Source organism: Arvicola amphibius, chromosome 7 (genome assembly GCF_903992535.2).
Source record: "Arvicola amphibius chromosome 7, mArvAmp1.2, whole genome shotgun sequence".
NCBI lineage: Eukaryota > Metazoa > Chordata > Mammalia > Rodentia > Cricetidae > Arvicola > Arvicola amphibius.
Genome location: NC_052053.1, coordinates 6,267,857 through 6,412,035, shown reverse-complemented (window position 1 = coordinate 6,412,035; position 144,179 = coordinate 6,267,857). Strand labels below are relative to the sequence as shown.

Sequence of the window (144,179 nt, the reverse complement as noted above, 5' to 3'; positions counted from 1 at the left end):
GGTCACTGGAGATTGGGATTAAATAACTTTGGAACCTAAGTCAGAAGAGTATTAATGGTTTGTGATATCTTTGCTACATACTGTAGAAGATTATAAATTTGTGAAGTTTTTTAGGAGAAAAAGAGTAAGTGGGCAATATGTATGCAGCCTATGTAGTTAGAGTTAAAATATATGAAAGCACTGTTCACCCAATTAGATAAGGCTAAGAGCTGTTGAGACATGAGGTCATGATGTAAGCTAGAAGCATAGCACTAGAGACAGAACAATGGAAAAACCACCACTGTAGCTCACACAGAAAACTAGATGCGTGCTGCTCAGGGTATGCACAGGCGCACGTGACGTCATCAAGAAGTCAGGTTCTTTCCGGCTCTGTCTCCCGTCATTCTAGTCATTCTTTTTTTTTTTTTTTTTTTTTTTTTTTTTTTTTTTTTGGTTTTTCGAGACAGGGTTTCTCTGCAGCTTTTTTTTAGAGCCTGGCCTGGCCTGGAACTAGCTCTTGTAGACCAGGCTGGCCTCGAACTCACAGAGATCCGCCTGCCTCTGCCTCCCGAGTGCTGGGATTAAAGGCGTGCGCCACCACCGCCCGGCCATTCTAGTCATTCTTATGATGCTTTTCATTCGCGCTTACCAGGCGATTCTGGTAACCTTTGTCCCCACGATACACATCTGACTTTTGGGAAAGAGTAAGATAGAAGAAGAAAGGAAGAATACGTGGGTAGTTTAGGACCGATAAGGATCCTGACTTCTCCCCAGCAGGCTTCCAGTCGCCCTCTTATAGTTGTGTGTCACATGGCTAACTCAAAGGGCAGATGGCGTTAGGAAACAAGCAATTTCAGTAATACGTGCTTCCCTGAAAAAAAAAAAAAAATGAGAATTTGTTTACAAGTGTGAAGAAGAAATAAGAATTGCTTGGGTATAAAGCGGTGGATCCTTTCTAAATGTGGTAAGTCTATGTTCCACTAAAAGCCTTCTAAAAAGTATTTTATTCATTACCATCGTGGTGGTGGTGGTGGGGGGGTGTGCCATGGTGGAGATTAACTTTCAGAGAATAACTTTCAGGAGTTGGTTCTCTTCCACTGTGGATCCCGGGGATTGAACTCCGGTCGTCAGTTTTGTGTAACAGTGCTTTTACCTGTTGGCCCGTCTTGCCACCACTCCTAAAGTTCTCGTGTTGGAATTTGCTTTTATTCTGATAATCATGAGGTTGGAGCTTTGGGGGACTACTTTTATAAATACAATTAATATATCTATAAGAAGAGGCCAGAAAGTGAGCTCACTGTCTTTTCTGCCATGAATGGATCTAATGAGAAGACAACAATCTGCCACGTAGGAGAGGCTCATGGCTAAAAGCTGCCCTTGGGTTCACAGCATCCAGAACTGTGAGAATATATATCTGCGTTCAAAGTCATCAGTCTGCGGTATTGTGTTACAGCATCCCAGCAGGTTAGATAATACCACACTCACAGTTGACTTTGCCACGGAAGGCTTAGACTTTATTTAAGAAGAAAAAGTCTTAAAATAACAAACTATAAGTTCAACCTGCTTTGGGTTAAAATAGAGAGAATCATATCACTTGGTAAATTTTATATTTAACTTCTGCATATGCAAAGCTGTATGTAATAATCACCTCATGTTTAGGAGGAAACTGTCCTGTTAACTTACAAGCCATTTCCAAGCAAATATAACTAATGAAATCTCTAAGCCAAGTTTCTCCACCAATGGAGAAAGCAAAATAAAAACACTCTTTATTGATGATTACATAACAGCTTTCCTGAATAGAAGATTAATTTTAGCAGCATTCAAAGATAGGAAAGAGCCCAATTTTCAAAACTTAATGCTATTTAGATATTTGAGGCAATCAAATATAAGGAGATTTTAAACTTAAAACTTAGTCATTTCAATTTCCTGTCAACTCGAGATAAGTCTTTTTGTTTTTTCTGATTCTGCTTCTTTTTGAAGGCAGTCTTTACTTTCCCTTCTGTCTTCCTTGTGTTTAATTGTTCCTCCCTTCTATTCAGAGCATTGCTTTAATAAGGACCGTGGAGAGGTTTCTCGCTAAATTGCTCTCTATTCTAGATAACTGTGCTAGAAGATGGGATACTCATCTGTCTGCAAAGACGCTTTTCATAAATTCCACACGAAGCCAATGCAAAGCAATGAATTCTGTTCAAGGATGAAAAAACAGCTGGGCTGAAATAATATGTAAGAGGTCACTGGGAAAATAACCTGTGCAGCTAATGTCTGAGCACCGGCTTGTTTAATCTGAATCCCAGGACTGGCAAAGGACCGTTCTTAGAATAGTTTCCTTCTGATGGCTGCTGCTGCGGCTGCTGGTCTCTCGCTTCAGCACTGCCGAGCTGACAGGTAGAGACCACTCAGCTGATGGCTCAGTGCAGCACCCGGAGCATCCTAGTGTCCTGACAAAAACAAAACCGATCTCTGGAGGAGGGGAAGGAAGGATAACAGGACAATTGTAGGCAAATGAGAATTCTATATTTAGGCACTACATGTGTGCATCTCAAATGAACTCAGTGTAGACTGGAATGCTTATTACATGAGTTTAAGTCCATTTACCCTGCAATTTATGTCACTAATGACAGGTGTGTGAGCATGACCTCTTTTTCTTCTTTTCTCAAAGCCAATGCAAATGCCTGTTAGTCGTTGATTGGATCTGGTAAGTCACATACATCTAATCAGATATAGCTTTAAATTTAGCCAAATCTAGTGACACTGCAGTGTCTTATCCTACTAATGAGAATTCAGTTTGTCTTAACAAGTACAAAGATCATTTGGTGATGTATTAAGAATCTTAAAAAGGCATACTGTATCACAGGGCAATGGAGGCTCATATCGTTAATCTCAGCACTTGGGAAGCAGAGGCAAGTGGATCTCTGTGAGTTCCAGGTCAGCCTGGTCTACAGAGAGAATTTTAGAACAACCAGGACTGCACAGAGAAAACCTTTCTCAAAAAATCCAGGAAAAAGGGCATATATTTGATTACCTCTTTTGGATGCAATAACTTTATGTAGAGAGAGATGTTTATCACAGCATATTTATTTTTAAAAATTGCTCCATAGCTACTGAGAAACCCTGTCTTAAAAAAACAAAAAGTAACCCGAATATATATATATATATATATATATATATATATATATATATATCCTGAATTTTGAAATTATAAGATCCAACACAGAAAATTACTGAAAGTAAATCCTGCCATGAAGATAGATACATAGACTACAGCCTTTTAAGGAAATCGTGAATACATTCCCAGTTAATCAGTTAATCACTTCGAATGCCTTCCTAAGTATAAACATGATCAAGCATGAGGCATGTTCTGATTTTAGTGTTTCCTATCATATTTTCACTGAGTTATCCAGCCAGGAGCTATGACATATGCTTTAGTCTCATGTACTCTGAAGGCTGAGGCAAAAGAATCCTCCCAGCCCAGGAGTTCAAGAACAGCATGAGCACCATATAGAGACCCTGTCTCAAAGAAGCAAAGAAAAGGAAAGCAAAATACAAAATTACTCAGAAGCATAACATGAATCTATCAGAGGCAAAGTAATTTCTCACCTACACACACCTCATTTGCTAAGTCTTCCTTGTTTCTACCCAAGTACCTACATTCAATGTGAGTGTCATAAAAAAATAAATATGACAGATGTTTGAATACAGAGTATCAGCAGCATTAGTTCATAAAGTGGAACCTCCCTTCCCTCAACAGCAACCATTGGAAGTCTCTAGAACCAATGTGGGATATATCCATAGACCAAAGAACGTTTGGGCTTCCTTTCTTCAACTGATTGGAAGACGTTTCAAACCAAATGTGGCAGCATGCACCTCACATTAGAAGTGACCCTCCAACATAACCCCTCTCATTCTTATTTTCTGCTTTAGGTGGTAAGATCTTTCCTCACACGTGAGACCCCGGAGCCACTTTCTGAACTTTCCCTCTTGAGCACTGCGTTAGGTTACCACACCCTCAAATTCTGTCAGTCTGTCCTCTGTCCTCACGTCTGTATCCTGCAGCTCCCACACTAGCGCGGGCTATTGCATCTTTTATTGAACACGCATACTGGGCGCCCATTCCTTTGCACAAGTCATTATATCATGGTCACGGTATTATGAAGACGCCGTCAGTTCTTCGTGGAGTTAGGAGTCTAACAAGGCAGACAGAGAGCAAATGCCGGACGGTGCAGTTAATCGTGTGACGACAGTTACCATGATATTTCACAGTCGCAGGACGAAGAGCTGTAAGGGCCGAATCTCGTCTGAAGAGCTCAACTGAAGAGTGTCTAAAGAACTGCGCTCACCTGGAGCTCGGACTCTGTGGCATTAGCTTAAAGGAAGCGGGTGGGGTGGGGTGGGGTGGGGAAATCTGTGCAAAAAGAGTGATGTGTTTAAAGAAACTGAGAGGGGGGAAACGGGAACCTTTCAGACCCTGAGGCAAAGCCAGTTTCAGCGAAAGGCAGAGGGGAAGAATGGCTTTCTCTTGAGCTGGCAAAGGAGAGTAGTCTGACGAGGCACTTCTTGTAGGTTAGTACTAGACTAGAGCCCCCAGCTAATCTGAAATTGGCCTCTGCAGCTCTCGGGCACGCTCTCCCGTCGCTCTGACCCATTCCAACAGGATTTAATTTTTTTCTGAAAGATCTGTGGATGCACATTGACTTCCCGAGTAAAAGAAAATGGGTAACAGCAACAAAATCCAAACCTGACGGTACTTGACTGCTGCCTGTGAGCCCAGGAGTCTCGCTGGTCTTTGCAAGAGATCGAATTATATTCTCGCAAATTTATATGTTAAAGTTCGGATCTCAGACTGTGGTCGTATTTGGAAACAGAGTTGTTAAGTCAAGGTCGCAGTGGCAGAGGACAGGCAACTAATCTAAGTGATTGCGTCCTTAAAGTGAGAAATTTGTATACACACGCAGAAGACGCCAGATGAAGATTGGCTTTTATCACATGGCAAGAAACTACGGAATCTTAGAAAGAAGCCTGAAACAGACCATTGGCCTTCAATAATGCTCTCTAACTGTTAGAACATCTAGCACCTCTCTCCAATGGGATAGAAGTTTTAAATCAATATAGGTCTCCCTCAAATAGAGTTAGAAAATTTGATTCTGAGATGTATACATTTTAAATGCTACTCAACATAAAAATATAAGTAACCCAAGCATCTGAGAGAGTTTTGTAACTCATAAAATGCTTGAGGTTTAATGTTTTATAAAGGAAAACATTAACTACACTTTCTATGATTGGAAAGTCCAACGAGGAGGTCACCACTGTCTCCTAACTGAGCTTCTGATTGTTCCATAGCCAGGTAAGCAGGAAAGGAAACAGCAAGCGCAGAAGGGGCCACCATGTAAAATATCCCTACTTTGTAACAGCTCTTTTAGCGATGTCTGATGGCACAGGCCTCAGGCTGAGGCAGGAAAGTCATGAGTTCAAGGCCAGTCTGGATTATATGAGATCCTATCTCAAAAGCTAAACTAAAATAATACATATGTAAACAAAGGCCTAGGGATATAATTCATTACCAGACCCCTTCCCTAATATGAGTGAGGTCTTAGAGATCTAACCCAAGTGCCTCAAAAAAAAAGCAAGCCTATTTTAAAAGAATTGATTGAGGTACACAAGAGCCGCTCACCTTCAGAAAATGGCCACCAATTCCTTCAAAGTAATGGCAGGGTCAGGGCCACCGTGATTTACTTTACAGGACCCACTGAAAAATGACTGCTGAAATGGCCTAAAGAAGGTGAGGCGGTCCTTTGGGGTTCCTGCTTCATGAAAGAGTCTGCCAGACATTCTACTGGACACAGAAAAAAGTGACTGACAAACTGCCAATATAGGCAGAACTGTCTTTAAAATTCCTGCTTCATGGAAAAGTCTGCAGGACATTATGGGCCTGTACACTGAAATGGGTGCCCTCAATGTTACAGAAGAACTTTGGGTAACTGTCCAGGCAGCAAGATGTCTCTGTCAATTCTAATGTTTTGGAAGTTGCTTACAATGTACTTCCTGTCTACTTAGATAATATTATATCCTTCTGGAGTATTTGATGTTGAAGAATAGATAGTTATAATTATAGTTTTCCTTAGGGAAAACTAAACTGAATGCTGGGAGAAAGAAGGCAGAGTCAAGAGATGCCATGGAGCTGCCAGAAGAGAAAGACATGAGCTGCCAGCTAGAACCTTGCCAGTATGCCATGAGCCTTGTTGTAAAATATAAAATAATGGAAATGGCTTAATTCTAGATGTAAGAGTTAGGTAGCAATTCGCTTAAGCTATTGGCCAAACAGTACTACTGCAAATAAATAATAGTTTTGTGTGATTACCTCAGGAGCCTGGGTGGCCGGGAAAAGGAACAAGCAGCCTCCAACAACAAACATAGAATGAACAGGGATATGGAACAAAGCGGGCATGGCATTGCGATGGTTCAGGACACTTCTGCTTTTACTGTCTTAGATAATTATGAGAGTGAAACAGAAATGAATTGAGGGAGCCATGGAAAGCAGGGTCCCAGTTTGAGCAGACCTGTGAAGATGAGCACACTGCATGTTCCGATTTGAAACCCAAAAATGCAGTCTAGAGTGAATCATCATGCAACTTCTAAGGACGTGTACATTAAGAATAATATTAGTTCTCAAGGAGGCTATGCTAAAATCTTGAAGAGCCATTTTGATGATGTAATCAGCAGAAAGCAAAGCTTGGTAAGGTCTTTGTGGGACAGAACAGAGGGGAAGGGGAGGAAATATCCTGGGAAGTTACGAGGTGAAGAGTCTGACAAATGTTGGGTTTAGAAAGGTCCCAGCAGAACCGCAAGGCAGCGGTGAAGTATAAAACGGAACATGGAGCCCAACACCACTGAGGAGTGAAGGGAAAGGTGAATTCAGGCCTGGAGGAGCAAAGTCGGATTGGTTTCTGTTTCCAGCCTGTGCCCGCAGGGATGGTGGTGGTCTTGCTATAGGCCAAGTTGGTTGCACACTATTCTATATTCTAGGGAGAGTGTGAGAGCAGAATAAATGTGATCCCTGATCTGTTTTTACTAACCCTTTAGAGGTGGAGAAAAATGCATGCGTCCATAAAGATTGTATTATCAATTGCTCTAAATTGGGCTGCAAATAGTGTTAAAGAGAATGGGGAAGTGGACACCAGAATATGATGTAGGAGATTATAACAGGATTTGTATGTAATACTGGAGGGAAAGGTTTTCATTTTAGACTTTTTAATAAGTCTGGTATGTCCCCTTAGAAAAGTGGCTGCAATACAATTGTATAACGAGAAAGGCGTGCAGAGAAGTCATTATTACTGTTAAGGATTTGGAGTTCATCAGCATATAATTGTTAGCTGCGACCATGAGTCTCCATTATTCCACAAAGAGAAAAATGGGTAGTCACCAAATTGTTAATTATTCAGAGTGCTTTTTTTGAGGCAGATTCTCAGGGCATCTACACTGATTAATTTTATTTAAAAAAAAAAATCTGTTACATTTTAACATCGGGACAGGATTTAAAAATAATTTCAAGTAATTTTCTTTAGATCATAATATTAATAACCTCAAAAATTGTCCCTAATGGGCTCTAGTGTGCTTTTAGAGTTTCTACTGGGAAATGTGTGAGGCGGAGGCCATGGTTGGGCGTAATGACCGCTGAGCACCGCATGTTACAATGGCTGTCCATTTCAAAGGTGGGCTTCAGCACGCTCTGTAGTCTGCAGGTTGGCTAATTTGCATCTTTCATTTAGCCCTCATCCCTGTGAAATGGGAATAAACCTTGCATGTGTACAGTAGCATGTGTACAGTAGGGGGAAAGCCCATAAAGCGTGCAGTATACTGCTTGTGACTGCAGAAAAAGACATGGCTCTCTGGAAGCAGGTCTCTTGGTTTTATTACCCTGAGAATCACTGGTAGGCTGCAGGAGTCGTTAATGCTCATGAAAATGGGATCTTTTGGGACAGAATGATCAATAGTGTGATACCATTCAATTAGCACTGCTGTTTCTCTCAGGTCTGCAATAGTTACTTTTTTTCCTTCTCTATTGGATTGCGAGAACAAAGGGGGGAAGATGGGGACACACTGAAAAGAAAAAAAGAAGGCAAGCAATTAAGACATTATCTCTGCATAGAAAGTCAAAATTCTGGAATTATTCAAGATCCCTTTGTTTCTGGGCCTTCTGATGCTTGCTAATGCTAAGAAATGCAATCAATTACCAATTAAAATGACTAAAACTTTTATTATATTGCATCATTTTTAATGTGAACATGTTTTTAAAGTTTTTTAATTACTTGGGTTTAGTTGGTAAGCTGAATTAGTGATTTCAATCCACATTTCTCTGACCAACTACTACTTAAGTATTTCAAATCTAAGCATATTATGCTGCTATCATTTTAATCTGAGTAATATAAAGATGTTAAGTTACAACAGAAGGCGAAGCAAACGAAAAATAGATCTCACTGTGTAACACATTTTTGCCTGAATCAAGGAAATGCTATCTGATGAAGAATTTTCAGAGCACCCTCCTCCATTTTAAAATAGGATTGATATGATTTAAAAATCTGTCTACTATCAAAGTAGCATCTTTAGTATCAACTGAGCTAGCCCTTTATAGTTTAGTTCATTATGAATTAGGTTAGTGTCAGGTATGGTGGTGTGCAGAGCCTGTGATCCCAGCCTCCCAAGCGTGAGACAAGAGGACCAAAGCGTCAGAGCCAGCCTGGGCTACAGAGGGAAACCTTGTCTCAAGTAAACTTGAAATGAAATAGAAAGCTGACTAGTATTGGGGCTGGAGAGATAGCAGAAGACCCTAGCTTGGTTCCCAGACTCCAGGACAGTTGCTCATAACCCCCTGTGATTCTACTTCCAAGGCATCCTATGCCCCTAGCATCCTAGGACACCTGCACTTATGCACGTAAACACAATGTAAAAAGAAAAAAATCCTTTACAATTTTTTATTTTAAGAAAAGTCGGCCAGTGCAGTGAGCAGCAAGGAAGGCTGGAGATTGATCGGAGCAAGTGCTTGGTGTCTTTCATTAATGAGTTCTTTCTCGTGGACTTCCTGCTAGCCTCAGTGTAGGACATTGGGACTGACCACATGACACATCCTTTGAAGATGAAAATCAAATAACAATTTCATTTCTGGTGCAATGTAGACTAAATAAGTGCTTTTGTACAGCACTCATGAGCCTTTACAATGTTTCCACATCTATTTTCTTATTCTTTCTTCTGCATCGCCCTTCGAATAGGAAAAACAGGTCAGATTTTGCCACTTCCTCATGGCATTGTATTGTTTGTCTGAACTGACGGAAACCTGCGCCTTCGAGGTAACAGCCATTGGATCGCTGTGTGGCCCGCTCATGTCTGTGAGAGGACCCTTTTCATTTATGTCATAGCCTGTGATCTTTCCTCGTGCATTGCTTGCTTTTACGGCTAACCATATTCTATTGTGCTGTCATTTCCTGGATGAGCTCAGTGGGACAGAGATACTACGAATATTAAATGTTCTATAAATATCTTCTTCATGACTTTGAGTCATCCACTCAAGTTTTGTTGTAGCTTTCAGTAAATGATGTATATCGTATGAACAGAATTCTAAATATTTTAAACAAATGTCTAAGTTTTGTTTCCCATACATAGTTTCGATCCATCCAAAGCTTAGTTTTGTGCGGAAGATGAGGTGGGGGGAACCTAAAGCTTCCCCCACGTGTGAAATGCCAGTGTCCCACAAAGTTACCATGTAGCATAGGTGTCTGGCTTGCTGCTGGGCTTGAGGAATAAGCCTGTTTACTGGATGAGATCTGGATGTGTTTATTAAGGTCTGCCTTTCCCCCTCACTGATCTGAACAGCTAGCTTGTTCCCCTTTACTCTGTTTATGTCACACAGGCCTATTTGTCTTTTGTCCACTGGTACCATGCTGCCTTAATGCAGCTTTCTGTCTTCATATTGGTAGGAACTCATTGTGTCAATTTGTTCTGCTTCAAAATTATTTTGGCTGCTTTTCTACCCTATCGTCTTTTCTGATGTATGGTTAGCTTGTCAAGTTGCGTACCAGGATTAAGTCAGGATTTTTATTGGAACTGCAAAGAATTTATAGGGTAATTTGGAGTGAGTTGATATTTTTATACTATTGAATCTATAATTCAGAAATATGGTAAAGCTGTTTTATTTTAGATCTTATTTGTTATTTCTAAAAGTAAGGAACATTTCCACAAACACCTTGCACATACTTTGTTGTATTTATTTCTAATATTTCTTGCAGTTCTTTCATACATTTTAGAATTGTTAAATTATTGTTTCTGACTCACAGGACTATGATCCATTAATCATTTTGATTTTTCCATATTAAAATCTAATAATTTGACTGCAAAGCTAATAATGGAACACTTAGACCGTGCTTATACTTACATATATACATGCAATCTTCATAACTACTTAGCGACTGCAAAGTGACTGCTAGTATTCTCAGTTCAAATGTGAAAACTAACGCATAGGAAGTATTTTCTTGATAAACTTGCCCAAATCAAAGGAGGGGAGTCTTATTTGCAGCTGAACGGATGCCTCTGTGCTCTGTAAGGGTTCTGGCACTTCCACGTTAATGACTCCCTAGGGATCATGGTGGTGTTCATCTTCCCCTTGCTACCTCTGTGCCTTGTGTTGTGCCTTGTGTTGTGCCTTGTGTTGTGCCTTGTGTTGTGTCTGCCTTTTTACCGATGCTGCTACGTTGTCCAACTCAATACGGAACACGAGCTACTGTCGCATGTCACCTTGTCCTGTTGCTGATGCTAAGTGAGCCAAGATTTTACCGGTCAGATATCTTTCTATTAAAAAAAAAAAATCCCTGTGAGAAATCGGGCAATTATCATCATCATCATTGAATGCAGGAGCCATTCTAGCTATACCTGAGAGCTGAAAGCAGGAAGCTCAGTATCACACAGCATAAGTTTTGAGATGGTGTTTTTCATCTGGGTTGACTGATTTCAAATCCTGTATTTTTCACCCATAGTATGTCTGATATGCATACGTGAGTGACTTTAAAAGCATAATTCATGTTCCCTTAGAATAACTTTCACTTTAATTATTTATTTATTTATTTATTTATTTATTTATTTATTAAATTTATCCCTGAAGTTCCCCTAGAGGTGTAAGGTAAGTTCCTAGCGCATAAACTTTAGACACAGAGGACAAAGAACCTGGAGCTGTTGCTGACCTGAGTGCTTCCTTTGTGAGCACTAGCTTTCCTCGTATCAGAAGCTTTCCTAGTATCAGATGCTTTCCTAGTATCAGAAGGAAGCACGCAAACTTCTAGAGGGAAGCAACCAAAAGTAGTACCCATATATCATGTCTATGAACTGCAACAATGACTAGATCAACACAATAACCCAAAGAGTATAATAGTAGCACAAAGCTCTGCAGATTATCAATAAGTCTCAAATGTGCTTAAGACCCACTTAAAAATTAGAGAACTAGCCGGGTGGTGGTGGTGGCGCACGCCTTTAATCCCAGCACTTGGGAGGCAGAAGCAGGCGGATCTCTGAGTTCGAGGCCAGCCTGGTCTACAAGGGATAGATCCAGGACAGGCTCTAGAAACTACAGGGAAACCCTGTCTCGAAAAAAAAAAAAATTAGAAAACTATGCTTTTTTTCAGGAACCCTAACTACTCAGGGATGGTGAAGTGAAGAAACTGACAGTTTCAACATTGACTAAAGCTCACACTGCATTTCCTTCTCTATCCAGACTTCACTATGCTACGAAATAATCCTTTTGTACACCATGAATATGTTTTACTTTCATTGGTCTAATAAAGAGCCAACTGACCAATAGCTAGGCAGGAAGAGATGAGGCGGGAGAGCCAGATTGAGAGAATGCTGGGAAGAAGAAGGGTGGAGTCACCAGCAAGATGCAGAGGAAGCAGGAGATGAACAAGCCATGTGCTGGAAAAGGGGGACTGCCACATGGTAGAGCGTAGATAAGAAATATGGGTTAATTTAAGTTGAAAGAGCTAGTTAATAACAAACTTAAACTATCAGATGAGCATTTACGATTAATGATATGTCTCTGTATGGTTATTTGTAAGGAGGCTGGCTGGACAGAGAAGTGCACCTATATCACTTTGTCACTTTCCATGATCACTATGAAGAGTTGGTCCAATGTCGGTAATCCAGGATCTTCCCTCTATATGAGAACCAATTATTTGCCGAAATCTCATTTATAGCCTAACTTCTCTTGGCTGTGTAGCCTAAAAACCTTACAGGTTCCAATGAGTAGACCATAAACAATCTACTAGGGACAACAGGTCTGTACCATGCTAAGTGTTGCATTGACAGACATATTCCCGGGGTAACAGAATGTAGAAATACTATAAATAAAGCATTTTTATTTTTACTCTTTCCTCGGAATAAATTATGGGCATTCCAGTGCTGAGCAAATGTATTTTATTCACTGTAAAGATTTTGAAATACATTGTCAAACTCACAAAACAATCTCAAGTTAGCATTGTCTATTCAAGTATTACTTTTCCTTACTCCTCTTTGTGTTCAAAGGCAAAATAAAGACAACTAAGTACTCAACACTCCCTAGAAACTGAGCATAAAACACTGAACCAACCAACAAAGCCCCTGTCCATTGATGAACTTAGGATCAAGACAAACATTGCTTTCACCATATGTCATGGCAAACTACCGTCGATGATTGTCTTCCTATGTTGCTCTTGTGTTTTGTCTATAACTCCATTATGATCGTTGCTTTATTCTGTTTTAATTATGTGCTTATCCTTATTCCTTCTTCTAAGACTTCATGATGACCACTGGTCATTACAGCATCTTCAATCAATGCCTCTAAAGCCAAACTACCTGAGTTTAGATTAGGGCTCCACATTTACTATATGTTTGTTGTTGTTTGTTTGTTTTTTGTTTTGGTGTTCTGAAATATAACATGGGGACAGTCGTAATAGTTACCTTCTAGCCCTAAATGACAATCGACTTTTAGGACACGAGAGGACTGAGAATAGTGTTGGGCATGTAGTCAGCACCTAATAATCAGTAGCTATCAATACTTTCTAAATCTACTATTGTATGGCAGTATCTAACGCACTGGATACTAGACTAACACATAAACACTTAAATATATCAATTTTTAATCATCTGATAAACATGTTCAGTAATTTGGTAAGTATGAATAATTTTACTAATCTTACATTTTCATTTTTATCACTATATGAACCCGAAACTTTGCTTCTAAAACTATGTCATCATTTAATGAACCTATAAGGAAACTGTCTACTAAACAACAGCATAAACAAAACAATCAAATTCAAGATGCGATTCTAAAATTGTATCCTGGTTTTGTGATCCAGAATGGAGGGGAAAGTCCCTGCAAATGACACTTCGGTACTTTTTGTTCCTTAAAGTTTTGCCATGTGCTTTTTGAACTCGTTATTCACCCGTGCTTGGATTTCTAGCACATGTGACAGCAGTGTGAAGAGCAACAGATGAGCTCATGCAGTCCAGGCTGATAACTGCGCCCCAAATGGTGCCTGGCTGAGAGCGATCTAAGATACCATCGGTCAGAAGGTACAGTTTGATCTCAGAGATGCTAAAATTTGCAGGCTAGAATCCGTGAATGACAAATACAAGCAATAAGAAGACCATTAGAATATAGCCATGTGGGGCCCTTACCCTTCAATGACTCCTGAAATGGGTTGTGATGAGAGATAACTTGTGTTTTTCTGAAACATGTATTGCTCCTGTCTCAGGTCTAGTGCACAGGACACGGTTGCTCAGCTACCTAATGAGCCTGCTGGGTTAAATACTCAACTCACACAGCCTTGAGCAGAGACTCACACCCTCCGCCAAAATGCAAGATGACGTCATCCGGTAGCTCTCAGCATCGTCAGCATCATATATTAAACAAACAAACAAAATGCTGTTTGCACAATTAAAAACCACCTACCATCTATTCAGGGCCTGCTATGTACACGCACTATGATAAGGGCTTTCTCTAAACTTCCTTATTAAATCTCCCAGCATTAACAACTTTGCACAGAATATGGCATCAATTAACTTCCCTGACGCTGTGACCAATGCCTCATTTAGGGAGGACGCATTCATTTTGCCTCATGGTTTCAGTTTACAGTCGATCGAGCAGGAAGGGACAGTGGCAGGATCTCGAAGCCGCTTGTCACATTGCCTGTGCAGGCAAGAAGCAGGGACATTGAGACCAGCAGGTTCCTCCTTTGCCCGTTTTGATTCAGTCTGGGATCTCTGTCCAGGGGATGGTACGGTCTGTTTTCAGGCTGGGTGCTCCCTCCTCCATTAAACCTCTTTGGAAATGCCCCCGTAGACACAAGGAGAGGTGTGTTTCATGGGTCATTCCAAATCCAGTCAAACTGATAACAGAGAGTAATCACTGAAAAGATACGAAAATAAGAGTCCCTGAGCTTGGTAAATGATATGGTCTAGAAATCGCAGCTGTAAAGGCCAAGGTAGGTTTTAAGCCCTGGTTTATTCGTCTCTAAATATTGGACTGGATAGGCTTCTATATAGTTGTGTGGGTTATAGCTAAGCAAATAAGTAACTGCTTCTAATTTACTGAATTTATGTTGGAGGGAATTTTTTATTGTTCTTTGACAATTTCATACATGTGCTTGCTGTATTCTGTCTATCCTTTCCCTACACCCCTTCTTTTATATTCCTCACATCCGTGCTATCCCCCCTCTTTCTCACAGGTAACTTTCCCACTTTCATGGCTCTTGTTTTGCTTTGTGATTCTCCTTAGAGGAGATTTTTGTGTGTGCTATAGTCTATATTCTTACTGTAAAATTCTTATGAAGGAAATATACTCAATTAAAAAGATCATAATTTAAAGATTCACCATTTTCTCTACATAACTAAAATCAGCTTCTCACAGAGGCCTGCCTGCAACCCTCAACTACCCCTTGAAAACCATTCTTCTGTGTTGTAAATAAACTGGAATACGTATGTTGAAAGCAAAGTTTTTGAAAAAAAAAAAAAAAAGGCCCATAAGGGGCTGGAGAGATGGCTCAGCAGTTAAGATCACTGACTGTTCTGCCAGAGGACCTGGGTTCTCAGCACCCACAAGGCAGCTCAGAACTATCTGGAACTCCTGTACCAGGGGATCTGACACCTTTACATCAATACACATAAAATAAATTTAAATAAATTATTAAAAAAAGAAAAAAGTGCCATAAAGTAAAAAGAGTTTTCAGGATACTTCTACAAATTTAAAGCAATTATTATAGATTAAATATTGGGGTAACTTATTCACTGCAATATTTCAGCATAAATAAATATATATTTACATAATCTAGAAATGTGCTCTTATGCATTAGATAAAACTGAAGTTATGATTTTCAAATGATTCAGGGAAAATAGTTCAGCAATCTCTTTATACGCTTCATTCGCCAATGGCAATTTGAACAACCACTAACGTTCTTCCCTAATTGTGTAACTAGACCATCGGTTCTGACTGCTTTTTCCTTCACTGGTTGCTGGCACCCCTGCCAGCAAGCCGGATAAAGAAAACAGCAGTCCTTACACTTGACTGTCTGACTGAATCACCTGGAAGAGTTTTGAAAAAGAGACACCGAACGAACTTCTGGCCAGTTCTCCTCACCGCTGCTGATTCAAGAGATGTAGACTGTAGCCTCGGTATCAAGACATTTTAGATGCCCCCAAATCATCCCCAGATGACTATACTGTGCAACCAAAGTAGGGGAGCACTGACACAAAGAGCTAGATAATAGGAAACACATCTGCGAGCTTGCGAAAGAAGGCTGACTCAAATAGCTTAGCCGTAAGACTTTCGAATTAGCTACAGATTTTGATGTATTTGTTCTATCTGTTCTCAAAACACCATAGAAAATGGAGACTTAGATATGCTGCTGACTGCTCACGGACCCAGAATTACAGCCGTACCATTACCACATTATAACTCTGCTCTTAAAATTATCTCATTTGTTTCTGGAATTCTGTTACAAATCTGCGCTTGGATCTCAGCACCCGGAAACACAGAAGTTCTGCTACTGTCTTGAGGGAGGGAGAATAAGAGTCAGCAGTAACAAGATTTGAAATTTATAACTTGCCATCTTGGGCAGTTCTCCCAGCCAACTCTCTTAAAAGACAATTTGACACACTAATACAACTTCTGCCAAAATAATCGTTTGCAGAGCCAAAGTAACTTTAGGTATGATAAACTGCTGCACTACAGACGTATGAAGCCGGCAATTGTAACAGAAATCTCAATTTTGCTGTGACTCTTTGCTGGTAAAACACCCACCCGTGGAAAAAAGCAAGACTTTGCACAGAAAGTGCAAGAGACGTATCTAGGTTTCCAAATAATATTAATTATTTCTAGCCATGAGAATTTAATAATTAAAAATGATCTTCATAATAAAATTCTGTGTTCGGTTTCTATGGTGACCTAAAGTCGTATCGCTTCTTGGTAATGTACTTTTCTTAAACAAGTGTTTTTTAGCACTCAAGCAGTGTACTAAAAAGGTAATTTAAAAGAAAATTCAAAACTCGTTGACGAGAAGCGATCATGATGCTGTCAAGGCAGAGAAGGGGCGTCTCTGTGATGTTTATATCTGGTATTATTGCTGTTTCTAATTAGCATATTTACCTCTGGTTCAGACTCTACATCATTATCCATCAATACTCCACTTTACACGGCTCCTTAATGTTATGTCTTCTAAATAGACAATTGGCAACTGCGACAGCAAACACTGTCTAAGAGGAAAATATGACCTCTTAAGAGGAAAGTGTCATCTGCTGGGACTTGATAGCAGGGAATGAATATTCATTCAAATAAACATCTGTTACTTCCACAAGCCACAGCCGTAAATTAGCTTTAAGGAGCTGAACAGAGATGAATATCATATCCCCTTCCCTCACCTCAAATCAATCTCTTTATGATGGCATCATTGGCTGTAGATTTTACATCACACGCAGGCTGTGGAAACACACTGTAGTTGCGTGACTCATGCGGTAGAGCTCCTGGTGTCAGTCTCTCATCCTGGCTCTTGTTATTTAGCATTCACAAGGCTCCACTGAGGCATATATGAAGTTCTATGGCTGGGGATATTGCAGTGCTGATCATCCTTTGCAGTGTCTTTATACGACACATGCCTGTTCTCGTAGCATCGATTATTTGTGTACACACACACACACGTGCATGCATGCAGGAACTCCTTAATTTATATATAAATTTATGGTTTATTTTACAGCCTGGCCTCAGTTTCCCCTCCTTCATCTTCTCCCAGGATAAAAAGTAGTGTCCTAAAAGTTAGGAAAAGAGTTGGAGACAGCCCTGCTCCCATGTTTAGGAGTACCACAAGAGAACCATGCTACAAAACTGTAACATTTATGCAGGGTGCCTAGCTCAGTCCCATGCAGGCTCCCTGGCTGTTGGTTAAGTCTCTGTGAGCTCCTATGAGCTCAGGTTACTTGATTCTTTGAGTTTTCTCGAGGTGTCCTTGACCCCTCTGGCTTCTGTGATCCTTTCTCCTCCTCTCCTGCAGGGTTCCTCTGAACTCTGCCTAATGTTTGGCTGTGGCTCTGCCTCTGTTTCCACCAGTTGCTGGGTGACAATTGTCTGATGACAGTTGGGCTAGGCACCAGTCTGACTGAAGGAGATGAGAAATTCAGGCTACTGATCCGCTATTGCTAGGAGTCTTGGCTGAGGTCATCCTTGTAGATTCCTGGGAGATTTCCTTGTGCTAGGTTTTTCCCTGACCCTGAAATGACCAGCCCCCTTTCTAGTAGTCTCTTTCAGTAATTCCCCCCACCAACCTGATCACTCATGTTCCCATCTCCACATGCCCCTAGTCCACTCACAAATCTCCTATTTCTCCTTCCCAGGGAGATCCGGGTGTTCCCCCCATGGACCTTCCTCCTTGTTATCCTGTCTTTCTGGGTCTGTGTATATATGCACATGTATCTAAGCTCTGCTTTTCTAGAATAAGTACACTCAAATCCAGCCATCAATCAAAAGAAACACTATTTGTACGAGACTGGGCACAGGTTGCCTAGTGATGTCGGGAACCCACCCCCCCACGACAACTTCTGGGACTATTGACAACAACTTCCGGGACTATTGACAACAACTTCCGGGACTCTTACCTTTATGTCCCACACAGTTCATTTCACAAGCAGAGGTTAATTTCCTATCGAGAAAAAAAAATGCCATCGTCCTATAAACAGTTTCTCAGCCCAGATCACATATACAAGAACATCTTGCTCTATTTATAAAATGAAGGTCCTACTTAATATTAAGATGCTCCCAAATCTGATCTGGGGGATGTTTTCAAAACGCTGAAGAAACTATTAAATTTCAGCAATAAATGCTTTGTACTTAACAATTGACTGTGTCTTCTAATATCGAAAGGACAAAGCACTAAGATTTATTTTGTTATAATAAACACTCTGTAATCAACACACAGGGACTTTTTTTTTTTTTTTTTTTTTTTTTGTAAAAGTCATTGACCCACATGTCCAAACCCAGAAGGTCACATTTTTTGAAGTAAGTTCCGCTGTTTTCTCTTAACGGTAGTGTGGAACACAATGGAATGATTTGTACATTTGATTTAACTAACAAACAAAATGATTTACAATTTAGGTCAGCATTATCGCAGGCTAAAGGGACGAGCGTGGGGGGAGACTGAAGAGAACATGGAGAAAGAGCCAATTGCAGAGGCAGGCGCCAGTAGCAAAATTGCCCAGGATGACAGCCATTTCTGGTTTATTTTCAAGAGCTTACTTACATGCTTCTTTCTCATACGAAGGCCGTCCAAAACTGTCCCTCCTTGGACTCTCGAAGACACAGCACTTTAACCCTCTCCACTAGCTGCCAGCATCTCCAGTGGGTTCTGGGATGCCCCGATATTTTACTGTTAATTATGGGGCCAAGAGCACTATTGATTACATCTTCCCCACCTTGTGGGGCTCCCTCACGATATTACTTTTCTCTTCAGCAGTGAAAACTCGCAGACGCCGAGAGTAAAGCTTCCGGGGACCTGAGCAAGTTGCTTTATTTCTGTGTGTGTGTGGGGGGTGTCCTCATCGGCAACATTAATCTGTTTGAGTACAGGCCTCACGGGGTCGTTGAGAGAGAATAGTCCACAAATTAGTGGTAGTACTTAACACACATGCGTTCCCTATGTTTATTTAAGAACTGTTTACTGAGAACCAACAGGATGCACAGCCTTGGTGATACAACTGGGAAGGAGGGGTGAAGGAGAGCCCAGCATCTAAAGCAGCTCCGCTGGAAGGAAGGTTGCTCTCCGTAAGTCAATTTTCCTTTCAAATGAAGGGCAAGTTGTCACAAAAATAAAACATCGACGGCTGCTTTTTAATCATAGAGTTAATTAGCCTAAGATAGAACTTGTTGTTTCTCATTTGTTCCACCAATGTTCAGCTCATTGATGCCTGCTCTCTCTCTCTATCTCTCTCTCTATCTCTCTCTCTATCTCTCTCTCTCCTCTCTCTCTCTCTCTCTCTCTCTCTCTCTGTGTGTGTGTGTGTGTTGAAGGACTTGTCATCTATGTACAAAACTATCATGTCCTCATTTGAACACTCAGTATTTGCTGAATAAGCATATCAAATTGCCTTTTACATTTTATGCACTTCAGGGTGGTAAAAGCAGAATCCTTGGAGGCCACTTGTTTCATACTGCACAGATAAATGAAACTGCCATTGTTTATGACACAGGAAGCTGTTTGGGGATATTGAGGAACCCCTTCTAAACCACTCTCTATGATTACCACCCTCTAGAGCAGAGACACTAGGTATAGTCTTAGTTGGGTACATCTCCTTTAGCATGGTGCTTTGTGCTTTGAAAATGGGGGCATTTAATGGGCTTGCTGAGTAAATGCAGTCTTAGATATGCAAATAATTATATTTTCTAAATACACTTTATGGTGATTTCTCTGTGTGTGAAAGCAAAGGCCATACGGTAAGTCACAGACTTCCTGTGGACTTTGGTTTTTCAGGCCAGGTCTCACTTTGTGGTTCAGACTGTCTTCAAATTCATGATCCTCCTGCCTCAGTCTTTCTAATGCTGAGCAAGTTGCTTCATCTCTTTATCTTTACAGATGCAAATAATATGGGCCATTATAGGGTTTTTAAAAGATAAATTTCGCTACAGAGAAATCCTGTCTCAAAAAAAAGATAAATTTCATTTTTATCTTTGTTTTAGATTTATTTATTGTGTAGACAATGCATGCATGCCTGCACACCAAAAGAGGGCACCAGATCTCATTATATGTGGTTGTGAGCCACCATGAAGTTGCTGGGAATTGAACTCAAGACCCTGGAAGAACAGCAGTGCTCTTAACCTCTGAGTTATCTCTCCAGCCCCCAAAAGATAAATTTCTAATAACAAGGGAGAAACATCAAGCCACATACATTCTTAAATAATTGCTGGCGTTTTTTTTTTTCTCTATGTAACAGCCCTAGATGTTCAAACTGATAGATATCCCTCTGCCTCTGCCTCCCAAGTGCTGGGAATAAAAGCATGTACTACCACCATCCTGTGCTGGCCTAATTCTTAAAAGCACTGGTGTGTGTGTGTGTGTGTGTGTGTGTGTGTGTGTGTGTGTGTTAAAGCTACTAACCATGTAGATTAATTCAGCTTATTTAAGCAAGAGCATAAGTCACTGGCTTTCCAGAACAGGAAAAGACCTCTTTGTGCCCAGTCTGTGGGACAGAGCACCTTCAAGGAAGAAGAAATGGCTGGAGAGCCTCAGGTTTTTGGATTCCCATTGTCAGACTTTGTTGGAGCTTAGGTCTGGGTGTCAGAGGCCATGAAGTAGGCTTTCTTCTCCCCCATAGTCATGGGACTCATCGCAGAAGTTGCCAGATCTCTAAGCTTTCCTCAGATGTTTGCCCCGATGCCTGGTGCTCCTGGAAGACTTCCGGGGCAAGTGGCTACTCCCTTTCACTGTCAGGGGTGACACCTGGAAGCCTAGTGACTGCTGCTTCTTTCTGTGTGTGTGAGCACGATGCCGAGGACAAGGTAGAGAAGCTTAGGCTAAATAAACCCAAGTTCTGTCTCCATTCATCTTTTAATAATCCTCATCAATGAGCCTGAGATTGATTGAGGTTGATTGATTTTAACTTTAATTGACAGTGTTTACGCCTTTGATACACAAAACTGAATCTCATCCATTCAGACAGTTTACGAAGCAGGTTAGGAAAGTTTTATGGTCCTATTATGATTTTAGAAATGAAAGCCAATCTGTAGTTCAGTATTCGTGCTCTGACTACGGCTTTATTAGAAGCGCTATGAGAAAAGGGAGCTGCAGGCGTTATTAAGAGGTGGGGGGCTCACATGTTAAACACCCTTAACTTATTTGGGTGTACAAACCCACTGTCCTTTACTTTCTTTACATACTTTTTCCCTTGTATGCTCAACCTCTGCTAACTTTGATTAAAATTATTGTAGGCTGTGGAGACTAAGATTTTCCTTATTATTCCATAGTATTTTCTTCACTTGTCTTTGAGTATCAAAGTAACCTGCTCACTATTCAGGAGTAATTTACTAATTGTTATATGCCAAGTACATATGGGGTCTGTCCTTATGCTAGTGGGGAAATAGTAAGGACATTATTATACAAATAAACTATGATGAGATTATGAAAACAGTCTGCGGTGAGTGACTGTAACAGGATTGATCTATGCTATTGTAACAGAGCCTCTCCTGTTTACAGATGGAGAGGAATAGAAACTGGTAGAAGAAACTGACGAGGCCTCGGTGGTGAGGGTACGTTTAACAGGATGGGGAGAGAATTCTGAAATTTTTGTTTGCTTTCGAAACATTTATCACTCTTAGCTTAGGCCAGCCTGGAACTTGCCATGTCTCCCAGACTGGCCTTGAACTAGTGTCAGTTCTCCTACCTCAGCATCTGAAGTGCGGGGATCACTGCCACACACCATGCCTGGCTTCCCACGTTCTGTCTACTGTTCTGTTGGGAACTACCTCTAGCAAACTAGGGAAGGTCAGTTAGTGTCTCAGATCCCTAACTTCCTCGGCTGAAAAGATCTAGTATGTCAAATTTTTTTGTTTTTTGTTTGTTTGTTTGTTTTTTGTTTTTGCATGTAAGAACTGGTACTTGGTAGTCAACTCTTTATGTGCTGAGTATTCTTATAGGACATTATCTTTCCCTTCTGTTTTAATCCACTGGCATTACTCCATGCTGTGTGCTTTATATAAGTTATTTTGGGACATTCCAACCCAGAGAGATTACAAATCATATGCACCTTGACATTTTTTCTAGGCATACCTTTGAAAGCTTTCATTAGTTATTATGGGTACTTAGGATAGAACTCTTGGTATAGAAACATCCTCATTTAAATGATATTTTGTTATTCTGCCTTAGTTATAAAGACGTTCCCAGGAAACGTAAACATGCTTATGTCAGATTAAACTACCTTATTTACAAATGAAAGCATATTGCTCCACACTGAGTCTTTGCCAATTAGGTACCATTTGTGCAATAGAGACGAGGTAGCCAGAACCACAAGTAAACAGGTCCCTTAATCCAAAATAGTTCTTTGCATATTTTCCCTGAATCTCTTTTCTACATGTCCCCAGGCGATCACTGTGCATACAGTTATTGACTGAAGCAGAGACATAAATTTATTCTGATTTTACATTGGAGATGCTGTAAAAATAACCTAGAAAAAGCTACATGATAATGTTAAGATATCAGTTAAAGAATGATGGGATTCCCAACATCTGGTTAGTCTTCTTGAGTAGTCTGAGAGCAGACCTCAGAGAAATCAACTTAGCCACAGAAAGGAATTGGTAGCAATCATATTAGCCACCGTTTTACATTCACAGATCATTTTCCATCAAGTGAATGAACCATATTTTACTAAAGCCTAGCTCTTATGTTGGACAATTTGAGTGGTTTTCATTTTTTTTTTTTATAGAGAACAGATTTCATGGGGACAAACATAGACAGGCATATGGCATTTAAAAATATTTCATATTATTTCCTTAGGATAGATTTCCAGAGGCAAAATCACTAGGTTAAAGAGTATGAACGTTTTGGGGGCTTTGTGGCCTTCCACAAAGGTTATATTAATTTACCCTGCCATCAGTAATCCAGAGAAGGGCCCACTCACAGTATTCCCAAAGGTTCTTGGCATCATAGCTTTCAGATTTGGGGTGCAAAAATGTACACCCTCATTTTGATATACACTTCAGGTATTTTTAGGCAAATATAAATACTTTTTATATGCCGTTAGTAGATCTTGTGTCTAGTTTTCCTCTAATGGGATGGTGTCCTCATGTTTTTATAGAGCTGTGCAGGACTGCGTGAGGCGTGTATGAATCCCTTTTCACAGTGAGAACCACTTTCGTAGTTTCTTGTTTACACTTTGTATGGCTGTTCACATGAAGTCACATGAGGATTCAGTATTGACCTGTTGAATACACATTTTCTCCTGGGCTGTTTGTTGTTCTATTGTTTCCAGTGTTATAACTCTGCTCTTCCTACAGGAAAAACCTAATTATTCTGATTTTCTTCCCAAGAAGTGGCATTTTAAGAACTTTTTGTTGCTATGTTTAGCTTTTCTTTCTTTCTTTTTTTTTTTTTTGAGACAAGGTACCACTTTGTAGCCCAGGCTGGCCTGGAATTCGTGGAGATCCTCTTGCTTCCGTTCAATAATAAACTTAATTTAGAGATATGTCTATATTATACGTCAACACAAATTACTGATATGCGAAACAGACTATGTCTAGTTAATCTGCCTTCATGTTCATGAGTAGTCACCTCAGCTCACTTTTTTTGGTTGGGGGGACACTTTGTGACAGGGTCTCTCTGCTGCTTTGGAGCCTATCCTGGAACTCGCTCTGCAGACCAAACTGGCCTCAAACTCAAAGGTATCAGCCTGCCTCTTACTCCTGAGTGCTGGGATTAACAGCGTGCACCACCATCCTGAGTGCTGGGATTAACAGCGTGCACCACCACCCACGGCTCAACTTTTAGTTAATTACACAATCCTTCTTGTTGTGATTTAGACAAAGTCGCATGTTAATTTAGCTAGCTATTAGGTTTTTCATGATTTAAAAAAAAATGGTCTTTCAGTTTTTTTCTTTTATCAACTTTAATATTACGAGAAATTCTAAAATATCCCGCCAGAATCTTTATATTGTAATTTACGAATAGAACTTCAAGAACGTGGAAACAGCTTGTTTTTACTAAGTTCACATCTGCGTTTATTCGTACATTGCCCTCCCTTCTGTAAAGGTAGCATTTTTCACGAAAGAACAAGGAAAGAGGCGGGGAAAAGCTCATCCTCGCCCATCACAAAGCACTGAACTTGCGGAACACTCTTAGACATTTTCCTCTTGCGAGTGGTAAATATGTGGTCCATATCCGCTGAGCTGTGTTTGCTACTTTTGTGCTAGCATGCCGCTAGGCTCTTATGTCACAGTGAACAAGAGAGACAAAACACCACCTTTACTGACATCCGTTCAAAACCGCTTCTGTGTTTGCGCACTCTCCTCTGGAGCATTACTGGCAGCAGCGAGTCCTATGGTATGGTGAGTCCATAGTCTTCTCCTTTTTCCTCCTCCTTCTCCTCCATTTTCTCCTCCTCCCCATCTTTTTTTCTGCTCTTGATTAAGGGCTGCGCTATGCTGTCCAGACTAGCCATGAACTTTCATCAATCCTTCTCCGCCCCCCTCGTGCAAGAGTCACCATGACTAGCAAAGACGTGGTTCTTAAAATGGAGAAATTTGGTTGAAGAGAATGAGCATATCTAAGGTTTCTGTAAAATTCCCCAAACTGAACTGGATGTGTAGTACAGAACTCTTCACTCAGCCCCCAGGAGGTAGAAGCAGGTACAGCTTTTTGAGTTCCAGGCCAGCCAGGGCTGTGTATGACAATCTGGTAAAATTAAAACAAACCCCAGAAACGTCAAAACTGTTTTTCTAAAGGGGTTACCAACTTTTATCACCTCTGAAAATGGACAAAGGGAATATAAAATATCAACTTGCCAGCACTCAATCGCTATTTTTTTTTTTTTTTTTTGCTAATTATGATAGGTATCTCAGTTTAAGGGTTTTGTCTTTCTGTCTGTTTTGTTTTCTTGAGAAAGGTTCTCGCAGTGTCTACCAGGCTGCACGCTGTTTCCTGAGTGGGCACCACCATGTCCAGGAAATTTCCTTCCCCTTCCCGAGATCCTTCTCCCATTCTTTTTCTTTTCTTTCTCTTCCTTTTTTCCTCCCCCTCCCACTTTTTTCTCTTCCCCTCCCCTTTTTGCTACCAGCAAGTTTCCTTTCTTTTTCTAATAAGCAAACTGCAGTTCTTTACGTTTTTCCCCTGCTCTTGGCTCTCTCACAGAGGTGCTCACAGTTCACGTATGTGAATTCCTTAAAGAGCTCTGTTGGTGCTTAACCACCCTCAGGATGATCTCAAAGAAAGAAAACAAGAAATGATGATCACTGTGTTCTAAAGCGGGAGAAGCCAAGCTCGGGCTTACGGACCTTCCCACCTGGCGACCTCAGCCCTGCAGCAGGGTTCACACAGTATGTCCTAGAGAGGTTCCCAGACGCTAAGCAGCTCCCTGGACTTTGGTTGTACAAAGACTATGACAGATACAGCCTTGTTAAGTACGGTTGGGCTTGACCTGGCTTTCCAGTAAACACATCCAGCTCATGGAATGGGGCTAGAAAGAAACGTTTATAGCCTGAAGGATACGAGTGATGACAGAGTATCAGAAACAGGCTCAAGATGGAAGAGGGACACTGAGAAAAGATAGAGTGAAATAAAACGAAAAAATCCTGCTCTAAATCCGCAGAATAGATGAATACATTTGCAATATATTTGTGTGTGTGTGTGTGTGTGTGTTAGGTTGTTGTGTGTGTGTGTGTTAGGTTGTTGTTGTGTGTGTGTGTGTTAGGTTGTTGTTGTGTGTGTGTGAGGTTGTTGTTGTGTGTGTGTGTTAGGTTGTTGTTGTGTGTGTGTGTGTGTTAGGTTGTTGTTGTGTGTGTGTGTGTGTGTGTTAGGTTGTTGCCTATGAGTTTAGCTTTGTCACACCAAGCTTACATAATAACTCAACTCGGAAACTTCTTAAGCAACTAAAAAATGAAGGGGTGTGTAATTAGGTAACACAGACCCATTGGAAGGCCGATGGAAAAGCATGCCCCAAACTGAAGAGATGTGAGCCTTATCTTTTTTTTTTCATAATTAAAAACAACCATTGGGTCACAATATTTGGTGGAACAATATTTGGTGGAAGAGGAGAGGGAGTGATTATGGTAAATGGTAAGACTGGCTTCAGAATCTTTGCTCTACAGTCTGACTCTCTTAGGATTGTAAGAGGCTGGCAGGATCCCATACTAACAAGAAAGAGGGAAAAAGAGAGCGATGGACTGGAGAAAACCATGACAAAGCTGATGTCTGCTTCTTGGTACTGTTTTCTGGCATTTTGTGGGGCAAATTACTGTACTTGTAGGGGATGATTTGCATGAGATTAGATTTATATACTGCCTGAAGTGGCTATTCATCACTTTCCCCAATTTCAAACACAGATATTGCAAAAAACAAACAGAAGAAAATCTAGCGCAAAGCTGGGTGTCTTGTGAGGAAGGATTTCATGCCCAAACAGTTCCTAACTGAAGAGCAGCTACTGGGTCGAGGCGGTGACACATGACACTGTGAAGGGCAGCTAGAAAAGGCACCAGAGCAGCCCTGTGAGTCAAGTGAAGAGAGAGAGCTGAGTCTTTAGTGCTGTGTTGGCAGGAACCTCTCTCTCTAAACTTACAGATCCTCTCACTGGCTTCAGCTGGTTTAACAACTTGGGAAGTATTATTTGATCCATGACTATTGTTTTGATCCAAGGTCTATTTTTTTTTTCTTTTGGCCGGTGCTAGGGATCAAATCCAGACCCTCGAGCATGTGGGCAGGTACTCCATTATCACGCTGCATATCCCCAACCAGCTTTCAGATGTTTTGGCAAGAACATTTTCTTTATTGTATTTTCACCTGTATACTCAGGCCTACCGATCCCTCCAGGCTCAGTCCAATGTAAATTCTCTTGCTTCCAAGCCATTGCCACAATGCCGACTTCGGGCTATTTCTAGGGTATTGAATTTCCCTCAGAAAGTTACCTTTACACACAACTAATGGTGTGTCCTAACCATGCCCAAACTCTAAACTGGCTGGCACTGGCTGTAGTGTGTCATATAATGTAAAGTTGGGAGTCTGCGAATTCAGACCCTGCCTACCTGTACACCGTCAGTCAAATCAGAGTGGTGGTATGTTGATCCACAGGCAGATCACAATCCCTCTGGAGACAGGACTTTTTCCTCCTCACTGGGATATCCTTCTTTCTTCCCATCCAGGTGAACTTCAGTAATGGGGTCCTCTTCTGGTCATGGAACTCCTGGCAGGAGGCGAGGAGACTTGGCTTTGGAAACAGACTGTGAAAGAAGTGTGTGTCTAGCATACACCACCATATAGTCCTTTGTGTAAGCTCGCCCAGTGTGTGTCTTTGAAAGTCACACATGCGACTCATAGTTTTGAGTAGCTCTTTTACCCAAACTTCTCTATATGGAGGAAAAAGAGTGTGTTGGCTCACAGTTTTTTTCTTTCTCGAGCCCTGACTCTCTCTGCTGTCATTCTTGCTTCCTCTGCGAACTCATTCTCCAGGCACCCCTGCCCCTGGACACTTGTGGGAGAGGAATGCACGAATTCCTTTGAGGTTCCATCACTGGAACACGTTCTCAGGAGCTGCAAACAGGAAGTTTTTGTACTTCTGTCTGTTTTGTGCCTGGGGCAAAACTGGCGTCCACTTTAGACTGTGTGTGCAGAAGGAAACGCAAGAGTAATGCAACCTTCATGATCCCTATCTAAAACTTTTTATGAGGACCTTGCCACAGTTCCACCCAGGGCTTCTCTGTCCAGAACTGGTGTCTCTTGTGCAAGGCAGAGCCTGCTGCCACAAATGTCAGCACCCCGCACCCCCAACTCCCTCATCCACTTTGTACATCTTGAGCGGGACATTTAAAAAAGAGTTTGGGATTTCTAAGTTTTCCAAGCGTCCAGAGGGCAGTCCCCTTTGGCAGCGACACTGCAGGATGGGAGCCAGGGATGAGCTGAGGTTGGTCCCCTGGTCGCCAAATCCTCTCCACTTCCTTGAGAGCCCTGGGCTTCTGCACCTTGCTACTTCCTTCAGCTAACAGAGGGGCCGGCAGGAGCTTTTCCTTGGCCTGCGTGCTTGGCCTCCCCAATAACACCATTCATTTCGTGCCTCCCGGGGCACCGGGGAAGCCCCGGGCACGCGCCAGAGCCCTGGCTCAGGTACGGGATCCCCCTGGCCACCCCGGGTTCCCGAGACTCAGGGGCGGGTAGTCCGATGGACAGCGTTGCCCGGGAGGCGGGCCCAGGCCGGAAGCCACCGCGGCCCCGCGAGACCGCGCCCCGGCCTCCTCCCCACCCCCCCGCAGTCCGGGATCGGCGGCCAAGGGCGCAGGGGCCAGCCCGCCGGTCCCCGCCGCGCTCTTTGTCCCGGCCGCGCGCGGGCAGGCAGGCGGGCGGACGCGTGCGCATCTGCCCCCCCTCCCCAACCAACCCCGCCCTCGGTGGGAAGAAGGCGCGGCGGGGGCGCGCGCGCGGGGGCGCGCAGGAGCAGCTCGCTCCCCGCACCCCCCTTCTCCCTCGGGCAGGCGAGCCGGCGAGCACGCGCGTCGCCGCCCCTCCCCCTCCCTCCCCGCGCGCGCACGCGCTCGCCGGCTCGCGCGCTCGCTCGCTCTCTTCGGAACTTGCTGACTGCGCGGCCGGCCGGGAGGAGCCCAGCCGGGGCGGGCGGGCGGGCGGCTGAGCGCGCGGGGGCCTCCCGCGTCTCTGCCTCGGCCGGCGGAGCGCCCACCCCACCGTGGCTCCCGGAGCGCGGGGCGGCGCCACCCTCCGGCCGCAGCGCGGCACTGCACGGCCGCCTGCGACTTTCGATGTTCCACACTCCCGGGCCGGAGCCTCGGCGGCGGCGGCGGCTTTTTTTTTTCCCCGCTCCCCCCCCCCTCGGTTCTCTCCCCCCCCCTCCTCAGCTGCCTCCATTTCCTCAAGGAAGGCTCCACGGCGCTCTCCCTCCCCCACAGCGTAGCGGCGCACGAGCGGGCCGGGCGGGCGGCCGAGGTAAAGGCGGCGGGGCCGGGGCCCGCGTGGGGGGCGGCGGGGGCGGGGGCGGCAGCTTTGTTCGCGCCGGGCGCAGCGCTCGTCAGGCGGCGGCGGCGGCGGCGCGGGGCGGCGGGTCCCGCATCCCCCGGCGGGCGAGCGGGCGGGCGCAGTGGCGCGGTCCCCTGCGCGGCCCTCCCCACAAAGGACCGCGGAGCTGCGTGGCCCGGCGCTCGCCCCGGGGCGGGCCGCGCCAATTTGTTGCACTTCTGGGGGTGGCGGGTGGGGGAGGGCTTTTGTTTGTTTGTTTGTTTTGCCCTCGGGCTTTTGGCCGCTTTGCGGATTTTTTTTTTCTTCTGTACTCCCCCCCCCCCCAACAAAATGTCGGTCGGTGAGGGAGGAATTGAGCGGGGGACGTCGGTGGCACCGGGAGCTTTGCAGAAGGTGCAGTTCGGATCCTGCCCTTCCCCGAGTGGCAGCTCCGGCTTGGCCGGGTGAATCCTCGCCGCTGGCCGTGGGGACGGCGTTGGGGCGGCTGCCAGTTGAATTTTTTTTTTTTTTTTAATTTGAGTGGTGTGTTCAAAGGCTTTCGGTGCGCACGGGAGGACCCGCCACCGTAAATAAGCATATGGGCGACTAACAGGGTATGTTTCCCTCTGGGAAGGAGGATTTGGGAGCTCAGACCGGTGTCAGCCTGTAAATATTTAGACGATATTAGTGACTTCTGAACATTCTCAGCGAGATCTGTTATTTACAGTTGTCATATGTTATTAATGCCCGTTGCCCAAGTTCCCTGGCAAATCTGTTTCGTGCCTTCTGAGAAAGTAGACAATTGATAGATTGTCTGAGGGATGGGGGAAAATGTGAGTGGGTTTTCTAACTTGAGTTTGGTAAATCCTTCCACGCCTGCCTCAGCAGACACATCAGCCTCTGTAACCTTGCTGTACCTTGAGGATGGGGACTTTCGAATCTCTTTCCATAGAAGACTTTCCTAGGGGCTTCCAAAAAGAGGAGCATGCTGCTGGGTTATTTTTATCTGGAAGATTTTTAACCTTTCTCCACGGTCCCTTCTCTCTGTAGAAGTTTTCCCAGAGATCACTTCACCAAGATGTCCAGTGATAGGCAGAGGTCTGACGATGAGAGCCCCAGCACCAGCAGTGGCAGTTCCGATGCCGACCAGCGGGACCCTGCAGCTCCAGAGCCCGAGGAACAGGAAGAGAGGAAGCCTTCTGCTACCCAGCAGAAGAAAAACACCAAACTCTCCAGCAAAACGACTGCTAAGTTATCCACGAGTGCTAAGAGGTAACATCTGCCTGCAGGGCAGGGCTCACGTCTAGGCAGGTCGCCTTCTGTCCCACCTCTGGCTTTGTTGGGTTAACAGCAGTGGCCATCTTTTGGAAATACTTCTCCATCCCATGTGGTTGAACTTGAAGGAGCTGTCATTCTGCATGTGGCATAGAAGCCGCCTCCCTACCCCTGTTGACTCGTCTCCAGCAGAGCTGAGGCTGGTTCTGACAGATGAAGGAGTTGGCCAGGGAAATTTGGTGAACTCAGATTAGATGGTGCATTGGAGAGGTTTCCCTCTGTGAGGCACGCTTCAGTGAGACCTGCAGTGCTAGAGATCAGTGCCTCTCGCCATAAATCGAGTGGTCAGATATGATAATATTTACTGGAGAATTGGTAAATCCCAGGCGTGGCTTTATTGGAAAGCAGGTCCTAGGTGTGCTTTAAATTGGCCCACAGTTTGGACGAACAAGACTTTAAATCTCACTGCACAGGTGCAACTGTGCTAATTATTGTTATACCCTCCCCTTCTTGTGAGGACACATGAAACTTAAAAGTAGCCAGTGACAGTTTTAGATGTCTTTCGGTGGCTGAAAATGTCATTGTGGTCTTCCTCTTGAGTCATAGACTTGTGGATATGTTTGACGGGTTAACTCAGCTGCAGGGGAAACATGACTGAGTCCAAGCTAAAGATCAGTTGTGTTCTGTTGACTTTTATATTCTGGGATGACAGGCAGTTGTGCCAGTGGGACTGAGTAGTAGTAGTGTTGGGATATCTGGAGACACGAGCAATTCAAGTGAAACGTGCTCACAGCGTTACGCAGGACAGGTGTTCTGCTGATTTTTTGTTGTTGTTGGCCATAAATGAAGGAAGAAAAATGTAAAGACTGATCAAATGTTACATTCTTATCGTGTTTCAAACACTCTGTGTGGATTTTGACCACTAATCAAATGCTGACAGCTTTAGAATATTTTACTGACCAGCAGCAACAGTCTTTGAAATAATCTAAAGTACCCAGTTGTCATCTTGGAGGAGCGTGTTAAACATGTCTCAAGTTTTGAAAACATCCTAGTTTCGAAGAATGTCAGAGTTGCCTTTTGTCTGTAGCTTGAGTTTGTATATTTATCTTCTTTCCTGCTGAAAATTTATAGAACTTTTAAAGGTATGTCTAAAAATCAGGGACGATAGTCGAGTTAATGGGAGTGCCAGTTTGAAATTTTTCATTTGGCAAAGATAGTTAGAAATTTTAAACTTTTCTGACAGATAAAATTTTATTTCCAGAAACTGTTACTGGGCTCTTGTAGCAGCCTGTTAATTTTTAGCTCAGTGAAATGTGACTTGAAATCATTGTCAAATTCTCTGGTGTTTTCCCTCCTCCCTTTTTGTCTCATTTGCATATAAGCTTGAACAGAGAATTTCTTTGGTAAAGCGTGTTTTTTATTAGATTCCGTATCCTTCACTTAGTGGTCAGAAAGGACTAGTTCTCCAGACAGGTGGAGATGACACACTTATTTACGGTAGCACGTGAGAAAAAGAGCTGCAAAGTTTCTGCTGAGGGATTTGGGCTATGCCTCTGAGAACAAAGAGGAAGCAGCCATGTTAGCATTACTGAAGGCAAAGCCAGCCTTGCATTTAACTGCGTGGTGGTAGAGGGCAGTGTAATTCCCCGGTTATTCTGTAGACTGCCTCAGATCCTTTTTGTTTGTTCTCATTTCACTGCAGAATTCAGAAGGAGCTAGCTGAAATCACTCTTGATCCTCCTCCCAACTGCAGGTAAGAAACATTCTGTTTGCATTTCGAGTTGTGGAAAAACATTGAGAAATTAATGTAATGATCTTGCCTGGATATATGTGCAGCCTAAAAAACTGACTTCATTTGTTTTCTTTTTTTTTTTTTTTTTGGAGTGCACTAAAGTAAAATTATCTAGCTTAAATAAATAAAAATGGGAGAAAAGATACTCTTTAAAATGTATACATTGTGAACTTATAAGCACAGGGTTTTGGCGTCTGAAATTGGCGTGACTGGCGCTGATTTTGCTTGCGTTTCTGTGCAGAGCTATACTTCGGTGATTTCTAAAAATTTCAGCTCTAAAGAGCTGTTTGTGTGCAATCTGAACTGACCTTCCAGATTTAGAAACTGCTGAATGCAGTGTTAGAAAATGTAAGTGCAGTAAACAAGAGTGTAGTCGCTTCTGTTTCATCTATGGGTCACTTGCCTTCAGGACAGAGTTTGTGTGCTAAACTAACAGTTTCAGTTGTTGCTTTCTGGAGGGTGCATTGTTGGAATTATTTATATTGTAAGCAATTGTCCTAATTACTTGAAAATTCTTAGTAAGCAGAAAGTAAATTGTAATCGTGAAAAGAATTTGTCTGGAAAGTAGGTAGAATAATTTAAGGTTGTGATTAATAATGTTAAGATGCATCGAAAGTAGCCAGTGACAAAAATCTCTGTCAGTTTTTTTATTTCACCTTATATACTATACTTCTGTTTTTGAACAGTAATTATGTGGCTTATAAAATTATCATTTTCAGATCAATTTAAATAGTTTGCATAGGGATAGGTGCTTATGATTGAGTATGTTTGGTACAGTTGAGGTGATGTTATAGTTGGGTAGGAAAATGCTTTAGTGTTTAATCTGTTTCTGCTACAAATTCTGTGATTGCTTGTGTTGATCGGACACATTTCTGGAATCAGCTGTGGATGCAAATGTCACTGACCTCTAACTGGACACTAATTAGATCTGTTGATAAAGTGACCTCATTCTGAATTTTTCAATGAATTAAGTTTTGCTGATTGAAAGTGGTATGTCCAACCGCAGTATTAACTTAGGAGGCTTGCTATCCACTACAGTAGCCCTGGCCACTCCCAGCTTTACTTGTGGCAAGTTTACAATGACGTGCTGAAAGTGTGACCGGTGCACTGGATTTTAAAATGACATGCTAAAAGTGTGGCATATGCACTGAATTTTAAAAGCTTAGCAGAGCATAAAATTTTGCTCTTATGTTGAAGTGATAATATTGTGATTATGTTTAATAAATGTTCCATTTATTCTAGTTACTAGAAAATTTACAACTAATTTGAGTGAGTAATGTTATATTTTTGCTGCTTTGAAAATAAGTAAATTGAAGTCCAGCCTCCCAAATGGTGTGTCAAATCTGTGTTCACTTATGAAAGGTCAAGTTAAGTTTACTATCTGAAAGAAACATTTAATTTGCAATATGCGTAATTATTTTTCCTGTTATGAGAGATGTAAAGATTAGTACAAAACTCTCAGATATTTAAAAGTTCATGTAAGATCAAACATTTTAAAAGGTGGCTGGCTTTTCTGCAAATAGCACAATCGGGGGGACCAGAATAAACCTACAGAACATGGTAGCCCCGTGTGTCGATTGCCCTCAGAGCACTCTGAGGTGGTGAAGGACCCAGCTTTCATAGAAAACCCAGGGATGCTTCCACAAGGTCACTGAGGACTGTCTTAGAGGAAGTAGACAATTTGTGTGGGGTAGAGAGCTTTGTTTGTTCTGGATTTTCCCTTTTGTATACTATTCTGTAAGACAGTGCTTAGCATTCGGCCACTAAACGAGTGGACTGGTGAGACTTGGCATGCATATGCACAGCTGTCTGTGTCTGCTGTCCTTTGCTGCACTTGATGATGTCTCTCAGTTCTCTACTCCTTTAGGATCTGCATGTCTTTGAAGCTGCATAAGTAGTTAGACAAGTGGGCATTGGAAATGGTTTCAGGGCATTTGAGTTAGGCTTTTTTCTTGTATGTCTTACGTGTAAAAAGACCAGATACATGGGCATGTCTAGTTTTGTGTGGAAAGTCTACTCCTTACCCAGGGTAGGAACTTTGTAGATTGAGTGTTTAGTGCAGGAAGTGTAGAATTTTGACAGAGAAGCCTAAATTTGTATTGTATCTTTTTGCCTTCTTATCAGATCTAGGAAAGAACATCATAGTGTTCTTTAAATTTGTAGGCGTTTAAATAAATGTTCATTGTAAGCCTGTGGAGATTGTATGCTTTAAACTTAACCTTTGTTTAGGCTACCTTGACAAATGAAATTACATATTCATAAGTACATTTAAGATCTGTGGGTTTATATTGTCTGCAATGTAAAAAGAAACCTAATACATTTGGCTTTTTGTGTATAGTTATTTAATCAGAATACTATTATGGTTTTGGGTGTGATTTCTTTCTTTCTTTCTTTCTTTCTTTCTTTCTTTGGGTGTGATTTCTTTCTTTCTTTCTTTCCTTCTTTCTTTCTTTCTTTTCCTTTTTCTTTCTTCTTTTTTAATCTCTTTTTTTCTTTCTTTCAGCAAGCTTGTCAAAGGATGTGACAGATTTAATTCTTTCTTGGGGTAGAAATGTATCTGTGTATCTCAGAAAAAAAGTTGAATGAAATCCAGGAAAGTTTAGAAAAAAAGCCAAATTACTCAGATTAGGAAGGATTTTCTTAAATATCTTCTTTTAATTAGCATTAAGTTAGGTCTAATCCAGAGTGCTCAGGTATCAAATTAGTTGTTGAATTGTGTGCCCTTAAGTAAGCTTCATTGCAGTTTGGTAATTTTTTTCCCTGGTACTAAGAACGTTGATAAAGATGTTATTTCTAGTGACGGACAGTATTTCAGCTCTGGAATTATGAGGTGTGGCTGCTCACAGGCAGGATAGGGCTCCGTTCTCAGTTAAGTCTTTGGAAAGACCAAAGACCCTCACAGACATGCCCCGAGGGGCATCTCCTGGGTGAGTTCAAACCCAGCAGCTTGCTCATGAAGATTAGCCGTCACAGATGCAATTATTTTTTGTTCAAATTTATAGCCTTGCCATCCAGGTCTCAGATTAGGCTATAAATACTTGATAATGCTAGTAAAGTTGGAAGAAAATTGTATGGGCATTGCTCTGCTTTTAGAGAAACCTGTTGACATGACCCTGGAATGATGTGCTGAAGGGGTGGACCTCATCTTCCAGGCGCTGCTTGTAGAAAGGTAGCATTATGATGCAGACATTTAAGGTATTGGGAGATAGCTTTTGGATATGGGAAATGCCTTAATTGGGGTAGGTATTAGAGTTTTAAGCTTGTAATTTTTTCAGATAAAACCCAAGATCAGGTGCTTACAAAGTTTTGCAGGTTACCCCTGAAGAATGTAAAACTGGAAGCCTGAGTTTTAAATGACAAGCTGGTAACCTCTCCCTTGTTCAGAGTCTCAGTCTGGTATTTTCTTGGTAGACAGACCCTGGCTACTGGTGGGTGGCCTGTCGCCCGTGTCCCACAGGTGGAATTGTGGGAAGTGCAGAACGTTGCTCCATGCTCCCTTCACCCTCTTCCATCCTCTGCCAGAGATGTGGAGTCAGAACGTTGAATGTAACAAGATTTGAAGATTAGTTTGTTAGGTTTGGAAAGTCCTACTATAGAAATAAGACTGTCTGGACCCTTGCTCTGCTACTTAGTAGAATGTCACTGTTAGCAAGTTATGCTATATTTATATCCGTCTACTTTTTCAGTTCTAATTAGCCTGGAATTCCAGGAAAATAACTATTTTGGATTGGAGAAAACATTAAAGATCATATATGTTTGTCATGATAATTACTTCAGTTGTAATAATTCTAATATAATCCTAAGTTGTCATTTTTACTTGATTATAAGAAGAAATTGATATTCACAGTAATCTTACTTTTTGCTTACAAATTAGCATAGGAGAATAATTTGAGACTATTATAAAGCTAAAGACGTCTTTTCCCCCAGAGAAGTAACTGAAAACAGTACCCCTCAAAGGTTACAGTTTTATTAGGATCTGTTAACACTCAGTTCAAATAATGTCAGAAGGTGTGGGAGAACAGTAAGTGCTTTTGAATAGTTGTATGCTGCCAATTGTGTTCTTCTCTATATGCAACTGTTTGCTAGTGCCTTTTTCTCATCTGCTGAGTGTGACGCTATAACCAGTGCATTGCTACAGGAAAATCAGAAAGATTTGCTTGGGTGTTCAGTTGAGAAGGCAGAACCTGACCTTTTGCTTTTTACAAATGTGTGAGAAAAATAGAAACTAGGTACAGGTTTAGTGAATAGATACAGTTACTGTCTTTCTTCCCTTGTCTTTCAACAGAGAAATATGTTTGGCCATTTTACTACAGGCATAGATACTAGAGAATGGACTGTATTAAATTTTTAATGCTTTTCTTTTGCTGCGTGATCAGAGGTTTGGTACTAGCACTCTGTTGCTAATCTTGGGGGATAGTTGCAAATGCCAGAGACATCATTGTTCTTGAGAGTTGGAAAAGGAGTGCGGTATATTTGGTGGGTAGATGTCAGAGATGCTGCTGTATTCCCTGTAAAAGATAAGAGATTCCCCCCGTACTCCACCTCCCTAGACTTTCTTAGAACAGAGCATCAGTAATGCTGGGAGGAATGCTATAGACACTTGATCCTGTGCTCTGCCTCCTAAGCTGGGGATAGTTTGCTTCTGACTGTTTTTCTGCTGACATCAGCTTTAATACATGCATTGGCGCTTCTGTCCTAACAAGTCCCCATCGCTTGCCAGTCCTCTGTGAGAGTTTATATGTGTCTTATAGTATGATGTATGAAGCCACAGGAATTGGTACCACGAGTACCTGCTAAATTACACTTTTGAACTCAGAAATGCTTTCAGCAGTGTTCCTTTTAGGTCTCGTAACTGTTAACAGTCCTTTGGTGCAGTGTGCTTCCAGCTGATTGTATCTCTGGTGTTCTAAGGAATAGTAAGGGAGAAGTATGCAGAGCCGGAGATAAGGGGTTGAGTGCTTGCTTAGCATGTGTGGGGCCCTAAGTTTTAATTCTTAGTACCACAAACTAAAGCAAAACAGGAAAAATACCATTGATGAATCATCAAAGTTCATTTTTAATCTCACAGAATTACACACGATGAAGAAAGCCATGGTCTTCATTTGCTTTTAATTTTCATTGTTAAAATCCTAGCCGGCCCGGCTACAATACTATCGCTTCAGTTTCCTTTATTTCAAACCTTTGGGTCCAGGTGTGTTTAGGATGCATGCGTTCTCAGGTTTTATGTGATCATTGTGTTGTGTATACTTGCTACAGCACTCCATATTCACACTAGCGACATTGTGAGCATTCACAAAGTTGGATAAGTAGAAATATAATTCATTTAACATTAGCTCATAATTTCGTTTTGCTACCAAATAATTTTGTGCCAAACTTACTAAAGTTTTGGGTTTTCAGAGTTCTTGGGACCCAGCACATGCAGCCAGTTCATCTTCTGCTCTCCCCGAGGTAGTCATAGCCTCCAGGAGTTCAGGGTTCTGCAGGCTCTTGCTTCCTTCTCACCTGGTCCTAGTAGCAGATTCCAGTTTCTCAGTTGTTAGTTTTGGATCACTGCTTTATGTGTGTGTGTGTGTGTGTGTGTGTGTGTGTGTGTGTGTGTGTGTCTAGTGTTTACTAGGAAAGAAATTAGATTGTTGATTTTAGAGTTCTTTACTCTTAAAGTGAAATTTGTCTCCTTCTTTTAAAGTTTTGCATATATTCAATTATTTTCCCACTTTGCTTTCAGAATACTATCTTTAATTTTTCTATTTATTCTAGTATACAAAGTTACACAGAAAACCTGTCCTTTCACACACACAAGATGAGTCATTTTCAAATATGTATTGTTTGGAAGCATTTAAGTACAATTAGGTTGTGAAAAGAAACACCAAAATTCTGCTAGCTGTGCTGTGATTACAAAGAAGCCTCGAAGAGTTACTGGCTCAGCACATGAAGGTGCATTTCCTATTCAGAAGAGATCCGGTGCGGCCAGCTCAGGGACACCTCTGTGAAGCTCTTCCATGCAAATTCAGATCTCTGCTTCTGTCCTGCGACTCTGCCACTTGGAACAAGAGCTAGTCAAGAGAATTGAAGCTGTCATGTGCCAGATTTAAGTGCTTTGGTTTGGAAATAAGACACAAATTGATTTCACAGCCGTGACTAACTGTAAGGTGACTGAGGGCTGTGAGGGAGTTCATGGGCATTCCATGAGAAACCAATTTCTCTGCCACAAAAACATAATCTCGATGGGTATGACTGATTCACTCTAAGAGTAAAGAGGAAATAGTTGAGTAGCAGCCTGGTACTGTTGGAGGCTTTTCAGCTCAGTGACTTATTAATAAAGGGTTTTGTTTAAATCATAAAAAGTGGGTGAATATCTCTTGGTTTATGTTTAAAAATTAAATCTAAGAGTTGTTAAATTTGGAAGTTGTGGTACATGTGCATGAGAGATTCAGGTGCACATCTCTGTGTAGTTTGAAAGTAAGCAATTTTTTTCTTTTTCAAACAACACTGTTTGAAAAACCTGATGAAAACTGTCCAGAGCTTCTAGGTTGGGTGTGTATTTAGTATAAACGTATTCCTTTGTTTTGCACCTCTACAGAAGTATCCAAAATATTGGTACTGTATGGTTTTAGAATCTGGTCCAAAGTAAGGTTCAAGTGCTTAAGTGAAGGGGAAGAAAGAAAGCTGCCTTTTTCAATTTGGGGTGCTGACCCTTCTCCTTTTTGGGAAGGGTGTGTCATTCTGAAGGATTTTGCTGCTGGGAAGCATTCCTAAAGTTGTCATCTCTCTGTTCTCTCCTTGTGAGAACAGAGGTAGAGTTGAATGTGTTTATAATGGAAAAAATAAACTTTTGTTTTTGCTTTGTAGTCTTCTGTGGATGCCTTTCTTGTGGACAGATGATGAATTGACATTTTTCTTTGGGTTATTGTGAAAGCAGTTCATTTTTATGGATTGTTTGGAACTTGATAAAAAGCTCTTGGCAGTTAAGAGTTTGTATGCTTTATTAGGGTGAGCTACCAGGCACAGAAGGTTTTGAGGGAAGTTTAAAACTGATAGTAGCCTGAACATGCATATAAATCTTGTAATACTGCTGCTGGATCCAGGTTTTTACGGATGCTGACTTTTTATTAAATTCCTCAGAATTTTGTTTTTAATAGTGTCATGGTTTACTTAAACTTGTTTCTACTAAACATGATTTTGTACAAAAATGGTTCTCAGATATTTTATGGGGATTTCCCCCAGTATGTATGTGTCTAGGAGCTATTCTTTCTTAACAAAATTGATAAAATGTTCTCAAAGTGACAGGCCAGGTGTACAAAGCTTCGTCACTCAAGTCTGTTCCTTGTAGTTTCTTTAGAAGCTGATTCAAAATTACATTCCAAACCTTGAGGTCTTACCTCCTAACGTCTTGGCAGTTTGTAAGGGTCTCTAAGTAAACAGCTCTGGCTTCTTTGTGACACCTGTGGCGCTCAGTTGTGATTACAAGTAGTGTCACTGGTGGTGGCTCTGCTTAGTGTTTCTAAACTTGAAAGAGCTGGCCCTGTGTTTGCCTTATACTGTGTATAAGATTTGTTTTAGTTTTATGGATTTTTATAACAAAACTTTGGAAAGAATTGGAAGGAATCACAGTATTGCAGGACTCACTGTCGTAGGTTTAGTCAGCCTATGTGGAAGGATTTTGACCAGTTATATGTCATTTACCAAGAGGTTTTCCTGCATTTTTTTCTTTTCTTTTTGCTCGTTCAGTGTCCCAGAGCAAATATACTTTGTCGTTCTGTTAAACATCCAGTTTGTCTGGGGAAAAATAAAGACATATCTATTCTGAAATTGCTTCTGGGAGTGTTGCTCCATCTTCTGGACTGAATGAAATGCCTAGGGAAGCATGAATTTTGTTACCTCTTTATTTTATTTTCCTTTACTTACGAGTCATCACGATGATCCCCTTTACATCCATGTCTCGCTTTTTATAAACACCATTTATTTCCCTTCTGAAGGTGATTATTTCTAGATAGATTTTCTATTTAAAGTCTTATAGGTCTCTTACAAACGTATCATTTTTTTCACATGAAACTTTAGTAGGTAGAGAAGCCCATCTATTCAGACTTCCCAAGAGAACGAATCTCAGAAGTGTGTGTTTGCATATTTTTTATGACTTCTGATGCATTTGTAGTTTTCTGTTTGCAGAAGTAGTGACAGTAAAATGTAGAGGGCGCAGGAAGGCACTGACTTCATGGTTTCACTCTTGCTTCATGCTAGGGCATTTTGCTATTTGTTGGATTTGTGGTATACACGCTTGTGCTGTTTGCCTAGTACCACAACGAGGCAAAATCTGCCACTTGGACTACGAACACAATTTGAAGCATGCATGTGATTTATGGGATAGGCTTTATTCATTTTATTTATATAATGTCTTTGAAAAAATTTAGAAGACGTTTTTGTTGAATTTTCTCATATTTAATATTAGCATTTCCATTAAAGACCTTAGTTTGAATTATATTCATTTTCTTTTCTTTGAACCTTGATCTGTTTTGTAAATGATCAGTTTTCCTTGCTGAAGCCTCTTAATTTTTTTCAATCATCTTTTTATGGAAAATATCAAACATGCAGAAGCAAACAGACCAGCATAATAAACTCTCGACCAGTTTTCAACCGGTCGCAGTAGTCGCTTTCCCCTGACTCTTGTTTCATCTGCAGGCTCCATTCCTTTGACTGTTACACAAGCAGATCTCAGCACTGGCTCATCTCCCGTTTAAACTGGGTATTGTTGTACTCCTTCCAAAAGATAGAGACTACTCTCAACTACTAGGCCATAGCTCCTTAGTCATTCAAAATTACAAATGTGCTGAGACTGACTTGGCTTCTCCCAGACTTAACTTGAGCCAGAATCCAAATAAATCAGGTAGATCAAGATTGGTTGATGAGACTTTAGTGTGGTGGTTCTCAAGGTTCTCCTCCCTGCGGGGGTGTTGAACAACCCTTTCTCAGGGGTCACTTATCAGATATCCTACATATCAGATACTTACACTGATTCATAACAGCAAAATTACAGTTGTGAAGTAACAGTGAAATAGTTTTATTGTTTGGTTCACAACAGGAGGAACTATTATAGGGTCAGAGCATTAGGAAGATTGAGAACCCCTGATTCAATGTCTTCTGAGATCAAGATTTCTCCATATCTTTGCGTTTTGCAACTTATTAGAGAAACTAAGCTGAATTTACTGTGATCTGTGTTTTACTTCTTTTTTTTAAGATTTTTTTATTATGTATACAACATTCTGCCTCTATGTTTGCCCGCACGCTAGAAGAGGGTGCCAGATCTCATTACAGATGGTTGTGAGCCACCATGTGGTTGCTGGGAATTGAACTCAGGACCTCGGGAAGAACAGCCAGTGCTCTTAACCACTGAGCCATCTCTCCAGCCCCCTGTGTTTTACTTCTTAGACTCCTATTTAGTAATTAGTATTTTAGTATCTTTTATTTCCTTGGTGTATTTTTAAATTTGCAAGTTAGGTCAAGAGACTTGATCAGAGACAAACTGAGCTAATATTCTACCTCTCTCCTCTTTCCTTTTTCCCCAATTGTGCTGGCTAGTGTTATGTCTACTTGGTGCAAGCTAGAGTTATCTAAAAGGAGGGAGCCTCAATTGAGAAAATGCCTCCATAAGATCCAGCTGTAAGGCCTTTCTTAATTAGTGATTGGTGGGCCTAGTGCATTGTGGGTGGTGTCATCCTGGGCTGGGGATCCTGGGTGCTACAAGAAAGCAGGCTGAACAAGCCATGATGAGCAAGCCAGTAAGCAGCAGCCCTTCATGACCTCTGCATCAGCTCCTGCCTCCGGGTTCCTGCCATTTGAGTTCCTATCCTGACTCTCTTCCATGATGAGCAGAGATATAGAAGTGTAAGGCAGATAAGTCCTTTCTTCCCCAGCTTGTTGTTTGGTCCTGGTGTTTCATTGCAGCAATAAGAAGCCCTAACTCAGACAGCCATCGTCTCCCTCTTTTCTTGTGTTCCGTTTATAAACAAAACTGCTTCACAGACAGAATGATTCAGTATCAGGAGATATCCAGGACTTAACAGCGTTTTTGATGTTACCTCACTGAAGGGTCCCTCATAGGCTTATGCTTTTGAGCACTGATCACAGGTAGTGACACTGAGGGGTTATGTAACTTACAGGAGGCAGGGCCTAGCTGACAGATTTTCCCTAAGTCCTTGAGGCTGTGTGGCCTGGCCGTGCTTCTGGTCCTGTTTCTGTATTCTGCTTTCAGTTGCAGTGATGCTCCCCTAGTTGACTGCCCTGGTGGACTGAAACCCCCGAAATAATGAGCTAAGTAAACCCATTTCTCCCTGAAGTTGCGTATGCCCAGTGTTTAGGGGCAGCTGTAAGACGTCATGGCCCACCACTCGTGTCAGGTGCGTGGTCAGCAGGCCGAGTGCATAGCCCCGCTTAGCAGTGTGTCCAAGTCAGCTTCCTGCTGTCCTTTTGGAACCATCAGCTCCTGTTGGTCTTTCAATGAATTAAACCGCTTTAGGAGATCACTGTCATTATACCTGCAGAATTTATTGATTTTTTTCCTGTGTATATTCATATATTCATGTATGCACATATGTATGAGAGTACACGTGCCTCTGTGTGTGTGTGTGTGTGTGTGTGTGTGTGTGTGTGTGTGTGTGTGTGTGTGAAGGTCACTGTTGACTTTGAATATCTTTTTATTATTGCTACTTTCTTTTTTAAAAAATCTGAATAACATTTTTATTCAGCATTATGGCTCAAGACAAAAGAATATGACTTATTACTCACAGGAAATGTAAATTTATTAATAACCTACTTTCCTTGAGCTCTGAGCTTAGTGAGTTATCATAAAAAACATACGTATAACCAGTATAATTGAAAAAAAAAACAGAGGTAGTGACTGCTTTCTCCTGTTCAGTCAGAGGTATTCAGATTCCAGTTTTGATCTTTTAGTGGACTTTATGGTACATATTATGTATAATCCTATAAAAGCTGTCCTTCGAAAATGTTTAGGCTTTAAGAAACTTAGGATTTAGTTGTACAGGAATATTTGTTGAGCACTATTTGCAACAGAATAATAATATTTTAAACAGCAGATTTGATTATCACTGATAACACACATCGATTAACACCCATTTATCAGTGTGCTTACAGACCAGATATAGGTGAGGAGCTGGGAGCTGCAGAGTCACAGCCCCGCTCATGACGAGCGCTGTGAGAGGGAAAGCACACAGTTGAGTGAAGGGCAGCGAACTGTGTGCTGGGGAGTTCTTAATGTTATAATTATAGCCTCAAAAATAGGAGATAATTTTAAAATATTTATGTGTAGGTGTCTGTTTGCATGTGTGCAGATGTCTTTGAGTATGTCCTTGTACTTATGTATTGTCAGAAGTTGTTGTGTTCCCAGGAGCTGGAGTTACAGACAGTTGTCACCTGGCTCATGAGGGTGCTGGAGACGAAATTCAGGTCCTCTCCAAGAGCAGCAAATGTTCTTACTTACTGATAACAATTTAAATTTGACTTTTATGACATTTTATTTTAATTTTTTTATGCTCTATATTTTGGTCACTTTTTGTCCCTCTTCTCCCCAACATGAGGGTGGGGCTCTTTTGCTAAAATACCACCTAACACTTAAAATTAGAGGGATCCAGCTGGTGCCCAACTATAAACTCCCCCCCCCCCCCACACACACACAACTGACTGACATTCATGGTGCTGGAAGAAGGAAAGTATCCCATCAGTTTCATCCTTGTGACCTCCAGCAACGACCTACTTCAGTCTTTGAGATGGGATCTCTCACTGAACCTGGAGATTGCTGTTCTGAATAGTGTAGCTAGCCACTGCACCTCTAGAATCCTAGTGGCTAACCACTCTTTCTCTCCATTCACCTCTGCGGCATTGTCAGGCCACACACAGCTTTGAGTCCTGGGGGTATGAACTCTGTCTCTGTGCTTGGGCAGGAAGCCCTTTAACCTTTCTCCCGAGCCCTGTGTGATGTAAGCACATTTCAGGCTAAATGACTTTGTCTTAGGAAAATGGAGAATCAGAGGTATCATTTTGAAAAGTTACCAGAAGCTGTTCTTTTCAACATGGTGTTGTCCTAGTCACTTGCTGTTTCTGGAGAAATTGAGTCCTAGCAGTAGAATAACAAAAATATCTCCATTGAGAATAGGTTTTCTGTTTTAAGTTTTTGTTTAAATTTTTGAGCTAGTTTTTGTTTTATGTACATGGGTACTTTGCCTGCATGTATGTCTGCATCATGTATGTACCTGCTACCCTTGGGGAGCAGAAGAAGGTGTTTGATTCCCGTTAGTGGAGTTGCAGAAGGTTATGTGTTGTCATTTGGGTGCTGGTAATTGAACCCCAGTCTCCTGCAAGAGTAGCAAGTGCCTTAACTACCAAACAATCTTCAAGCCACTTTTAATAATTTTGAATTAAACTGCTGTAAATTAAACCATAGGCTCACTTTTATTTTAATTGAATTAATTTATGGGAGAATTGAATCTTCTTGCTAGCTAAATCTACAAGACAAGCAACATTGTTCCTATGCTTAGTTTTTCTTACAGCATTTGGGGCTAGATTATGCTATATTCCTAGGAAGGTACTGGCTGTCCTCAGACCCTAGTGACTAAATGGTAGTCACGTTTTCCCTGTGTTGTGTCTGCCACACCCTCCTCCACAAATGTCAAGTATGGGGAGGGTACATCTTTTCACTTTTGAAAACTGCTTGTGTAAATTACAGATTGCAATGATGGGAAGCTGCAGAGCTGTAGTTGGGTGATTTTGTATAGCATTATTTGGAGTAATACAAAATAATTTGTAATACACTCTTTATGTAAGATCTATTGTGAATTAACTGGTCGTTTCATTTATGTGTGCATGTGCTTATGTGTGTGCTGTGCACATCCTTGTTGAGGTTGATGGATGCCTTCCTTGATTACTGTGTACTGAGGTGGTGTCTCTAGCTGAACCTTGGGCTTTCTAGATGTTTTTACAGAATGATAGGCTGCTGATGCTTCTTGTCTTTGTAAGTGGGTTCTAGGATCCAAACTCTCAACTCTGATGTTTGGATGTTCTATTCTCTGAGCCTTCTCCTCAGGCCCAAATTTACATGACTTTTTATATCATATATGTCTGTTAGGAAAAAATACTTTATTCCCTCAATATTTCACTTTCTACACCTATTCCATTCTGAAGAGTGTTGTGGAATTATTGTGCACTCCACACACACAGACACACACACACACATACTACTACTACTACTGCTGCTACTACTATTACAAATGCCACTTTGTGAATTCTTTTGATTTTTTTTCTTCTTACTAGTGAGTTTTATTTACAGGCAAACCTGTGTTAATAGGATTTTCATCTATTTAGGATTTTCATCAATTATGGGAAAATGTGCCTTTCATTTTTTTAATCTCTTCTGGTACCTTTTCTTATTTTAAAAGTCCTTTAAAGTCAGTATGTCTCATACTTTTCATACTTTTATCAACTGGGGACCAATTATTCAAATATATGAGCCTATGGGGGCCCTTCTCATTCAAACCCCCAGAAGTAGTGGTATTGTGAACGTGTGATGGGATGTTTGTGTGAGTTTTGGGGTGGAGCATGAAGGATGATTAATACTGTAAACTTCATCAGTTTAACACAATACTTTTCCCCACTCCCACTTGTATTACAATCTGAAAGTTACTGGCTTTTAAGAATTTAGAATCATTTTTGAAGTTAGGGGTTGAAACTGTTGCGTGTATGTTTAGTTGTAAAAATTTAATGTTAATATTTTAAACCCCATCTGTTCGTACATTTGTGTGTTCAGTCACTTGACTTGGGGTTTAATAAGAACATCAGTAACAGTTAAAACTCAAGAGTTTATTTTGGTTGTGTTCTCGTATTTAGGGCTTGTCACTTTTTAAAGGGAGTCATTTTAGTCCTTACGCTGCTGTGCTTCGGATGAGTATGGGCCCCATAGACCCTTATGTTTGAATATTTGGTCCCCACTTAGTGGAACTGTTTGGGAAGGATTAGGAGATGTGTTGGAGAAAGTGTGCTTGTCACTGGGGCTTTGAGGTTTCAAAAGCCTACATGAGACCCCATGTTTCTTTGACTATGGATAAGGATGTTAAACTCCATGCTGTTGCTCCAGTGTTAGATCTGTATGCGTCCCATCGTTATGATCACAGACTAACTCTCTAAAACTGTAAGCATGCCCCCAATTAAATGCTTTTATTTGTAAGAGTTGCTTTGGTCATGGTGTCTCTTCACAGCCATACTATACTAAAACAACTGTGAAAAGACTATCCTAAGGGACATTCCTGGCCTTTTGTCAAATCTTATTGTGAAAACTACTGTCAAGTTTAAAGAGTATATTTTACAAAGAAAATACTCTTTTTGTTTTTGAGTTTTGTTTTTTTTCGAGACAAGGTTTCTCTGTGGCTTTGGTGCTAGCTCTTGTAGACCAGGCTGGCCTTGAACTCACAGAGATCCTCCTGCCTCTGCCTTTCAAGTGCTGGGATTAAAGGCATGTGCCACCACTGTCCAGCTAAAGAAAATACTTTAAGTCATTTTTTAATTGTGTGTATTCATGATTGTGTGTGTGTGTGTGTGTGTGTGTGTGCGTGTGTGTGTGTGTGAAATCAGTAGTCTGTTTCCACCTTCACATGGAGTCCAGGGATTGAATTTACTTTGCTAATTTTATGCAGAATGTACTTTACCTGGCGAGCCATTCCACCAGACCCATCAAATGATTTTAATAAAATCTAAGTTTGTATTTGTGTGTCGTTGCATTCTGGCAGTTGATGAAACAAATTTAGCACTATATTTTTGTGTAAGTTGCTTTTAAAAATAGTGTGTTTGTATCAGAAATCATTGTTACAGGCATGGTAACTCAGAACAGACTGACTCACATAATTAAAAAGTTTATGGTCTGTTTGGCCATCAGTATTTCATTACCTTCAAATTGTACAGACTTCTTTTTCTTCGTTAACCCCTGCTTTAAACACACCTTTTTATGTGTGTAAAATAGATTTATCCTTCAGATTACTTTCATTTGTGTTGACTCTTTACCTGGGCCTTTTAAACAAGTTTGTATGTTTATTGCATAATTAGTATTACTTATTGTGGCTTATCTTTGTAAGCTAAAGTTTGTCACCATGTGTGTGCATTAGGAGCGCACAGTGATAGGGCTAGGTGCAGTCAGTTACTCACTAGCAGCATTTACTTTTTTTATTTTAGAAATGTTTTTATTAGTTTCTTCTCGCTCTTCGTGCTGTGCCCTGTCTCCCCTTGCTCCTTTAAGTCTAGTGCTTCCATGAGTCACTTGCCGTGTGCTCTTTTGTCCTGTCCAACTCCTCCCCAGGGAGGTATCTTTATTTAGTTGATGTGTATAGGTGTTTTACGTTATGTCTGTGCGCTGTGTGTGTGCCTAGTGCTTTGGACAACAGAATAGGGCATCACATCCTCTAGAACTGGAATTACAGATGGTTGTTAGCTGCCCTGTTGATTCTTAGAATTGAACCCAGGTCTTCTGGAAGCTGAACTGCTGGGCCATCTCTCCAGCACCTGTTATAATTTTTCAGAGGCATACTTTCTACATTGAGCAGTGCAGTGTGCATATTAAATAACATTTAACACTATGATAGAATGTTTTGATAATAACTTTAAACAGAAGAAAAGGAGAAATTTTTAGATTATAATACCTCTCACTAAAATAAAACTTATGAGATCACTTTTTTAAAGTGAGTCATTGTGACATATGTGTTCCACAACAGGTCTGTCTAATGCTCTCTGTGCTAATGGTCAGTGAAACTAGAAAGGCAGCCAAACTTTCACCATTGCTCCCTCGAAGGAGAAATGCGTTGGATTCATTTGAAATTCAAAAAAATGGTTTTTGCTACTTTAGAAAGCTGAGTTTGTATATCCACCACAAATAGAGAAAAACACTAGTGTTGAAACTAGAAAAAAAAGGAACAGCTGTATTTCCTTTCTTGACTCATGTCTACATAGCCTACTTACCATTCTACTTTATTATCCTCTCTTAAATTTTAGATTATGTCCGCACTTACTTATATGTATGTATGTATGCATGCATTATACACTAGGTTTACATATGAGAGAGAATATACTCCTGTTTTCATTTATTTATGCATGCATTATATACTAGGTCTACATATGAAAGAGAAGACGCACATGTATTTTCATTCTTAGTTTGGTTCCATTCTCTTAATTACACTTTTAAGTTCATCCTACTTCCTGAAAGTTTCATGAATTCCTCCCCCTTCTTTTCAGCCTGGATAATACTTCATTTTGAGTATGTGCCACATCTTCATTATCCAGTCATCTGTCAGTAGACATCCAGGCTGGTCCATTCTGTACTGTTGTAAGTAGTGCAGGGACAGAAGGTGGGTGTGCAGATGCCTCTGTGGTAGGGTGTGGAGCCTTAGGGCATGTGCCCAAGAGTGACAGCTGGATCCTATGATAGTTTCCTTTCTAATTGTTTAAGGAGCCTTCAGACTGTGTCCCATAATGACTGTTAATTTGTACTCCTGTAAGTAGAAAAAGGCTTCTTTCCCCCACATCCTCCCCAAGATTTGCTGTCAGATTGCTTGATGATAGCTGTTCTGCCTGGGGTGAGGTGACGTCTCAAAATTGTTTTAATATATTTTCCTGATGACCAGGAATGTTGGATGTTTTTAAGAATAGTTACTATTTTCTTTCTTAGAACTGTTTATTTCATCAGTTCATTTGTTGATTTGCTGTTTTATCTTCTCTGTGTTTTAGTTGTGGAGTTATTGTTAAATTTGGGTTGTTAGCCTTTTATTATCTGAGATGTAGCTGGTAAAGATTTCTCCACCCTGGTCTGCCTGTGTGCAGTCAGCTGGCAGCTCTTCGTCTTGCTGTGCAGAGACTTTAAATTTATGGAGTCCTGTCCATTGACTTGAAACTTGCTTGTGCCCTTATACTTCTGCTGGGAAAGTTTGCCTACCTCCAAAAATCTCAGTGTTTTTCTCTCTTAGTTTCAGGGTTTAAATTCAGGTCTGTGATCTAGTTCTACTTCATTTTTGTGTAAGGTGAAAGATACGGATCTCCTTCTTTTTCCTGAAGGTAACTGTCCAGTTGTCTCCATCATTTGTGGAATAGACTGTTTTTTGAATTGTATTTTTTAATACCTTTTGTCATAGATTAGGTGACCATTAACTTTGTCTGTTTGTTGCCAAGTCCTGTATTTTGCTTCACTAGTCTGATTTTTTATGCCAATACTAATACCAGGGTATCTTTGTCACTATAGATTCTTGTAGTATAATTTGAGGTCAAGTGCTGGGTTAGCTCCAGCTGGATTCTTACTCCTTAGGATTGCTTTAGTTGGTAGTGTTTTTTGTTTCTTTTGTGTGTGTGTGTGTGTGTGTGTGTGTGTGTGTGTGTGTGTTTCCATAATACATTCTTGACTTATGTTTCCTAAACCTGTCAAATATGATGTCAGAATTTAGGTTATCATTTAGTCTGTAGGGTTTTTTTTGTAATGCAGCTATCTTCACAACATTAATTCTTCCAGTCCCGTAGGATGGAAAGGTTTTCCATCATCTGATTTAGTCTTTGATTTTTTTTTTCAGTGTCTTGAAGTCTTTTGCTTTGACTAAGTATATTCTGAGGTTCATATAGGGTGCTTTTGTTTTTGTTTCTTTGAGTTAATGTGCATGAGATCACTTTCCTAGTTTTTTTGATGGTTAATTGCTGTATATGCAGGCTGCTCTTTTAAATTGTTGTAACTACTGTGTTTATTAGTAGATTCTACAAAGTCTTTTTCAGTAGACTCTAGTCTTTTAATTATACGATCACACCATCTACATGTGAGAATAGTTTGACTGCCTCCATTCGTACTTTTATCCCCTGTCTTTGTCTTGTCTAATTGTTCTAGCCAAGCCTTAGAGCACTATATTGAATAAGAGCAGGCAAAGAGGCAGTACTTTCAATGCGCTTGCTTAGTTAGTATCTAGCCTTCATTGTTTTCCCTTATGCTTTACCAGGACTTGTGTTCAGTCCCCCCCCCCCCACACACACAGAGGGTTTCTTTGTGTAACAGCTCTGGCTATCATGAAATTAGCTCTTGTAGACCAGGCTGGCCTTGAACTCATGGAGATCCACCTGTCTCTACCTCCTGAGTTCCTGAGTGCTGGGATTAAAGGCGTGTGCCAACACCACCTGGCTGGTATATAACTTTTATGTCTTAATTTTGTTACTTCATTCAGTTTATCAGTGACTCAGTCACTGTAGGGAGAGAGCAGTAAAGCTGGCATATGAGAGTGTGGTTTGTGTTGCAGCCATTGCTTGTCCCTGAGGTTAAGGTGGCTTTAGAAAGGGACAGACATTTAAAATGTCTTACCATAGTTTAATGAATGGAATGGCATAGCAGAATCCGCATCCACCTCTTTTAGAGTAGCAGGCATTCTGCATTTCACTTCATATTTCCCTTAATTAATTTGTATTGTGTTTTTCATACCATAAGAGGCATTTGTGTATGATTCCCTGGTTTATGGCAGTTGTTAAAACTGGAAAAATTTGTTAAGGCTATGCAATTGTGCGTTTTAATTTCATTTAATGCAATGATTTTATTTTTTTTTTTTTAATTTTTTTTTGGTTTTTCGAGACAGGGTTTCTCTGTAGCTTTGGAGCCTGTCCTGGAACTAGCTCTTGTAGACCAGGCTGGTCTCGAACTCACAGAGATCCGCCTGCCTCTGCCTCCCGAGTGCTGGGATTAAAGGCGTGCGCCACCACCGCCCGGCGCAATGATATATTTTTATACTTTTAATAACGGGTATCAGTGTCTAACTGTGTTTTGTGAATATGAAGTTACTTGGTTAATGAAGTAGTTAAAATTCTTAAGCAGTTTGAGCAAATTGGTTTTATTTTCAAATGACAACACTAAGACAAGTTTCCTTCCAGAATTGGTTAACTTCAGCTGGAAGTCATGAATTGTTGTAGAACAGCCTGAGGTCAAGAGTTTGACTGAGTGTAGTTACTGATAAACCAGTGGGTGGCTTGGGCTGTTGTAGGAGGCTGCTGCAGCTGGCAGAGAGTAAGAGCTAGAGCTGAGCACTGTGTAGAAGTTCTGAGAAGATCTCTTGTGCTAGCATTCAGTTCAAAGTGATGATGTTCACTCATAAGCATGACTGCACTTCTCTAGCTAGGGTAGTTTCTCTTGAGGACTTAGGACTTCTTATCCTCCTCTAAATTCCATGAAGATTACTGCTTCTGAGTTCAGGATGGCAGGATAAACGAGTTTCTAATTAAAATTAAATTCAGATCAACATTATTATACACATACATGTATGTGTGCACACACTAAATGTACATGAAGGTATAAGGCATAGTTACATACAAACTAAAAATATCCCTGGGTTTTTAGTGTTTGGAATGGTTTTCTATGTCTTCCAAGTTTAGTTACAGTGTATGACATGTGTCCAGGGTTACATGCATTTTTTGTTTTCTAATTTGTTAGCTTTTAATTTTTGATAGTATCCCATAAGTTTTCTTCCTACTTCTATGGTATTTCTCCCAGTACTTTTTTTTCTCGATTTTATTTGGGGTTGTTCTGTTCTTGTTTAGTCTAGTCAACATTTGTAAAGTAATTTTTTGTTAACTTTTTACTGTTATTTCATCTCTCATCTTGTTATATCACTGCTTGTATCAATTTGAATTTAGTTTGCTCTTTCGTTCCCTGAATTGTGTCTTCAGGTTGTCCATCTAAACACTCCTCCCTATCCTTCCTCCCTCCTTCCCTTAACATATGTACATATCACTTCAGATGTTCCTCTTTAATACTGTTTGCTGTGTTTTTGTTTGTCATTTTTATTTTCATATGTTACCAGGAATTTCTTTTTAATTCCCCACTGTCCCATTATTCATTAATAGTATGTTTGGCTCTCAACAACTTGTAAAGATTTGTTGATTTTTGCTTTTATTCATTTAATAGTATGTTTGGCTCTCAACAACTTGTAAAGATTTGTTGATTTTTGCTTTTATTCCATTATGGTAAAAACCATTTGCCCTGGCTTCAGTGGAATCTGATTAATCCTTGTCACCATATATCAGAGTAGACATGAAAATATAGTGTTGCATTAGTCACTTGTTTTGTTGTTGTGACAAGACACTTGAACAGAAGCAGCTTATGGAAGGAAGGGTTTAGGTTTGTTTTTGGCTTACAGTTTTGGGATGTAGTCACCATGGTGGGGAAGCAATAGGATCTTGAGGTCCCTGGTCACATTGTAGTTACAGTCAGTAAACAGAACCATCAGTTCCTTGCTCAGCGCATTTTCTGCTTTCCTTAGTCCAGAGCCCCCAGCCTGTGGAGTGGTGCCACATGCTGTGTGCCCTGTACAGTTAAATTGCTGTTAACCACTCAGTGAGCAGAACCTAGAAGATCCTTACCAGTCATGCCCAGATTGTCTCCTAATCAGTCATCATAAGTAATAATACCAAAATACAGGTTCATTTTTTTGTATGATTATGTATGTGTGTGTTTAGGTGCATATGTGCACTTGTATGTATGTTCATTGGAGGATAAAGACAGCCTTGGGGACTGTCCTGAGGGAATACTTTCCACCTCTTTGGAGATGGCTCCAACTGGCCTGGATTTAACAGTCCTGCTGGCTGACCAAAGAGTCCCACAGATCCATCTGTCCCCCACCCCACTCCTTGGATTACAAGTGTATATATGCCATCATGCCCCTCCACCCACTGATTGTTACATGGTTTTCTGAGCTGCCTCCTAGCCCCACAGATGTGTTGAAGAGAGAAAACATCTCTGTTACAATGAAAGCATGTAGTTTATCATGTAGAATGCTTTGTAACTCTAAGAGTGTGTATTTTATTGCACTTTGATAAAGTACTATTGGATTCAGTTTCTCTTTAGTATTGTTTGTTTCTTTGCTGTTTTTCTTTCGGTATGGGGATGTGTGCTTTCTGTTTACTGATGAATCTGGGGTATTCAGTTTTTCAGTTACTATACTGAGTGTGTTCCCCTTTCCATATACTTTTAGATCTTGCAGTGTTTGCTTTGTGTAATTGGCTGCTCTGATATGGTATGCTTACATATATTTAAAAAGATTTCCTCCTATTACATTGCTTCTTTCATGATGCATAACATGTTCCCCTGCTTGGAGTAAGGGTCTTGCTTTGTAACCCCTGTGAGCTTTGAGTTAGTGATCTTCCTACCTTGCTCATCCTCCTAAGGACTGCAGTGACAGTTGTACACCTCTAGAGCTCACTTGAGCTTTCTGACATCCATTCTTTATTTTAATTTTACAATACACAGACTAGTAGTGCCTGTTGCATTTAGCTTTTCTAAGTATGGTATATCTCTTTTCATTCTTTTTCAGTTTGTAGGTCTTCACTGGTAAGTGAATTTGTGGTAAATAGTCTATTTTTATTTTTCTAGCTGTTGGAACCCATCTGTCTATATCTCTGACTGAGGAATTTGTTTTCATTCAGGGCTGTTACTGGTAAGAGTAGGCACAGTTGTATCATTCTGTTAATTTGTTTTCAGGATGCTTTGTATTTATTTCCTTTGTTCCCCTCCTGTTTATCTTCTAGATTTGGGGATTTTCTGCAGCAGTAAGGTTTGATTTTCTTTTTGTGTACTTGAACCGTCAAGTGTTGCACTTCAGATTTTTAATGTTTTCTATCGGCCATTTCCTTCTAGTGTAAGTCTCCCTTAAACATGTATTGGAAGGTCAGTCTTGTGGAAAATTCCGTCAGCTTTTTTTTTACTTGTTATAAAACATTTCTTTCTCCTTCATTTGTGAGAATTAGCTTTATTGACAGTAGTATTTTTAGACTAGAATGTGTCATGTGAAATGAAATAACAGTATCAGAGAGAAATGTTCTCCCTCATGTGGATCCTGCTGTAACGTGTGTATGCATATCTATAGATATATACACATATATAAACAAGTGTACATCCAGATCAGTTTTCTGTACCCTGATTGTAGGTTTCTCTGTCGACACAGTAAGCCAGATCAAGACTAATTAAAAATAAAAGACCAGGTTTATTCTGAGCAAAGCACTCTGGGGTGACTCTCCAGCTCCCAGAGATTGAGGTGGGAAAGGGGGCAGGAAAAATCACATGGCTGACCTAAAGGAGGGAGCTTAAATTTCCTGTAGGTGGGGGCTGGTTGTGTATCCACCGCAAGTTGGGTTTGTGCTCAATTCTAACACTTCAGGTGGGGATTGGGCAGCTGGCATCTTTTGGGGACGAGCTGCCCGCCATCACTAAGAATGCAGAACTGGGCTGTCTGGTGTTTTTTCTGAGAGGGCAGGGTTGGGGGGGTGAGCTGGAGATTCCAGCTGAACACATCTGGATGCAGTATAACTTGTAGAAAGGAGAACATGAAAAGCTAGATATTAGGTGACAAGTACTGAATAGAGGTGAAAGACACTTGTCATCACAAAAGAGGATATAAAGCTAATTTTCTAGTTCTGACTTTCTTGGATTTTCTTGTTTTCTTCCTGGTTATGGATAAGTGCATAAAAATATATTTGATAGTGAAAGTGTAAAATCTAATGAGAAACCTCACAGATTTAAAATGGCTTTCCTAATTACAGAAGTTTGTAGACCAAATTAATTTTGATCTATGTTTTTTGTTTGTTTGTTTGTTTGTAAGTTTTTTTTATAATAAAGTTAAAGCTTTTTAATGACTTCTCAGCTTCAACTTGGCATACAACAGGTAGGATCTTTAGAGACTTTAATTCAAGCTTCTCAGTAAAGTTAAGCAGAGATTGCCTGACTTGGCAACAGGGTCAGAGTAAGATCTGGAGCAAGAGTCTAGATCTCCGAATCCCAGTTCTGTCGTATTCAGTTTTGTGTCACTAAAACTGAATCCCTTAGATCAGGTTATTTATGCCAAATGGAATTAATTGGCTCAGTTTTGGAGGAAGGAAAGTCCAGTATGGTGCTGATAACCTAGTAAGCATCCAACTTGTTACTTTATCTCATGGAAGGGGAAGGAAAAGATGATAGAGATAGAAAGGAATAGCCTATCTCCATAACAATAGCTTTAATCCATTTCTGCGGGGGAGCCCTTATAGTCCCATCTCCTCTCAGTATACTTTCTGATGCACTCATACTGGCAATTCAACTTAAACATGAGTTTTGTAGGCGATATTCATACCATAGCAAGCCCAATGCTTTCTCTGGCACATGATTACCAAATGGGCAGCATTTTCTTTAGAAAACTAGCTCTGGCTACAGAAGAGCTATGGGACGAGAAGGATTGTTTGAAACTCAATTTTTAGCTCACGTCCTTTCATGTTTGTCATCTTCTGTTTCAGTGGCAGCCTGTGAGCTGTACCAGTTAGATCACTGAGGTCCTTTGGCAACTAGTGCTACAAAAGTGGTTTCTGCCATCACTTTCTGATTTACTTTGGATTTTTAAAACAAATCAGTCATTTCCTGTTTTAGCTGCTTTAAAAAGGAGCAAATACTGTGGATTTTCTATTCAGTTAGCTTAACATGAGCAGGTTTATTTTTATTTGTTTGATTTAAAATTCTGCTTATGAGGTTTATTAGACAAAATAGACTTTATAGAATACATTGTGTTCCCCTCTGCCAGAATTAAATCGTTATTTTATGTAGAAGGTCAGCTCTACTTTGCCAACCTGCAAAGTGGAAGAGTTGAGTACTACTCTCCTGGGATAACAAAGCTTGTCTTGCAGAGGAGGCTGTAGTGTTTGGTTTGGTTTTATGGTGCTTGAGATCTAACCCAGGGCTGCGTCCATACGGGACAATCTCACTGCCACTGCTAGCCCCATGCTTTGTACCTGCAGTTGACAGTTTGAAGGTCCTCGTTTGTTCTTGTCTTTCAGAGACACAAACTAGATTGATAGCCATGCTTTGGTCAGATGTAGTGATTATGGTTAGGGATTTGGCTCAGCAGGTAAAAGCAGGAGGACCCTAGTTCAGTCCCCAGCACCCACATGTTGCCTCACAACTATCTAACTCCAGTTTCAGGGGACCTGATGTCCTAGCCTTTGCAGGCACCAAGCATGCTTATTGTACATACATACATATATGTATGAATGCAAAACACCTATACATACAAGGGAGCCCTAGGGTCCCAGAAATATTATATATTATACTGTATACTGTGCATTTTAAGAAGTAACTCAAATATTAATAGATTGGTAGCACCAATTTAGTTAGTTTTAGTGACACACACATTTTAGTGGAATCTGTAGGTTTGTTTTTTTTTTTTTTTTGGCTATTTGAGACAGGGTTTCTCTCTGTAACAACAGCCCTGGCTGTCCTGAAAGTCACTCTGTAGTAGTGACCTCTGTAGACTGACCTTGAACTCACAGAGGTCCACCTGCTCCTGCCTCCTAAGTGCTGGAATTAAAGGCCTGTGCCAGCACCACTGGCCTAGTTTCAGTTCTTAACATGTTTCTTGAGAGACTGTGTGTGTATAAACAAATACGGAAGTGTTTTCCACCTTTATGTGATCTAAATGACAACATGCTGTATAATACTTTCCTGCAGTTCTCCTTCCGTATGGTGTATTCAGTGATTTTCCATATTGCTGTAGTTTACTCGTGTGTATGGAGATGGAGGGAGGGAGGGGGGAGGAGGAGGAGGAGAGAGAGAGAGAGAGAGAGAGAGAGAGAGAGAGAGAGAGAGAGAGAGAGAGAGAGAGAGAGAGAGGATGTGTCTAATGACTATCTGTAAGAGTCAGTTCTCTACTATTTGGGTTCCAGGGATAGAATTCAGGTCATCTGAGTTTAGGCCATAGTTCCAGTCCTTTTAAATAAATTACAGTTTTAAAAATCAAGATATGTCTGGAGGTGGAGATGCACATGCATGAATATGGGGATATGAATGCTTTTTTGTTTTGTTTTGTTTTTTTGAGACAAGGTTTCTCTGCTGGAACTCACTTTGTAGACCAGGCTGGCTTCAAATTCAGAGATCTTCCTGCTTCTGCCTCCTAAGTGCTGGGATTAAATGTGTGTGCCTCGACTGCCTGACATGAGTGCTTTTTATGGTCAAGTGTATGTGTGCAACTTTAAGTCACTTAAGTGGCATAGCTATCATATTGTTATACCTGAAGTTAATTTTGAAAGTTAAATGACTATAGTATTCTGTGTGTATGAACAGTTCAAGATATATAACCAACTTTGTATGTATATATATAATATATATAATATTATATTTTTAAGATTTAAAATCTGCTATATTAATTGAGCTGTTAAGCCCTTTGATGGCATAATGTATTCACGTTCCACCATTATCTGACATTTTTATAATGATTTTAGAAAAATTTATACAATTTGAAGTTTCTCATTCTGTATTCATGGAGTTCCTAGTTATGTGGTGAGAGTGCAGTTGTGAGTGAGTCTGGCTCTGTCTACGTCCGTATAAGCCTCTGATGGAGACAAATGGACGATACTGGCGACGAACAAAAGGAAGGCAGTGCTGCCTCGGCAGTGCTTCTTGTTGTAAAACTGCAGTCTAGCGAACATACTTGGCCCACATGGTTTCTCTATAGAAGTGTCCTCTGCTGCTCATTGCATCCTGTGTCTGACCACTGTAATGGTATTTAAGTGGAGATCAGTAATGAAACACCACATCGTTCTAAAGATAAAAGGCATAGGCGTGAGAGTAGATGTTACTTAGTTGGCAGAGTATTGAACAAACTGGATTGAATCCCCAGTACCACGTAAGTGGTGGAGACAGGAGGAGCAGAAGTTCAAAAGGGAGCCTAGCTATGTGATACCCTCTCTGATAAAGGGGGGAAAAGTGCAAAACAAAAACAAGAAGTTAAAGGTTTGTATCACTGTTTAAATCCAGAAGACAAGAAGTGCACTTAGGACCCCGTAATCCTAGACAATAGAATCAGTAAGAACAGGAGGGCGTGGATGCGATGAGTTCACTGAGGCTGAGAGCAGCGTGAACGACCTGGTGTCCGAGTACCAGCAGTGCCAGGACGCCACAGCTGAGGAGGAGGGCGAGGTGACCTAGAGCTGTCACAAGCAGCTCCAGCATGGGAGCAGTGTGAACTCTGTTCACGAGCAGCTCATCTGCTAGCCACGTCCACTGTGCATTTGCTGTCCTGTCCTGACATCACTTGTACAGAGACCACCATTAAAGCCATTCATATTGTGGAAAAAATGAGCTCCCTTCCTTCCTTCCTTCCTTCCTTCCTTCCTTCCTTCCTTCCTTCCTTCCTTCCTTCTTTCTTTCTTTCTTTCTTTCTTTCGTCCTTCCTCCCTCCCTCCCTCCCTCCCTCCCTCCCTCCCTCCCTTCCTCCCTCCCTCCCTTCCTCCCTCCCTTCCCTTCTATTTTAAAAATAAAACCATTTAGAGATAGAAAAACTATTGACCTAGATTTAAAAAAAATAAGTAGCAAAATGTGTGTGTGCATTGGAATACATTGCTGATGCAGTTTATAGTAACATCAGCATTAGCTGGGCCCGACAGAAGCTTTGACGTTTAATCTGGATTGTCGGTATGGTTCTATTGAGCTCAGTAAAGCATAATTCTGTGTGTGTGTGTGTGTGTGTGTGTGTGTGTGTGTGTGTGTGTTGTGGCATTTCCAGAGACTCAGATCTAATTGGACGGTTTAATTCACTGATACTCCCCCATACCATTACCACCACTGCAAAAGATTAAAAGCTCAGAAAGTCAGGAGGTAATAAAACTAGACAGAGTAGGGACTGTTTGGAGGAACAGGTCCCTGAGATTTTTTGTCTGCGGACGACTTATGTTGTGCGTGTTTTGCTTTCTGGCTGTCATGTGGAGGAGGTCACCCACGCATCTTCCCCTTTACACCCCCTCACGTCATCAGTTTTTCTTTTAAACGTATAAGACAGTTGCTCAATTGGCTATTCACTGCTACTATATGAAGATCTTCGGCAGGTTGTTAATAGCCAATATTATGATTCTATTCCAGAATAAATATAATAGCCCTCCACTTCTCACTTATGATACAGCATGGTGGTCATTAAAATGCTGAAGAAAGTGACATATTTAACAACTATAATTAGATATTTGAAACAGTTGTAAAAAGGAATAGCTGCAAGTGGCTTTTATCTCAGGAAATTGTGTTTTAAATAAATGAAGACGGGTAATCAGTTATCTAACAAAACCATATTTACTTTAATATCTCAAAATTGAAAATAGGTAATACTTTCAGTGTCAGAGTCAACATTAGACACTGGATGTCATATTTGCAAATAAAATACTGGGAAGCCATAAAAGCATTCTTAGAAAGCAAGTCTGGGTCACCCTTCCATTCACAACTCTCTGCCTCTTAAGAATATAATTTCCAGCCGGGCAGCGGTGGCGCACGCTTTTAATCCCAGCACTCGGGAGGCAGAGGCAGTCGGATCTCTGTGAGTTCGAGACCAGCCTGGTCTACAAGAGCTAGTTCCAGGACAGGCTCCAAAGCTACAGAGAAACTCTGTCTCGAAAAACAAAAAAAACAAAACAAAACAAAAAAAAGAATATAATTTCCATTTAAAATACCAGGTTTCTGAGCAAATTCCAAACCCACTGAACACAGGACCTGTGTCCCAGAACAATAGCGCTGTTAGAAACACTTGATGTTTTAAGTTGACAGGACCTGTGTCCCAGAACAATAGCGCTGTTAGAAACACTTGATGTTTTAAGTTGACAGTACAGACAAGGAGCTCTGATTCCAGAGGCATGGGGTAAGAGTTTCAAATCTTACATATTTTTCAATTTTAGAATATTTCATATATTTAACAGGATATAGTTGGGGATAAGACTCAAGTATAAACACAAACTCAATTATGGTATGAATATAATGTGTCAGAAGATAATTTTGTAAATATTTTAGTTCTTCTAGGTTGTAAGTGCAACTATTTTGAAGGACAAGGTGTAGAGTTTTTGACCTATGAAACTGTACTGTCAATCAAAAGTTTCAGATTTTGAAAAATGATGTGAGAGTCCCCTCTGTATGCTGTGAATACCATTGGTGAATAAAGAAAGTGCCTTGGCCTGTTGGTAAGGCAAAAGAACAGAGCTAGGTGGGGAAAACTAAACAGAATGCTCGCTGAGAGAGCGAACATGCACAAGCCTTACGGCTACATTTATAGTTGAAGAGACCACGTCCAAGTGGGCTGGTATCTTAAAGGCTCCTGGCTGAAGAAGTTCCCACAGCATGTATGTGTATTTGCTGCACATTACCACAACAAATTCTTCCATGAGGGACAGAACCCCTGTAGCATTCTTTAGATTTTTTTTGACATCAATTGCTACCGTAATACAACCCTTTTTATTAGTTGTTTGAGACTTTTTAGATGACTTGGCCAAAACTGTATTAAAAGGAGCACAGGAAGTGAAAGCCTCACAGAATACCCTTTCAGCTTAAGGTTTTCAAGTTTTAATTTTTATTAATGGGGACTTCTGGTATCATCCTTGGACCTGAAACTGAGCTGTTGTGTTTGAGAACCTAATGAGTAAAAGAAGCCCACAAATTAAAAAAAAAAAATTAAAAAGCAAAAATTTTTATTAAGGATGAAATGTTAAATAATGAGATGAATGACCTCAAGCACCTGCAGTTTCATATAACATGGAGACAGAGAGAAATGTAACAGAAGTAGCGGCCCAGTTCCTGCATGAAGTGGTGAGGCCTGGGAAGAGAGAGGAGTGGAGCAAGGGGACTCCGGGACACGAATAAGGCCCAGCTAACTCTTTTTATTCTAGGGGTCATCCAAACCTGCCAGCTTGGAGCCAAATGTCACAGCAAAACAACCCCAGACCTCTTAACTCTTTTTTTTCTTTGTAAGTTTAACCTGGTGTGTTTTTATTTACGAGTTGAACTCGGTCTCTGAAAGTGGATGTCTCTTGGTAATAGAATGTGATTGATTACATTAGCAGTCACAAAAACCTATACATTGTATGTTTCCACCAGAAGTTTCAGGGAGCAGGTTAATTGTTTCCGGAAGCGTGGGATGGGAAGGAGAGGTTGACTCAGGAGCGTGAGGAAATGTTCTTGAAATGGTGAATGGCTCTGTAACCTAATTTTCTCAGTGTTGCCGGGCTGTATACATTTGTCAAAATTTATAAGATTGTTTACTTTAAATGGCAAACTTTAAATAAATTGCAACACTACAAAGGCGATTAAAACATTTTTAAAATCATGAATAAATGCTTGCATTGACGACAGAACAAGAAACCATTTGTTTAAGATTGTATCGATACTAATTTTAGAAGTCATAAAATTTCTTAATAATGGCCATAACAAAATTAAAAGGGTTGTGTTTTGGTAATGTAAAGGTTAATTGGGTAGGATTTTTGTGAAAAAAGAATATGGAGGAAAAAATAGCTCTAAAATAACTTACTGTTTTGTTTGGTGATTTTTGAAAATTCTAGCTAAACCAGTAAATATTTTACATGGCTGTGTTAGTTTCTCTACTCTCTACTTCATAATTACTGTTCTGTTTCTGGTACTAGAATGTACCAGATTTTTTTTTTTTTTTTTTGCCTCTTATAGAATGTTCTGTAGGTAGATCACCCATTACTGTATGAATACAGTGACTGAGTTTCTTCATTTAGCATAATGCTTTGTTTAGACATACCTGTATTATTTACTTGACAACTCTAATCATTTATGTGATTAACTGAGGACGGTGCTTTTAAAAAAACATACTTGTTGGAAAAAATTGCCTGGTAGTCATGCACTCACTCATAAACTTCAGTGTGTGCTATGGAGCGGTCCTCCACCTTCCTAACGCTGGGACCTTATATCACTCCCCATGTTGTGTTCCTCAGCCAGAGCACTGCTGTTGTTGGTACTTAATTACTGTAATTTTGAGACTTATGAATCGTATGTAAGTACCTGTATTTTCAGATGGTCTTAGGTGACCCCTGTAAAAGGGTAGTTCCTCTCCTTGGGTCATGACTCATTGGTTGAGAACCACCGTGTTTAGTAATGGTAAACACCTTCATAGTCCAGTGAGCTGTTAGAGCTGTCTTTGGTTCTGTTTATTATACTGTATTAATACCTGTAAATTTAATCAGTTGACCTTGATTTTTTTATTTGTCACAGTTAAAATTTTGGGCTTAAGATGAATTTGTAATAAGTAGTAGATAGGAAATGTTTTGGTTTTGTTAGAATTAATTTGGGGTCATGAGGTGTTTTTATCAGATTTGATAATTAATTCAATAGCATTCATTCAATAATGTGTTAAGTGGTGAACATTTTGTAAGCATTTGCAGATGTGTAAGATGCTGTAACATACACACAAGCTAGAATAAAATGTAATTCCTATTTAATACAAGGTGAAATATGAAGGATGTGTGTAGTGGTATATTAATAGTATTCCAATAAATCTTACCTTAAGACCAGAGGCAAAGCTAAAGCCACTAGAGGTCAGGTACTGGTGACACACACCCTTAATCCCAGGATTTGTGGGGACAGTCAGATGAATCTCTGTGAGTTCAAGGCCACCCTGGGCTACACAAGATCAATGCAGAAACATCCAGGTGGTGGTGGCCTACACCTTTAATCGCACTCCTGGGGAGCCATGCTTTTAATCCCAGCACTAGAGGGACTATAAAATGGGAGGAGAGAGAGGCTTAGTCTGTTTTAGTTTGTGGTCGCCCAGCCTTGGTAGAGGTAAGAATTCTCTAGAGGCTTGGCTGCTTTGCTTTTCTGCTTTTTGTGTTGATTTATTTATTAAAATACAAATGATAAGCCGGGCAGTGGTGGCGCACGCCTTTAATCCCAGCACTTGGGAGGCAGAGGCAGGCGGATCTCTGAGTTCGAGGCCAGCCTGGTCTACAAGAGCTAGCTCCAGGACAGGCTCTAGAAACTACAGGGAAACCCTGTCTCGAAAAACCAAAAAAAAAAAAAAAAAAAAAAAAAAAAAAAATACAAATGATATACCACTGTAGATGTGGGTGGGTAGTCACCAGACGTTCAGGTGGATTGTGGGTTAAAAGTAGAGAAACTGCTCTGTTTCCTGACAAAGTCCCTGTGCAACTAAAACAAGTATTGTTTAAAAAGTCACAGAACAAGACACTTGAGATTTTGTCTTTAAGTTAAGTCTCTCTCTTCCTGTCATATTGTTAGGTAGAGCTAGTTAGTTAAACTATGCAGTTAGTGCACCGACTGCCGAGAGGGATAGATGACTTGAGGCTTGGTAAGTATGTTCTGGAAGCTTCTCACTGATGCTCTGGCACATCGCGATGGAGAGGAATGCTTCTCAGAGTCATAGCCTTTTCGCTTTCTCAAGTACATTTTAGTTTTCATACTGGAGTGTCAACACTTGAGTTAAAACCTTTGTCTCCTCACAGAGGCAATGTACGGTAATAAAAGCTTCGATTATAACATATTTACAGACTCACTGTGCTTCTGCTAATCGTTAGAATGGACATTGGGAGTCTAAGACTGCTGTGTCATGCAAGAAATTTTAATAGCACAGATGGTAGAATTCCTTTGGTGGATTGAGTGGCAGCTCCCTTGTTACAGATAATGTGATTTGGAAGAACATTCGCACATGAAAAGAACTCATGCCCATCACAAGGTAGAAAGTGATTTGAGCAAACCTTCTATTTGTATATCTGTAGAGTGTAAATACTTTAGTGTTACTCGTCCAAGACTTTTAGGAAGCCAGTCTGTGTGAGAAATAGTACAGATCTTATTTCTGTTCTTACATTTGTCAATAAAAGTATTATAAAAGGACCCAGGTTCAATTCCTAGCACCCACATGGCGGCTCACAACTGTTTGTAATTCCAGTTCCAGGGGGCCTGACACCCATGGCAAAACACAAATGCGCATAAAATAAAAATAAATAAATTAATAACGAAAATAAAAGATAATGTGCCGAAAATTCACCGTCTTCAAAATAACCAGACAGATAAGTTCTACAACACACATACAGGTGACAGTGGCTTAATATGACAGTGTTTAAATATGACCACATTTTAGAATGTCTGTGTTTCCTAGGCTTTCCAGTTCAGTCTTGTTCTCTTATGTTTCTTCTTTGGTGTTACATCTGCCAGAAAAAGAAAAAGAAAAGAAAAAAAGGGAAAGGAGAAAGTAGGGCTAGCAGAGCAGTTTGCATCAGGGCTGGTGAGTAATGGGGGTTGGTACTTACAGCACACCAGCCAGAGAGTATAAACTGCTACAAAATACCCTGAGCCTCTGGCTGACAGATGGAAGGAGGGAACCAATTCTAGAAAGATGTCCTTTGCTTCCCTCCATTCAAAAATGGCTTAGCATGCACCTGCAACTGTATCCACACACAGTAGGATGTAGTAAAATGTTTAAAGATAATTTTTAAAAAAAATATTTATTTATTTATTTATTTATTTATTCATTTATTATGTATGCAATATTCTGTCTGTGTGTCTGCCTTCAGGCCAGAAGAGGGCATCAGATCTCATTTCAGATGGTTGTGAGCCACCATGTGGTTGCTGGGAATTGAACTCAGGACCTTTGGAAGAGCAGGCAATGCTCTTAACCACTGAGCCATCTCTCCAGCCCCTAAACATAATTTTTAAAATAATGTATAATTGTCTTAGGATATTTCTTAAGATACAAAAGGAAAAATTAAATATGAACCATATAAAAGTAGATACAACCACTAATAATTTCTACTTTAAATTATATATACATATTTCTACAGTATAATTAATGCTATATACAGTTCTACGTTCTGCTATTCCTCCTTAGTCTGTTGTTTACTTTCCCTAAAAACACTTGATTTGTTGTAGATGTATCATAGTTAGTTAAAAGCAGTGAGCAGTTCAGCTGTAACTATTTTGTGTAGGACATTGAAATTATTATGGACTTCCGCTTTCAACATTTACTTACACCTCTGATTATTATTGTAGAACAGTTTTCTGAAAATAGCATTACTTGATCAAATGACTCTTGATCCGTGTGAATAGGAGTTCTTAAGGAGTTGTATTACTTTATACCCCGCACCCCCCCCCCACCCCCCGTATTATCTAAGTGCCACTGGACCTCGATATGCTTGGTATTGTTATGTACTACGGTTTTTGAGCAACATAAAGATTTTCATTAATATGAGTCTCTGAGTTCTTCATAAGGCCTCAGACTGATGAATATTCAGCTTTTCATAGCAACCACTTTTACAGTTTAACATTTTCTGCCTTTATTCCACTACTGTGCCCATAGAACTTATGTCACATAGGTATAAAACTTGATTTTCTTAGCAAATCTTTTTTATTATATGCTTGTAGATGATGACATTCTCCTGAAGTTCTTAAATTATCTTAACCAGTATGTTAAATGTTGTTACCCCTCATTCTGATACTATTTTGCTCAACCCTCCAGAGTTACAAGTTTTCATTATGCAACATTTAAAGTATTTCTAACATATCAGTTAATGTGTTATCTACTGATACATTTTTGGTTACTGTTTTAGAATTAATTGTCCATGATTAAACTTTATTATATTTCTCCATTGTGTGAATTTTTAAATATTTGAATTTAAAGTCAGGTGTTAAAGGTCCTTAATTGAAGGTCTTACATGTATGATCTAATAATTTTACCCAGTGTTTATGCTTTTAAGTCTGTTTTGGACTTAAAAGTAGAGAGGAAAACAGAATATGTAAAAGCAGAAAAGGCGAGGACCCAGAAATGTCCTAATATGTGCTTTAACGACAAATGTAGATGCAAAAATCACTCAATGCATTATGCAAGCAAAAATGTGAATATTTTCACATCTGGTCTCTTCAAAGAAAAGATCCTAAGCTTTTGAGGTCATGACAGGGAAGTTTTTCAGGATAACTGGCATGCCTCTGGCTGAGACTTAATATTACCTTGATAAATATGCCACAGTCACAGATGTAATGCGGTTTGACAAAAAGTTAACATAGCATGTTACACTTATCTGCACAATTATAAAGCATGGGTTATTCGTTTCTGAGCAGTGACATGCTTTGATTTAGTTCACCTCCGTTCCTCAGTGCTGAATTATACAGCTTCACCTCAGAACCTTACATCAGAATTGCTGGAGCTGGCGTGGCAGGGATTGGGACTGGTGAATCTTAGCATTCCCTGTTTGTTTCCAGCTGGTAGTCAGTATTAGTGGCATTGGGACCAATATCAGTAGGTTGGGACCTATATTAGCATCATTGATAAACTAAGTTCTGGAATATTTTCTGTGCTGATTTTTCACCTATTGTCCCCTTGTTACTTGAATGAACCAGTACTGATGATGACAATATAGCCTTGCTTTTAAATATCTAAAGGTATCTGTCACATGGTAGGCATTCAGTAAATGTTTCTGAGACTGATTAACACAGAGTTTTCTGAGTACCATTGCTTAAGCCTTAACAGTGCATGCTATTTCAAATAAATTTTATTATTGTAGTCTAACTTCCCATGGAAGAAGATGATTGTTAATAAAGCATGCAATAATCAGGAAACAAATGTATTAAAGTTTGAAAATTTTTTGTATTTCAGGAATTTTATTTAAGCATCATGTTAAAACAAAAGTTAGTACCTGACACAGCGCTTTGTTCGAAGCCACATTTTCAAACTTGGTCTTCATGAATCAAACAGTTGACAAAGTGAAAATAATGAGCTACAAATAGGTACTCTTAGAGTTTGTTTAGGCTTTGTATAGTTACTTTTCTGTTGCTGTGAGAAAACACCATGCCAAGGCAACTCACAGACATGGGTTGATTTAACTTATGCTTCCAAAGTCGTAAGAGTTCGTCATGGAGAGGAGGTGTGGCAGCAAGTAAAAGCATGATTGCTGGAGCAGAAGCTAAGGGTTCACATCTTGAACTGCAAGCAGGAAACAAATAGAGCAGACTTGAATTGGCTTGCATCTTTAAATTCTCAGAACTCACCTCAGTGACATACTTTCTCCAACAAGGCCACACCTCTTAAACTTCCAATCAGTGCCATTGGTTGGGGAACAGATGCTCAAGACAATGAGGGGCCATCTCAGTCAAACCACCACTGATTTCATTACAAGCAGCACTAGAGCTTGGCATGCTTACCAGCATCAAGATGCCTACAGACATCCTAGCAAGCTGTAGTATTTTATTGTTAGGGATTTTTTTTTTTTTAGATTTAGTATTAAGAATTTTAAAGCATTTAAATTTTAAAGCATTTAAATTAAATTTAAAGTTAATTTTGTTTGATATTTTTATGACTTAGTCTTTTCTTCTGAATGCTTCTTTAACACTGAGTATTCTAATTACTTCCTCTCCTCCTCCCCCTGCCTTTTTTTTTTAAAAAGGTATTCTGTGTAGGATAGTTAGACAGACCAGCAAATGTCTAGGTCTTCCTCTTTAGTAGGCTTATTTTCCTCTATTTAGTAGGCTGTGTCATCTATTCATCTTCCTCCTCTGCAGTTACCTTTACTTAATCTGTTCTCAATAATCATGAAATTTTGATTCACTTTCAACTGAGAGAAAGGCAGCTTTTCCTACAACCCCCACAATAGTAACCATCCCCTTAAACAAGTGTAGTACAGGAAGAAATAGAGACCGACACATGGTTTTTTCAGTAGAGGTCACTTGTATCCATGTAACTATTTGCTGTAGTTAATGTTAGTTAGTGTAGTCTGTCTGTCTAACGTGCTAGGGATGGATATTCCAGACCCCAACTGCCAGCCATTATTGATAAAAGTGAATAATTCATAGATAACAAAAGTCGCCTTCCCTTCTTCCTGTGTTTTGATAAAGTTAGAACTATATAGGCTTCATCTTAGAAATGGGGGGTTAGATGATGGACAGGGGAGACTTAAAGAAGGGATTTTTGGTATCTCTATTTAGTAAGAAAAGCTAGGGGTATCCAAAGCAGCTTTTTTCCAGGTAAATATTTTAATTAAATTTAGTGTTACATGCTGCAGTGATTGTGAGAGATTTGAGCATGTTCTTACACATGCTGATAATTTAATTTTACTGTTTTTATAAGTTGTTCTAGTAACATCTCTTAGACATTGAAATATCATTAAACTAAGTGAGTTTGGTCTTAAAATGTTGTTTACAACTTATGTAAGACAAGTTTTGGAAATACTTCACCTTTACAAGTGCTGTGTAGTGAGTTGTGCCTGGACTGGCACTGTTGACTGTCTTCCATATGTTTCTCCTTACTACACACTGCTGTATTTGGATGATGAATTTCAAGATAAACAAAGCATGAGCTTTGTAATAGTTTACATCAAAGACTATATCCTACTGATACTGGCCCAAGAAGAAAGGTTTGCATTATTTGGAGTGTCTTTAAGCGGGTGCTCTAGGTACTTTTTGAATCTGTCAGTTCTCTTAGGTGTACACCTAACTACCAGAAATGCTAATTTCTTTATAAACATGATCTTGTAAACAGAGTGTGTATGTGTTTAAAACATGTTGAATCTAATCACTTTAAGAAAGAAAGACACGAAAACAAATACTATTTTTCCCCTTATAAACCACTGAACAACATTGTCAGGGCCAGGAGGAAAACTGTGTATGCCTTACTCTTGATAAATGAAAAAAAAAAAAAAGACTAGGTCTCAAAACAATATAACTACTTCTCATGTGTCATAATAATTTATAAAAGAGCTAGGAGATTCCACGGCATGTTTTTGTGGCAGTTTTGCAGTAATTTGTGTAAAAACATGTTGCACATGCAGGATGGTTCAGGAAGGTCTGTGCTTATGTGCTGGCATAGCAGCAGTTAGACGGGGCCTAACATTCATCTTACAGAAGAGCCCACTCTTCCTACAAGACAGTATATTACGTCGTAGTTACTGAAATTGAAAAACGTGTTTCAGAAGAGAGTACATATATAGGCTTAGTGTGTAGGTGAATTAATATTGTTTGCTCTTTGAAATTTTCTTTAAAAACTTGTTCTTGGGAAGCACCATTACGCCATGTCACATAACGCCATTTAAATGGGTATGGTGTTGTAAAATGTTTCCATGACCTTTTCAAATTTCCTTGGTATTACTTATCTCCGTCCTCCTTTCCCTTTATTATGTTCCTACTCCTCAGTTTTACGTCCTCCCCACATTTTGCACATTGCCCCTCTCTGGCATCTGTCTCCTATTCCCATTTCTATAGCTCCTTCTGCCCTAAGCACCTCCTTCACCGTGGTTCCTTTTCTTCCTGGCTTCTTCAGATCTATCAGGTTATATACTCAAATCTAAGTATCTAAGGTGAGAACCCATGACATTTGTCTTTCTGGGTTTGGTTACCTCACTCAGTATAGTACTTTTCAGTCACCTCAACTTACTTGAACATTTTGTGGTTTCATTTTTCTATTATAACTGAGTAGAATTCTATTATGTATATCTATCATATTTTTATTATCCACTCCTCAGTTGAAAGAGATTCTGATTTGTAGGGGCTAAGAGACTGGCTCCAACCCCTACCCAGGGTCCCAAAGGTGAAATGCTTCTTAGGAGCGAAGGGGTGAAAAAGTTTCGATAATAACTTCACACAGACAGGCTAGTACTCTTCATTTCAAGTGCTCTTTTGTTCTGTGGTGCTGCAAAAGTTTCAACTACATACACACTTCCAGTCAGCAGTTCTCCAGCCCTAGCCAGGTGCAGGGCAGAGTTCTGCAGGGCCAAGAAACAGATAAAAGTTTTACACAAAGCAGTGACTGTCAGCCTTACTCTATGGCTCAAGGTGGGGGTAGTTGAAGCCTTCAGGAACTTCTTGAAGGGAAGGAGGTTAATAAAGGGAGAGAGAAAGGCTAAGCTATTTGGGAATGTGTGTGCTTTTGCTGTTTTATCTTAAATGTAACTTGGTAAATGAACTAGAGATTATAATCAGTGAAAACCAGAAGCAAGGCAAGAATCATCTTTTTCTCAGTGTGCAGCTTTTCTCCCGTGATGGAGGGAGTATCACATAACTAGGCAACAAAGGTAAATAAACAAAGGAAGTATGTAGTATTTGGTTCTTGTTTGCACTTTCGCCAGATGTTAGCTGACTGAAAGAAGCCTTTATGGCTCCAAGGATTACACTCTATGCTATCTCTCAGGGTAAAATACAATTAGTAAACTTCTTTCTTCAATAGACCAAGGTAAAAATAAGTTCAAAGAGTTAAGGATTTGCTTTAAGGTTGATGCAAGGTTAGCTTGGGACAACACTTCCTTATCTGCTGGCAGAGTGAATCCAGAATGCTCTTGTTCTCCATCTCTCAGAGCTCTGGCTCAATATAATTCTTGTCCTTGGGTGTCTGTGAATGTCTCAATAGAGGTCTCTTTGCCTGTATACTAACACTGACCAACTGTCTGCCAAGGAAGATAATTGCAGAAAGGAAGACTTATAAGTTTATATAAAGACCTGGTTGAAAGAGCAAGGACATTGACTATGATTGCTTTCTTGCGGGAATCATCCAATATACAATGCATAGGGAAGATTAACATACTGTAGAGCTGTGGGAAGAATTCCCAGGCTGTAATCTGAGGGAAAGAGCTCTTCCCACAAGAATTCTGCATTAAGCCGGGCAATGGTGGCGCACGCCTTTAATCCCAGCACTCGGGAGGCAGAGGCAGGCGGATCTCTGTGAGTTCGAGACCAGCCTGGTCTACAAGAGCTAGTTCCAGGACAGGCTCTAAAGCCACAGAGAAACCCTGTCTCGAAAAACCAAAAAAAAAAAAAAAAAAAAAAAAAAAAAAAAAAAAAAAAAAGAATTCTGCATTAGAGACAGCTAACACATTCAGAAGTCAGTATTCATTAACATCTCACAGATAAGGTTGATATGATGTGCATCTCTAGATAGTCCTCATGCCCTGCTAAATGAGGTGCATCTATATGAGATAAGCATCTCTGATGAGTTGACCCCTGAAGGATGCACTGAACTCTGACTGCATAATCTGTGGTCCATAGCACTGGTATTTCCATTTCCAATCTTTTGTGACTAGACAGCAACAGACATTACTGAGCAAGTGAGTATGATACTGAGTCCTGTGGGCAGATGCCAAAGGTGGTATAGCTGGGTCGTATGGTACATAGATTTTTAGCTCTCATGATTTTCCACACTGATTTTCATAGTGGCTGCGCCAGTTGTCCATCCTACCAGTAGCGAGTGTGGCTCCCTTTCCTTGCATCCTCACCAATATTCATTGTCAATTGTTTTCTTTTTCTTTTCCTTTTTTTTAAGTTTTGTTTTTTCAAGACAGGTTTTTATTTTTATTTTTTCTGTGTAGCTTTGGAGCCTGTTTTGGAACTCACTCTGTAAACCTCGAATTCACAGAGATCCACCTGCCTCTGCTTCCAAGTGCTGGCATTACAGGCATGTGCCACCACTGCTTGGCTGATAATACCCTGATGCCAGGCATGGGAAATATTCCCTTCAAACTGTTAGGAGTACAAGTCTCCCCAAACAGTATGGGCTGTTTTATTGCACATTACTCTCCAGAGCTTGAAGGCTACAACCTTATTGCTGAAGACTCTGTACTCTTCATACACAGGAGTAGGAGTGATGGAGCTGGAATTGACCTGGACGCCTCCTCCTTGAGCACCAATTCTCATAATATTGACGGGTGCTGTGCAGGCTGCCAGGGGAGAAGAACATAGTCCTTCCCACTTGGAAAGCCTACAAACACGACAATGACTGCATTGACAGGACATTCACAGTGGTGCAGTAGTGGCAGTTTTATCTTGGAGGTAACGGAAAGCTCATTGGACTATAGCTCATTCGGTAGGAGAGGATTCATGCTTGGCACTGTAAACCAGTCAACTATCCATGAGGAGAGAAGTTAGATCTCAGAGAATAACCTACAATTTTTCTAAACCAATAATATACTATGTAATTGTATTCTAAATATGTATCATTATACCCACAGATGAGTACAGCTCTCACCCCCTCATCAAAGAAGCATCTTTTTTCAGCAGTTAGAATATAACGGCAACCCACAAATCATTAAAAAGGTTGAGAATAAATGATTATGGGTACCCAACACCATAATCTGCAGTGTTTAGCATGAATAATAACCCAGGGACAGATATTGGGGTTCAACCTGAAGATCAGGAAAGCAAAGCAGTCAGCCTCTGGCTCTTACCTCAGACCAAAAATGGGCGAGATCCTGTCTCCACAAATCCTGAAGACTCCATACCCCACACTCCACTGAGTTCCTTTCTCTTCCCCTTCCTACTCTTCTCTCTGCCCGGCCCTATCACTCCTATCCCTACCTCCCTAGTGCTGGGATTAAGGGTGTGGGATCCCAAGAGCTCACTTTTGTGTGAGCTGTTTCTTTTAGACAGATTCAATCTTGTATAGCCAAGCCATCTACCTCTAATTCCTGAGTCCTGAGATTAAAGGTTTGTGCCACCACTTTCTGGCTTGTATGGCTGACTACTATGGTTGATTTTCCCTCTGATCTTCAGGCAAGCTTTATTTATTAAAACACAAATATTTCCCCCCTTTGTCTAAAATCAAAAAGAATATAACTAATGTAAGAAAAGTATATACTGAGGAGAAAAGTATATACAGTAAGTATGATGACTGTATACAGTATATACAGGCAATAAATACATAAACAATGTTTAGTTCATTTGCATTTGACAAATTCAGAGAAAATACTCCTTATCTATTCTATCTTGGTGAGTCCAAAGTCTTGTACTTAATTTACTTTCTGTCATAACTTGCTTTCTGCATATGATAAACAAGAACTATAACTAATTTTCAACTCCCTCAGAGACCCAAGAAGGAAATAATATTAACTGATTAAGCAGGAAGTGTGATTAAGCGACTTCCAGAATATGTGAGAAATGACAGAAACAGCTGGCTGCCTGGACAGTCACCCAGAGTTCCTCTGCAATATTAGGTTATTCATCTTCGGCCTACAGGCCTAACATAGCCCACAAACCTTTCTGTGAAACAGGACATTCTGAAGGACGGTCCTCCTTATGTTCACAGCGTTTGTCGCCACTCTCTCCTGTCCTGCTTGTTCAGTTAGGACAGCATACTGTCAGTAGTTGAGCAAAGGCATTTTCTTGCCTAGTAGCTTACTTTTGCCACAATTTTTTGATGTCCATCATCTTCTCTGAAGTAGATTGGTGCTGCCAGGAGCAGACATGTCTCAGTGTTATAAAAATGAACCTAAGATATTAAAACATCTTAAATGCCATATTCTGTAGCTCTCTGAAGTGTTTGAAGATGACCTGTCTATCTAAAATATATTTTTGTTTTACCTTGAAAACATACCTAATATGATTACAAATTTGATTATAATAGATGATTAACTACTAACCTGCATTTTCTTACTGGCCTAAACAATTGGTAATAATAATTTTCAAGTACTAGAAATTTGCATTACATTGTCAAATGAGTTCTGTAGGTACAATACCTTAAAAAAGATTTGAAATATATGTATAATATGTTTTAATAAAATTAATCTCAAATTTGTATCAATGTCCAAAATTGTATACAGTATAAAAAAATCCAATCCAATGTAAAACATTTAAAACTAGTAGTTGCTTTTTAAAAGTAGATTCAGTAATCTACTTTTATCCTATCATATCTCTATATCCCCCCTTTTTCTTTTCAAAACAGGAATCTTTGAATCTAGTTTCCTTTTTAGCTTTTTTCCTGACTGTTATCAATATCAGCTTGCAACCAATCCCCCTAAACAATGACAAATATTCATAACCCATTGAACAATCAAAACTACCCACTCCAACTCTTGTGAATATAGGCATTGTGTTCTTAAATTTACTTTCTGCTGTCTGGGGGCGACAGTATCTCTAAGGGATCCTGAAAAGAAAAATTTGGGTTAACTGTCAAGTCTTGGGAGAGGTACCTGTGTCATTTGTTGTCCAGTCTCTGTGTAATGGGACAGTGCAGGGCTTGTCTCAGTCCTGACTAGAGTCGTCTGTCAGGCTGGATCATCTCAGCTAGCCACCTAGAAATTGTTCGGAGCAGTTTGTAGTCCAAAGCCGATCCTTGGGTGGTGTTTTTCACCTTAGTGGTGTTACCATAGTCCTGGAGGAATCGTTTTAGGGCCCCATCCTCCTTTTGGAGACTTCAGTACTTACTGTTAGGCGTGCTTGTGGATCACAGCAGAAAACCGATAGAGACTCAAACCTGAAATCATGTACAGGAAGGTAGATGAAATCTTTTTCTAGAATTAGTTGGTACTCTGTATGAACATTAATATCATAACAAAAAGTTTATATATATACTATAAATTTTATACCTTAAAAACTGTTAAAAGAGTCAATATAAAACCAAAAGGTTGTAAGATTAGTGGCAATAATGTAGTTCTTAAATATTTGTTTTAATTCTGTCTCATATTAGGTGGCTCTTCTGACATGAGACAGTAATTGTGGAGTTCACTTTAATAAGCATGCTTGGATTTAGAGAAGGAGAGAGCCACATTCCAACTCCAAAGCCAGCTTTAATTTTTACACTGCTACTACAAAAAGACTATTTGTTTTATATGTCTGTAGAGAACAGAAACAAACATTTGGGGAGATTTATGAAACTTTACCCTGTTGGAAATGTGATATACATTTCCAATAGGCCAATTTACTCTCGCTTTTGAAATATTTTTCTGGATGAAGTCCTTTTCCTTCAGATGTCTCCTTTGTCCAGTGGTCGTCAGATTCTTCAGCTGGATGTCTTCATTTTCCTGGAAAGACAGAAACAAAACCCTTCCCCAACCCTAATTTTGGGTAGATTCTCTTTGGCAGCTTATATTTAATCAAATGAAAAGTACTTGTTAGTTTTCTAGGTTAGTTCAGATTAGATGGTCATGCTGTTTAATGAACTATCATCTCTTCTAATTAAGAGGTGTCTCTTGTTCTAATCGAATCTTTATCAATTTTGATGGTATCCATAGTTTTTCTTTTCTTGTGGAAACAAAACCAAAACCCAATTCCCAACATAACAAATGTCCTGGTTTCCATTCTGAGGTCTGTACATCTTTAACATATCTGCTGATTTGATTCCATAGTTTTTTCTACTGTCCAGTGTCTCTCAGCAGCTGTTGTTCCTTTCTCATTAGCATTAAGCATTATGCAATCGATTTCTGGGGGTATTTATCATCACTTTCTGTTTATTTAATATATCCTTTAGAGTTCAATTTGACTTTTTGTTTGTTTGTTTTTCAAGACAGGGTTTCCCTGTAGTTTCTAGAGCCTGTCCTGGATCTAGCTCTTGTAGACCAGGCTGGCCTCGAACTCAGAGATCCGCCTGCCTCTGCCTCCCGAGTGCTGGGATTAAAGGCGTGCGCCACCACTGCCCGGCTCAATTTGACCTTTTTATAACTGCCTGCCCTGTAGGATTTTGTGGAATACCTGTAATATGCTTTATATTATAATAAGCAAAAAAAAAAAAACTGCTTCATTTTCTTAGAGACATATGCTGGAGCATTGTCTGTCTTTATTTGTAGAAGTATACCCATGATGGTCATAGCTTCTGGCAAATGTATGGTTACTGAATCAACCTGTTCCAAACTCAAAGCAGTTCCCCATTGAAAACATGAATAGGTATCGATGGTGTTATGTACATACTTTAGTTTTCCAAATTCTACAAAATGGAGCACATCCATCACAGGGTTTCATTCCTTTGAGTACTGTTTGGGTTACTTCTTGCAGGTAGTGGTATTTGATTATAAAAAGAACAAGTAGGACATTTCCTTATAATTTCCTTCACTTGCTGCCATGTGATGGAAAAGTCTTTTTTAAAATATTTGCTCTTGACCTGATTTTTTAAAAATGAAATTCTTAGACCTCTAGCATATTTCCAATCAATAATTGGTTGATTTCTTCGTTACTTTGTGCTAGAGTACCTGGAAGACCCGTATGGGATCAGATATGTGTTAAGTATGGGATAATTCCTATTTCTGATTGTATCTTGTAACTGAATAAATAATAAAGTCACTTCTGTAACATCTGGTGTAAATTCAGTATTTTCAATATGCAGAACTCTTTCTGCATATTATGAATCAGTAACTGTTGAGAAGTTCTATAAAGTCCCTTAGTACCAGGAGAATAGCATATAATTCTGACTTTTGGACAGAATCATAAGGGCTTTGATTCACTTTACTTAAATTTTCTGATTGATATTCTGGCTTTCCTGAAATATTTGCATCGGTATGGATTGTAGGGGTTCCATTTTATTGGTATATTCCCGCACAGTGCAAGGAAATATCCAGTTAGTTCTCTTTATAAATTGAATTCTCTTGCCTTTGGGATAGTTGTTTTTAATCTCTTTGTTCACTTTTTCCCTAATAATTCTTCACTGTCATCACTAAAGGCGCTATAATCTCTGCTGGGTCTGTTCCTGCTAGTTGACAAAGTCTCAATTTTCCTTTTAGAATTAAAGCTTTTCCACATAAGTTTTAATATTTTACTTGGTTTATGTGATTAAAAAGATTCATTCTAAGATAATATTTTCCCTTTGCATTAAAATTCTTGTAGAGAAATGTTTGGCAGGTAATATGACCAGAATGCAGTTAAGATTCAGATCCACACAATTCACATGTGCCCTCATGTAATTCACATGTAATTTCTCTTTAATCAAAGCCAAATTCTCTTTGAGCTTCAGCTGATAATTCCCTGGGGCTATTTAAGTTCTTATCACCATCTAAGGTTATGTTTAAATTAATCAGGTCGTCAGGTTTTATCCCAATAGTGCACCATACATGTGAAATGTCTTCTAGCAATCTTTGGAAGTTATTAAGAGTCTGCAATCAATCTCTTTTAATTTTCACCTTTTGGGGTCTATTTGTTTTGTAAACTTATTTTATAGCGTAAATAATAAATAGAATCTCTTTGTATTTTTTTCAAAAGCAATTTGTAGTCTTTAAGAAGGCAAATTTTTTTTTACTTTTTTCTTTCTAAAGTATCTACATTTGAATCAGATAGCAAAATGTCCATGTAATAGTAAACTTTAGATTCAAGAAGTTGCTTATATATAATTTCCAATGGCTGACCTACAAAATATTGGCAGGGGGTGCGACTTTTTAACAAGAGAATCTTCCCTTGATAATCTCTTATTAGGCTGAGAATTATTATAAGTAGGCACTGTGAAAGCAATTTTTTCTTTCTCTTATAAAGATATAATGAAGAAACAGTCTTTTACATCAATAATAATAATAATAATAATAATAATAATAATAATAATAATAATAAAAGAGGCCATCCTTTAGGCAATCGGTAAAGCCAAGGAATTCAAGACCATAGAGGTCCCATTGGCTGGCTGAGTCAGTTCCTAGATCTGTTGCCATTCTCCTTTTTTCCATATTTCTTTTTAACAGCAAATAAAACAGAATCCCAAGGGCTGGTTGATTCTTCAATATGCTGGGTATCTAGTTGCCTCTGTACCAGCTGTTCTAAAGCCTGCAGTTTTTCTATTATTAAAGGCCATTGCTTCACCCGTACAGATTTGTCTGTGTAACACTTTAAGGTAGAGCTGTTGGTGCCTTTGAAATATCAACAACTGTTGTGCCCTATTCTTGTACAACCTGAATGGTCAGTGTCTGTTCTTTATAATATCTTAAAATAGTTTTTCCAGAAGCATATATTAAATTATGGCTTGTTTCTAAGATTGTGGGAATGTGGGCTGGAGAGATGGCTCAGAGGTTAAGAGCACTGGCTGCTCTTCCAGAGGTCCTGAGTTCAATTTCCAGCAACCACATGGTGGCTCACAACCATCTGTACTGAGATCTGGCTCCCTCCTCTGGCGTGCGGACATACATTGAGGCAGAATGTTGTATACATAATAAATAAATAAATCTTTTTAAAAAAAGATTGTGGGAATGTTAATACGAGCATTCCTTTGCTGTAATAAATCATTTCCCCACAAATTCATTGATATGTTAGCCACACATGGTTTTAATATTCCTCTCTGTCGTTGTGGTTCTGTACATTTGACCCATATGGTGCTCTGCTTTACCTGAGATAAAGTTACGATCCCTGAAAGATGAATATTTGCTTCCTGAAGAGGCCAATTTAGATGTCAAGATTCTGATGAGATTATTGTTAATCCTCATCTCTGTCTACCAGACCTTCAACAACAACACCATTTATTCGCTCTTTTGTTTGTTTATAGAAGTTTGCCAAAATACTCACTTTATGGTTTCTCCTGAATTTTTGTTCTCTCTTCTATAGCTGTTCTATTATCCAGAGCAATATCGTTTCTTACAGTAGACATTAGGTTCTTTAATCGCTCTGGGAAGAGGTTTTCTCTATTATGGCAGGAAACAACTGAACCAGATTTGGCATAAGCTCCTACAGAGTCCCCTCACAGAGTTTCTCAATGGCAAAGGATATCTTGAATATTCTTCATTGACCTGCATTTGTTAGTCTTTTGGGCCCTGTATGACTTTAAAAAATGATTCAATCTTCTTTCCTACTTACTCAGTTCTGTCCCAAACACTGAAAGCTGCTGTCTGGCATAAATCCAGGGTGTGGTCCTCATATATAGCTTGCCTTTCTATAGTAGCATGATCTTCTCCAAGAATGTGATCTTGGAAGATTTCCTACCTTTAGCTTTACTCCGTTAATCTTAGCCTCTTCTCTGAACCAGGTACTCCATTGTAATTGTGAACTAGGCTCTAAAACACCATTGTCCAATTTTATCCAGCTTTAGGGATAATTTTATTACAAACTGACCGTGAGTTTAACATTTGCTTCACAAAAGGTGAATACATGCCATATATGAGACTATTGCTTCCTTGAATCTCTTTAAATCTAACATTGGCAAAGGAGTCCAGTTAGCTAGAACAGAGCTTCTGCCATCTGGCAATTCCTGTAAGGGTAGTGGATATATTAAGGTTGGTTGTTTGAAAACCTTAGGCTGTTTCTCTCTATTCTTATAATGAAATGCTAAAATTCATTCTCATTTTTTTTGCTGTCTTGATTTGAATATATCTGTGATCTGTTTAATTAGGTTTTTCTAAGGCTTGTATCTTAACACTCAGATTAACCTACTTTTTTAGTGGTAAGACAAAAATAATAAAGCTCATAATGTTTACAATTGACATTACGTAAATCCCATCTAAATTAGATATCCTCTCATTTAATCATTCGGTTTTCAAACTGTCTAGTATATTATTATACAGAGACCCAAATTCCTCCTTTGTAATGGTTTTTCCCATTTTTTAATGTGGGGCAAAACTCTTAAATAATTCCTCCCTTTAAGAATTCCCAGTTATATTAATAAATCCTGCTGCTGATGTTGATGAAGATGTGAGGCTTACTGCTGCTGTGTAGAACAGTAAAAGCCTGACTGGATTGAAGGCAACTGTCTAGTTTGGCAGCAGCCCAGGAAGGGGATTCAGTGAGAGCCCACAACTCACAGTGGAGAAAAGAGACTGACAAATGCCCTGGGGATTATTCAGAAGATGCACACATGGGTGGGGGGGGCTGCCTGAGGGCAGAACCAGCCAGTCTAGGACAGGTGAATCCTGTGGCATTTGGAACCCAGGTGCTTCTGGAGTTTGGGTGGCAGCTGGAGACTATTTTAGAGAGGCTACAACCGAAATATCCCTAACTTTCTCAGAGGCTTGGGAGCAAAATAAAGAAAAGCTTGCTGGGTGGAGCGGGAACGCCAAGTGTAGCTCCAGCCTGTGCTGGTGGCTAAAAAGTCACAGGCAAAAGACATTTTCGTGAATTGTACACTAAACATTGGGCGCCAGATGTAGCACTAATAATAAAATCTCAGAGATCGATATTGGGGTTCAATCTGAAAATCAGAAAAACAAAGCAACGAAGCCACTAGAGAGCTCTTACCTTTGTGAAATCTTCAGACTGAAATCAAACAAGTTCCTGTCTCCTGCCTTATGTTTCAATATGACGTGGAAAATGCACCCATGAAACTTGAACAGTTCAGTCCCTGGGCAGCACTGGCGAATGACAGTGTTAGTGACATTCCAGTGGACAGGAGAGATTCCACATGTCCTCCCTTAGATAAAGAGCTATAGGCGGTCATTGACCTCCAGGGATGGACTCTTAAATTTCAAGTGCTCATCCTAGGCCCATGTATATATGAACAGCAGTAAATGGATACAGTAGGCTAAATATATACATCTATGTGTGATCATATGTACACATGTTAGGAGTAACTAAGGAGAAGGTCATACATTTGGGAAGGAGAAGTAGGGCACAGAAATTGTTGGGTGCAGGAAGGCAAAGTGCTAGCTAAATACGGTGGTTTTATGTAATTTTGTACTGCTGTAGATATTTGTAACTTTAATGTTCTTTAAATACATAAACATTCATTTATTGAACCTTGTTCCTGGATTGTATGCAAATAACTAGGAGGTTTTCGGTGAACTTCTTTTTTTACTGTCTTAATTGTCCCAATAAGATCCATCTAGTTCATGAGTTCCTTTCTCTGTTCTCTTCCTTTCTTTCCATAGTACTCATGCCAAGAGGCTAAAGTGATTGCCCCTTTGTGCAAACATGTATCAGTGTTAGAAGTTACTGTTTATTTTAGCAATATTAATAGCTATAGATATTAATAATTACCAGTTTCCTTTCCAGGATTGTTCATTTTTAAATGAAATGAGCTAATTCTGAAGTGAAAGACAGATACATTTTTATTCATATACATTTTATTCCTATACAATATATATATTCCTATAAATTATATATATGAAGTATTTGTAGTGAGTAGATGAGATAGCCTTAACGATCCTTCTCTGAACTTGTTTTTCAGGGGATTAGCCACATGCTCAGTTATTTATTTTGAAGCCTATACATCTTCTAAGTAAAAATTTTTTCAGGTTTGGTACAAACTGTAAGTATAGTTCCACATCACTAGTTTAATTCTGTGTAATTATGGGCAGTGTATAAATTATGTGATTCTAAACCTAAGTAAGGCCAATTTAAAGGTGTGAAGTGTGTTTTTTTCTTTAGCTATTTATGCTTATTACTGAATTATACCTGATTTTTAAGATGCAGAAAGGTCGTTGAGAACAAGCCACATTCCACATGAAAATGAATGTAATATTCAAAACTATAAAATACCCATTAAGATAACTAAGCTTGAAGTTGAAATGCCTTGCTGAAACTTGATTTTTAAATGACACTAACAGAATCTTGGTGATATCAAGAACAGATTAAGCTGGAAGTGGTAACACCTCTTTAAAATCCTATCTCAAGCCGGGCGGCGGTGGTGCACGCCTTTAATCCCAGCACTCAGGAGGCAGAGGCAGGCAGATCTCTGTGAGTTCGAGACCAGCCTGGTCTACAAGAGTTAGTTCCAGGACAGGCTCCAAAGCTACAGAGAAACCCTGTCTCGAAAAAAAAAAAAAAAAAAAAAAATCCTATCTCAAAACTGAGGAAAATTGCTGTAGTCTTGAGGCCAGTGTAGGCTACCATCAAGGTTTAATCCCCCCCCCCCCCCCCGTAAAAAAAAAAAAAGCCTACTGTGGCAGCATACTCCTGTAATCTCAGCACGTAGGAAACAGTCGGATTTGCCTTAACTTCAGAACATTGATTAAACTTCTAGGTTATATGCTAACTTACTTCTAGAAATGTTTTAATTGAAAAGGATATCTGAAAATGGTCTGAGTGCTTTTAGAAATAGTCAACAGTAAGAGTGTGTAGTTTTTTCACACATTATATCAACTTTCCACACATGACAGGAACATTGGCTGATACTTTTTTACTGGTTGACTAATAGCTATAGATGTTTCCTTCCTGACTATAATCCAGGTCTCAGTTTACAGTCTTCCCAAGACCCAGTCCTCATCTTAGTTGCAAAGGATGTGCCTGCTCTTTTGCCAGGGACTGTTCCTTCATTATTGTCTTTGTCCTGCTTCCTTTGTCTCTTCTGCTGTCACAGAATGACAGTAGAAAAACTCCTCCTCCATTTTATCTTTGCTGTGACATGTGTGCTGGTCTGTCCCTTTTCCGTGACTCCTTTCCCGTCTTAGGCTGATTGACAGGCTCACCCCCCTGTTCACAGCCCACAGGTCCCTCTGACAATGCCCTCTGCCTTTCATTTTCTCATCATCGAATAAGAATAATCTTTTCTTTTGGGCTTTCATTCTTTGTGACTAGAATCTTTTGTCTCTTTTGTCCTGGGCTGTAAAGTTGTGTTTGGAAGAGTAGAAAATCTCAGAGGCCAAAGTGCATATTTGCCAACTACATGAACTTGAAGTTATGCTGGTTAAACTGAGGTAGTGTAGATAATGTAGTTTTGAAGCCTAACCTGATAGCACAATAAACATTGAATTTTAGTGTTACTTACTAAAAAAAAAATTACATGCATTTATTCATTTACTATTGTGGGGGTAAGTGGTTCACATTAATATTGATGGGCAGGTGTGGAGGGCTTCATTTATAGTATTTTGGTTAGAATGTTTCCGGAGTCCAAAATACCTAAGTTTAAGACATAATTTTGGAGTACATCTGTTTGTAATTTAGAAACCCTTTTTATAAACTAAGACTTGAAAAATATTTACTACTTACCGCATTAGCATGAAAATTTTATGTTTCATAGTTTGTCTTATGAATTAATATGTTTTACTTTATTCCTACAGCAATTTTAGACTCATAGCAAAATTTATAGAAACTGCAGCATTACCATGTAGTCCTTTGCTTCTTGCCTCCTTCATGCAACCCTCATTGGCATCCGCACCACAGTGGTGTGCGTGTTATATACTACAGTTCATGAATTTGCTTTGGACATGCATTACCACATAAAGTCCCTAGTTTACGTAATAGCTCATTCTTGCTGTTGTATGTTTTATGGGTTTTGACAAATATATAGTGATACATCTAGCTTGTCAAATTAGTCTCTGTCTATGGCACCTTCTAACATTTTTACTTCCTCCATAGTTTTGCCTGTTTCAGGATGTATGTTAGGAATCTTGAAGTGTGTGGCAGTATATAGATTTAAAATTGTCTTCTCTTGACCAAGTAATGTGGATTTAAGGTACATCTCTGCCTTTTTGTGACTCGATAACTCTTTTGCACCAAGTAGTATTTCATCATCTATATGTAAACTGTTGGCATACAAAAGAGTCCAGGCATACGATAGCCTGGAATGGAGTATAACATAGGGACAAACAGTAAAGGTCGCAATCTGCAGTCTTCTGCATGCTTTGGGAACTGGAACTAAATCCAGCAGTTAAGAGAACCACACATGCTTTTTGTCTGCATTTATAGGACATGAGACCACACCCAAAATGGACCAGTATCTTAAAGGCTATTGGCTGAAGGAATTCCCACAGCACCTCCCCCTTTTGCCTAAATAAGAGAGTTCTAAGCCTAATAAAAAACTATATATAAGAAGAACAAATATCAAGTATTGTCCAGGGGAAAAAAGAGGCAAAAATATACACAAAAATTAGAATTACAATCAGCATGAACAAAAATCAAACAAGAAACAGATGCTAAGTGTTTTGATAGTTATCCTATCCTAAGGAGTCTAAATCTTAGATTAAAAATGGCTTGGCTAAGCCATAAGAGGAAAGTAACTATGACTGTCTAGTCTTCAACCCCATCAAAGGCCTGAGAAAGGAGATAATATTACTTTAGTAGACAGGAAGTGCAATCAGGGAGCTTCCAAAATGTGCAGTAGATGACAGACAGCTGGCTACCTGGGCAATCACCCAAAGTCTGATTTGCAACATTGGAGCAACCAACTTTGGCTAAGGCCTCGAGTGACTGACAGACCATTTTCAGAGGCAGGAAATTTTTAAAACCATCTTACCCTATCTTGGCAAGGGTTGGCAGTCTTTTTACTTGTATCCTGCTCATCCAGTCTGGACATTGTGCATTTTGTCAGTAGTTGAGGCAGGGGCAGATCTTTGCCCAAAGGCCAGTTTTGCCAAGAAGAAAACAAGCTCCAAGTGGGCTGTCTTTGGTGCCCAACATTCTCTAGGAAATAGATGGGTGCTGCCAGGAGCATCTGTGTCTCACGTCAACAGAATCCTAAGTTATTTAAATGTCATATCCTACAGATGTTTGGAATGTTTGAAGATTACCTATCTACGTGGAATACAGTCTCTATGCATTTAAAGACCCTGATTAATCTAAGTATGGAAAACATGGATGACTATTGACATGTAATTCTTAATACATATATAGCTTAAAGACTAAGGCTTCATATTAAAAACAAATGAAACAGTCTTTAAACAGATGTGCAGCAAATGAGGACAGTGATCTCAAAATGTAAACAATGTATAAGCATCTTGATCAGAGGTAGTATGATAAATATATCCAAAAATTGCATCAGTATACAAAATGTTTTAAGCAGAAGTAGAAGCATGCATGCATACAATATGACAAAATAAGTCTGCATATGTGCACAAATATTGTTAACAGAAATAGGTGCATATTCAGTATAACAAATATAATTTGAATTTGTATCAATATGTTAGAATCTATATCAGTATAAATTGTCTATAAATAATAGCTCACAAGTAATCGCACTATTACTCACTATTATTATTAGCGTGAGTAAGCTCACACTAATGTACCTATTATCCCATCCCATCCATTTCCCACCCCCCTTTGTAACAGATTCTACATCTATTAATCTATTGAGATCATCTTGGTTGCTTTCCACACTAGACCTGCTATGCACAGGGTTTTTTTGTGTGTGTGTGTGTTGAGTTTCCGGTTTCCTGGTTAAAAACAATGTGATTGCTGGATCATTTGCTAAGATGTGCTTACTAAGAAACTGCCAAACTGTCTTCCAAAGTAAATTATCCACAGGCAGAAGTGGGGGGAAAAGCAGACATTTTGCATTGCCTCTGTCAGTTTGCTTTCCTATAGTAGCTCTGTACCGTTTGTTACCTTTGTGCCTTTGCACCTGATGAGATGAACTGAAGTCAGGGACACGGGTTTCTCTTCTCGCTCCTGCTCTCCTCTTTCACTGTGCACACTGACGTCCTTTCTGTCTCTGTAGCTGTGCTGTCAGTCTATCTCCAAGTTGTCCCCGCCGTCCTGAGCAAAGACTCCGGGTTCTTCTCAGCACACACATGAGAATGAGCTTATTGATACTCACAGAATAATTTGCTGCAGTTTCTTTTCGGGACAGGAGCAGCATTGATCCATAGATGAAGTTGGAAGAATTTATATTTGACACTATTCTCCCTATGGATTTGATATGCAGAATATCTATTTAGTTTCATGGTTTTATCTTTTAAGACATTTATTTACTTTTATTTTTTGAGCAAATGTTTTTCCTGCATTTATGTGTATGTACTATGTGCATGCAGTAAGGCCTGAAGAGAGAGCATTGACACTTGAGAAACTGGAATCACAAATGGTTAATGTGTCACCATCTGTTGCTGGGAACTGAACCTGGGTCCTCAGCAGAGCAGCCAGTGCTCTCAACTGCTGAGTCTCAAACTGCCTGTTTTATTAATATTTTACTTTTATTTTTTATATTAACTTATCAACAGCTTTTTCATATGGGATTTTCATATATACTTTATTTTGTTGATTCTTCCCTCCTCTGCTTTCTTGGGTTTTCAGTTGACTTTCTACTTTTAAATTTAGCTAATTGATACATGATAAATGACCATTGGGCCCACGAGTGATGTCATTGTTGACCTTAGATAACAGTTGTTTCTATAGAAAAATGAGGAAAGGAGCTCAGTTTGAAACTCTTAAAACAGAGAAATTGGAGACACTGACAAAGACAGAGCTTTGAAGGAGGGTTTTCTATTAAAAGAACAATAGCTTAAGGTGAAAACTGATGGGATAGAGAAACAGAAGTTTGTTTTTAATCAAGTTTCGGAAAAAGGATTGCTGGATTCTTTGGATGTTGTTCACCTGAGAGGGAACTGATACAGTGTAAGGCAAAGAGAAAGTTTGTGGAGTTCTGCACTGTGGAAAGGACAGAAACAAAGAATCGAGATCAGTCAGCAAAGAGTTGGTCCTTATCACCCTCCCCCACTTGCTGCTCAGCTGAGTCCTCTGTGGCAGGTCTGCTACTGGTCTATGAGATGCTTTGAGTTAATGGACTCCTCTTCCCATACTTCCTGGTGGGTCTGCCCCAGCCTCTCTTTTCCAAATGGTGCTTTAATGTAAATGGAGACCCTGTAGGCCAGGTGCTTCTGTTACATTTAATGCCCTGCTAGAATAGGGTTAAATGAGCTCCTTCTCATGCAGCATGGGGGGGATTTAGTTTCACAGTGGGAATCTTTGGTTTTCTACCAAATAACAGGATTTAAGATGGATTCTTCACCTTGTCCATCTTTATTTCCTCAGGGTTGGTGGATTTGTCCAAAGAACCATTTTTTCAGTCTATAATTCTACAGTCCATTAAAATGCATTGACCTCAACTTACTTTCTGTTCAGTCATCTGAAATATAAGTGTTCTGAGGTAATTTTGTTCTTTGGAAGTTGATTATATATATTTGGGTACTCATACAAGTGAGTATTTGCAACATCTGTCAGTAGAGCAGACGTAGTCGCAGTGAAGTACAGAAACAAAGAAAACATTTGGGAGTATAGAATAGCCTTTGTTGAGATTTTGTCTCTGGAGCTTTCTAGTTTTGTAGTGTCATTTTTGCAGAATTGATACATGTTAAAATGACGCCTGTGTTATTAATAAGGTTGCAGTACTGTGCCACCATTATTTAAATAGGACCTCCAGATCATTTCTAAATTGATGGGAAGTTTAAAAAACAAAAGTATTTGCATACTTACATTTAGAAATCCAGGGTAATTTGTGAATAAAAACTTAGAGGAAAATGGGTGGGAGACATGTCTCAGCTATTAAGGACATGTGCTGCCTTTGCAGAGGTCCTGAATTTGATTCCCAGCACCTGCCTATATCAGGTGCCCTAACCTCCAGAGAATCTGAAACTGTCTCCTAGACTATGTGGGCACCTTCACTCATGTGCGCATGTCCTCCCTGCCTACCCCAACCCATATACACATGATTAAAAATAAAAGTGAAAATTTAAACAAATAGAGAATGACAGTTTGTAACGGGTGTGCAGTGTTGACAGGAATCTTAGAGTTCCTGTACTAGCCACAAATTGTGAGTTTAGGTTATACTGAACTGTTAGGTTTTTATTCCATATGTGATACTGATGTTGAGCACATTGCATTGAAATGTTAATGTGGTTCAGTAGAATTCAAGTCTTAATTTCTTAACATTCCACTACAAGGACCCAGGGTGCCTGAGGCTGATTCCAGGCTAGAAGAGTTGAGCGTTACTCATGTCAAAAAGGGAGAATATACTCTAAAATGATGCCAGCGTGTTAGAAGCATGTCAGAGCTGTTTTGTAGGCTCTCCCACTGGGCAAATCTAGGATGATTCCAACAGCAAAATGATTACAAACAGTAGTAAATTGTAAAGCATTGGAAAGAAATAGTAATTTATGAGACCATATCAATAGCATAGCATTCATATAAACACATAGGGCAAGAGGGAGCACAAGACAGATGTCAAATGTGAGTTGAAAATTCATGATTATGCCAATGTGTCTTAGTAAAGTTCAGAGGATTCCAAGTGAGTGTTTAAATCTAGAGAAGAAATTTGAATGAAGAGTAGCTTATTTGCATGGTTGTAGTCTGACCAAAGAATACATACTGGCTGCAGGAAAAGATAGTAATTAAGCAGTAGCATAAATAGATTTGATGAGGTGCACATGGTGGATTATGCCTGCAGTTACAATGATACAGTAGGGAAGGCAATAGTATTGCAAGTTCTAGGCCAGCGTGGGTTTACATAATAAAATCCTATAAGAAATAGATTATAAGTATATAAGATAATAAAGTTTTCATGACCTCAAGACTTGGTCTTATATTGGTGGGGGTTATTACAGATTAGTTAAAAATTTTATCATGCAGATTATAGATTACTGTGGTTGTCAAGGTTACTGAAATTGTAACTGTTGACTTCTAAATTATTTTTTTGGAAGAGCACATGGAAAGGATCACAGTGTTAACAACTTTGTGGGGATGTAGGGGAGGGAGTATAACAAATAACAGGACGCATTGGGTAAAGTTATATAGTGTTTGTGTTTCATTTGGAATATTTCAAATGTGTGCTTGAGTACATCTGGTTAATCTTGTTGCTTTAGATTGCTTGTTTAATTTTATTCTATTCTTAGTTGTTGAATTGTATTCATCTTAAGATGTTGACCTAAATTTTTATAGATGTGTATACAGGTGATTATATAGGTATTTATAGATCTGTATATTGATTTTTGATTTCTTTTAACTAGTGCTGGGCCTAAAGGAGATAACATTTATGAATGGAGGTCGACTATACTTGGTCCACCAGGTTCGGTATACGAAGGTGGTGTTTTTTTTCTGGATATCACGTTTTCTTCAGATTATCCATTTAAGCCACCAAAGGTAAGAACCTGTATATACATTGATTAAATATCCTTCTCCCAAACCCAGGTATTTTAAAATTTATACGTATATTGATGTAATAACTTTTATTTCATTGCTGTTCATGAATTAATATGAAAACTCAGAACTAATTATTTTGAAACCAAAACGTTGTTGACTTGTGCCTTTTAAAAGTAATTTTGTATTCAGTATAGTTTGTTTGTAGTAAATAAATCTATAAATTGAATAAAACATAAATATGAACTTATGCAAAACTTCCTCTGTGAAATAAACCTATTGACAGCTTTCAGAAATAGGCTAAAAGGATTTTATCTTTATTTATAGGTAAGCAAAAACTAGAAAACTAACAAAAAAGGGAAAACTGACTTGCACACTCATTTTGTGCCTTCTCTGAGTGTAATATAAAATTAAGAATGGCAAGCTCACTTTTACCTGCTTCCTTAATTCATTTAAGTTGAGTGTCTGGCTGGGTAGCTAACAGAAAACATGATACTGACTTGAAGGGCTTCTTCCTCTGGCTTCTCACTGTAAAGTACTCATCTAACAACCCTGGAGCATAGCCTTTGTAGCTGAGCCTGTCACAGAGGACTCCAGTGTGCCAGGAAGGTTGTCAGGACCATAGTCACCAGCTAGAAAAGTGCTTCTTTTTTTTTTATTGCATACATTTTTTAATGTAATACATTCTGATTATAGTCTGCCCCAGCTCCTTCCAGATCTGCCCTACTTCCCTACCAACCCACATCCACACCCTTTCTCTTTCTCCTTGGAATTCAAACAGGCATCTAAAATAATAAAATTTGATAAACAAGTAGAAAAAGCTAAGAAAATCTGATTTTTTTTAAAAAATGGTATTTCTTTGTATGAATTTCTTTTCTTTTTAAATCTTAAATCTCTTTAAAAATATATAATGATTCAGTGTATACATGTATGTACATATATGTCGGTTTATCTGTCTCATCTGTCCATCCATCGACTATCTTTCAATTCTCTCTCTCTCTCTCTCTCTCTCTCTCTCTCTCTCTCTCTCTCTCTCTCTCTCTCTCTCTCTCTCTGTGTGTGTGTGTGTGTGTGTGTCTGTCTGTCTGTCTGTCTGTCTGTCTGTCTGTCTGTCTGTCTGTCTTGTCATCTATCTGTATCTGTAAAGACTTACTTGACTTTTAGATAGGACATTTGACATTTTCTGGAAAGTATCCTCAAACACATTTCAATCAAGTCCCACCTCAAATTAAAAACAGGATGATCTGTCTCTCCCTCCGTCCCTTCCTTTTCAATTGAAAATAGAATCTTCTCTCATACATACACTACATTCAGATCTTAGTTTCCCTCACTCAACTCCTCCCAATCCCCCCTCCCTCCATCTTTCCCACTCCCCTTTCCAGTCCTCTTCAGAAAAGAGCAGGCTTCCCAAGAGAAGACAGCCAAAAAGGATAAAACAAGATGCACTTACACTGAGGCTGAACAAGGCAACCCAGTAGGAGGAAAGAGTCAGGGGCACGCCTGCTTCAAGTATAAGAGTTCCATAAAAACACCAAGCTAACAGCCATAGCATGGAGAGAGAGGATCTGATTCAGATTTATGCAGGCCCCATGCTTTCCACTTTGGTCTCTGTGAGCCTTTATGAACTCGGCTTAGTTGAGTCAGAGGGTCATGTTCTTCTGGTGTCCACTCTACCTCTGACTCCTACTTCCCCCACCCTATGGGATTCCTGGTCTCCAAGGGGAGGGACCTGATGGAGACCTCCAATTAGAATCTGTCTCTCCACATATCTGGCTGTGGGTCTCTGCACTGCACACACCTGCCTCCCGAGGGATCTCTGACGGTGGTGACTGGACAGTGCCGTCTGTGAGTTTTGCAGAGTGTCCTTGGGAAGTAGGGTTCTGTTCTGGTTTGCTTTGCTGTACTTTTACCAGTCAACCCTGGGTTTCTGGGCTATCCAGTCTCCAGTTCCTGGCCATCCAGGCAGTGTAAGGCTAGTGTGGGCTTCAAGTTAGACCAGACATTGTTTGGCCACTCCTAGATGTTCTACATCATTATTTCCCCAGCACATCTAGCAGGCAGGACAGATTTTATAGGTTGAGGGTTTTGTGGCTTTGTTGGTATCCAGGTTTCTCTTTCCATAGCCTACAGAGTTATCTTCCCACGCCAAAGAGACTAGAACATGGGTGTAAAAGCTCCATGCAGGCAATAACTCAACCTCTCTATATTCAGTAAGTTATGTGGATTTTATCCTCAGCAGTGGGACCCCCGCTGCCACGTTGTGGAGAGTGCCCTCTCCTTGTACCAGCCTGGGTTGTTTGGGGATCTCCACAGGATCCTCTTGGCTAACAGCTCAACTGGAAGACTTGTCTGACTACAGATTCCATATCCTCCATTGCTGGGAGTCCTCCAGCTGTCTCCCCCTTACACACACACACACACACACACACACACACACACACACACACACATACACACACACACACACACCCCACATCATCTCAGTCTCCTGCTCCCATCTCCACCTGCCAGTCCATGTGTAAAGTGTATTCTATTTCCCCTTCCCAGGGAGGTCCATGCATCACTCCCCCTAGAGCCCTCTTTGCCTACCGTTTCTGGTCTGTGGACTGTAGCTTGATAATCATTTATTTATTAGTTAACACCCACTTGTAAGTGAGTACACACTGTATTTGGCCTTCTCAGTTGGGTTATTACCTCACTCAGGATGATACTTTTCTAGTTGCACCTATTTGCCTGCAAATTTTATGATGTCATTTTTTAAACAGCTGAATAATACTTCATTGTTTAACTGTAGCATTTTATAACAAGATCGTCCTTAACCATTTGAACATACTCCAGATTTGACTGTTTTTGAGTGTTTTACAGTGTGACCATTAGAATCTAAAATCCTAAAAGTTATCTTTAAAAGTTCTTCAGATGTGCAGGTCTGCCTTTCTAAATAAATAAAGGGTTAGGAATCCTCTTATTATAGTGCCACAAATTGGATTCTTTTGAGAATGATACATTTTTTTTATTCTTTGGTTGTTGCCTATATAATAAAGCTTTAGTAAACTTTGTCTATTTTTATAAATAGAGTTACTTCTATGTGCCTAGTTTTTCATATTGGAAATTGGTCTCAACAAACTAGAAAAAGTAGGGAGAAAGGTTAACAGGATATATTTCTTTGTGAGGAATTAACATTTACAATTGCATTTTTCTTGGCACCATTAGTGGAAATGGAAATTGTCTAGCAGCTGTCTCTCCCTGCTACTTGATCCTTCCTGCTCTGTTTCCTGACAACTGGGATTATAGGTATGCACTACAGAGACAGGAGGATTGCTATAAGTTTGAAACAAACCTGGCCAGCCAGAGCTACATATCTAAACACCTCATGTCTAAAACAAAACAATAATAGCAACTAAAACCAAAACAACCTTAACAAAACCTAGGGCAAATATAGTTCTTTCTATACTAAGTCAAAACCAAACCAATATTTTTAGCTAAATCAAATAAAACTATTCAATTTTGTTGTTATACCTAAGCAAGAGTGGCACTGGTTAGTTATTTGTTGTCAGCATCATCGGGGACATGGACTGCTGAGATGGATTGGTGACACGGCCCTATTCTCTTCTGTTCTGTGACTGTGTATAGGTCACCTTCCGCACCAGAATCTACCACTGCAACATCAACAGTCAGGGAGTCATCTGCCTGGATATTCTCAAAGACAACTGGAGTCCTGCTTTGACTATTTCAAAGGTTTTGCTCTCTATTTGTTCCCTTTTGACAGACTGCAACCCTGGTAAGCAAATCTTTTTAAATCTATAAATAAGGCTTCTTAGTTTAATGTTAATCAAGAAATAAATGTTAGAAAGATGATCAGCATAAGATTTGTTTTGACGGATAATCATGGGGGTTGAGTTAGCGGAATAGTGAATCTGAGGCTGACTTCTCATGCATACTTCTGAGTTAGCTGGGGCTCTCTGGTAAAACCTTCTCTTAAAATCACCAAAGACTTATGAGGAAACCAATATCATATCAATTAGACACTGAGTCAAAAGTTTCTTAATATTCATTTAGTTTATTATTGTTATGTAGCAGAATCTCATTTAGGTCACCAACCAGCTTCTAAATCGTGACATGGAGAAATTATTGGCTAGGAATGCTCAGCCTTATATTAGCTTTTATTTTAATGTTTCTCTTGATCTCCATTTTCCCTTGAGGCTTTTTACCTTTCTTTCTGTACATCTTGTTTTCACTGCTTCTTGTGTGTCTCTGGCTGGCCCTTGGCATGGACCTCTCTTTCTCCCTTGTTCTTTTCCCCTCTCCGCTCTCTCTCTCACCTAGATTCTTCCTCCTACTTATTCTTTGTATTCATCAGCCCCACCTCTCCCTCTACTGCCTAGTTACTTTTTACTGCTTAGGTCAGCTTTTTATTAGGCCGATCCAAGTGCCTTATGCAAGCAGGTCAAACAGCAGCACATCTTTACATAATTAAACAAATGCAACACAAACAAATGTAACAAGTCTTTGCAGCAAAAGAAATGTAGCACATTTTTCCATTAAAAATATTCTACAGCATAAACAAATGTAACATATCTTTACATAGTTAAATTTCACAACAATGTCATACCCCTCCATGGTGATTTTTGTACTGTCAGCTATGGAACCTCTACTTCCTAAACTGGGACTGTACAGATCAATTCTGTCAGAGTTAAGCAGTGTCCCTGATTCCTTTTCCATTCTTCCATGTTGCCATGTGCTTCACTGTACTCACCCAATAACTGGGGGTTTCTCCCTTTTTGTATTAAAACTAACTGTTAAATAGAGCAGTAATGGATATTGCAGTTACTACTCATCAGTCAGTCTAGATTGTTATGTAGAAACTCAAAGTTATTAGTGTATAGTTAATGACTTCTGAAATGCCTCCTAAGAAATTGAACATGGGTAGCAAACTTGTTAGAGTCATGTTTAGACCTACAAGTCACTACTGTGAGGGCTTGGATGTTAGACTTGAGAGGGTTCAAGGAGGAAGAGAAGAAGAGATAATTGTGCATTTGTTTAAGTAAACAAATGGAAATAACCTGAGTATCCACAAAGAGACGGTAGCTATTGAAGAGTGGAACAGTTCTGAACTTACAGGGAGATAGTCTTTTAGATCTAGTATATCAAGATATAGAGATTTTTTTTAAAGATACATCCATACCTAACAAATATTGTTATGTTCTAGATCTAAGGCATATATAGAATATCTGAAAAAAAAAATCAAGGTGTTAGTAGTTGTTTGCTAGGTAGAGGGTTGTGAGTCTTGGAATCTAACAGGGAAAGCCTTTACTCGTCAGGATGACTGTGTTTGGAACACCTTCTGCACCACGTGCACAGACTTTGCTTATGAAAGTTGTTTTTATCTCAGATTCACTTTTACTTTAAAATTATATTTAAAATGAAATGACAGGTAAGGTTTTTTTTGTTTTTTTTTTTTTTTTTTTTTTTTGTAGCTTGTGTTTACAATTAGAGACAACTGTATGACTGTCAGGGAACATTTCATTCTGAATAGCATTATAAGATGGAAGCTTCATGTAAAACTTATGTGAAGATGCATAACAAGACAAAAATACACCTATTCCACTTTCATAGTTGAAGAAAATGTCAAGAATAATGTGACAGAGAAGCTGAATCTATAATATCGCAACAGAATATCTTAGGCTGCAGAAGGAAGACCTGCACAGCGACGTTAGCGATTGACATGCCGTGTGTGTGTGTGTGTGTGTGTGTGTGTGTGTGTGTGTTTGTGTGTGAGAGAGAGAGACAGAGACAGAGCGCTACAATCAGTGGCTGCTGAGGAGCAAGAATATGTCTTTTCTAGAGATGAGCCCCTAAGTTGTCGACCCTAAACACATGAACCTAAGAGTGGGGGAGGGTATGCATACGTGTAGCAATGATAATGACAGATGTTTTGAATTTGAGTGAATGGTTTGGGGAGAGATGCAAGTAAAAATAATGTAAATACAGTAGTCATGTATGATTCCCAATAAAGTTCAAAATATTTGTTAATTTACCATTGACTTTTTCAGTAAAAGGGGTTTATATCGTTATAGATAATTTTCTTTGGAAAAATCAAAGCATACTATATTAAAATATAACTTATACTGTAATGCCATGTTAGAACTGTACATGTAAAGCACACATGATGTCTTAATGTTTTCACTTTTCCAGCGGATCCTCTGGTTGGAAGCATAGCCACTCAGTATTTGACCAACAGAGCAGAACATGACAGGATAGCCAGACAGTGGACCAAGAGATACGCAACATAATTCTCAAAATTTGTATGCAGTGTGAAGGAGCAGAAGGCCTCTTCCCACTGTGCTTCGGATCTTTATAGCCTTTACAATACGGACTTCTGTGTACATGTTATACTGATTCTACTCTCTGCCTTTATCCTTTGGAGACTGGGAGACTCCCCCAAAAGGTAAATGCTATCAAGAGTAGAACTTTGTAGCTGTAGATTAGTTATGTTTAAAATGCCTACTTGCAAGTCTTGCTTCTTTGGGATATCAAAATGTATTTTGTGATGTACTAAGGATACTGGTCCTGAAGTCTACCAAATATTATAGTGCATTTTAGCCTAATTCATTATCTGTATGAAGTTATAAAAAAGTAGCTGTAGATGACTAGGAATTATGTCATTTGTATTAAGCCCAGATCTATTTCTGAGTATGTGGTTCATGCTGTTGTGAAGATGTTTTACCTTCCCTCTTTGTCAGTTTGTAATGAGAGGATTTCCTTTTACCCTTTGTAGCTCAGAGAGCACTGATGTATCATCTCAAACACAATAAACATGCTCCTGAAGGCATAGTTTCTTGTCGTAATGTTGAAAGTCTTGTCAGAAGGTGTGTCTGAGATGATTGTTGACGAAATAAGGATGTGGCTATGAAGATTGATTATTAAGGACTAGTACAAATGGATGAATTATTAAATTGAAAGCATTTAAAAATCTTAAGTGTGTAGAGTTTTTCCCTTTAAGGAGAGCATATAGTGGGCTTAAATGTGAAGCTGGATTTAAACCATTGCTCTTTTTAAAAAAAAAAAAGAAAAAAAACATGAATTCTACATTGATGATGTAATATTTGAGTTGAAAATGAAGTCCTGGGTTATTCAGGACCCTCTCCATGTCTTACAGAGCATTTTGTTTCCAAATTGGTGATGTCTATTAAAAGTTGGACAATACTGTCAGATAATTGCTTTTCTGTGACTGCTTTTCTATGGTGCTTTTCCCTTTAATCCTGATCTTGAATTTTTATGGTGCATTACTGTTACTGTGATCCATGGCCAGCAAGTGTAACCAGAGGCGCAAAGGCCCTGTTTCCCTTAAGGTAGAAGGTGTGTTCATGTGCAGATGTGGCACTCTGGGTTGAAGACATACTGTTGTAAGGATGTAGAGCGTAAATAACTTCTAACTGTAATTATGAAGTGTACTATTTAGCTTGTAATTATTAAGCTTTCTTAAGAGAATTGTAAACAATATGATTGTACTATTTTTTTCCCCTGTGCCTGGAATAAATTATCTGTGGTCAGTTTCTTTTCCGATCCTAAATATGGTAATACAGTACCATCATAAAATTTATGGAAATTTATCATTAGGATAAGAGTAAGTATTACTTTGGGCTGGGGAATGCTAGCTCAGTGGTTAAGGCTGCCTTGGCATCCCCAGCACCACACACGTACACAGACATTTCTTTAGGGAAGTGAGTCCTGTTAGTTACATAGACTACCACTATTAAAATATGAACTTCTGCTCAAATATTTGATGATAGAAATACTAAATCAGGGAAAAACTAAATTTAACAGGTTTCTAATTTCTACAAGTGCTACACACACACACACACAGTGAACATGTTAATGTTAGAAGATTTAAGCTTTATTTCAGAAAACTTCTGATCCTTTTTTAAACAAATTAAAAATCCACAGTTCAAGTCAATATGATGAGAGTGGAAGCCTTGCATGATAGTTAAAATGATTTTCTTAATCATGGTAAGCTGTGGAAAGGACTTCATCCCACTGCTGAGATTGGTCATTCTACCCTAGAGTAATAAGCTTCTCTTGGTGCATGGAAGCTTTTGTCCTGAGCCTTGGGGTGTTACTGTGTTGCCCTTCCAATTGTAATTCGTGAATGTGTGAGAGTGGCCGAGCCACCATGTATCCTGTCAGACCTGTGGTGTCGTAATGATCACACACCCTCTGAGGAGCTGGGCTGTGTAAAAACGTGTCTGATATGCATACCTGCTATAATTGTTGCCTGTAAAAGAATTATTCATCGATTATTATAATTTCTAAAATTAGATAAATTATTTGAGTAGATCTTTAAGAACCAATTTTAGTTTCAGATTTATTTCTAATGAATATGAAGTAGTTTATTAGTTTTTGTTACCAGAACACTTAGGATAGTTCCCTTTGTTTAAAAACTTGAAAATGAGATGAGTAATAGTAAAAACCATCTTACATAACCACGTCTAAAAGTTTGTACTGATAAGCGTTTTACATAACCACATCTAAAAGTTTGTACTGATAAGCATATCAGATATGTTATTTTAATTACATGGACATGACCTTTTCTTTTGAACTAGGAAATCTTAACTAATTGTGGGAATAAAAATTTGTATTTTTACCATGCTACCTTTTCTCAGAAGAGCTTTGAGTTTTGTCTCTGATTTGTAAAAGAACTTTAGCCAGTCCACTGGTTTTCAGTGGTGTTCAAGTAATAGAAGAATGACTGGCGTAAATATGAGAGGCCATTTAGTCCTGAGACTGCGATTATCCTCATGGTAATGCATAGATTATTAACACATTGCTAGCTGCAGTTTAAATTGTGGGCTTTGGACAGATCATTTAAGTATGAGCTGAAACATCAATTATGTTTTGTCAGGTCCACCTTAAGAAACTAATCCTACAGCAATTGCATTATTGTTATACTTCATTTAATGTTGCTTATTCAGAGTAAGTAAATGTACAAGCCTCTTCGTTTTATATCAAGTCTCACTAGTTTTTTCAAGCAATATCCCAATAACAATAATTACACTTTAGTACATAATCATTATTTAAGTCAACTATCACTAGCTCCTCAGTTTCTCCTTCGGAAGTTCTTCAGTGTTTGTCTTCCAGTGTGCAGTGGAGCATTTCTGCCCAGTGGACTGTTAGTGCTTCCAGAATGGTTACAGAGTACATTGCTGAGTGGCTTATATAACTGCCTATCAGTGGTAATGAGTGTTAAATCCTTGCTCACTGTCAGACAGCGTCCACTCTGTTAACCTAGTACTGAGACCTATGCACATCTGTCCCAGGCATGTGCGCTTCTGTTTTTGCAGTTTTCTTTCCTTTCTGACTGTTGAACTCACAAGCAGCTCCCTGCAGGGAATGCCCTGGAACCAACATCTTCCAGTTTGCCACCTGCTGTGCTTGCAACTGCTTGTGTCTGCACTGGAAGTCCAGAGTGAATTTTAAGTAAGAACTCCCAATGTCGACATACATAAATGCTAAGAAGCTGAAGAGTGTGTGTGTGTGTGTGTGTGTAGTTACAGACATCCTTTAGTCTTTGTCATTAGGTGTAGGTTAGGCAGCAGAGCGCTGGAGCTTAGCCCTGGGTATATTCTAAAGTAGAGCAGAACATAACAAAGTAAGTAGCTGGGCATGTAGACAGTGAATCCCGCAATCATGGAGCTCTGCCTCGTGCATGTCTCTCAAAGGGTTCCCCTCAGATTGCCTCAGTTTATCTCACATCCACCCTTTGAACATTTATGTCGCACCGCACTCATTGCCTGTTGGTTTGTCCGTCTGTTTTCCTCGGATGCCATCTGCACACGCATCCCAGAGAACCTAGCACTTGTCTTCCTCTTTGAGCAACAAGCCTGGTGTCCTATCTAAAAGTCAAGAAGTCCTTTTTAAGCTGGGCGGTGGTGGCGCATGCCTTTCATCCCAGTACTCGGGAGGCAGAGGCAGGCAGATCTCTGTGAGTTCGAGACCAGCCTGGTCTACAAGAGCTAGTTCCAGGACAGGCTCCAAAGCCACAGAGAAACCCTGTCTCGAAAAACAAAAACAAAAACAAAAAAAAACAAAACAAAAAAAAGAAGAAGAAGAAGAAGTCCTTTTTATCTTTCTCTTTTTGGGAAACGCAGGGAGTGGGTGGGCAGGTAGTAGTTAGAAGACACATATACTCTATAACCCGTTAACTGATTTACTTTGAGAGTTTGTTCTTCAAAGTTTAAATGCTTGATAATTGCTTAGTTTGTTTAGATTATGAAACATACAGAGATGGATACATTTATACATCCTTATTAGGTAGTTTATCACTTTCCTGTCCAGATAGGGTTTTTCTCCATAGCAAAAGAAAAAGATGTCTTGGTTTTAAAAAAAAATACTTGTTTTCTGCTGAATAAGAAGCTAAACAGATGTCCCTACTGATAATAACAATAAAATCAATTGCATAATGTTTAGTGAATTTACTCAGTCTATATAATATTCAATATACTTAATACTAGCTGACATTTTAAATATTTTTGGGCTAGAAAAATGGCTCAGCAGATAAAAGTGCTTGCCATGCAAACATGACCACCGGAGTGAGCCCAGAACACACATTAAAGGTGGAAAGAGAAAACACACTCCATCTCCTGCCCCTCCTCCTCGACATTATACATACACCCAAAAACACACTCCATCTCTTGTCCCTCCTCCTAGACGTTATACATACACACAGAACACACTCCATCTCTTGTTCCTCCTCCTAGACGTTATACATACACACAGAACACACTCCGTCTCTTGTTCCTCCTCCTAGACGTTATACATACACACAGAACACACTCCATCTCTTGTTCCTCCTCCTAGACGTTATACATACACACAGAACACACTCCATCTCTTGTTCCTCCTCCTAGACGTTATACATACACACAGAACACACTCCATCTCTGTTCCTCCTCCTAGACGGTATACATACACACAGAACACACTCCATCTCTTGTTCCTCCTCCTAGACATTATACATACACACAAAACCACACTCCATCTCCTGCCCCTCCTCCTCGGTATTATACATACAGACAAAATGAGAACAGTAGTCTTTAAAATTACTCTTACTATTTTTACGTTTTACCCAATTCAACTTAACACCATTTCTGTATGCTTGGACAGTGAGCCCTGGGAAGACATATCCTCCTCTGGCTAATACCTAGCCTGGTATCTAATGTAAGTGCTGATGAGATGATTATTTTATCATGGAGGTAAATCTTCAACTTAAGGCTATCCCACACCACATGGTGTTTGTCTGCATAACAAGCATGTCTTCTTTAATTCCCAGCACACTGATTGCAATGCTTTGTACATGGTAAATGCTGCTTAGATTATTCCTGTTAAAATGGGCCAAGTAATAACACTTTTGTCAGTGACTTAGAATGAAGAATGAGTTAATGTTCAAATTTTAAAAGTTCATCAATCCACCAGAAGTCATTCTTTACTATGACTACACAGTTTCCCATATGTATTTTCATAACTCCTTTTATTGGTAAAGAGAAAGCTGTCACAAAGAAGCAGATATAGACTTTGTGTACTGGGTGCCAGCACCTCGATGACTACATTCCACAGAAGGTGTTTCTTGGGTTCTGGGTAGCCTAGTGTACTCTGATGTTTTTACAATGATGAAGGACAAGAGCCACATTTCTCAAAGGATAGTCCCTCTGTTAAGAGTCTTAATGACTGTGTACCAGTATTTTAGGAAAGTCGGGGGGAGGGGAAGGTCTTTGAGAGAATCATTTTAAGAAAAAGTGCTTTGAGGGAAATAAGTAGGTAGATTGTATAATATGCTATGTGCTGCTCTGTAGGGGAGCTGCCCAGGAACATGAAAAGTTCTTAGTGAGATTCCTATGTACAGGGTTTGAAAAGAGGAGATGGGATAACATGCAGGTCAAAAGCCTGCTTTTTACTCTCTCGCTCAGTTAGTTTCCTAATAAGTCTAATTGGAAAGTCTAATTCCAGTTATCTCACTTATGAATATTTAAATCTGCTGAGCAAACTGAGCCCACCTCAGTGTGATAAGGGATGGAAGGAAACCCTCTGAGGAGTGGTTGGTTGAACAGTGCTGGTGTGAGAAGCTTGACAGTGAAGAACCCAGGGGAAGCTGTAGACGTTAGTTTCTGTCCCGCAGCAGTTTAGTCCCAAAGGAACACAGAGGTTTATATTAATTATAAACTGTTTGGCCTCAAATCAGGCTTATTATTAACTAGCTCTTACAACTTAAATTAGCCCATAATTCTTGTCTGTGTTTAGTCACGTGGCTTTTTACCTTTTCTCAGTAGGACGTTCACATCTTGCTTCCTCTACATCTTGCTGCTAACTGCATCTCTGTCTTTCGTCTTCCCAGATTTCTCCTAGTCTGGTTTCCCCGCCTATACTTCCTGCCTGGCTACTGGCCAGTCAGAGTTTTATTAAACCAAGACGGGTGACAAATCTTTCCAGTGTACAAGAGCATCTCCCACAGCAGGAAGTTTAGCGGTTTCTAGTGATCTGAGTTTGGGAGAGTGATGTCCAGCTTCATGTTATTATCTATGAAGTGAGGAAAATAATTTTATGTGGACTATAAAGAGCTAAGGGGAGAAAAGAGAGCGAGCTACTGGTTCCCGTTAGCAGCTTCCTTCATCATTAGTGGAACACTAGCCTTCTGAATTTGTTCTGATCAGTGAGGGTTGTAATATATCTCTATTCACACAACGATGAAGGTTATAATATATGAGAAAGTTTTCTATAGGTTTTTAAATGGCACATTTAAAATGCATATTGCATTTTATTTGTATGTGTATATCATCTCCATTAATGAGACTTTCTGAAATAATGTATCAAATTATCTTACTCCGTCAGTACTTTATTATTTGTGTATTTGGGCAAATAAATACTGTCCTGGATGCTGAGTAGTAACAGAGACTAGAGCTCAGAAAAAAAAATCCCTATCCTTAAGTACTTTAAAATCCTGGGAGTCCTAAGGAGAAGTGTTAGATTGTAAGTGGTGTGAAGCAAACTGAAGCAGGAGAAGGAAAGAGGGAGTGGGTGTAGGAGGGAGAAGGGAAGTCAGGATTCACATATGAAGCAGGTAGTATCCTGTAACATGGTCCGAAGTCTTCAAAGACTTGGAGGTAGGAGTTTTCTGATCCTTGTACATCTTAGTTTTTTAAGATTGTGTGTTATCTTCACTTCCCCCAAAAAACTGCCCCTTTAGAAGTCCAGCAGCTGAGTTTGGGGTAGCCAGGAAAGACGTGGACAGAAAAATAAGCTGGAAAGAGCTGAACTTGGAGGGTAAGAGGATATGGCAGGCAGAAGACTGCATAGCAGGAGAGCACTCAAGTTCAAGAGGAATAAATGTGTGAGACAAGTAGGTGAGCAGTAGACCAGGAGTAGGAGGCCAGGGCATGAGGAGGTGAAGGCATGATCTGGGGGTCTTGCCTAAGCTTTGGGATGCTCTTCAAGGGCGTTTTTACCCCAAAGGTAAGGGGCATGGCAGGTTTTGTTAGGATCTCTGATTACTGTTAGGGGAAAGAAACAAGGGCTGAGTGAAGTTGTAAATTCGGAAGGGAACAAGTGTATGGAAATCTGAGAACAGGATCATCAGTTAGGAGAGTCATTCAGTAGTTCAGGTAAGTAATGTCAGTGGCTGGCCCTGGGGAAAGCATTATTCTAAGAATTTCCTGTGCCTGGACTGAAGATAGAGCTAACAATATTTGATGAAGTCTGACCAGGCAGTATGGGAAAATAACCAGTGCATGGGACTTGAGCAAACAAGATGGATATATTTATGGGGGAATCCAGATGGACCCGGGTCAGGGGGAAGGGTAAAGGCTTTGTTTTTGACAGCCTGGGTGACTAAACACTGAGTGGGCGTTTTGAGACCGTGGGTGTGTAAATCCGGGTTGCTGTCAGGTCTGGGCTAGGCTTGTGCGTTTGTGAGGATGGAGCATTCGCGCTGTAAAAAGGCTTCAGCTTATCTGCCCAGGAGTGCCTGCTACCAGGGCTCCTCTCTCTATATCACAGGAAACCCCAGAAGAGGAACCCAGGAGAATGTAAGGACCTGGAAAAGACATGAGGAGTAAGGGATGGCAGAAAGGCTCCCTGCATCAGATGGCGTTTCAGGAATCAAGTAAAGACTCATGGTCATTTTCATTAATTACCTAGGGGGTGCTTTGCACTGATAACTTTTATAAGTTTGGTTTTGTTCAAGGCTGTGATTAGGTCCAAGCTGGAAGCTTGTAGAAGGCACCATAGGGGGAAAACAAAGGCACTGCTGTAATTGTTCATGTACAACTTCATGTAAATTTTTTCTTAAATAGGCTATGCCTATTTCCCCAAGTATTATTAAATTAATTGTAATATTCAATTTACATATTTCAAGTAGAGGCAACTTGATAATTGCTTTATTTTCCTTATTTCTGAAGGACTTTGGGTCAATTTGCTTTCCTTTCTAGCCTTATTGTTTAAATCCAGTGTCTGGCTATCCCTTATCCACATGAACCTTAAGAGAATGCCTTCCTGTGCATAGGCAGACTCCAGGCCATTCTTCACAGTTCTAAGCACATGCTCTCTCCCATGCAAGCTCCATCTTGCAGTTCCTACTCAGGACTTTAGTGGCTGCCTGTTGCTGAACAGATGCGAGTCCACATTCTGTGGAAGCCTCGCTTTCTGTCACTGTGCTGCTCTAATGAAGCGTGTCCGTGTCAGCTGCTCCAGGTGGTTGTTGGCAGTGAAACTCAAGGGTCACTCTTGCCAACAGCAGCCTTCCCACCATCCATAGTAAATACTTAGAGAAATTATGATAGTGGCACATGGTGGCTTCCTAATCTGTGGGCTCATCAAGGCTTTCTTCTGCTCATCACACTGCAGTTCTGGGATGCTCTGACATCTTTCTGTACTTCCCCTCTAGTAGTTAGACCGTGATACATGTAGCCCTGTGACCTGACCATGTTTAAGTTTCGGGTAAGCACAAACGCATGCATTGCTTAAGATCCTTTGCTGGGCACATTCATGTTTTAAATGTGGATTTGGTGCTTCAAGACAGATGGTGAGGTGGCACATTGCTGACTGAACCTAAGAGCATTTGGCAGTGCTAAAATTGAGCTTTCTGTTTAGTCCAAAATAATTCAGTGATGAGTGGGCTACTTTGTACTTTTCTTCCCTCAGAATTTGAGTATTTGGAAATCTTAGCTTCCAAAGATGCAAACTACATGTAACCATATTTAACTATGTGTAGGCACCTTCATAAAATGAGGCTTTGCGAGTAGACAAGCTCTTAACGGTGGATGTCCTACATAGCAGTTTGGCATGTGTCACTTGTTTTGACATCATAGTGATGTTTCTAGTAAGACTGGCTAGTACTTGGTTGTATCTAATTGTGCACACAAAATCTCCCAGACTTAAAGTGAACTGTTGGAGAAGCTCATGGTAAGCTGGAATCATCTCATAACCCTGCATTGATGGGAAGGAGTGCAGTGGTCACCCTCTATTCCAGTTTATTCCCTTCAGTGCCTCTTCTCAAATACTTTGCTTACACTGCCCTCCCCATCCATGCCTGGGCTGGAGGATCGCAATTAAAAGAAGTCTTTATAGATGGGCATGCCACAAATCCCTTAGCATTTCTAAAGTCCTGTATCTTGCTAACTAAAGTTGGAAATTGTTTTGTATTTTGACTTGCAGCTTGTTACATCCTTCTCAATGTATCTTTTTACCCTCGTGTATTTTAAAAGCAGAATTTACATAACCCTGTTTATCATTCAGGAATACTAGGTATAAATTACCGTGGGATCCCAAAAGTCCACAGGAAGTTACAGTGCTCCAGTGGGGCCTCCTTGAGAGAAAGTACAGACACATTCCCTTTGGCACTAAGGTGTGTGTATTGCCTGTGCTGATGACGGTGGACCAGAAGGTGTGACTTAGGGAGGCACTACACTGGGAAAACCACCCAACCCATTTAAATTCTGGAAAAGGTGTACTCTTTTGAGCTTGGGTTAAAAATACTGTCTTGCTTGTTCTCATTGCTGGAAGGTTAAAGAGATAAATAAAGCTTCCTCTGCTTCTCCAAGTCAGACTTGTCTGTATTTTCTTGATGTCCAGGGAAGCCCAGGTCACAAAGGGTGGCAGTTCTGGAAAGTGTTAGTTATCCATTCTATGCTGCTACTGCAGATTCTTTTTCTGAGATTAAATACATTTGTACACAGGTGCTGTGACCACACATAGATTCACCTCATAGAACATGCTATGGTCTGGTCTTCTAACAACTGCCTCCTTTAGTATCGCCAGCTCTGAGCCCATCTGGAAAACTGTTCCATAACAGTATCCCCAGACTGGAGCTAGAAGACCAGCGTGGTGGGGAATATGTCCCCTCCCAATGATTTACAGCTTCTGAAAATGACCAGAATCTGCTCTTAACAAATAGGGATAGTAGCCTTAGTTTCAAAGCTGGAATCCTGCCCATGACTCTAAATACTGTTGCCAAAACCTAAACCTACCATCATAAAGTTAAAATATACATTTATAAAAATATCACCAAGGCTACAGCCTGTCATCCGTTGACATTTTCCTTTAAAAAGAATATGGGAATCACAACTTAAAAATTTCAGTGTATTCTCAGTAAACCAGGGAAGCAATTATCTTAATAGCTAGTGAATAAAATAGTCTAATGATAACTGATACCTAAGTTCAGATTTCTGGGTCTTTCGTAAGCTGAACTTCACAGCCAAGCAATATCACCTCCCGTTTTATTTGCTATCTTGTTCTGTAACTGGGATTTTTTTTCCTACTTTTTAGAATCTGAATTCTTTTTCAGTTACATAATTGGGCTAATTCCAATGAACAACACTGCAAAATGTAGTAGCAGAGAACATTTAGTCGCAAAACAATGTGCATTATGAGTTACTTGGAGAACAAACGTTAAGAAAATACCATTAAGTTCTATGCAGTATGACACCTCCCTGTAGAGCATGGTTTTGCTTGGTCTCTGGCTGTGTCCTGTTTTTTCTTTGTTTTGTTTGCTTGCTTGCTTGGTGGTTTTTTTTTTTGTTGTTTTTTTTTTTTTTTTTTTTTGTCTCAGCTTTCAACATTGGAATTCTCTGTTAATTGCTGAAGACCTGCATATCATTTTGGTATGATGTACTCAAAGCCACCGAGCATGGCCATGTTTCCTTTAGAATTAATTGTAAGTTAAAGGGATGTTTGGGGGAGCTTTCCAACATCCCAGCACCAAACAGCTCTTCACCACCCACACGGCCACTCTCCCCGAACTTTCTGCCTTGTTATTTCTTTCACACTTAAAGAGTGCCAACAATTATGTCTGTTTAAGGATGGATAGTTTATATATGTAACGTGGCTGCCTTAAGGCTCACGTAGGATTTTTACACTCTAGCGCCGGTCTTGCCAATCATCTCTAGATAATTCAGAGTCACAGAAGCAATGAGAGAGGGGAAACATTTTAGGAATTAGAATTATTTCAGATGTAGCAGCAGCAAGCTCATCTACATTCTTCTCAGGAGGAAATCTGTGCCATGCATAGTTTCTGAGGATTTGTCTTAGTACTGTTCCTTCCAGAACAGTGGGAGGTTTTCACTTGCCTGGTCTGTGTTTCTTGTTTTTTCTTTCTTACCCCCAGGAGTGATGTGATGGAAAGTCTGTCACGAGCAGACAGACGCTAAGCACACAGCCATGTATATATATATTCTTTATTCCAGCTTGCAGAATTCCTCGTCTTCAACTTCTCCTGCCCATTGGAACCAGGAAGCCCATCCTGTGGTTGAAGCTAATGGAGAACAAGGAGGTAGCCTGATGTGGATCAGACCATCTACTCGGTCCTTTCCAGCTTCACCAAGGCGGTGGAGGGACATGGTTTAAATTCAGTGTGTAGCAGATACAAATGTGATTATAAGAATCTTTAAATATTAATTTTACTTGATTTGGATACTTGTATATTAAATAAAGTATGAAGGTGTTTTATCGACTTCCTCCTGGACCCTCAGTTTTATTTCTTAGGGAAAATGCCATGCTTTTATTGATAGTGCTGCATACTTTGAAAGCTTGGGAAAGTAGAATAAATGTTGTATATATTTTATTTCAGAGTGTGGTGAGTAAATAGGTTTAGATAAATACTTAGTGATATAGTGTAAGCATACACATGACATGTGCTTGTTTGGAATTACTAAAATTCTAGCCATGGAAAATTTTAACTCATGGGATGTGATAGGAAGCCTGGGGATGCTTCTCACCTTCTCTCCATTTTCCTTTACTTGTGTTGTTAAGCAAATTTGCTTGCTGGTTTCCACTTTTGAAAAGAGCAGCCAAGTAGTTATGTGTCCTTTCGTGTCGTAAGTTAAACGGATGGCTGGTGGAAACTCTCCAACATCCCATACCTAATAGGTCTTCACCACCCACACCTCCATCCTCCTAACTCCTTTTCTGCCTTGTGTTCTGGCCAATATCAAAAGCAAGACTTGAAGAAGATATACATTTACTTAATCTTTTTGTGTTTGTTCTTGATGCTTTGAATAAAAATTGGTGGTTTTGCTTCTGTCTGCTCCTAAGAATGAGTTCTTTTAGGGCAGTGGTTCTCAGCCTGTGGGCCACGACACCTTTGGGTGTTGAACAACCCTTTCTCAAGGGTTGCACATCAGATATACTACCTATCAGGCATTTACATTACAATTCATAACAGCAAAATTACAGTTATGAAGTAGCAGCAAAAATATTTTTATGGTCAAGAGTCACCACAACATGAGGAACTGTATTGAAGGGTCATAGCATTAGGAACTGTGTTTTAGGGTGTAAGGTGGCCCAAAGCTCACTATAAATCTCCACTAGATGTCAGTGTGTGACCAAAGGAATCCAGGCCAACCTTCCAGAACTACTGGCGAAACCTGTAAGGGTGAACTCATTCAGAATGATAAAAAAAAGCATTTTACGGAAGCTGGTTAATAAGAAGTGCTGTTATTCTAATGGTTTTTATTCTGTTTTCAAATAAGGGATCTTCTACCTTTTATTTGAAAACTTCAGATGCTTGCATACACTCTTTTTTTAAAAAATAATAGTACCAAAGAAACTAAACATGTTCACTTCACAGTATAGTAACAAGTTGCTTGGATGCACTGTCTGGCCTGAGGTGGTGAAGTTGCCATACAGTAGAACCAGGCTGGTCCCCTAAGGCTTCTGTATCTCTTGGTGTCTGCATTGCATCCATGCCTAGTCCTTTGGACTAAACAATAAGATTGGCATAAGAATATCAGTCAGATTGAGGACAACATGGGAATATTTATACCCCAAACTTAAATTTTAACCATGACCACATAGAATGCAAAGCAACTATGAAAAAAATCTAGAGTATTTTTATAAATAGTGAACTCAGACCAACAAGACTATCCTCTTAATTCATTTACTTAAGAGACATGGAAAAGGAAATTGTAGCTTGGGATGAAGGCTCAAACTGGTGGGTATTTGATGAATTGTTGTGCGTATTGTATATGTTTATAATCGTTTCTTAAAAGAATTCATCTTTAATTCTAATATTACAACTTAAATACTAATTTTTCCTCACTGTATAACATAACTTGCATCTATGTTATTTGCTTGTAAATAACATTACACATAAAAATGATTGATTGATTGATTGATGAGGTGATTGGAGAATTTATTTGCTCTTTATGTATTAAGTGTTTTATAATGTATAAACAGACAGAAACGTCTTTTGTGCATGTTACAGAAATGTGGCACAGCCTCACCCATGAAAGGTCTTATTCGTATTAGTCAGTTGTATTGAGTAGGATTGTACCAAGGAGATGGGATTAATGTAGTTTGTTTATTTTAAATAATTGTAATCAGGGTTACACAGGCAGAAGTTCAGGGTCAGGTTTTCAAACAATGTCAATTTCAAATAGAGGTTATTTGGATCCAAGAAAATTTTGCAGTAATGTTCATTGCCTTGGGAATACATAAATATTGGCAAAGATGTGTTTAAAGTGGAAGAGTTAGCAAAGTTGAAATTACTATTGACTTTCACATAAAGATATATTTTGATTCAGAGGTTGTATGTAGCAAATACTGCATTCATCAAATTAAGGCACATAATAACATTGTGTATGTATGTATGAAAGAAAACTTTGATAGTGTAGCAACCATGGGATTATGTGTAAAATCTTCATCTGCTGCTTAGTGACTGTCAGTTCAGGAAGTTGGGTATGTGAGTCTAAACTCAGGCTAGTCTGCAGGGGCGTGGTTGAAGCAAATCTAAGTGACAAGTCATTCTAGGCAGATTCTTTATCCAGTCAGTTCTTGTTAAATCTGGAGGGAAAGGATTCAGTTGAGACCAAACAAAGCCAGTCAGTGGCATTTCTGATTCTGATCTGTTTACAGCCCCAAACCCTCACAGGCCTTTCTTTGCCCCTTTCATTGTTCCTAGAATTGCGTCATTAGAGATTCTATAGCTTAAAATCCAGTCATTGCCCAGTGTCTTTTTAATGTGGCTGTAACAGAAATTGGTCACAGTTGAGTTTTATTAGTGACTCTACAGCTCATTCGCTCAGAAAACTCTCACTGCCCTCTTCTGCTTTGAAGCAAGTAGTAGGGATTTTACTGAGAGCGTGAAAGGGTGCTCAAAGCATTCCAGCTTCTGCCTGATACAACAGGCCCCCAAGGAACTGACTGCTCCTGCAAAAATCCTCTAGGAGATTTTTCCAGGCATGTCAGCCCCTTTCAGCCTCCAACTTGAACTTCTGAGGGAATCCCCTGCGGAGCTTGGTAGAATGTACGTATTGATCTGTGTGGCCTGGAGAGCCAAGTCTGCTTGTCCAATAAGCTTCCATGGGAGTCCATAATTCTGGTGCGCAGGGACAGACGTCTGTTTCGTTGGCAAGTCCCGTCCTCATCACCTAGGATCTTGAGAAATTCTGGAACATGACTTAGACTGACTTGTTAAAATAGGTACCAGTTCGGCAAAGTAGGAAAGGCTTGCAAGTCTGTATTCCTAACCTGATGCTATGCTCCGAGTGGGGAACAGCACAGGCCTAGGCAGCTGCAGTCCTGACAAGACCATAGTACATGGCAGAGAGCTGTATTTTGAATTCAGAGCTATTGACAGGCTGTAAAGATAAGCCAGCATTTCTGTTTTTGCCAAAAGTGTTAGCCAGAGAAGCTTCTCGTTCAACCTCTCAAGGTATCTTCTCACCTTTGCAAGTTTAGAAGCCCTGACGTAAGTGTTGGTTGTTTGTAATACTGTCAAGAGGATTTAAAAAAATTAGTAGGCACAGGGTCTCAAAATTACTTGGATATTCAATTCCTTCCCATAGTACGTTGTATTTGTTAGATATTTCACACTTAAGGCTGTCCGGCAAAAGACAGCATCGATACTAAATATTGCAGGCTTTTCTATATAAAATCTCAAAGCTTGCTTTAAGATATCATAAGAACTTGAAAAAGCACTGGAGAAGCCTGGAGAAATTTTCTTACAGCTGAATAGTACGCCATCGTGTAAGTGAACAGCTGAATAGTACGCCATCGTGTAAGTGTGCCACATTTCATGATCCCTCAGTTGATCAACACCTAGGCTGTTTCTAATTTGTCTGTTTTGATTTTTGTTTTATGTGTTTTGTTTTGTGGAAGGGGAGAGGAAGGACATGAGGTTCTGTGGATAGGGAGGTAGGGAGGATTTAAAGTGGTTGCAGAAGGGGAAACATAACCAAAACATTTTATGAAAAAAATTAAAAAATAAAAAGTAATATTTTCTACAAATGTTAATAAGCTTGTATCCAAAAGGGCTAAAGCTGTTTGGCCTTTCAAGTTGAAAACAGAAAAGAAAAGAAAACTGCACTATAATTTACCAACCATCCATCACTGCGAACTGGTGTGCTTGTCAGTACTATCCTGAGCATCTCCTCTCCCAGCAGAAAACCCTTACTGCAGTGGAGGGTTCCCTAGCTACCTGTAAGCCTAGTAGCTCAGTGATGGGCCAAGCTGCTCTGTCACCACCAGCAAGGATCTGTCCCTGGGAAACTACTTACATCACCCCACCCACTTCGGCCAATTTCCTTAGTTAAACGATAAGCCAGGGTCCTCCTTGTAACTGGGATGACCATTTAAGTTGTCTTCCTGGCTAGCTTCTGACGTATATGACCACAAGAGCCCAGAGGTCTTGGGAGCTCGGTAAAAGCATTCGGTATCAAGGGTTTCTCTGTATTTCTTTACAACAGCAGCACCGTCCCATACCAAGAGCCTGGGGGCCAACCAGAAAATGCAGCAATCGTTTTCTTGTGCTTTTGTCCTTCAAATTTCCCTTTCTTACCTTAGCAAAGAAGCGAGTGATTGCTTTGAAATCTCCCAACTGCCATCTTTCTGTTGCGTTCTCCCTATTTTGACTGCCTCTCACTGGCTTCCCAGGGAGCCTTGAGAGCTTGAAAGCTACAATAGCTGCCTCCCAGCTCCACACCGTACTTCCTCCCTCCTTGAACACAGGACTGCCTGCCTGGCTAGAGAGGTGGAGACAGCTGAAGGTTATAACGTGCAACTTCTCTGTATCCTGAAACACTTCTGCCTCCATTTCCCATAAGCCCAGGAGCCACTGTTCTCTTGCGACTGCTGCAGACCCTCCTGTTTGTCTACCTTAGATATCAAGTCAAAAATAAGATTGTCATTTTCATGTGTCCAGTCTCATGACTGGCTCTCGTTCTTTATAAATTCTGTCTGACAACATGTGTTTGAAGGATGCTTTGTTTTGGTGCCAGGGTTTTGAGAGCTCCAGCTGTGTTTTCTCTCTTGTTAACCCAAGGATCATCCAGGAGCTACTGCCTCTAGGGTCTTCCTTTCTGTTCTCCACCCAAACCTGTCATTTTCATGTGCTCATGGTTCTGTGCACTCCTTGACATAGGTTCCCATGAAAGCATGAATTCATTTCTTAAAATGGGACATCAAGGGAGTATATGGAAGCAAATGTTTTGCATCAAACTTATTTCTACATTTAATATTGTTATTCTTTGGGGCTGTAGTTGTAAAATACCATGTTTTAGTGACTTTAACACAAAAAAATATGTTAATCACATTTGACACTCATACCATCTTGAATCATTTGTACAATATATTTTTTGTTTTGAGCATAATAGCCTGGTATGAGACATTTAGAACCTAGTACTTTGTAGTGCTTAAGAAAAAAAAAACCCTAACTGGACTCATACTTCACTTTTATGCTCAACAAAGAGGAAGAATGGCTTGATAAATATCTTTACGCTTCCAAGAAGTTCTCTCTGGTTTCTCACAAACAGACCATATTTGCTGAGGTGGAATTTCTGATAGGAAGATTGGCGTGCAGTATGCTAATTGCCAGCACGGGCTTGTAAGCCACACCAGCTGTTTAGCCATGGCTAAATTGCTCAGCTCTGTAGTTTAAATTTCCCCTTGTAAAATGCAAACGCCAATAGCAGTTACTGTGTGGGGCGGAATGAGATACTGGTTGTAGCAAACATGAAAGATTACAGATAGTTCCTTGTAGTCTTCATTTTCAGGAAAATGCCCTACTTCTTTGGCCGTCTGTAGCCTCTGGCTTAACTGGATCTATACCTAGTGCCTTTTGTTGGGCCAATGGATTTCCAACCCTGATGGGCTTTTGAAGACGTGCTGTGGGAAGTTCAAGGTAAAAGCAGGTGGAATCTCACATCTGTCGTGAAAAGCCTTCTTGCCGTTCTTCAACTAGGCTTGTCTGCTTAGAGATCATATCTGATATGTCAAATCAATATTAAGTCCTAAACATACTTGACCTTTTTTTTTACAGATTTCTTTTTAAAATTTTGATTGTATGTATTTATTGTGCATGGTAACTATGTTACATGGAGATATTTTCATATACGTACAATTTGAACATTAAGCATCACCTCCCCCAATTACTCTTTTGAGAACAGGCTTCTTTCTAGGCCATGTACAGAAGACCTGTTTGGGGGCCTCAATTCCTTGGCCAGGAGCTTTAAGTTTGCCACTCCTAGTTTGTACTGTACTCATAGTAACATGGACCAAACCTTCAAACTTTGTTCTTGGAAGTAGCAACAGAAAAATAAGAACGAAATTCGTATTTATGATAATTCTTTTATACTTTACATAATTTTGCTCTAGTTTGTAAGTCTGTCATTTACAAGAGATCATGTGATTTATGAAAATCATATAAGTATTGCTAGTTTCCTAGCACATACTCCTTGCTTAGCTTTCAGAAATAATTTATATACTTGGTATAAGAAAAGGTGGCTGTTTCTTTTCTAAATTATTTTTATTGTTTTGTGTAAGAGTATCTGCCTGCATGTGTGTATGTGTGCTTCTTGTGTGCCTGGTGTTAAAAGGGGCATCAGACTCTCAGGAACTGTAGTTATAGATAGTAGATGGGTGTGAAGCCCCACATGGGAATCAAACTCCAGTCCTCTGTTACAATAACAAGTGTTCTTAATCCCTGAGCCGGCTTTCTAGCTCCAAGGTGGCTGTTCTTAAAGGCATATTATTTGAAACACACATTCTTAAATACATCATTCAGGTTTTTTATTCTACTTTTTGAGAAACTTTTTTGTGTAAAAATCTTATTTTTTTTCTAGGTTAGAGGTCAACTTTGGGTATCATTTGTCAACTGCCATTCTTCCTGTTTGCATTTTTTTTTTGTCTTTTGAAACAATGTTTCGCTTGATTGGCCTCTCATTCTCTTAAGGCTGTGGTTCTCAACCTATGGGTTGTGATGCTTTGGGATGAATATCAGATATTTGTGTTACATTTCATAACAGTTGAAAAATTACACTTATAGCCGAGCGGTGGTGGCGCACGCCTTTAATCCTAGCACTCGGGAGGCAGAGGCAGGCGGATCTCTGTGAGTTCGAGACCAGCCTGGTCTACAAGAGCTAGTTCCAGGACAGGCTCCAAAGCCACAGAGAAACCCTGTCTCGAAAAATCAAAAAAAAAAAAAAAAAAAAAGAAAAAAAGAAAGAAAAAAAGAAAAATTATACTTATGAAGTAGCAGCAAAGTAATTTTATGGTTGGGGGTCACCACAACCTGAGGAACTGGATTAAAGGATCACAATATTAGGAAGGTTGAGAAGCAGTGCTCTAAGTAGGCCAGGCTGGCATCAAATCACAAGACATTGGCCATCCTCAGTCATCTGAGTGCTAGGATTTTGAGACAGAGTCTCTCCCTGGCCTGACAGTCCCCAATGGAACAGACTGGGTGGCTAATGAGCAGCAGGGATCTGCCTGTCTGCCTCCCAGGACTGGAACTGGAAGCACATGCCACCATGCCTGGCTTTTTCCATAGTTTTAGGGATCACACTTATCCTCATGAATGCTTGGCAAGCATTCTCCTGAATGAGCCCCCTCCCTGAGCACATTTCTAACTTATGTCGTTCCTCTTTCTGTCTGGGTTTCAGTTCTAAATGTGCTGAAATACATTTGAACAGTGATTCCATCTAATGTCTGCTGCCTGTGAAAGAGATCATTGTGATTGGTGGGGAGTAATCAGTAATGGACTTTCTTTTTCCTTTTCCCTTTCTTTTAAAGTATATCTGTGGTCTTAGTGGGCAAAGGGTTATTGAAATCCATACTAGACCACAAGGGATATGGTCGTTTCCTGGGTTCTCACATATGTCAGTGACTATCTTCTTCCCGTGAGGAAGTGTGCAGCACTGCATAGTCAAAGGCTTCGTGACATTCTGAGGCAGGAGAGCCTTTCAGAAACGTGGAAGATCAGGAGAGGGCATTCCAATCCAGAATTTTACGAAGATACAGGCCTGATGAGGTGGGTGGCATCTAGGGAGGCTTGTGGAAGCAGAGTGTGTTGGTTTGGGATTTACTGAAGCAGGGCCACGAAGATGGGGATGAGGCTCAAAGTTATTCTGAGTAATGAGTCCTTGGAGGAATAATCACTGGGAAGTGAGTAAGAGCCAGAGGCCGAGAGAGAACTTGTGTCTGGCCCTCTATGCGTGGGGTTCCCTCTAGTCCTTCCAAAGTCCCACTATAAACGGTTTTGACACTGTAGGTTATAAATCTAAAGTAACAAAACTGGAATTTAAGACCTGGGCCATAACTGCAAAGTCGGCAGGCTTTTGTTACAACATTCTGGTGACCAGACTCATAAACACTGTCTAGGTAAGGACACGGTCTACACTCTCAGTGCTGTGCCCTGACATGAGACCAGGCAGAATCTCCTAGATCAGCTGTGCCAAAACCTGACCGTGACGGTAAGAACGCCATGTCTACAGCAGCCTGCCCAGACACATTCGGCCGAATTCTCAATTATTTAAAGAGGAGCTTAGGCATTTCACCCGCTCTGTACTGAAAGTACAGCATTGATTTGTTCTCTTGTTCATTTTAAATTTGATCACATAGAAGCCGAATATCAACCTTCCCTAATGCTGTGGTAGATGCCAGGCATAATCCACATAGTTGGAATTTTAAAATCATAAGTCCCTTTTGACCTCGCTGTTCGGGATTGGCTGCCCTGAATGAAGCCCAGGTTGGCTCTGGTCCTGTCCTGTGGGGGAAGCTCATCAGTAGTTTTTCTCCCTCCCACTACAGAGACAACGAAACCTACGTCATGGAAGATCAAAGCAGTGTTTCTTAGAATATGATCCAACCACTCATCTTTTAAGTTGCTAGCTAATATATAAATGTTTGGGACCCACTCAAAAATATATTGTAACAGCATTATAAAATAATTCAGGAATCTACTTTGTGTGTGTGGTTATGCCTGCATATACACACATTCGTGGCATGCACGTGGGGGTCAAAGGATAACATTGGGTGTTTTCCTTGTTTTCCACCTTTTCTGAGACAATCTCTTGTCTAGCTGGCCCATGAGTTTCCAGGGATTCTCCTGCCTCTACCTAAAATCTCCCATAGGAGTTCTGAGATTACATATGCCCAGACTATATGTCTTACTTGTATGAGTTCTGGGGATCCACATTCAAACCCTTTGTGTAGCAAAGTATTTTAAAGCCGAAGCCTTCTCTCCTACCCCAAGAGTCTACTTTTAATAAACACCCACTATGATTTCCATACACACTAATATTTAAACAATTGGTTGACATACAGACAAGTTATTTTTGCAACACAGTGCAAAAATACAGAGGTTTTTCTTACAGGATTACAGACAAGAACCATCCTTGGTGGTTTATTTTTATTCTATGTATCTTGAGATCAGGGTACTAGAAAAAATCATCATTTTCACTTACTAAGAATCCAGCAGCAGTTAGCACACCATATTATAGTGATAACCTTATGAACTGATTTCTCCTGGGGGTTAGAAGTCAGTAAGAATTATTTCATAAAAAAACAAGGGTTCAAATTTTTGTAGTTTATACTTTCTAAATGTTTGTAGTGGTAAAGTGCAGTAATTTCTGATGGAGTCAGCCAACAGCATTTTTCTCCCAAGCCGTGTACTGTTCAGCTGCTAGCTAGTGTCCCAATACAATATTTGGTCAATGAAAACAGGAGAATGTCTTGTAGGAAAACATGTGCACTGGACACTCTGCTCTTTTGACCAGTGTCATTGGAAACCGAAAGTGAATGACCAATAAGAAGTAGAGTGAATTATTTATAGGGATTGGTTTGTTGGTTCCAGTGCCCTTACTATTTGTAGAAATCAGAGTAATAATTGATTCATTTCATGTAGTTAAAGGGTGAGCTGTCATTGCTTGGAGAACCCATTCAAAAATATGTTATTTTCAGGAACTCTGCAATCAGGAAATATTTAGGAAGAACTAGTCATAGTCTTTAATAAATAATCACAATAGCTAGTTTTACTCACTGGCGGAGACTACCTTATCGCTCTAATGTTAAATTGTAGTTTATAATGAAATTGAATTAGTATTTATATCCACTGTGGTTCATAATTAGTTCATAATTTCAAAGAAGTAGGCGTGTTTTATGATTTTCAGCAAAAATTCCTCTGATTTAAATATAGAACGGTGAAAGCCATAGACATATCCCTTGCTATTTATCTCAGCCACATCAAACAACTTTTTTATTAACTAGTGAATTACTGAATTAACTAGTGAATTATTAAATTCACTAGTTAATAATCCTCCAAAGAAGCTTAGACTCTTCTTAGAGGTCAAAGGTCGCCTATAGTATTTTCGCATCTTTTCTAATGTGGATGCCTGCACTGGGTCTGCTCTAGAATATTCAGGCAGGCAGGGAAGAGGAACTCAGAGGGACCATTCTTCATGATGAACTGTTCGTTACTCATAGTTTACAGGAGGGGGAAGTCATTGTCCTCAGTTGAATGACTCCATTGGTCTCCAGTAGATAGTTTCACCAGTTGTCACTCAGATGGCTCTGGTTAAACTAAATGGATCGCAAAACCAGGAGTCATGAATCCCAGAAAGGAATTGGTAGGGGCTAGGGTGAGTGTGGATTGACAGGGATGGTACAGAGACAAGAGGGTGCGGGGGAGAGAATCACCAGAACATATTACTTACATGTGGAAACTGTCACATCACACGATCATTAAAACAGATTCATATGAAAAGGTTAAAATGTCATCAAGTTCTTCACTGTCTTAATTGCAAACACAAACCTTAACCTGCAAAGTATATTGTTCCTGTTTCGTAATGTTTTATTCCTCTCTGAATTTTTCAACAGGTTCAATATTTATTATAATACTATTATACTAATTATATTACTTTTTCATTGTCAGTCTCTTTTAAAATGAATTTTATGTGTCTGTGTACCCGGTCGTGTGTGTATGCATGTGTGTGTGTGTGTGTGTGTGTGTGTATGTGCACGTGTGTGCGCACGTGCATGCCCTGAAATGCATATGGAGGTCAGGAGCTGATGTCAGGTGTTCCCATCGTGTGTGTGTGTGTGTGTGTGTGTGTGTGTGTGTGTGTGTGCACTCAAATGCATATGGAGGTCAGGAGCTGATGTCAGGTGTTCCCATCATGTGTGTATGTGTCTCTGTGTGTGTGTCTGTGTGTGTGTGTGCACATGAGGGCGCGCACGTGCGTGCACTCAAATGCATATGGAGGTCAGGAGCTGATGCCAGGTGTTCCCATCAGTCACTCCCCACCATGCTGTTTTTTCAAGACAGGATCTCTCTGCACAGCTCTGACTGTCCCCAAACTTTGTCCTGTGCAGATAAAGTTTCTGTTTGTAGCTAAAGAATGAGTTGCTGCTTGTCTCGTGCCAAGTTCTCACTAGTTTTTAAGGTTTCTTTCTGTAACTAAGAATAAGTTCTCGCTTCTTAGGTCTGAGGTAAACTGCAAAGCATGTTTTAGAACCTACACTGCACTTGTGGCCCTTTCCTATGACATATATCCTTTCCCTGGTCCGTTCCCTTTCATTGTATCTTCCTAGCAATGTATGACAGACGACTCTCTCGCCCCTGTGACACTATCCTTCCTATAAATGGACCTCAAGTGGCTAGAAGGGGCTGCTCTCTGACATCCCAACCTAGGGAGAGGGAGCCAGAATGGCCAGTCCCAGGGGCACCCCATAAATAAAGCTTGCTTCAATTGGAAAAAAAAAAGAATTGTCAACTTTATGATATATGCATATTCTAACATTTAAAGTTGGGGCTGGGGGGTAGCTTTGATCTGAAGTAATCAAAGATGGCTTCCTAGAAGAAGGATCCTGAGCCCAATCTTGTATGAGATTTAACCCAGGAACAGGAGGTGGAGGAGATGGTGGCAGCGCCTCTGATGATAAAGATACAGTGTTTGGCAGATGTGCTTAAGATGGTGACAGGGGTGCATGATTTGAGAAGAAATAAGATTAGAGACTAAATGCGTTGAAAACTTGTGGATTCTTTGGGACTTGTAGGTGACACCTCTGTTTTAGGGGAACATATTAGAAAGTATGTTCTTAAGAAAGCACCTCACACAAAGGAGAGCCTCAGGGTGTGCCCAGCAGCGGTGAGCCAGGATGAGGTTACAGAGTATCAACACCGTGTTTTGTCAACCCCTTGAGACAAGAAGACTCGCCTGATTCTTCATCTGGTCTCTTCTCAGGCAGCTTTGTTTTCTGTTTTCGTTCTCTTCTTTCCTCTTTTTCTTCAATTTTTACTCATGTCTGCCTCTTTTATCCAGCAGCTACAGAACAAAGCAAAAGCAGACAAGAAAAAGAAATCCCTCCCTTGTACAAAGGAGCCTTCTGTCTTTATGATGCCATGCTTGTCACGGGCCTCTATGCTCTGCACTGTGATGGGGAAAGTGACTAATGTTTGCTCCAACATGAAGACAATTCCTTCCTAAGGGGAATTCTGGTGCCAAGTATTAAAATATTAAACATCTAACCCCATTGCACAGTCAATGAGAAACAAATCTATTTTTCCAGTTTCCCCTGTTTTGCTCCTGTGGATGGAGTTTGCACTGAAGAGAACGCTCCAGCTACATCCTCACCCCCCATGGTAGCTGTTTTATTTCTCAGAGATCAGTACCTTGTCTTTCTTCCTCCTTTCTCCCTCCCCTCCTCTCTGAGATGGGGATAGATTAAACTCACTCTGTCAGGAAGAGTCGCTTTAAAGCCTGATGTCCTTTAAACTGCTCCCTGGAAGCAACTAATACTCATTACTCTTTAATGGCTTCTTGTCCAGCGTAATGTAGGTTTTATATTTGCATACATCCTCTTATTTAATTATCCCCGTAGCCATATGAGAGGTGTAATTGTCCCCATTGTGAGAGATGTAGGATCGCAGGATTAGAAGAATGAAATAACATATCCAAGATAAGACAGCAAATTCAGGACAGTAGGGATTTGAAGCTGTTTTCCGAAGTTGGAAAGTAGGTTAGTGTGATTCCTTCCTATTTTCTACAACTTACGCTTCTCAAGGTATTTTTTTAACTAGACTATTGTGAGGTTTGCCCATATAGCATCTCCCATGATACCACTGAAATTTAAGACTTTCAACAAACATGCCTTGGAATTAACCCGTATGCGTTTGTGCTCATGGAAAGCACCTTGCCTGCTGATTTTTCCATTTTCTAAGGCTTTTGTGCCAGCACGCCCCAGTTTACTTAGTGAAAACTCAGATTCATTCATTTTAAAGTCCGAATCTATTCTCTGTGTGTCCTTACATACTATGGAAGAGAAATTAGACTTCATCCCCTCTCTTTTCTCCTTTCAACACCCATGTGATTGTGAATTATTATTTAATTATAAGGCTTTGTCTTATGTGATTATGGGGCTGGCAAGTTCAAGCTGCAGCACATACTGCAGACTGGGTACCCAGAGAACAGGTGTGGCTTGAGTTTGAGGATACTTTGGAAGCATAATTCCACCTTTCTTGGGGACACTTACTTCTGTTGTTTCTGAATGTGTTGAACTGATGAGAGAGGCTTATCTCGTGATACAGGGTAATCTGCCTCACTCAGAATCTACTGATTTAAATGTTAATCCTATCACAAAATTAGCTTCAGAGAGCATCAAAATTGTATTTGATCGAAGTTCTGGAAAGAGTAATCTAACATTATCGCTGCATACATTTAACCACCATAGCTACTTCCTGTTGAGCTGCTTACATTACTTAGACATCCTTTTGTGTGTACAAATACATGCAAGTGTACACATTAGACTCTTTACTGAAGAGGTTCCCTTTGTGAGGGAAGAAAGGTAGCAGCAGGAGGTGCTTGTGTTTTGAGCAGCATTGCACTTTCTTGGTCAAATGTCTTCAAAAAGAATTGTGAATGCCATTATTTTTCAAATTAAGTAAACAAATAAACACCGGTGTTTAGTCACAGTACAGCAGAACTGCCAATTGTGTGAGACACTGCCCAGGCCTCTGTTGTGCCCCTGACCATACCTTCTCCCATCTTCCCTCATCACGTTCCTCTCAAATCATGTCACATTTGGAGAAAAAAAAAATACATGCAACGTTGCATTATTATGACAATTAAAAAATCTAAAGCAAAGCGATATAGACTACTAATTGCATTTCCTTTCCTTTTCAACTTTGTCTTTCTAAAATTCACTTATTTTGACCTTAGTTTTCTAAGTTCTTCTTGCTAATGCACTTCCAAGCTGTTTGCTAGACCGCTAAATGTCTCTTTGTGTGTGTCATGTGCCTGTTCGTATGTGATTCACATGTGTGTATGCACATCCATGTATGTGCCAGAAAGCAGTGACAAGCATGTCTGATAACTATATGTTCTTCATATTTCTAAGAAACCTAAAATTCAATACTTTAAAGAAAAATCAATAGCTGGGCATGTGACACCACCATACGATGGCAAGGGCTCAGAGAAACTGATCACTCCACAGTGTTCATCGGAGTGTGAAATGCTTCCACCACTCTGGAAAGTGGTTTGGTAGATGCTTCAAAGATGAAGCCCACGCTTACCGTATGTTCTCGTGATCACATTCCTTGGTATTTAGGAGAGGAAAGGAGATAAAAACATACTGCCACACAGAAATGTACACACGAATGTTTATAGAAACTTCACTCATAATTACCAAATCTTGGAAGCAACCAAGATGTCATTCAGTAGGAGAGAAAGCATGAATAAACTGTGGTATATCCAGACAATGAAGTATCATTCATCCTTAAAAAGAAATGACCTAGTCACTGTGGAAGACATGAAGGGAACTTAAAACACCCATCGCTAAGTGAAAGAGGCCAGTCTGCAGAGACTTCATACTCCATTTCACCTCTATGACATTCCAAAAAAAATAAATAAATAAAACAAAAACTATTCGGATACTGTATAGCACGGCAGTGGAGCATCTAGGAACCTAGAAAAGTGGAGTATTACATTCATTTAAAATCCTTCTCAAGCTAATCCCATGTTCCCCGTGCTAAAAACCTTAGATTCCTGCGATGTGTGAACAGTTAAACAAACTATGGTGCATCCATGTAGTTTGTGGGCTGGAAAGGCATCGCTGCCTCACAGGGAGATGGAGTGGACTATGGGTACAGGCAATAACCCGAATATCTCTCCCAGGAATTATGCCATGATGGAGCGTAACTAAACCCTGGGGTTGCGCCTAAACCACTTCGTCTATACAATGCTCTTTAAGTTCTAAAATGGCAGTAATGGTGAACAATTAGCGGTCATTGAGTATTACATAGCCGGTTGGGTGTATGAGAACGGATTGGAGCTTTCAGAAGCACAGCCTGAGTGATGCTCGTGGTACTGCACATCTGTATCTTGCCCTCCGCCCATCCCCTAAGGGTGGTGTTGCACTATAGTTCTGCAAGGTGCTATTTTTGAAAGAAAGTGTGTGTGGTACTTAGAGGCTCTAATTTCCTATAAATGTATGCAGATATAACAAGCTCTGGAAGTGAAAGGTTTGATTGAAATAATATCCTGCCGAACATCATATAGGAATGTGATGCAGAAATGTGTCGGCTTCTTTTCCTAGTGTCTGTGCAGTGCTGTGCAAAAGCTATGCAGCTGGACCAACCTCCTCCAGGAAAGGCCTCTCTGTGCTCGCTGCTTGCGTTCTCTTCCTTTCAGCTTTGACCAAAGAGAACCTGATCACTCTGATATATACTAAAGTCTTTGATGATCTGGTGTTAGTTTTCAATATTCCAAATATTAAGTTCATAGCCTGTACTGAAAAGGATACTTTTACCTTTGATGCCAAGTCTCCGGCAACTCTCTTTTTGTAGGTTCTGAGATGAAGTATTTTACATATTTACTTGAGAAATGTTTTACAGAACTTAGCACCTGGATAATTGTATCATACATAAGGATCTTGAAGATGTAGCAAGCTATGGAAATACAAGGAGGAATAGGTCTATAGACCGTAGAACATTCTTCTTAATCAGATTAGAAAAACAAACAAACAGTAACAACAAGTGGGTGCACCATGCATTTCTCCTTTCTCCGGGAGTTCAGAAGCAGTGTCTGGCAGCCAGCCAGCTGGTTGGAGCTGCCTGTCTCTCCAGGGAATACGCACCGAGTGAAAAGACTGACCCCAGAGGCGACTGCACATGAAATGACCCCATCTAGGCAACGCTCTGGAAACGATAAAATCAGAATGTTGTGTAGGTGCCCAGGGTTCTCATGAACTCTCTCTCGTCCCACAACCCCATGCGCTAAACCAGGCGTAGTGTGCTTTCTCTCCTCCCCACACCTACGTGTTAGCTTTCCGTGATCTCAAGGACTCCTCCAGGACTTTTCAGAGGGTTTATGTCCTGAAGCTTCCATGACGATGACAAGGCATGCCTAAGTCATAAATAAAAAATAGTTCATATAATTACGCATTTCTGTTTTGTGAATGAAAACCACACACAGGTCTTGGATGGCCGCTACCTTCCCATTGTCAGCAGTTTGCTGTGGCTGTGGAAGGTCTGGGCCGAAGTCTTTCGTGAAAGACAAACTGCATTGGCTTGGTCCCCTTCCTGCACCACTGAACACTTCCTTGTATACTCTCTCCGCTTCTTCTGCCTCATAACAGACCCCGCCCTTTCTGCTTATTAACATTTCTATTTTATATTTCTTTGGTTTTTGTGTGAGAGTGTTTTGCCTGTAGTATGTGTACTTCATGTGTACCTTGTACCCTTGAGGTCAGAAAAGAATGTTGGATCCCCTGGGACTGACATGACCCATGGTTGTGAGCTGCCATGTGGGTGCTGGAAACTGAACCCAGGTTCTGAGAGAACAGCCAGTGCTGTTACCCACGGGGCCAGCCTTCCAGTCCCTGTTTACAAAGCATTTTAATCGTTTCTGCCCCACACCCTGCTCCAACTCCCCTGTACCTTCTGACGCCCAAACAGGTCTCCACTCCATGGCTTCTTTTTAACTTGCTGAGTCCAATTCTGCTGTTAGTCACCTGCTTGCCAACTCAAGCTGTCCCCATGTCCTTTCCTTCCCGGTTCCATACATTTCAGACAGGATCTAGAGGCCGTGAACATCTGGAATCTCCCCGTAAGAATGTACCTCTGCCTGGCTCTGTGCCACATGCATGCCTGGTACTTGCAGAGACCAGATGGGGGCATCGGTTCTCCTGGAACTGGAGTTACTGGTTGTCAGCTGCTTTCTGTGTGGGTGCTGGGAACTGAATCCAGGTGCTTTGCCAGAACAACAAACACTCTTAACTGTTCAGCCATCTTTCCAGACCCTTCATTTCTTAATATATAGAAAACATGAAGCTTCAATCTTTGCCATTTTTGATAAATGTACACGTATATAAAATACTCCATATGTGAAATGCTTTTTATGTGAAATTGTCAGAGATGGTTTTTGATGTGGGAGGGTCTTCTGTTTGAGTTGATTTCATTGGTTAATAAAGAAACTGCCAGCCGGGCGGTGGTGGCGCACGCCTTTAATCCCAGCACTCGGGAGGCAGAGGCAGGCGGATCTCTGTGAGTTCGAGGCCAGCCTGGTTTACAAGAGCTAGTTCTAGGACAGGCCTTAAAAAAAAAAGCTACAGAGAAACCCTGTCTCGAAAAAAAAGAAAAAAAAAAAGAAAAAGAAAAAAAAAAAGAAACTGCCTAGCTCATTTGATAGGCCGGCCCTTAGGTGGGTGGAGTAGACAGAACAGAATGCTGGGAAGTTAGTCAGACCACCATGCCTCTCCTCTCTGGGACAGTTGCCATGGAGCCAGCCACCTGGTCAGACATGCTGAATCTTTCCCGGTAAGACACCACTCGTGGTGCTACATAGATTATTAGATATGGGTTAAAGCAAGAGATGTGAGAATTAGCTAATAAGAGGCTGGAACTGATGGGCCAGGCAGTATTTAAAAGAATACAATTTGTGTGTTGTTATTTCGGGGCATAAGGTAGCCAGGTGGCTGGGAGCTGGGCGGCAGGAACACAGCCCGCCACTCCTCACTACAGGTTTTATTAATTTAAAACCCACACAGGTGGAGTTTCTTTCTTTCTTCCTTTCATTTTTGCATTGCTGGGGGGGGGGGGCGCTTGAGACAGGGTTTCCCTGTGTAACAACCTTAGCTGCCTGGAACTAGCTCTAATTACGTGAAACCTTCTAAATTTAAGATTCATATAGTTTGGAATATACAGTACATGAATATAATTGAAGCTACAGCGTATCTCCTTTCATCTTTGGCTTCCAAATCATTTAGTTCTCTCCTGTGTAAGGAGTCTTTTCTGCCACTGTACACATGTTAAAAAATACATATGCTTTGTGGAAATGGTAAAATAGGAAAAACGCCATTCCATATAGTTTCTTTCTCTCCATTAACTAAATACAACACAGATGGTTCTATTGTAACCATAAAGACTGACTTCATGCTTTCCTTTAAGGTTGTAAAGTACCACACTTTATGTAAAGAGTCTACTAACAGTCATATGATCTTGTATTCATATAGGTAGATATGAATACAATGTTTACAATGAATACAATGAATAGAATGTTTGCACAGGCAAACATTCCTGTAGGTTCTATGTTGTGGAACAAGTCTTTAGAAATTCAGCTGTATTTTTAAATTATATAAGGCATCTGTTATATCAACTATGGAATTTTCATATCTAGATAAATACGCAAAGCAAATGGTTTTACATAATGTCTTAGCTTTAATTGGCAAGGCCCAGTGTGTTTTATGAATTAGATTTTAAGATCTGGAAATTATATACCCCTGCATTTTTGGGGTTTTGCTTTTTTTTCTTTTCTCTCTCTGTTTTCTTTTTCATTTTTCTCCAGTTTTATTTTTCTATCCTTCCTCTTCCTCCGGATCACTTTCCTATTAATGATCAGACTGAGAGCTCTGCAGCCACTAGATGGTGGTACAAGCACACAGGGAGAAATATTTTGTAAACAGACTAGGTATTAGTTTTGATTTCCTGCTTAGTTTTTAAATTGCTATACACTTGGGCCCCTAAATCCTTCCTAAGGGACATCATTGTGATCACTGCTTAGTAGTTGAGCCAACATAACACGGATGTTGAGTTCCACAGCAGCTGCTGTGGACCAATTGATGCTGATGGTGAGACTTTTTGAAAATGCTCATTGCTTGCATATATTAACTCTTCAGTGGGAAGCTGTTAAATTTCCTGAGTGAGTTAGAGGGCTTGCTTACATTCTTGACTGATTTACAGGTTCTGTAATGTTGCAGTTGAGACTACTTAGAATTTACAATCCTGCTTTATTTAGTTGACTGAATTTCAGTGAAGAAGTGGCAGTTCTGTAGCTATTTCCTAAAATGACAGAAGGCAGCTACTTGCTATGGTTTGCCTGATCAGCTGCAGTTCATAGATTTATACAAATATGTTTAATCCATCATCTCAATGTCTAAAATGTAGTTTTTAATATTTTGGAATTTATTATAGAAGCATTTTTCTGCATGCAAATTGCCTTAATTTTTAGGGATATGTGTTTTCTCTATGAAAATATATGAAATTTGTGCTGTGAAAGTTTGTATAGCTAAATTCTTCTTAAATCACAGAAGAAAGGAATCTAACAATGTTGAAGGGTCTTGCTTAAATTAGAACTACATGATAAACTAAGCATTTAAACTCTTGGAAATCAGCTCAATTCATTCATCACAGGCTCGGGCTTTCAGCACATATCCCCAACACACACCATGAATGTTCTGTGCAGAGGCGGCTCACATTCATTCTTCTGTTTGGCAGTGTCCCTGTTTGGCTTGTGGGGATGGGTATATGAAACTTTCTTGTTTTGTGACAGCTTGTTCCTGTCAATTGTCAAGTGTACGTCTTCCTGAGAGGTATTCTTACGCTCAAGTTTGGGCTCACTTTCTTCAACGAGTCAGGTATTCGGGAGCAATGGTGAGGCATATCACCCCGCCTGTATCAGGGTTGCTGACTTAGAAAAAAAAAAAAAAAAGACCGTCATTTTAATTGTCTGAAGGGTTTTGTTTTTTTGTTTTTTTTTGGAACCAATATAGTGTTTTTTGTTTTTTTGTTTTTTTTGTTTTTTTTTTTTAGAAGTTCTAAGTTTCCCTTCCATACTTTCTTTTTTTTTTTTTCATGGTTTATTTTTTTTTATATTTAAAAATTTCCATCTCTGAAGGGTTTTGATAATAATGATCCTTTCTTAACGCTTAATATGTCTTGATCAAACTCTATGATCTACTGTCTCGTAGCCGTATTACCCTGTTACACCTGGAGGCCTTCGTTTACGACATTTGCTCTTTAAGTAAAAGGAAATGGCCTCCTGCCACTCCTCCACACAAAGAGAAGACAAAGGTAATCACTGAGTAGATTTCAGGCAGGGAACACTGAGTTAAGAGAAGCAGTTCCTAAGATGATGAGCCCACTGGCACCCTGCTCCACGAAGTAAGGGCCACTGCGGCTGGGGCTTGGTTTTCTTAGGAAAGACAGCCCATGTTATGATCTGCAATGTTTAAATCAACTGAAATCTAGTGAAATCTCCCCCCCCCCCCCGAAATGGCTGCTACACAGCTTGCAACCTTTTGTTCAAGAGATTAAGTTTGCATCTCCTCACATTATCTCCTTGTAATTGGAAAACTTTCATTTTGACAGAGAAAATGTGCCAGCATCCCCGAGAGCCTTGCCACGAGCCGGTGCAGAGCACCATCTGGAGGGTGCGTGCCCACATCAGGCAGCAGCCTCCTGTCGGCCTGTATCTGGGACTCTGCAACGAACAACTAATAACATCTTAAGCTCCATTTGTCTAGCTCGCGAGTGCTCTTGGCAGAGGTCATAACCAGCAGTGGTTTTCTTGATTTGCTGCATCAAATGTAATTAGGTTAAAGCACTCACTGACAGAGCCTCTGATAATGGCATAAAAGCCTCAGGCTTGAATTTACCCATCCAGTCAAATTTAAGTTTCGATCAACAAAGATGTATTAATTTCATCACCAGGACAATGAAAATTGATGAATTCTAAAGGTATATTTGTGGAGCAACACAGTTCCTTTCTTTGGATTACATACTTCTTTGGCTTCTATTTTAAAATTGAGTTTAATCAATTTGTGTTCTAGTTCCTAGCCTCTAAAAAAGTCACTCATGTCCCCTGCTAAGAGACATATACACTAACTGTGCATCTCTCCTAAACCTTACCATTGGTCACACTGCAGAACATGATGACATCTTTAGCATGTTACCTCCACATAACTGAATTTGGTTAGTTGTCTACTCATAAAGACAGAAATGACACCATGGTTGACCTTTTAACCCTTGCCTGCTGAAAAACTCCAGGGTTAGCAGAGGCCTCTTCATAAATGAGTCAGTTCGAGGCTGTGAGTAAAACAGAGAACCATCACTTAGGGTTAAATTTAGGGCAAGTTTGGGGCCAGAGTACAAGATAGACGTTAGGTATTGTTGAAAGCATATAAAAGAGTTTCTGCTCTCTGCAGAAAATGGGGCTTAACAGTTTTCAGCACAAATATGATAAAATGCGTGTCAGAGAAAGAGAGAGCCGGGGTGTGGTCTCCGCAGGAAGGCAGAGGTTCCTGGTATGGCTGTCAGGCTGATGATTTGCTTAAGGCTTTTGAACCTCAGCAGAGGAGTTAAGGATGGTGGGACAGGCAAAACAATCACGGGAGAACTGCATTTTTCAAACTGACTTCCACTCCTCCTGCCCCTGGTTCTTAGAAATACTGGCCATATTGAAGCTGTTGGAGACATACGTCTGAAATTTCTGGGGAACCGCAGTGACTCTTGTCGACTTTGTACCTCATTGGGGGATGTTGTGTTAGTGTGAATGTCTCAGGTGGCTCTGCCTCTGACAAATGCAATAGGCGTGTGTGAGAACGAGGTTAAGTAAGTGTTTATTTGAGAATTTAATGTTGTACACGCCAACCGAGTACAGCAATTACCGCGCTGTGAATTTCATATTCATGTGTGGCATATTTATTTGTTGTTTACCTCTCTGCATAATGGAAATGCCATGAAAATCTGTTCCTTCTACTGCTTTAATTTTAAATGAAGCTAAATGTTATGTATAATTTTAAGTTACAGACTGCTAATTTCATTCTGTTTTAAATACTCTACATATAAGAAGTTCTTATGTTCCTGCAAGAATTCATGCTTCAGACAAAAATCAAAGCATAATCCTTTCAGTAATTATATAATAGGTAGGTAGTTAAGATTAAAACACAAGCCTAATATCATCATATTGACCATCTTTTTCAAACTGTATAGTTACTATACCATTCATATGTGTATGACTCTCTATATGTAAAGAGACTAGGTATGCCTTTGTTACTTTCCTGCCAAATATAATATAGTTAAAAGGCAAAAGCTTATCGCCTCTATTGATAAAATTATTTTCATCTAGCTTACTTATAATAATCTGGTGATAGACTCAATGCTTGGTGAAATGGCTGTGAAAGCTTCAGAAACAGTGCGGGTTTTCACCTGTTCCCATGATAGTGTTCTAAAGAGCCAGCCGTGATAGAACCGAAAGCTAATTCACCTTCTATAAATATAGTGGAACAAAACGAAGAAAACACCAGAAAGAAAGAAATCTATAGCTGTCGTCTGTGGCTTCCCATCTCTAGTCTGAGAATCCATCCATGTGCCCTGCCCCGACTTCTGTTCTCCGGCCCATGCCTACTCTAACCTCCATCAGGAACCGGGGTTGTTTGCCGCCCGAGTTCTGCTACTTAACAGGCATCGCTGCACACTTAGCACATATGTAGCTAGGGTCTCTGCCCCTGGCTACAGCCTGCGTGGGAACAGATTTAGCCCACATAGTTGAAAACGCTGGCTCAAGAGCCCTGCAGGCTAGCATGTAATTACGTGTTCCAAAGGCAGAAATGGCTGAGAAGGTTTGTTTCCTGAGAACTCTCAATGTAGTCTGCAAAGCTTGGAATGTGCCAGTTGTTCAATTTCCATTGTTATTTACAAAAGTGAAGCTTTGAATTAAGGGAAAATGTGCCATCTGCCTACCCCTGTGATAATGCTTGGTTTTATTCCCAAGCATATCAACCACTGGCTTGGCATTTCCACTCACCGAAGCACTTTTCTCATTAGACAGTGTCTGTGTCTACAAAAGGCCATTTTTCCTGGTTGCTCATTTGAATATTCCCATCCTTTCCATCCTCCTTCTCTGGACTTGAGGTTTTCCACCCAAAAACATGGCCGGTTTTCTTGATACCCCACATACAAACTATCCCTGATACATCTCTTTTTCTAGTGACTTACTTAAATCAACTCATTTATTTATTAGTTTTTATTTACTATTTATATTCAGTGTCCATTTCCTGTGGACACAGGGAAAGTATGATTCTTTGAGGAGATAAAATATAATGTGACATCTGTCTTCAACTCAGTTTCAGTTAAGAACAAAAACTGAGTGTGGAGGCCTAAAAATAGTCTCTTGAGTAGATATCTCTAAATGCCGGAGCAGACCGGTAACCTATTTATCCATCCAGCCAATCACTTAATAAGCATTTATCAAGTGTTGTGATATGCTCAGCAGTCTGAGAGTCATCGGAGACCGAAACTTGGGAAAACCATGCACGGTGCCTGACCTAGAGGAATCTAGAGCGAGGGACACCATGGCGTATTGGACCTATCTGAAGACCTAGAGCATCACTGAGAAGCTTAATAGCTATACATCCAGCTTCACTGGGCAGCAGCTGTATTGAAACAAGGTATTCAAGTGACTCAAAGTACTGGAGGAACACGGAGTGCTTGGTGGACAACACGCACACACACGCTCACACACACGCGCACACACACATATACAAATGGGAATCACCAATTTCATTAAAAGGAAAAACAGGTAAATCTAGGCAAGTTAAAGAACCTAAAATCTGACTCAGCAACAAGGTTTGGGGATCTAACTGGGAATATTTCTACAAAACAACAGAGGGGAAGAAGGAAGTGGGCTGGTGCATCGCAGGCAGGGAGGGAGCTGGTAGACCCTGGTAGGCTGAAAGTCAAAGCTGGGAGGACAGGAAGCAGTGCAGGGTAAAGAGAGAAGCAGCAGCCGGGTGGTGGTGGCGCACGCCTTTAATCCCAGCACTCGGGAGGCAGAGGCAGGCGGATCTCTGTGAGTTCGAGGCCAGCCTGGTCTACAAGAGCTAGTTCCAGGACAGGCTCTAAAAAAGCTGCAGAGAAACCCTGTCTCGAAAAAAAAAAAAAAGAGAGAGAGAGAAGCAGCAATTGGCAGCAGTGGTGACACCCCAGCCGGAGACTAGAATTTCTTATCTCAGGCAGGGGGCCAGCGTTAGCATTTTCCAGGTGATCTTTAAATGAAGAAACAGAGTCTATTGTTTTAATTTTAAAGTAATAATGAAAGTCCATAGGAAGATGCAAATCAAAGTATAATATTCTTATGTAGACAGATTTTTTCCCAGGCACATCTAATTTATGTGAGGGGTAACTTAGATGTGAAAATGACCAGTAATTTTGCTTCAAGAGTGTTAATGTGGGGAAAATGTTTACATCTTAATTTATACAGTTTCCTCTTTATAACCAGGCCTAATAAAATAGGTAAAATGAAGCTTGCCTGTGGCCCCCATCCTTGCTGCATAATCTTTCCTGTATCCTCTCTTACATGAAGATTCGCTGAAGGCACCGTCATTCTCTAAGTCAGTAAAAGGCAATCTTGAGAGACTGGTGACCTCAAATGAATCTTTTTATGTCACTATGTCAAGTCGTTTCTGTTGTCTTATGAGGTCAGCCCTCCACATGGGGACTCTTCTAGTGAAATAATTTGGGAGTCCAGTTCTGACAAACTCAGTCAGCTCTGCAAACAAAGGAAGTTCGCATTCCTCAGTAGGCCCCTACAACAGTCTCAGTAAATGACTTCATTCCCCAGATGCTTTTAAAAACTGACCTCTATATTTTTGATGTTCTGGACATTTGTTAGGGTGGCATTCTGTGTGCTTTCAACATATGACTTATCTGTATACAAACCCGAGTTGACAGGGAGAAGCCTGTGGCTTTCCAGTAAACGACAGAGTTAATCAGCAAGACAGAGCCTAGAGGGGTGTCTTGGGCAGTCGCCTTAAATGGATCGGAGAGAACCCTCAGATGATTTCAGCAATGCTGGTCCACACTGGGCACACAAAGCTGGTGCTGGTCTATGCGTGGAGCGTCTATTGACAAACCCAGGATTGATCTATTTGTAAATCAGCATCACAGGAAACTGGAGAAGTAGGTGGGGCCACACAGAGATTTGCAAGAAACACTTGCTATCTGGAGCAGGGTCCACACAATTGCAAGCTGAGTTATCTTATCAGTAGAAGGGCATTTTCAAAAGGGAACTATTTTGGTATAATTTAGACAGACCACAATTTGGGGTGAACTTTTTCTACACAGTGGCAGAAAATGGCCTCTCATACAATGGGTTAGTAGCTGTCCTAGAAATAAATCATTATCAAGTATTATAGACACAAGATTTTCTTTTATTGCTATTTCTAGTTTTGTAGGAAAAAAAAATTTCCTTACAAATATTCAAATTAAACCAAAATGCCAACTTCTGTATTTAAGTTGCAAATGGCCACAGCCATTTATGTCTTTATGACTTCTTCCCAAAACTGATAGCATCAAACATCTGAAAACCTGCTCTCCTGGGAGTGCGTCCCAATAAGGGGTATTGTCCTGGAGGCTTTGTTTACCAGTTGCTTAATGTAAACAGCTGCTTTCAATTTTGATTTTAGTAGTGCAAGTTGCACTGTGCGTGTCAGTACTAAACACTACTGACAAGGGAAGTTCTAAGCTTGATTTTTTTTTTTCAGTGTATCAACGTGAGAATGCATGAATCAGTTGATTAGAATGCAGAGACCAAGGAAGAATGTTCTTCATTCTTCCTTAAAGGGTGGCTGTCTTACCATCAGTGTGTTATATCCAACAACAGCCCTTCTGAAACCACGGGGTAGAGTGAAAATTCCTATTCCACCTTCTGCCAACATGGTACTTCCTCCTACACACACTGAGCACCCTTGGGCATGCCGGGTATTAGCTCTGCGTCTTGTCTCCTTCCTGCTAATATTTCCTTTTCCTCCCAGCTTTTTTCCCAGCACATCAGAGCACACCAGTGAGAATGGCTAGAAATAGCTTTCCCAGTTAGGGAAAAACAAACAAGAACCCGAGGGCTGATGGAATGGCGGGCCAGGGACTGGTCACTGGAGTCCAGCCCATGGAAGGCAAGGACGTGGGAGTAGTGTTGCATGAATGCCTATCAGTGGGAACCGCGTGGCACCATACATGGCCTCTGCCTGTTAACTTAGTATGATACAGTTGAGTATAAAAATAACGGGGGCTGTCAGCCTAATTATTTATCCATGCTTCATCTAGAAGTCAGGTTTACGAAGGCTTCTGAACCATCTGACTTAACAGAGTGGAGCTTTGCAAGTCTACGATCAAGTCATTAGCAATCCCAGGGTAAAGTCCTTTGTGCTCAGGACTTGAGCTGAGCCGACCTCACCTATTAGTGATGTTAGCTACAAGTCATGAACTTCTTTACCACAGTTGTGCAAATTTTTCTGCTTAATGAAACAGTTTGGATGCCCAGGGCACCTGCCTATCTCCTATTGCCTCTGGTTATCTGTAATACTTTAAATACATTACACTGGGGTTTCCACCCAAAGCAAATTGATCTGTCGTAACTACGCACATGGGCTTATTTGGAGTATCTGTAGGAAGCAAGAAGAGAAGTGTGGCAGGCTTTTGTCACACTTGGGGCCACTAACCTGCTTCCAAATCATGACATGGAGATGTATTGTTTGTTATGAATGCTCAGCCTTAGTTTAGGCTCATTTCTTGCTAGCTATTATGACTTATATTAGTTTCTCTTCATCTGTGTTTTGCTTCAGGGTTATTACCTTTCATTCTGTATGTCCTACTCTGTCTGCCTGGCTGGCAGCTGCCAGGTTGGCCCTGGGCATCTTCCTCTCTTTCTCGCTCATTCTCTCTACTCCTCTCTTTCTCCCCAAGTCTAGAGTCCCCCTACTACTTATCCTCCCTGTCTGCCTGCCCTGCCTACTCCTGTAATGCCTGGACATTGGCCTTTCAGTTTTTTATTAGACCAATCAGGTGTCCAATAGGCAGGCAAGGTAAATCAGCAACACATCTTTGCCTAGTTAAACAAATGCAGCCTAAACAAATGTAACACTGCTTTCCATAGTTACAGTAATATTCCTCACATAAACAAATGTAGCACACCTTTCCATAGTTAAAATAATATTCTTCAACATAAACAAATGTAACACTGCTTTCCATAGTTACAGTAATATTCCTCAACATAGACAAATGTAACACTGCTTTCCATAGTTACAGTAATATTCCACAGCGTAAACAAATGTAACACACCTTTCCATAGTTAAAATAATATTCTTCAACATAAACAAATGTAACACACCTTTCCATAGTTACAGTGATATTCCACAACAGCTAAGCCAGGAAGACACTGTTCCAACACTGGAAGCTGAAAGGGTTGGGAATATACTGAGGTAACATTTTGAAAGGGAGACACTGTGCAGAAAGACCGGCTGCAGAGGGACAGATGGACATGCTTCTTTCATTCCTTGTGTAAGTTCGCCATCTCTCTCTCTCTCTCTCTCTCTCTCTCTCTCTCTCTCTCTCTCTCTCTCTCTCTCTCTCTCTCTCTCTCTCTCTGTGTGTGTGTGTGTGTGTGTGTGTGTGTGTATGAACATGGTGGACATGCTTCTTTCATTCCTTGTGTAAGTTTGCCATCTCCGTGTGAGTGTGTGTGTGTGTGTGTGTGTGTGTGTGTGTGTGTGTATGTGTGTGGTGTGTGTGTGTGTGAACATGGTCATGTTTACAGGTATGTGAAGAATTCTAAAGAGCAATGAATGAGGTTTTTTCTTCATGGCTTCCCTGATCGCGTCAGTGGCTTAAGTACCTGATGACTCTGACACCTGTGTGGAGGGTCAGACGTTCATGAGAAAACACACAGGCTGAGATGAGAAGCAAGAATTTCCTTTGCCATTGGTGCTGTCTTTGTCACCTTAGACAAGGCCGCTCACATTTTCTAAACCTATTTTTTATCCCTAAAAGAGTTATAATAGCTTTTTTACTCATACCATTCTAATTTATTTGAAGAACAAATTGGATTATGGAAACAGTCACAGTGCTTTACAGGTATTTATGTGGTTTTTTATCTTTCTAGTATGGCTAATTAAATATAGAGCCTAGTCATATAGATTTACGCTGTCACAGTGATCCATCTTGTAATGTCCAAACCATGGTTGCCAATTTTTCTCCACTTGTGCATATATGTATAGTACCCCGGGAACAGAAGTTTAAGTGACTCTGGAAAGGGAAAACTATATTTTGAGAGTGAGAACTTGAAGCCAGGGATTCAGTAAGTATACCATGTAGCATTTTGAGAGGTCTCATTAAATAGGCTATTATTTACATTATTTACTTCCCATCTGAAGTGGATTGAAAGACTTTTTTGTGGCATTTGGATGCGGATTCCACTAACATGAGTTAGAAAGCAGATTGATGTACACAATGTTTGCTGCTTCTCAGTGGTGACAACTGTTTGCCTGCTGAGCTGTGGTCCATCAGATAAGCCACGTGATCCACTAAGACTTCAGCTGCATCACACACACGGACGAGGCAATGTCGAATGGTTTCTAAGGGCTCAGTGTGGCTGGGTGAAAACTGTGAATCTAGGAGAATTTCCTAAGTCAACGAGTCTGTGCTTTTCACAAGAACGGTATCAGCTTCCCATATCTGAGACAACTCCTGACTTCTCAAGCAGTTATTCTTTGTGTGTGTGTGTGCATGATTACACGTGTGTTGGGGATATTATTTTCAGGTGTGTTGCTTTTGCTTATGCTGCATGTGTTTAGCAGTGCAGCTGTGATTCTTTGCCTGAATGAAACACCTGATGGTCTAATAAAGAGTTGAATGTCTAAAAGCAAGGCAGGAGCAAGGACAGGCAGGGCTGGCAGGCAGAGAGTATAACTAGAAGGAGAAATGAGGAAGAAAAGGAGAGAACAGGAGAGGAGGATGTCAGGGGCCAGCCACCCAGCTACACAGCAAGCCACAGAGAAAGAAGAAAGGTATACGGAAATAGAGAAAGATAAAAAGCCAGCGTCAACAGGTAGCCAGGATAATTTAAGAATAGCTGGCAAGAAACATGGCAAGCTGAGGCCGGGCATTCATAACTAAAAATAAGCCTCTGTGTGTGATTTATTTGGGAGCTGGGTGTTAGGCCCCTCAAAAAGCCAAGAGTAAAGCATCACACAACACTCATGTATCCATGTGTGAGTACCATTGTACTTGAGTAGACAGTAATATCTAGTTTACGCCATGCAAATAAACTTGCCTATTACTGACATGGATTGTCCTATAATAGAAGGACATTTACCCCTTTAAAAAGCAAATTGTAAGTTCCATGTGTCAAAAGTACTAGACTTTGAAGTGCCCCAGTGACACAGGAGATCACTGTCTGTCTGGTCTCCCACGCCTGGCTTGCTTGGTTTCCCATAACATAAAAATGTCTGAAATTTTTGTCTTATCCTTGGGAACTATGATAATACTTCTGACTTTCACATCCACTCGAGTAGGAGTCAATTTGGGTTCTGTTTTTCTCAACTTTGAACTGGAGAGTCGGGCTATTCTGTTTTAAGACCATATGCAGCAGGTGTCATGGAGGAATCACCTTCCCAGCTCAGCAAGCCCTTGGACATTGGGAGAAATTGTCAATCGATGAGGAAAACAGGATCTCGAGTGTCAGTAATGGGGAAGACACTACTTCCAGTTATGGGAGTCTCTAAGACAGTTTCTTGGAAATTTATTCTGTTCCTCCTTTATCTCCAGTGTGGATTAGTTTTCCTTGGGAACGTTAACTTCCTCTATGTACTCACAGATTTTCCTCATTGAAATCATTTTGGTGGGGCGTGTGAATGAGGACCTGGGGAGGGCAAAGTTCTAATCACCTATGATGGTATGTGCCTGGTGGACTTAGTCACCATCCTTGGAAACACAGCAAAGCTCAGTTGACCTTCCTGGCTAGATGACAGTCAGCCAGTAGAGCAAATCAAACCTGAGGAGACACCAAGGTCTGGTGACATGGTACAGTGGACAGTGTAGAGAACACATGGTTACTGCATGCGTGCAAGACATTTTTCTGCCTTGGCTTCTGCAGGCCGGGGCTCTCCTAGGCATACCCTCTCTTTGCTGCAGGAGACACACGTGCATGTGAATGTATTTCTGTGATCCCTTTATTTTGATAATTCTCGAAATGCAACATGTTGCACACTAATTGACTACAACTGGCTTTGGATCATCTTTTAAAAGGTGTAAATTATTGTCTCATAGTGACCCAATAGAGGTGTAAATGAACATTAGCATAACATATCTAGAATGGCTCTATTTTAAATAAACACACATAGATAGGAATTCAGTTGGTCTGCTTTTTTTTTGTCGGTTGGAGGTTTACTGCTTTAAAATGGGAAACAAATGTGTGAATTCTATCAAGGGTGTGAAACTCTCCATTTGTACAGACTGGGAGTCGTGGTAATAAGGAGATAGATAGCAGAAATTATTCAAAAGTTTAACAACATTTTAGTTTTAAATGCAAGTATTTCAGGAAAGGGTTTAGAGTCTGCTTGGAGAGATTTTCTTGCAGACGTTGCTACTTAAAGAGTTAGAGATTTCCAAAGTGTCCATAACTGCTAATTTTCTTGTAGTTTTAGAACTGGAAATGGCATTGACTAATCCTTTCGGTTTCTAAAGACGATTATTTGAAATGCATGCATCTGATAAACCCATGAGCCTCAACTTAACCCTGCCTAAATGAAACTTAACCTCTTCTCTCTTCTCACATCAGTGGACAATGGGCCTCAGCTGCAGGGAGCGTTTGAGCCTAGTGCCCAGTGTCCAGGCCAGCTGGAGGGCCGGGATCTTTGCTTCCCAGCCAAATAGACACTTGGCATGGTTGTACTCCAGGGCAGAGGTTTAACATGCTGTGAATGAGGCTTGGCTTTTGAAGCATTTATCCCTTTAGGTTGGTGTCCTGGAAGTCCAAGACCCCCTCGTTCATTAACTGGACTCTCACATGGATGGCAATGAGGACAGAAAACAGCTGACCACTAAAACAGTTGGTTCTTTTTATTATTTATAATTTTATCTATTTGCATAAAAGCCTGGCAGCATATGGCCTGGTGAATTAAAGAAAAAACAAAAGCCCTGTAAATGCTGGTCTACCGGCCAGAGCCTCCATCTCTCTCAGGCCATTAGCGGTGCCTAGGGCATCTCTACCTGCCACATTCTGGAGGATAGGGGCCTAAACTGGTGACTAGGTCTCCTTAGTCTAACTGTGGTCCCTTAATGTCCTTGTTTAATTCCTCATAGTACTGTCAGAAGTGGCCAAAAAATGTGGCAACATTTACTGTTTCCATAGTAAAATGTGATTGGCAAGCTACCCACTCTCTGCCTTACCTAGTATTCTACACGAACTGTGCCTGAGCAGTCCAGGGGGAAGAGCAAGCAAGAGGGCTGAAGGGCTTCTGTTCCCATTCACTCGGCCACTGACGAAGAGAAATTCAGAGGGATGTACGCTCACATTATCTTCTCACACTAAGATGGAGTAGCTGTGATCTGGGATAGAAATAAGTCAATGTGTTTATCTGGTTCCATTTTCATTGCTATTATTATTTTAGTTTTTAATTAGCCATTGTCTTTAACCACCAACCTGGGAAAAGGACTTTATTTCCTGTTTGAAAACGAAATCTTTCTTTGTTTGAAACAAAGAAGTTAGAATACTTGGGATTAACATTTTATTATGGGCAAACTGAATCACAAACCTTTTCTTCTCTTTGTTTTGTGTGTTTGATACATGATTCTATTTGCCAACACACCGTCTAAACAAACAGAAACGATGAACAGATTTTCATTAAATGGGTTTGAATAACAGTTCTAGCACGGGCACACATAGAGGGTGGGCTATAAATAAAGAGTAGAGGGAGCACTTGAGCCTTATGCCCAGTGTTTAGGCCAAAAGGTGGAGCCTTTTAATGTAGTTGGGGTGCTTCGGGGTTACCCATGCTCCTGTAAGCAAACCGACATGTCCTCTTCCATAAGTCTGATAAGCTCACTGGTTTGCCTCGCTGGACTTGGTCTGTCCTCAGTGCCCTTGTCTGTCCTGAGTAGGGATCTGTTTGCTTCTTCCCTGGGGAAGTTCAGAAAACAGATAATTATAGCTAAGAATAAAGTACTAAACGTTATAAACTTGCAGTACTGTTTCCAGATGCGGTGATTCAGTTCATGGTGAACTAAGTGGGGAGTTTTTAACGTTAATTCAGAAATGAACATAAAAAAGGCTGACATTGTAAAGATTACTCAAAGATCTGGAAGTGTCACCTCTCGGTGTGGGATTTGTGTCAGGCATAAGATAGGCTTAGACGTACTTCAATTTACTTTTTCCTGAGAAAATAAGACATCTAGAGAAATTTCTAACTGATACTAATCAAACTCTGTTATTTCTTATGGGACTCATGAAAATAAGGCTAGAGATACATTCAAAATCTACATTTGAAAATGTACCCACAAGTACAAACAAGTCAAAAAGCATTGAACTTGCTAGATACAGTGGCTGCAAGCCATCTCTAGTGAATCAGGTTTTGTTTCAAATGCTTGTTTGTAACTCGGTGTTCTGGAATGGTATGTACAAATGTATCATATATAAAGCTGAAGGTGGGAGTGGGCATGTCTTCATCCAGTCTGACTAGATAGAACTTTTTAACAAGTGGCACAGACACTTTTCTGGATTTTTTTAAAAAAAAATTTATTGACTTTTATTGAGCTCTACATTTTTCTCTGCTCCCCTCCCTGCCTCTCCCCTTCTCTTCAACCGTCTCCCAAGGTCCTCATGCTCCCAATTTACTCAGGAGATCTTGTCTTTTTCTACTTCCCATGTAGATTAGATCTATGTATCCCATGTAGATTTGATCTTAGGATCCTCATTGTTGTCTAGGTTCTCTGGGATTGTAATTTGTATGCTGGTTTTTTTTTTTTTTTTTGCTTTATGTTTAAAAAACCACTTATGAGTGAGTACATGTGATAATTGTCTTTCTGGGTCTGTGTTACCTCACTCAAAATGATGTTTTCTAGCTCCATCCATTTGCCTGCAAAATTTAAGATGCCATTATTTTTTTCTGCTGTGTAGTACTCCATTGTGTAAATGTACCGCATTTTCCTTATCCATTGAATCCCCTGCAATAGACTTGCTTTAGGCTCCTGTCCTGACAAATCCAAACCCATACGTTACACTACATCCATTCCTCTTTTCTCTGGATTACTATCCTCAATAGGCAGAGTTGAAGCCTAAGATGATTTTTTAGATTTTAGTGTGATTCTACAAAGGACTGAAAACCTAAACTAAGTGCCCCAAATCCTGATGGTCAATAAGATTGGCACTTAGAATTTTGAAACTGATCGGCGTTTTCTAACTCGTTAAGCTCAGCGTATTTTCCTCATCTGAGTAAGATAAATGATACCCTCCCTTCTCCTTCATCTAATTAGCAAGCACAAGTAAGAACCAAAGAATGTCCCCACCTTTTCCTAACGCAGGGTATTTTTGAAGTCTCCTGGCCAAAAAATATCAGTTCTTTCATAGTTAAAGCCATCCTTTCACTAAAATGTCGGTTGTGTTGCGAGCGGCACAAGTAGCAATTCCTGGGTAATGGACAGAAAGCAGGCTCTCAGAAAAGATTTGTCATTGGAAAATAGGGTTTGACTAGGAAGGGACCCAGTCAGAGGTTCCACTGCAGGTGTAACTTGGCAAAAAAGTTCATCAGCCTGACTTGCCCTGCCGATGACTTCTCAGTTTGAGTATGCGGTGACCTGAACCGAGGTGTGTTTAATTGCTTGCTTTACAGGAAATCACCTCCTAACTGCTGCCGCTCTCTCTTCAGCCAACACCCAAAGCCACTGCCAGGGTCACGGGGATGATGAGACCTCACAAGGGTAAGTGAAAAGGAAGCAGGGCGGAAGGTATCTTCAAGTGGGATCTGGTGAAGGCATTGGCTCACTGATAGGAAGAGCCTTGCAGGGGCCCTTTGTGGGGTGCGCAAGGGACATGCCAGTCTGACCTATGTGGCATCCCGTAGGGTGTGCGTGACATGAGGCAGATCCTGGAGTTCCAAAGTAACCCATGAGATGGGAGCAGGCTCTCTTGTCTAGACTGGAGGAAGTTCTCTGGGTTTGAAGCAAGTTTCATGGTCACTACAAACACAAACTCTTTCTTCTCCTCATCGTGGGCGTATTTATTGATTTAAATTGCTTTATAACGATTATAGTTGAAGTTCAACAATTTATCAAAAAGCCCTACAAAAGCAGCACCCATTGAGTAGAACTGTGCTTGGGATCATGACCATTTTGCATTTCTCAGCATAGTGACCTGTGGCAGGATGCTCATGGCGCTGGTAGTGGCTGGAGCTACCGGAAATAGCCATCAGATGAGGAGGATGAGCCATGCATTGGTCCAAACAAAGCACTGTGTTGTTAAGCTGAGGTGCTTGGAGAGGGGCAGGTGTATAAACTAAATGCATTTTCAGTATGCATGCAATAAGCTGAGAGACTTCTAATATATATTGTATGCATTGTATATAAATAACTATGTCAAATATAGTCAATATTTTTAGTTTTTTATATTATTTACCACTCCCTTTCCTTCCTCCAAGCATTCCCATAAATAATTCATTTTTTGAACATGGTCCATGATGAAGTAACTCCATTGTAAACTGAAGAATTTAAGTTATTTGCAAGACCATTTCCTTCTAACATAGACCTAGAAAATTTTGTCTTACCGATTTACATTGGAACTTTCAGCAATGTATTCTGTCCAATAGCTTTTAATTGGCCAAGCTAATCTGAAGTTCCTATTATGCGTCCTCTGGGGTTCCACGAGAATCTCTGCTTTGCTGAATCCCAGCTCCCAAAGGCGTGTTTAGTGTTGTCTGTTTATCTGGAATCTCTCTGAACTCCCTAGGGAGGGTGGGGGACCCTTGTGTACTGGTGTGCTTTGTCCTTACTCTGATGTCACAAGTCCTTAGTGCTGTTACAGCCGTCACCTGCTCTTCCTGGGGCATTTGAGACTGGCAGAGTCATTCTGCACAGGGGAAGCTGGAGCTAGGGAAGTCTTCTGAGAGGAAGATAGCACTGAGTCAATGGTACTGTGCTCCACAAACTTCTGAAACGAAAACGGCACTGTCTTAAACACGTGAAAAGAATGAGGCAAAATAAATGGTTTGAGCAATTATGAATATAACTTGTAGGCAGAACACCTATATTTCATGGTACAAGAGCAACCTTTTTATCATTGCTTCCGATGACCTGAATTTTCACATTCGGTAGTCCTGGTTGCATTCTGCGCCAGCTCTTCTTAATTGACATTGGGTGATCATGTTTGGGCAGACATCTACACTTTAAATAGAATAATTCAGAAAGCTACTTCTACCTTTAAGTTTCCTGAAAATCACATTTCATAGTGATTTTGATTTGAGAAAATGCACCAGTTTTGCTATGATGCAGACATTATAGGATTTCCAGCTTACTACTATTCAAAAGGGGGGAATATAAATGGCATGATTTGGAAAAGAACAGTAAAATAGAGTCGTTCATATCCTGACTCATTTGGGACATTATAAAATTAGGTAGCATTATTTTTTTCTAGAAGAGAAAAAAGTTTGTTTTTTTTTTTTTGGTTTTTCGAGACAAGGTTTCTCTGTAGCTTTGGAGCCTGTCCTGGAACTAGCTCTTGTAGACCAGGCTGGTCTCGAACTCACAGAGATCCGCCTGCCTCTGCCTTCCGAGTGCTGGGATTAAAGGCGTGCGCCACCACCGCCCGGCTGAGAAAAAAGTTGTTTGAGTCCTGAAATTGTTCAGAATAAATTTGGAGTTCATTTTCTGAGATTTAGTTTTTTAAAAAATAATTTCCCCTATCAAAACAATTACAAATCCAAATTTTATCATTTTCTCAAAAATACACATAATACGCACAAGAAAAATGGGGTGGGAGTTACAAATTAAAATAACAAAAGGATTTTGTGTTTGTAACACGCATATGTTCTAACTATTAAGCAGCAGCAAATCGTAATTCTTTCTTTTCATAGTAAATGCTGGACTTTGACGATCATTTATTTAGGGTGTCGTCTCTTGATTATGTGAACTGGGGTAGCTCAAGAAATGTGAATAGAAGTATCCTTCTTCATTGTCGTTTAATTTGTTCTCAATTGGAGTGAAAGGCTCAGGCAGCATCCGATCATGGCGGCCCTTCCACAGGCTGAGGCTTTGCCCTGTGTCCTCTGCCTTCGGAGGCAGAATGGTTGTGCTGTTTGCTTGTGGTAGCAGTATTGTTCCAAACTTAGACTTCTGAAATTATGTCAGCATGCTGAAAACCTACAGATTAGACTCAAGGGGAAAGTTCGTGCCTGTTGAGCAAAGGTGAAACTTGCTTTCGTTATGAATTTGCGATTGTAATTTGAGTGTGTTCTGAAGAAGGCAGTACAGGTATTAGATCTCAACTCTAACTTTTGAAGAGACTTCTTTTTCAAAAGTTAATTAAAAATTTTAGAGCCTAGGGTTTTGCTTCAACACCCTAGTGTTTGCTTAATCGCAAAATCTAATATGTTTACTCTTTTGCAATCTCTTCAAACTCTAAACACAAATCATGTACTTCAATCTTATTAGCAGAGAGAGTCGGTGTTAGGAAAATCTGAGCAATGGCAATGAACTTTCATCATGTATGCCTCAGGTCACAGCTAGGGACTTTCAGTAATGGAGATAAAGACTGTAAGGGCCCTTTCTTGTCCTGTGTTTAAGCATTCCCACCACACAGAGCGCTCAGAGCTCACTGATGGTCAGCAGGCTAAGAAAATGATCCTTACAGATGCTGCTGGCCTACATACCTGCAGTCACCAGCCCCCAGGATTTATCATTTTCTATTCATGTGATAGAACTCCGCAAATGTGGATTCCGTTTAGGCAGGTTTATCAAAGACGGAGGAGAACGAGTTTCTCTGTAAACTGTGTCTGTGTACTGATGGTATCTGCTGGTTGATAACTAGGAACAGGTGCCAAGAGTTATAACAAGAGGGCCAGGAGGGCAGTTTCACTGAGAGCGCCCGCCAAGTGAGTTCAGTTATGAAAAGCATCACCAAACTCAAAAGTCAAGACAAACATGCATGTTATTGGAAACGTTCTTTACAACTGAGTGGAGAAATCTTTTTAAAGCGAAACATTTAAAAATGCATCTCTTGAAATCTACGTGTAGGAAACCTTTTGCTGTTTTACAGGGCGCCTGTATATTCGTTATATAAAGTAGTTTGGAAAACAATTCTCTATCATCCCTTAATCCCAGTTTCGTCTGCCTTTTTCTATCTCTGTCAACATTCAAACCTACCCTTTTCTTTGCTAAATGCAAAAAATGCAAAAAAGCATAGAATATCTCAGAAGAAATTTAGAAATCAAGGTTCACATACAGTTTCAAAATACTACAACTACATGTGCTAAGTTCAGTAGAAAGTACAAAGAAAGCTTTTCTTCAGCTGCCCTGTGAAGGCTAAACATGTAATTCATGTCTAAAGATGATACATGTTTATCAGTTATAAACTTATGCATGGCTACAGATGATTCATGTTTATTAGTTTTAAACTTATGTAATACATGGCTACAGATGATACATATTTATCAGTTATAAACTTATGCATGGCTATAGATGATACATGTTTATCAGCTATAAACATATGTAATGCATGGCTATAGGTAACGCATGTTTATTAGTTACAAGTTTTGATCTAGATAAAGAACTTGATGAGTGAATAATTTTGGTGCTCTGAAAAAAAAAAGACCTATTCTTCCATAAGCCACATCTACATGGACAACGCATTTCTAATTCTCGGGCACTAAAAATGAACCTAACTGT

At 40.1% G+C, this 144,179-nt stretch overlaps 1 protein-coding gene across 1 annotated transcript; it reads left to right on the top strand.

The window, feature by feature from the left end:
• The first annotated feature begins 29,004 nt into the window (after window positions 1–29,004).
• On the top strand, window positions 29,005–95,275 carry Ube2e3 (ubiquitin conjugating enzyme E2 E3). The gene is made up of 6 exons (XM_038337979.2): window positions 29,005–29,156; window positions 30,216–30,437; window positions 32,143–32,193; window positions 88,315–88,447; window positions 92,075–92,222; window positions 94,637–95,275. The coding sequence occupies exons 2-6, from the start codon at window positions 30,244–30,246 to the stop codon at window positions 94,732–94,734; spliced, it is 624 nt and encodes a 207-aa protein (XP_038193907.1). The 5' UTR covers window positions 29,005–29,156; window positions 30,216–30,243; the 3' UTR covers window positions 94,735–95,275.
• The last annotated feature ends 48,904 nt before the right edge of the window (window positions 95,276–144,179 follow it).

Excerpts from the sequence above, each read along its gene's own strand:
- Ube2e3 (XM_038337979.2), top strand. The coding sequence starts at position 30,244 with ATGTCCAGTGATAGGCAGAGGTCTGACGATGAGAGCCCCAGCACCAGC. Across the intron at positions 30,438-32,142 it reads TTATCCACGAGTGCTAAGAG|AATTCAGAAGGAGCTAGCTG; the intron begins GTAACATCTGCC and ends ATTTCACTGCAG. Across the intron at positions 92,223-94,636 it reads TTTGACAGACTGCAACCCTG|CGGATCCTCTGGTTGGAAGC; the intron begins GTAAGCAAATCT and ends TCACTTTTCCAG.